Below are 118461 nucleotides of genomic sequence, written 5' to 3' on the forward strand. Positions count from 1 at the left end.
AGGCAAAATAGGAAAAAAAAGAAACATTTATTGACCAAAGTACCCAGCCAGATTTCCATTTTGGCAACTGTATTGACGAAAAGGCCCTTGAGTTAGCAACCGCAATTGTATGATTGCAAAGGCCTCCAAGTTTCCTTATTTAGGCCTCCTAACAGAAGATTAACAACGACTACAAGACTTAAGAGAAAAGGGGATCTAATATTCATATGGGCTAAGCTCTTCCAACAATTATAAGGTGGGCTTTTAAGGCACATAAGGCCCACATAACACTTCAAGAAATTAGCTCGAAAATGAAAGAGTAATAATTGGCTATGAAAAGGGCCAAATGGTGGTTATACCTACCTACATGTGTTATAAGATTATTTTATCCTATAAAAAAAACTGAAGCCAACCTAAAATTCCAAAGAGAAATAGTTGTTTCTAAAAGTAAATAAATATATAAAAAAAAGAAGGAGCTACATAGAAATATAATATAAATAAATAAAATAAAACAACACAAACAAACAACAATTAATGTAAAGAATAAAAAAATCAAATCAAACAAAAATGAACAAAATAAAAATAAATGGCAATGGGTAAGACAACACAATTAAATAATTCATGATCACCTACATGAATAATGAATGTTGTTTCACCATTCTATTACGTGATTTGAATATAAAATTAAATAAATAAAAGGTTAATTTCCAACAATGACACCAAATAAGCATGAAAGGAAAGGAAAGAAGAAACTCCTTCCTACAAAATCACTAAACCACATTAAATTTAGTGTGTTCTAATGTAGTTTTGTTGTTGTTTTTCCTTATTACAAAGACACCCCCTGTACTATGGGGTTAGTGACAATGACTCCCCTGTACTTTAATTTACAATAAAGACCCCCTAAACTTTAGCCGTTAGACAAAGACTCCTCTCCGTTAGTATTTCGTCAGTTATCTTTAAAAAATAAATTTTTATTCAATTATTTTATTTTTTAAATCCCCAAATTAACCTTTTATTATTTATTTGAATGGTGAAAAAGATATCTTCAACCAAACCGCCATAGATAACCATCACCACACTAAAACCATAAAACATAAACGGGAAAAGCAAGAACCATTAGGAACCCGGTTCATAAACGTACTGGACAACATGTAGGATCCAAGAAGTGACTCTGCACTGATGCCTTTGATGACATAAAAAATAATCATGCGCTCCAAATTCTGCAACAAAAAAAGTTAGAAGTCAGTATCCCCTACTACTAATATTGGACTTTTGGGCTTAAACTTATCATGAATTGGCGTCCAGTTATGCTCTTTCCGCCCTTCAATAGTTTTGAAAAACACTAACTAAATTTGACATGCAAATGACCAGAAATCAACCAAAACACAAAAGCTACATGCATAATCTGAACTCAGAATTATGCTTAAGAAACACACATGCACATTGAGTTTATATCTTGGATCAATTTGTCCAAAGTTGCAAGAAAAGGAACCTTCTTTGCTGACATTCCATTACAACAAAAATGGTCTGATTTCTCCTGAAATTCCATTGCAACCTCTTCACTCGAATGACCTTCTTCTTATCGATGCTTCAACCCCTCTTCTCTACTACATCTGATCAAAATGTCGTGAGACATCTCAGTGTTGCAGAATTGCTCTTTGGTCGAATACAGTGGGTTGCCCGAGAAGTGTTCTATTCGTGATACTAGACATAACTGGGCAGCTGGTAGGATACCCAATTTGAACTTCTTGTCGATACAAGTGACCGCATCTGCATTTGGATCAAAGGGATCAATGATACTCGAGGACGACAACCCTGCGTTGAACTACCTCCGCAAGAAGAGTAAGAAGCTATCTCTCATTATAGATAAGCACCCAAATGAAGAAAATGAGAATTTGGAGATGTGTTTTGATACAAAAAGAACAATACCAGAGAGAGAAAGAGAGAGAGAGAGAGAGAGAGAGAGAGAGAGAGAGAGAGAGGAAGAGAGGGAGTATTGCTTCCTGTTCTAGAGAATATGGAGAGATTGAAGATACGCCATGGATTCTCTTTTGTTTTCCTATCAACAGTCTTAAAGTTCGATTTTAAGCATGAACTTGAGCTAATGACCATGTATATGACCAATGTTTTTGAACCGTCATTGACCCAGACGGTCGGACCATTTGGCCCAGGAAATATTCATGCAATTAATTCTGTTTTACTCAAAACCTGGAATCTGGTAAAAAATCGTTGACCCGCATGGTCAAACCATTGGCCCGTCGATCCATTTAACGGTTTTTGACCATTTTTTTATTTTTTAATTTTACTGTCAGAACAGACCATCCATTTGAACCGGACAATCAAACCGTTGACTCAAAAACCAATGTCCAGTCCATTTCTGGGTCATTTTTTAAAACGTTGTATATGACCTAATTAGCTATAGATTGCATGCGGATTCATCAATTTTTCATGTATTTTTACTTTGTTCGACTATTTTCATAATTTTTAAACCTTTTGCGTCCCTCAATGGCCAACTACCTCACTTCCGCCCTCACCTAATCCTTATAATGTTACAAACTACATTGTTGTAGCCATGCATTGAAACAGACAAATCAAGGCTTTTGATGTCTTTATGACGAAAGCGTTTAACGAAAGCGTTTTAAGTGTTGAATTTACATATTAAGTGTTGAATTAATAATATTTTGTATTATTTAAAAGAATATTGTTTGAAACACCCAATCTTATGTATTGTTTGATAGAATATAAATTTTATGTATTAACTGTTGAATTTAAGAATATTTTGAATTTTATGTAATGGATAATTGATAATTTATGGGGTGTTACGGATGCAACCACGTCGCCTTCATGATAGCGAGTGCTAAAAGTTATCAGCTTATCCTCTTATCTTGATTTCTATTTTCTGGCTGACCTGTGTAGTCACCCACGTATCGTACTTAAACTCAAATTACTCAATATGTATGTTTCATAATGGGAAAGGTCCATTTCAAAGCCCTTGACGGACTTGGAGAAATTTTTGAAAGGAAAAATATAGAAGATTTCTACATGATTTGGGTTTTCCAAATAATCTTATAATATTTAAAATTATTTTTGAATTAAATAAGGAGGAGGATTTGAAAGCTGGGGAGGGCAAGCTAGTTTCGCAGCGGTTGGACTTTGACATCAATGGCGGTTTCTGAGAGACAGAATGCTAACTTGCTAACCAGTTGGTTTCTTTTTCCAAGAGACAGAATACTAACCACGTTTAGTCTCTTAAAAGGATTTTAAGCTGATGTATTCTTACGTTTCTGTTGGTGGGTCTATGTAAAAAGTTGATGGAAGGGTCCACAGGATATGAGATCGAGTTTAAGACACCTGTAGTCAATAAGGGGAGGCCAAATCTCCAGAGAGAGATATATAGCTTTGCCTCTGTTACGTTACTGATCATGAGCATCACAATCTCACGGGATAGAAAAAACCAGGAAGAGGAGAGAAAAATGATTCCAGAGGTGGTATTGAGCTCTGGCCATAGGATGCCAGCGCTAGGCCTGGGAACAGTAGCCTCCCCCCTCCCTCCCAATGAGCTTCTCTCCTCCATCTTCATTGACGCCATCAAGCTTGGCTACCGACATTTTGACACTGCTTCTGTCTACCAGACTGAAGAGGCCCTAGGCCTAGCCTAGCCGACGCACTCAAGCAAGGCCTGGTCGCCGGCCGGGACGATCTTTTCATTACTACCAAGTTATGGTGCACCGACGCCCACCCCGACCTCGTCCTCCCCGCCCTCAAGTTATCTCTTCAGTTCTGTATTAATCTTAACATCCTTTGCATTAATTGGCTGTATACGTCTATCTATTATCTATGGATTCATTTCTGATGTTCTAGCTGCTTGATTTTTTTTTTTTTTTTCTTTTTATAGGAAACTTGGGCTGGAGTACGTAGACCTCTATCTCGTTCATTGGCCTGTAAGGTTGAAACATGAAGCTCAGCCTCTCAGTTTTGGAAAGGAAGACCTCCTCCTCTTTGACATGAAGGGGACATGGGAAGCAATGGAGGAGTGTTATAGGCTGGGCCTTGCCAAGTCTATTGGTGTCAGCAACTTCTCTTGCAAGAAGCTCTCTGTTCCTGCAGTGAACCAGGTACTTCATAATGACGATAGCCATGATGACAAATGACGATGAATGGCAAACCATGATCATGGGGTTCAAATGAAACTGATGAAAATGCATAAAAAAAAATCAGGTTGAAATGAATCCTGCATGGCAACAGAAAGAGCTGAGGGAATTCTGCAAAGAGAATGGGATTCATGTCTGCGCCTGGTCACCTTTGGCAGCAAATGGAGCTTCATGGGGTTCCCTTGCAGTCATGGAGAGCCCAATTCTCAAAGATATTGCCAAGGCCAAGGGAAAGAATCTGGCACATGTATTATTAAATGATAATTTATCTGGTATTTGTTCACTTAATTCGTTGTGTTTTGATGAAGCAACTGCTTTCTGTCCACAGATTTCACTGAGATGGATGAGCAAGGGGTGAGTCCAATAGTGGAAGAGCTTCAACAAGGAGAGGATGAAAGAGAACCTCCAAATCTTCGATTGGGAATTGAGTGGTGAAGAATTGGATAAGATAAGCAGGATTCCTCAGCGAAGAGGATTTTCAGGAGAAATGTTTGTTTCACCAAACGGGCCTTACAAGTCAATAGAAGAAATTTGGGATTGAGTAAAGGTCATCTTTTCAATTCTACATGGAGATGTAATTTTAGCTCTTCTAGTTTCTTGTCGTTTTCCCAAAAAACTATATATGAGAATATATGAACTTGTGAATTATTTCTATGAATGATTCTTCCTTTTTATTTCTATATATATGACCTTAATAACTTTCTGTTTCAAAATTATGTTCTGTTAATCCAAACACAACTGATACACAGTAGTTGAGTGATTTGTCAAACCTTCTACTATCCAAAGGAAAATCTATAATAAAGACATGATATCTGAAGAGCTTTAATCAATCAAACTACACTACCTTTTGAATTTTGATTAATACCATCTGATTGGTTATCCCTTTTATAATGCTAGTTGATTCAATTTAGAATTTTGATTAATACCCTCTGATTGGTTATCCCTTTTATAATGCTAGTTGATTGGTTAGGAGTTTTTAAAAGGAATCCCTCCGTACGATACCCATACGCACGATACCCATGCATGGAAATTAAAATAATAATAATAATAATAATAATAATAATAATAATAAGAATATCGCTGATATCCATACGCACGATACCCATCTTTGGATATCAGCTGGCGTACCAGTGTTTCGATCATCATTCAAAAATTTAAATGAATGATGGTAAAAGAAGAATAAAAGAAAAAAAAAAACATTTTCTCACCAAACAAGCTCTCCCTTTTGTGCTTTCTCGATGGTGTATTGACGAAAAGGCCCTGTGTGTGTGCATATGCAGATATACAGTTGAGAAGGCCTCAAAGTTTCCTCCCTTGTAGATGGGCTGAGCTCTTTCATCAACGGGTTTAAGTTAAACTTTTTGAGGCCTATACAGACCCTCTTATGGATAAAAATAATCTATTAAGAGGAATGGCTATGAAAAGGACCAAACAGTGGGTATGCCTACCCACTACCCACATGTGTTCTAACATTGTTTTATTTTGTATAAGAAAATTAGAGGCTCTCAAACAATGTGTAGTTCACATTAAAGGAACAAAGAGCCTCATTTATAGAAATCAAAGTAAACATAAAATTCCAAAAAGGCTACGAGTAAATACAAAAACAAAAAACAAAAAATAAAAAGAAAAGAAAGAAGCATCTATACGGAAACACAATATAACTAATAAAATAAAAGGAAAATTCTGGATAGGTATCCTGCACTTTACATAAGTGTTAATTTAGTACTTAAACTTTAAAATGCGACAATCTAATACTTCAATTTTCATTTTGTGACAATCTAGTATCTATCCTAATGAGCGTCAGTTATGTATATCAAGTGATCTCATGTCTGATTTAAGACTTCTGAAAATGTTAAAATTACCCTCAGTTGAGGGAGGACTCGGAAACAGTCACACCAGCTCCACGGTCACTCTCGCAATGATACAGCAGTGGGAAGCGAGTGAATCGCTGACTGTCGACAGTATCCCAGACTCCCAGTTTGAAACCAAGAAAAGAGAAGCAACGAAAAGAGTATAGAGTCCCGCCTCTTAGCTATTTCAATTTTCCTAGAGTCTAGAGTCTAGATTATTTAGCATAATCCGGTTTTCCATTGCAATATGTGTTCTTCCTTCCGAGTTCTGACAACCCAGTTGCGAAATTTCTGAGTTCTGATCCTCAAAATATCCGCTACTGTTTCCCCTGTCTCTGGTTGCTTCTTCCTTCCGAGTGAGTCGCTGATTGTCGACCCAATCAGGTTGCCAGAGGAGTGAGTCCTGAGTGCGAGGGAGCTGGAGGAGATCGTCGAGAGGAAGAAGCTTTAGTTTCACTGAGAGGGATTTGCATTACTTTCATCATCATTTCCACCATTGTTGTTGTTGGAGCTGGGGCTGTCAGGAAAGATAATTGTCAACCTCTCTAATTGCTGTTCCAAGATACTAAACCTCTTCTTCACTCTCTCGAGTTCTCTTCTTAGCCCGTTGATTATCATCATAGGATATTCTTGGGGACTTATTGTACGAAGACCAAGTTCTACTCCATGAATTCTACCAACTAAGGATATAACCATGTCCTGCTCGTCATCCAAACTATGCTGAAGGGCTTCCAGTTTGCGAACCATTTCAGACCAAGTTGCCAGGTTTGGTGTTCCCTCATGTAAACCTGTTGGATCAAGTTCAACACCTCCATCGATTTCAATTTGATCAACGTTCATCTCTGCACCACCCAAATCAGCAATTCCTCGCATCCCTAGTTCAGCTCTATCGTGTTCTTCGGTTACCAGATCCTGCTGATCGACCCCAATGGTGTTGCGGATGATCTAACTATCGTAAGCTGCTGCAATAAAACCCCGATCATCTTCCGTCGTCTGGGACTGAGAGGAGCTTTCTTCTTTCTCAGTTGGGAAAATAGGGTCCAGCTCTAGTACTTCCTCATTGAAATTCCATCCACTTATCTTTCTTTGCTTGATAGAGGAATCAAGGGATGCTTTGTCGCTGTCATCTTCATGTACATTTACATCGATGCTGCAAATCGATGGAGGATGATCTACTATGATTTTCTTGAACCTCTCTTCAATTGTGGTCTTGCAGTTCTTGAAGAAGGGATGTTTCAGCAACTTCTCTACGGTGGGTCTCTTCGATGGATCTTGACTTAGACAAGCTTTGACGATCTCTTTTAAATTCTTTGAGAACTTACTCTTGTCTTTCGTGTTCTTCCCGTAGTCTGGTGGTGAATCTCATCATCAGATATTTGGAGGGAGGAAGATGAGAGAGTGGAGGTCGACCATGAGCAAGCTCTTATGCCGTCATCCCAAATGACCAAATATCAGCCTTGAAGCTATATCCAGTGCGAGAGTGTATCACCTCTGGTGCCATCCAATAAGGTGTTCCAGCCACATCATTGAATTTCATGGACGACGGACTGGGTTCGTATATTGACGCAGAGACACCGAAGTCGGGGAGTTTAATAGACCCATCTAGAATGTTCCCTGCCTTGATGTCTCGATGGAGCTGGCCTTGGTCATGGAGGTACATGAGAGCGTTGAGGGTTTCTCTAGGGTTTTGACATATTCTTAAGGGATTAGTGGGGTCTAATCAAGCATCAGAGGCTAAGAGGGGACGAAGCAAACATTGAGTGCAGGTAGAGAGGTCCTGAAGGATGTGGAAATCGATTTCAACATGCTTAATTTGAACATGAAAAATGGGATTGATAACCAAATAAGTGGTCCCATTGTTATCACACCATGCCATTTGAGGAAATGCAGAATAGCCCAAATCTATGAGAAGAGGTTAAACCAAAATAATTTCAGTAATTGAATTGTCAACACTCTAAACTCAGACTTAATGCTAGAAAGAGCAATTGTATCTTGCTTTTTGAAACTCTAGGCAATAAAATTGGAGCCGAGATAAATAGAGTAACTTCATATCGACCTTCTATCATCCAGGCAACTAGCTCTATCAATAGAGTATCCTATTTATTGAAGAGCAAAGGATGCAATGAAATGAAGACCAAAATCAATAATAGCCTTGTGATATCAAAGTATGCATTGTGCAATACACCAATGCTCTTCAATCGGGTAATATAAGAATTGACACTCCTTTTATGATAAAGGAAATATCAAATCTCGTCAAAGTGACATATTAGAAAGCACCAACAACACTCAAATACTCATTTGGGTCAGAAAGATGTGTGTCAAATAACATGGAGAAAAGGAAATGGTGAAAAAATAATACCCAGAGGAATAATTGAACTAGAGAAAGACCCCTTTTTGAGTTAGTCAACCCACCAACTCTTAGTAGTGGGGAATCTCTACAAATTATATAGACCAGGAGAACATAAATGGATAAAAGATAAATTTCTTCATGTTGTTCTTGAAAATATATGGGGAAATCAGAATTATTCCTGTCCCTTCTGTTTCTAAACAAGATGACCTAGCATGGGGACTAGACCCAAAAGGAATTTTCACGATCAGATCAGCTTACAACCTTATTGGAGAGGAAGTTAATAGGAATCTGAGACAATGAACATCAAAAGAAACATAGAGGTTAAAATGCCCACCAAAAATAAAAATTTTCAAATTTTTGTTACTAACTAAAAAGCTACTAAGCAAGTCAAGCCTAAGAAGATGAGGGATGGAGATCGCTATTCACTCTCCATTTTGTGGGAAAAAAAAGAAACAATTAACCATATTTTCTTAACCTGTCGATTGGCACATCAAACCTATAGATTTTTTAAACCACCTTTACCTAGCGTAGAATCTACAGATGAGGTTGGCAAGTGGTGGAGAAAGTTAAGAAAAGTAAAGGAAAACCAAAAGAAAAACATTTTGGAACTAGCAAGCATAACAATGTGGTTTAGTTGGAAAAAAAATAGAAATGGTAAAGGCTTTGGTAATAAAAATTCCTCCAATGTTAATAGAAAGAACAACTACTCATTATTCCATGTTCTTCACCTTTCTTTGGATGTTGCTCAAAGTCAACAAAGCCCCCAAGAGTTGTCTAGGTTTGTTGGCGCCCCCTGTAGCTAGAAAAGTTAAAATCAACTTTGACGCTTAGGGAAGGATACATAGATGAAAGATGTGTGGTAGGATTTGTATATTGGGATGTGGATGGACAAGTAGGGGTGAATTCAAACTGAGCCGAGACAAAAACTTGGTTATTCGAGCTCAACTCGCAAAAATAGTGTTAGGCTCAAGCTTGAGCTCGAGCTCAGCTTGGATCAAGCTTGACTGCAAGCCAAACTCTCTAAAAATAAAAATTATACATATAAAAATATTTTTTATTTTTCATACAAAAAATAAGAATTATAAGAATCATTTACTATTATACATAAAAATAATAATATTATAAATATAAGATATTATTGATATATATATAATAAAAATTATTATATATATATATGTATATTTATATGTATATGTATGTATGTATATATATATAATAAAAATTATTTATTTATTATACTAGGCTTGATTAGGCTCGCGAGCCTCACGAGGTGAGCTTCACTGGACTCAGCCGAGCTCGAATTGTTTGTGAAAAGCTTGGCTCGTGGCTACCCCTATAAACAAGTGTTATACACAACAGAAATATTGGAAGATGGTCGATTAATATGGATTAAGGATGTGCACCATTTGAAGCAATGCATATAGCAACAAGGTTAGCATGGAGAAAAATTATCATAGAAGGATATTCAAGCATTATTATTAATGATCCACAAGGACGAGAAGATTTTCCCTAGAATGACAAACCCATGAATATTTTGAATTGTGCAGATCTCATTAACTTACAATCACCTTTGAGCATGTATTCAGAGAAACCAAACATGCAGCTAACTAGTTGGCAAATTTGGGTCACACAATGTTAAATTTTAATTTTATTTGCCTAGGTAATACATGGACTAGACTCACGCCGGTTGACTTATGCTCTTTCTTATGGGAGAATATTGTTGGTTGCTCTAGTTGGCATAGTTGTCCTAACAGTGCTTAGTCTTCTTGCTAGTTTTCTCTTGGTGTAGGTTTGTTTCGCCTTGTTTTCTGTTCGTAATTCTGATTCCTTTGAATCAAATAAAAAATAAGAAGTTGACATAAATTTCCAAAGAGAAATACTTGTTTCTACAAGCAAATGAACAATAGAATAAAACTATAAGAACAAACAAAATCTAATGTAAAAAATGGCGAATGAAATAAATAGAGGGAAAACAAATGAACAAAATATAAAACACTTAAACGATAATTAGGCAATACAAATTAAATAATTAAAAATGTTAATTTCTAAATGACACTAAATCAAGATGAAAACAAACACAATAAAGAAAGAAAGATAGAAAGATGGAAAGGTAGAAAGAAAAAGAAGAAGAAAAAGAAGAAATTCATTTAATGGGGCTTAGTTTTAACTAGTTTCTCATATATTAGCAATTTTTTTTTGTAGCATCCCAAGAAAGAATCTTTACCTAGTCAATTGAACCACAACTTCATCATGTTCTTGCATCTAACCATGAATGGCTAAATCTCTTAAACTACCCCTATTGTTTAGCATAATGACACATGGTACCTCTATTGTTTATTTATTATCTTATTGTACCCTTAAATTTTTTGTCAATTGACTAGTTCTATCCCACGTGACACTACATGATGTATGAATTCTTTTTAAAACCCAATTTTTCCCTTTATCCCTCTCCCTTCTTCTTCACCATCCCTCTCCCCGGTGGCAACTACAGTGAACAACCGTTCCACTCCTTGTTTCTCCACCGTCACCACCATTGTCATCATCTGTAAATTGTCCGCAAAGCTCATCTGAGCTCAACTTCCCTTGAGTCCAAAAGGGTCTAAGAAGCAAAGTAAAATAATGTTCGGCAAGCCCAAATCTAAACAGCAAGCCTAGATCGTGGAAGGAGCATAGATCCGAGTATCTCTCAGATTCGACAAGTCCAGATCTGAGCATCTCTCATCCGCAATTTTGATGTAGGTACTCAGATTGGCTGGTACTGATCCAGTTGTTATCCAGTGAGGAAGTTGCTACCGCCACTGGTTCGAGTTGCAGTGGCGGTGGCGAAACAGAAAAAAAAAAAAAAAAAAAAAAAAAAAAAGAGGAAGAAGGAGGGAGAAATGAAGTTTCTACCGCCGCTAGTTCGAGTTGCAACAGCGGTGGCGAGAAAGGAGAGAAAGAAAAAGAAGAAGAGGAAGGAGGGAGAAAGGAAGTTGCTACCGCGACTGCAACCCGAACCAACGGCGGTGGCAAAACAGGGGAGAAAATGGAACCACTTCCATTTTCACCGCCACCAGTAATGGTGGTGTGGTGGTGTCATAGTCAAGAGAAAGGGGAATAAAACTGCCGGTGGATCTGTAGTGGTATGGTCGCCGGTGATTAAAACCCCCGCTGCAATTAAAGATTCACCAGTAGAGGAAAAAAAATTTCATAAATAGTCTGTATGTCACCGTTGTGGTCTGTACGTTGTCGTTGCAAAATCGTCAGTCGTCATAGGTCGATGTAGGTTACCGGAGGTCTTTAAATGTCATCAAAGGTCGGAGGTAGATGGAGCCTCAACCGCTTGGCGGCTTGAGTGAGAAACAAAGAGAACGAGAGAAAATTAGAGAAACTGAGGGTCACCGTTGCAAAACCACCGGTCGCTGGTTGACGTAGGTCATCGTAAATCATCGAAGGTCTAAGCGAGAGTAATTGAGAAACAGAGAAAGAAGAACGAAAATGGTTTCCTTGAGAAACAGAGAGAATGAGAGAACCAGAGAAGTTGAGGGTTGCCGCTGCAAAATTGTCGTCGCCAGTCGCCGTGGGTCACCGTAGTTCTCAGTAAATTGTCGGAGGTATGAGCGAGAGAAATTGAGAAATAGATAAAGAAGAACGAAAATGGTTTTCGTGAGAAACAGAGATAATGAGAGAGAACCAGAGAAGCCGAGGGCCACCGCTGCAAAACTGCCGTCGCCGATTGTCGTGGATCACTTTAGTTCACTGTAAATCGTCGAAGGTCAGAGCGAGAGAAACTGAGAAACAGAGAAAGTAAGAACAAAATCCATTTTTGTTGAATAAAACCTAGTCCCAATTTCCGCCGAACCTTGCTCCATGGAAGAGGAAGAAGAGGGCAAATTTGATATTTCGTTTCCTTCGGTTAGCACTTAACGGCAATTGTCAGAAAAGTTACCATGTGTCATTAACTAAACAGACCATGTGTCATTACACTAAACAGTAGGAATAGTTTAAAAGATGTATTAATATTTTTGAATTGTGCTACAAAATATTACTATTCATTAATCTACCCAAATTAGATGATATAAAAGCTACTCTATTTCCTAAAACCATATTCGATTGTATTGAAATTAATGAATTTCACAAGATATTGTGTATTCTTCTTTGGACTTTGTGATTCGTTTATTTTCCCCTTCTTTTTGCTTCCCAACTCAACAAATATATATTTATATCTTTAACCAAGGTTCCATTTCGTTTTAGTCAAAATTGGAATCAAAATTTACCGGAGTTGGAATGATTTATTCTCCATACCTGTTTGATTAAGACAGGAATTAAAAACAGAATTAGCAAGAATGGATTCTCATTTCCAAGGGAGAGAGAGACAATGGCCATTCTCTCAAATGGAAGAATGTCATTCCACAAAAAGTGGAAATGATATTCAGATCTGCCAAACCAAACAGTTGGATTCCGATTCCAAACCCCCTAGTCTTGCAAACCAAATGAATCCTAAATTTATAATTATTTCTAATGCTTGTATACCTATACAATCGAGACTCAATGCATTCCAATGGATATATACCTATAAGTCATTCACATGGCATTAATATCTTACTAAATTACATACTAAATAAGATTACAAATATTATTGGGATGAGCATGTTAATTCCAATATAGAACAAATTGAGATATAAATTCACTTGTAGAGAATCTACCCCTCTCTCACTTTCTCCTCTCTATATCACTCTAGGTTACTGGCCCTCCTCCTCCATTTCTCTCTTGCTGGTGGAGGTGCAGGTTCAACTGGAGACCCAATCCCTCCCTTTTAATGACTTCTGAGGATTTATTCTCCCCTTCCATCTTTTGCAATCAATACTTTTGGGCCAATTGTCCTCCCCCATCTTCGACTGAGTCTCATTAGTTCAGACTCAAGAAGCTTCTGGTTTGTCCCCATGATCCATAAAGTTGTGGCCCTTCGATGTGGTGGTCATTGGGTTTCTCACTTGAGGACTCCCATTTAGTTAAGTCTAAGTTAATACGCCCTAAAATCTCTCAACCTCATTATCATTATTAACTTTAGTTTAAAATTCATTTTTGAAGAATAAGGATAAGAGAGAATGGGGAGTGGTTGAGCAAATAGGGGATATGTTTGATTCTCATAAGCTATTGTTTGAGGTGGATAGGGACCTCCCTTTTAGCAGTCTTTTGATAAGTGGAGAATCCCCTTCAATTCTACCACCACTGAATTTTCTTACAACCTTTTAGATTGGTCAATATAAATTTTATGAGAATATATATTTTTTTTTTATACCACAAATGCTTTTTAAGTTATTAATACGACATTGGGTACCATTGTTATGTTTCTGCTATAAATGCCAACACTTAGCCTAATGCTTATATTCTTTTAGTGGAAATAATCATCTGATGTGATGCGACACAATTTCTCAAATATTTGTATTGACAACACAAAAAGTTGCAAATAGAAGTGTCAATGGTACCAAACACAATTATAGAAGTTTGTTGTGCTTTGGTAAGATAAGTCAACCCGTTGTCAGCCCTAGAAGTTGTTTCTGAATATCAAAAGTTGTTGTGTAACTTAGCAATCAATCTATCATGAACTGCTCCCTCCATAATCTCCAATGGCAATTGATGCTTTAACTACCAGAAATTTTTTTTTTTTTTCCTTTCAAAGTACGGTATATAAAATTTTTCACGAAACAATGCCTAGACTCTTCAAATAGAGACATCTCGCAAAGCCAAATCAATCTTAGGATCCATTTGGTTCGTCATTGGAATCAGAATCGGAATTGGAATCGAAATCTTCCAGAATCAGAAAAATGGTTCATTCCCATAGTCTGTTTGGCTCAGACAGGAAAAGGGAATGGTAATCAAAATCAGCATAAATGGGATTTCATTCCCAAGGGAGGGGTAGGTAATGGCCATTCCCTCAAATGGGGGAATGCCATTCCAGCAGGAATGGGAATGGGATTTCAATTCCACCCAACCAAACAGTTAGAATCAGAATAGCCCATTCCGATTCCAAACCCCTATTCCCGTGAACCAAATGGGGCCTTAGATTCGATTTCCACATTACAACACCCTTTCAATATGACATCTCACCATGAGACTGACACCCACCATTTATTATGAGATGTACAGTATCAATTATGTTGGAAGGGTGTTTGAACCTATTTGTTGGGAGAAGATTCTGACTTGTAAAAACCAAGGCTCAGTTTGGAAGGAGTACAAATACAAATATGTAGTGTAAATATATACAAAATATAAGATTTTGTACTCTGCATATTTGTATTTGTATTCCTTCCAAACTGAGCTCAAGGTTCAAAGCATTGTTAAATAATATATATCATATGAAATGTATCCATTTGACTCATCTATATATATTAGGGAAATTGTCTAAAACTCACCATGAGTTTTCAGCATTTCTCTTAAATTCACCCGCAACTTTTCAAAAAGTCTAAAACTCACCAACTCACTAACTTGATGTTAAATAGACTAATGGGTGTTAATATATTACCATTTAACCTTCATAGAAAAATATAAAACATATACAAAATATATTACCATTTTAACCTTCATAGAAAAATATAAAATATATACAAAAGATATTACCATTTTAATATTTAAACATGAAAAAAAAAAGAAAAAGGCCAAAAAAATATTTTCAAATATAAAATACATAAAAATATAGAAATTGCAAATAAAATAAAAAAATTTATTTCAAATTATAGAAACTATAGAAATTAAAAACAAAATCAAAAAATAAAAATTGTAGAAAAAACACCAAAAATGATAGAAAAACACAGAAATTACTAATAAATAACAAAAAAGACAGGAAAATTTATAGATTGTAAAAAATAGAAAATGTAAAAAAAAGCATAAATTATAACAAACATCAGAAATTATAACAAAATACTAAAAATGCAAAAGAACAAGAAAATTGAAAACTGAAAAAGACCACTTTTCCTCTAACTCGCCACTCAAGGGTAATTTGGTCATGAAAATTGTTATTTATGCTGATATAGACACCTCTGTTAAGAAACATTGATGGTGCACTAAGGGAAGGTGAGTTCTGGAAAATAAAAACTTATGGTGAATTTTAGACATTTTGAAAATTTGTGATGAATTTAAGGGAAATGTTAAAAACTTATGGTGAGTTTTAGACAATTTCCCTATATATTAAATACTACTAGGAGTTATTATAACATGACATGTGGCTAATTTTCAAAGGTTAATACTGATAATAGACTGATAAGAGTTTAAGGCACATGCAGTCAATAATAAATGTGATGTTAGATCTCCAGAGAGATAAATGGCTCTGTCTCTGTTTCTGAGCATCAAAATTCCAGGAGATGGAAAACCAGGAAGAGGAGAAAAAGATGGTTCCGGAGGTGGTATTGAGTTCTGGCCATAGGATGCCAGCGCTAGGCCTGGGAACAGCAGCCCTCCCCCTCCCTTCCAATCGGCTTCTCTCCTCCATCTTCGTTGACGCCATCAAGCTTGGCTACAGGCATTTTGACACTGCTTCCCTGTACCAGACTGAAGAGGCTCTAGGCCTAGCCATAGCCGAGGCACTCAAGCAAGGCCTGATCGCTGGCCGGGACGATCTTTTCATTACTACCAAGTTGTGGTGCACCGACGCCCACCCCAATCTCGTCTTCCCCGCCCTCAAGGCATCTCTTCAGTTCTGTATTGGTCTTAGAACTTTTGCACTAATCAGATTTATAGGTTCATTCTGATGTGCTAACTGTTTGATTTTTTTATAGGAAACTTGGGCTGGACTACGTAGACCTCTATCTCGTTCATTGGCCTGTAAGGGTGAAACATGAAGCTCACCCTATCCGTTTTGCAAAGGAAGACATGCTCCTCTTCGATATGAAGGGGACATGGGAAGCAATGGAGGAGTGTCATAGTCTGGGCCTTGCCAAATCTATTGGTGTCAGTAACTTCTCTTGCAAGAAACTCTCTGATCTTCTGGGTCATGCCTCTGTCCCCCCTGCAGTGAACCAGGTACTTCACATTGGCATACACATGATGACAAATGACTATGAATGACAAACTATGATCATGGGGTTCTGATGAAACTGATGAAAATGCAAAAATTTCAGGTAGAAATGAATCCTACATGGCAACAGAACAAACTGAGGGACCTGTGCAGAGAGAAAGGGATCTATGTGGCTGCATGGTCACCTTTGGGAGCAAATGGAACTCCATGGGGTTCACATAGGGTCTTGACCAACCCACTTCTGAAAGATATTGCCATGGCCAAGGGGAAGAGCCCTGCACAGGTATTGAAATATAAATACAGTTCCCCAACTGGTTCATTTCCACCATATGTTCAAATTGACAAACATTCTATTTACATGCTATTATGTTAACAGGTTTCACTGAGGTGGATTTATCAGCAGGGAGTGAGTCCCATTGTGAAGAGCTTCAACAAGGACAGAATGAATGAGAACCTTCAAATCTTCGACTGGGAGTTGAACGAGGAAGAATTGACAAAGATTAACCAGAAAATTCCTCAAGAGAAAGGATTAAGAGGAGAAGCATTTGTTTCTCTAAACGGCCAATACAAGTCACTAGAGGAACTTTGGGATGGAGAAGTGTAACATATGATCTTCCCTGCAAGTATGAACAAGAAGAAAACTTGTGAAATAAATAGTTCTCTTGTCAATTTTCTCTTTCTGCATTGGTTTTGTTAGAACATAAGAGAGAAACAGAAAGTAAAGTTCAGGTAAAGTTTTGCACAAATTTTGTGAAATTCCTTAACTTTTTCTCAACTTTCTGTTTCTCTCTTATTTTTTATCAAACCAAATACAGCATTATTTATCTAACACATATCAAACTTGTTGTAGCATTTCAATTGACAAAGCCTGACTTGTTTTAATAGAACCCAGGACTTTTTCCCTCACAACTCTGAAATTTAACAGGGAAAACAGTTGACCTATTTTTTTCCTTTTAAATGAAGAAAATGGATTTAATGGATTGAAATGCAAGTTTTGTATTTAGATTAAAGAGCATTAGGTTATTGCCTTGAAGGAATAAAACAAAAACTGAACTTTGGAACCCTCAGTTTGATTTTTTCAATACAACTCTTCAATCTTGAGTCAGCTTTGCCCCATGGAAACTGGAAAGCATAAAGTTGTTTCAATTTTCCGACAGAACAATGCATGACGTTTGCTTCTTTTTATTTTGATGTTCAGTTTAATTAATGAGGGCAAGCTGTTATAAGTCAGATTCATCAATCCCAACTAAAAGCATCAAAGCTCTTGTAGTGCAGCTTCAGAGAGACGGATGCAACAATTATTACTACTTTGAGCAAAGTAGAAAAATTAATACAGCAATAAATGCTATAAATAAAGCGGGCTTTTATGGGTCAAACCCAGTAAAATTTAAAACCAAAGCCTCCATCGAATCAGTCCGATTTTAGAACATAAGACAGTTGACAATTGACATTGAATAAGTATGGCAACAAGGCCGGTTCAGGGCAGGGATTATATTTGCTGTTTTCGATTCTGATTTTGAAATAAATTTGTCTTTGATTTAGATTCCTGTCAGAGATAAAAATAAAAGAAATTTTTTAAAATATAAAAATATCTTTAATATATTTTGATAAAATGATATTATATATGTATACATTTAATATATATAATTGGAATCGTGGCAGAAGTTCACACCCTATCCCTATCAATATCCATCCTTGACCCATTGGGTTAAAGAAGCTGAGCATCGATGGAGATGAGGAAATTGCCATCCCTAACACTGAAACAAAAAAATATAGTATATGTTTGGTATCGATGCTGCAGTTGCAGCACCGTTTTCTTTATTTTTGTTTGGAATTATTGCTGTCAGGTAAGATGTTTCCTGGAGCAACAACTCTTTTTATTTGGTACCAATGCTCCAGGAAACGTTTTCAGCACTGGTATCCATTGTCCAGTGCCACATCACTGCCCTATTACAGCTTTAGGAAATGCCAGATTAAGTATTGCTCCAAGTCATGGCTTCTCGATTTTCAAGGCATGGCTTGAAACAAACAAATGCCCATTTCCTGAGACACCGTTTTTTCCGATATGGCGCTGTTGCTCCAGGAAATGGCAATGATGCCAAACAGCCGCATAAAGTTCGGGTTGGGGAAGTGGGCTTCGTTCGAGAAAAGTAGAATTGTTTCATGCCTATTGATGTTGACTTCTTATCACAATTAACTGGAAAAGAAAAGCTGTGGGATTTAAACCAAATTTGAAAAGATTGACAGGCGGGATCACAAATCGTCATCTCCATTTCTGAATTAGACCTTCAGTTTGAGGATTATGTCATTCTGGAAATTGTCATGGTAAGCCACTGAGGTTATATACTTCGTATATTCCACTTGGTTGCTCAAGTATTCCCTTTGTTCACTGGCAACACTTTAAACACCTTTAGTTGGCTGAGGCATCCATCAGATTCGTCGTATATGGGGTAATGGAGGATGTGATACTAAAAGCATTTACCGAATATGTCAATACTGGAATCGATATAATGGACTGCCATTAAAATCTTAAATTTACTTGAAGGTGTTTAAGAGTAAGTTCTACAGTTGCAAAGCCAAAAATGCCCTGAACATAGTTTGCAAAACCATTAGAATTCATGACGTTAGAATCATCTAAAGTCTAAACCCAAACCAAATGCACATAACAATAAGTTTGTCATTAACAAATTAAGGGCTTATTTGGCATCAATTCTGGAAATTCTCAAAATCAGAATCAGGTTGGCGTTGCCCTTTTCCCTGAAATCAATTCTCTAGTTGAATAATACATAAAACCACGTCAGTTCTAATAAATAAGTGGGGTTGAAAGTTGAAACTACAGAGTGTTTAGAACTTAAGTTTAGGCAACCAGTTAGACAAAGACCTACCATTCCAAAACAAAGATTACAACTGAGGAACAATAAGTGAACCACCAATATCGGTTGTAGCCATAGAGATCAGCTAATATGGATGGTTAAAACAAAAAGAACCTTTGGTCCAAAAGACTACCCATCCCTCTTTTCCGCCCATTAGGTGCATTTTGTGCTTAGAAAAAAATTTCAGAATGAAAGGATTCCCTCAACTCATCAAATCACTGTGCTTCATTGACCAGAAAAAAAAAAAAAATCTACTAACAAAAGCGGAAAAGACCAAAAAATAATGGAGAACCGATGGAGTCCACACCTAGGACAATTAAGAGATTAACGTAGAGTTTGAAAGTAGGAGAGAATTGGTTCTACAAAAGCCCAAGTCCAAATGAGAGTAGAACAAACAAAGGGGAAGAAATAGAAGACTACCGAGACTTCTTACCTAAGAGATCGACAGGCGCCGAAGAAGATGACAACCCTGATGGTATTGATACAGAGTGCCATTGAGAACAATATGAACAAGGGAAAAACATAAATGGGATTGGGGATTGGGTTTTTTCGAGTGCTATTTTGAGGGTTAACGAGAATTACCATAAAGCCCCCATTTTCACGTGACAAAGTCATACATGTTCGTGTTAAAAAAGCCATAGCGAGAATTGTGTTTCTGGAGAATTGACAATTCTCAAAAGTGATTTTTTTTCACTTCTCAAAATCATGCTTCTGGAGAGATTTTCATCCCGTTTTGAATGAAAAACGATCATCTTCTTGAACCAAACATGATTGTCATCCCGAAAATCAAAAGAATCACCAAAATTTCTAAGTAGTGACGCCAAACAAAGCCTAAGGTGCTATTTTTCAAGTCTTTTTAGGAATATCTTCTCTCAGCCTAGATAGTAAAAAGATGTAATGAACTTTTGGGGTCTTGTGTTTAACAATCTAGACCGTTTGGTAAGTATCCTAGCTTTCCATGATTTATAGAGCTATTAAATGAAACATTTTAGGTGAAGAAAGACAAGAACTTTTTGCTATTTTGGACTTATATGAGCCTTTTAGGGGATAGATCTTTCTGATTTTGTTGCCAATCAAACAGAGAAAGACCAAAAGAACGCATGAAAAGATTTGCCACACACCTCCAAGTTGGTAAGGTCTCTTGCTGGTTATAGTGAAGGCTCGAGTTAGGATCAATTCCAGAGTTCAACAGGGTGGGAGAGATGGTTCGGACTTCAGAGGATGGGCTATCCCCATTGTGTAGCCCCTGGTAGAGAGATTGTTGTTTCTTGATGTTCAAATTTGTCCACCATGACATTCTCAAAATAATGCAATTCACTTCCTTGAATTGCAATGCCAGCAGTGCAAAATCATTACTACTGTGATCTAGTTATATCACACTATACAACAGATCTACGATTCTTATGAGCTATGACAAAGTGCAGCAATTAAAAAAAGAAAGCATACAAAAATTAGTCCTAAAGAAACAAGATCCAGAAACCTGCTATACAGGTGATGGCAAAACAATACATCTTCATTTTGGTCAAATGAGCAAACACATTTCCTCATTGGAACTGACAAAAACTGCTAAATGTCAGAGTTCATATACAGTTAGATTTCAAGTGTAATTAAGCATGAAATGTCCTATTGCAACATTAATGCGTTGATCAAAGGCTTCAAGAAGAAGCATCTCATATCCTAGCAAATATAAGAAAAACCCTAGACTCTGAACCTGGTCAATGTAGCAATTTTCTAACGAGGGAGCATACCCTATGTTCTTCATTCTCCACTGCAAGCCATAATCAGTAAGGTAGAAGACAGCTAACTTTTTGGATTTTGGGTACCATCTCAAAGGATTTCAAGAATTTCAATTTTAACCATTTCAGGAATCAAGATGAATCCATTATTTTTCACACTGATATACAAAGTGATAAATGCATATCACTTATCATGTGAAAATGTAATTGAGGTTATGGTCCCTTATCCCTGCATGACAAATTTAAGAGGAATCCTAGCAAGCAATGCAGGAGGGCTGGCACTGGACATGATGCAACACATGGAAAGGTACTCCGAAATGAACTCCTCACGGATCTCCAATGCATAACCGAACTAAACAAGAAAGAAAATTAAGAATAGAAGAAAGAAAACATTATCTGGAGAAGTGCAAATTTCTCATGTTTTTTTTAATGTGATTCAAGGCAAATATTGACTCTTAATGGTAAACTTGGGGAAAGGTTAACCAATTTCGTTTGGATTTGTTTTTATGTGGATCTTGTTACAAAAAAAAAAAAAAAAGAGAGATCCATCCATCACTTGGAAGTTTGTACCCTTTTGAAAAAGTTAGGGATCTGGTAGTGATATAATGAGTCTGAAATTGGTGCATGGAAAACGCATCCTTTACCCTGAGGTACAATTGACAGTGCCAAAAAGTTATTCTCACTGGTCCTGTAAATACATAATTATTTCACCACGCAGAAAAAATTGCAAGGAAAAAATTCACAGATGAACTAATGCCTTCATAGGATAAAAAGAAAGGGATAGAAAAAGAAAGAAGAAACCCAGAGGAACAGTCATTGAGCACCCTGACAGGGAGCAACCCTGCACATACATCACCTCCCGACCACATATATGTAGAATAGAAGAAACTCGGTTGATGCCAAGAATGCTTCCCAAGACAGAAGCATGTTATGTAAACCAAGAGCTCTAGATAGTTTCTAAAAAGGTTTTAGTTGCAAGCCTAGCTCATTAACACGGAAACAGATAATACTGAATGCACATCCTTTATCTGAACCCCACAAAGCTGTTTTTTTTACCAATTAACAAGGTAAATTATGAAGAACAACTGTTTAACAGTGTTTCCCGCATGATACATAGTTTCAAATTATGCCTAAGCCATTGAGAATTATGCTAATAATGGTCAATTCTTTATTTTCCTTCGAGAAAGATGTCAAGCAGCTAACTACAGAATTTGATGAATGGAGTGCAATGTGCCGAATGCACCACTTCTTGACAAACTAACAATAAGCCATATGTTTTTTTTTTTTATCTGTGATGCTCTAGGAAAATATAGATTTTTTTCTAGGCAGTAAAATTATTTTCTATGGAGTCACACGCAAACAGAGAGTCAACTACTTGTTCAGAGGACAAAAGTTTTGTTTACAAATGTTCTTTAGAATTAATTGCTAAGGCTCAGCTTGGAAAGACTGCAAATACAAATATGTACAGTGCAAATACATACAAAATAATACAAAATACAATGTTTTGCACTCTACAAGTACATATTTATATTTGTACTCCTTCTAAACTGAGCCTAAGCCACAAAATGATCAGTTAAGTGGAATGTGTGTCAGTAGCCAGTCTGGCAAGTCTCAGTACAGTGAAGATGAACAACATTTGGTCAACAGGACTACCAAAGAAATAAAATATAGAACAAAATTTTACATATGTAGTATCTTAAACTAGTTGATCCTATTACTTCCCCAGAACTATGGAGGCATTTGTTAACATAGTTATGTAGTTATGTGTCATTGCATACTTGCATTTACATTTTATTATGATGTGCTGAAACTTTAATATAAAACATAACATAGCTACATATATGAAAGGTTAACTTCCACTAAACTAAATTATCTGCATACAAAAATTAGTGAGATGCCTCTTGCCATCAACCATAGAATAAGAACCAGATTTCCAATCTCTCATTAATATTAATACAGCAACTTCTCAGGATTATTAAACAAATTGATCTCTGTCAGATGGCAACCTATACGTGCGAGTGATACGGATCTGTAGAAAAAGTAATGGATTTATCTGTCACTGCAGGAAAATAGATAGAAAATGACTAATATGACATCTCAAACAAGGTTCAAAATTTCAATACGATATGTCAGATACAGGGCATATTGTATTTTATTGGTGGCTATCCAATACTCGAAACACAAGGCAAATGGCCTTTTGACCCATTTCAGGGGGTAGGTAGGCCTAAGACCTACCCCTAACCTATTTTTGAAAAACAAAAGCTAAAAAATCCTCGAGTTAGGTACGGAGTACCGATACACCCCTTCCAGCGTATCGAGGTGTATCAATACTCTGAACCTTGATCCCAACCTCATCATTCAAGGTTCGGTTGATCAGATTTACTACCTTAATAGATGGATGCTCCATTAACTTTTTAATTCAATCCTTGAACACCAAATGGATCCAACACAATTGGCTCCAATATAGACCCAAGGGAAAGACTTGTGACAGAAAATACAAGGATCATAAGTGATAGATATTTAGACAACCACATTCTTGGGTTGATGCTAACATCTCCCGACTAAAAACAGACTGGGTCTGGATACTTATAGACCCCATCCCAATACAAGCAAGAATGAGGCATATTAACAAATTACCTGCTCATAGAAAATGAGGTTTGACACAAAATATAGTCAGCCATGGTCCAGATATATCGATAGAGACCTCAAGGCCACCAGTTACTAACTCCTACATGGATGTAAGAATGCATGTGATTGAATAAGTTACCTGTGCAAATGCATAAATTGCTCGAAGAATTCTAGCATAATCAGTACCAAGCATTTGAATAACGACATCTGCCAGAAATGTTCCCCACAGCCTGCGTAAGAAAACAAGGGACAACACAATCTTATTGTGTTTAATTAAAAAATCATAGGAAAAGTACACACGGTAGAGGAAAATGTAAGCAAATGGTATACACACATCAATCACTTTACTTGAGACTAACCAGTCTTAATTATTGTCCATCTGTCCTCATGTTAGTGAATTGAGTAAGCCAAACTTGCAATTGTTTTATCCAAATAAGAATCTTCTTTTGATAAGAAATTGTAATATGCATTACCAGAAAAGAAAGCTCCTTGGGGAGATACGGACTTGGTTGTCTAGTTCAAGATCATAAAAGAAAGCTCCTTCTCTTCTTTTTTTGTTGGATAATATGTGGTTTAGGTTCTTATTCAACAGAGTAAGTTTAAGTTCATAGAATCTCAATAATGATATGGTCCATTGCAGTTTTCCACCATGAACAACCAGGCAACTCCCTAAAGAATCACACTGAAGAGTGAGTACAGGAAAAACGAGGGAAAAAGGTACATTTTGAGGCTAATACAGATCATATAGCTTAGGCCCACAAGACAATAAAGAAAACATAAGTGAGCCAACACTTAGACAGCCTAGCCCAATATACTTAATTATTACAACATATAATGTATAGGGTGGGGCCAGCTTTGCAGTTGTTGCATTGGTGTTTGTTTGTTGATTATAGGCCTTGTCTCTGTGTTTATTAACCAGCCTTGTTGCCTTGGGTTGTTGAACAATAGAGGTGTAAAGTGGGCCGTGCCGGGCCAGCACGGCACAACCCGTGGGTGTCAAGGGCCGCCGCCCTCCCCGGCGAAAATTCTAGGGGTCGGCTCGGCACGGCCCATGGTCCAGGCCGGTGGCATGGCACGGGCCTAGGCCGAGCCAGGTTGCAGACCATGCCATGGGCTTGGGCCATGCTAGGCTGGGCCACAAGGCGGGCCTTGGGCCTGGGCCAAACCAGGCTAAACTGAATGGATATCAAGATACGTATAATAACGAATTTACAATTACCCAAAAAATAAATAAATAAAAGTATAAAACAATTCAAATAGGATTTAAGAATTTTACTTCATTTAAATTTGAATGAATAATGATACAAATTACAAAGCATACAATTATACAAATATTGAAATTATGAAATATACAATGGTTGGATACTTCATACTTGGATGAATGAAATATGAAAATGGAATAAATTAATAAAATATAAAAAAAATACAATATAGACTATATAGTTACAAATTGGAAATACAAAATTACATTAATAGCAAATAAATTAAATAAAATTAAAACAAATTTACAATAATTTGAAAAAAATAAAAAATCGTGGGTTATTTGTTAAAATTTACAATTTAAACAAAATTTTCATATACATTATGATGAACCAATCGAGGGCTAGCTCGTTGGTGTGTTAGCTAGGTTGCTCCAGCATTGACGCGGAATCAAGTCCCACAACCAGCACTTTGGGGAAAGGGTAAAGGGGAAAGTTATGGGTGATTAATCAAAAAAAAAATATACATTATAATGAAAGCATTCACACACACTTTCATCATCTACTTCAAGTAAAAAATGAAATATCCGGTGTATGTAGTAGTATCATGCCCTCCTTTGTCTAGTAATTGTAAAGTTGTAATCTATATTCTACATCATGATTCATGACTGCATCTAGCCAACCTTGGTATAGTGGTAGTGTGGTACATGCAGGTCCTGCACTAAAACAACTAAACAAGATCCGATGGAACTGTAGCCTATAGACACCAGAGGGGTTAGTAGGTCACGGATAACGTGCCATGGCGGGATTGGCGGCGAGAAATGTTCTCCAACTTCTCCCAATATTTTTAAAATTTATTTTCCATTATTTCAAAAATTCATTTAAATTGTGGGTTATTTCTTCTTCCTTCTCATGTGTGAGAAAATGTCTAGTCAAATGGCCAGTACCACCCTTGCTACAATAGCTAAAGTCTTTTCTACATTTTTGGCAAACTACTCTTTTTCCCTTCCCCTCAACATCCTCTATTTTAAATATTCTCCAAATCGAGCTACTAAACTTGGGGTTTTGGGAAGAGATGGCCATTTTTTTTCAAATTCTAAAAAATAAAAATTAATTTGATTGGACTTGCCTCGGATTGCCAGCTCAGAATCCCAACTTGATTTCAACGGTTAAAGCCTTTCAACGTGACAACGTCCAAGGCTCCAAGCCTCCCAAATTGCTCACTTGGAGAATCAGACAATCAGCCAATCAAACTAAGAGACTATGATATCAGAGTCCACTCAGATTGCAAAGAATGTATGAGAGATTGAGAAAGACTGAGAGACTGAGAGAGAAAGACTGAAGAGATTAAGAGAATAACTTAATAAGAGAATTGTTGAATGTTGATTGTTGAATTTGTGCGATAAGAAGAATGGTGGAGGATAGGGCTATTTATAGGAATTGAAAATCATTCAATTGCCCAAAATACCCTAAAAACTAACTGTTTTTTAGTTGTTGGGAGGGATATTTTGCTCATTGTAAAGTTATTTATAACTTTACCCAAAAAGCCCCCCTAAACTAGTTGTTATATAGCTGTTGGGGGGCATTTATGTCATTTTTTCAACCCCCCATAAGCAAAATACACAAATACCCCCCTAATATGGCTGTTTATAGCTGTTGGGTGGGGGAGGCCCAACGGCTATATTCTAGTCTGCTCGTGCTCGGCCCGCTATAGGCCCCGCGGGTCGTGACGGGTCATGCTGAGGGCCGTGACGGCACAAGGTCCGTGGACCTCGAACCCCGGGCCCAGCACGGCATGGGCCTTCGTGCCGAGCCTGGCATGACCCGTGGGCCTCCATGCCATGCCGGGCCGAGCCAGTCCAAAAGCGTGCCAGGCAGCCCGGCCTGATTTACACCTCTATTGAACAATAGTTCCTCACTTAAGTGTTTACAGCTGTCTGTTTTCAGTCAACCATGCTGTTTCCGCCTTGGCCTCTTGTCACAGAAGCCAAAAACACTATCCTGTTCGTGAGTTCTCATGGTCACAGATCAGTTGGTGACCATATCCAATCTCAATCAATCACCCCATTGGTTCTCAGACTAAAATTGGGCATTGAAGTAAGTTCCTAAACATTGATTTCTGATTTTTTTTCAGTTCTCATTTCCTTTTGTTGTCGATCTATCAGTCATTGTTAGAGCTTCCCTCTTTTGTTGCAGACACCAGTCATGCAATCAAGAATTTTTTGCTTATCCCTGTATTAAGAAAAGGTATTCAGCATTCAAGTTTTCTTCTTTTTTAATACCATTTTGATTTTGTTTTTCTTTTACTTGAATTTCTTCATCAAGACTCGAGTCTGCTAAAGTGGGATTAATGGGATGCTTTTTTTGTCTTCAGTTGAAATGAGTTTAAGAAATGATTTTCTAGGTTGACCCAAACCCAATCTTTAGTCAATTTCAGGTTAGTTCAGGTTGGGTTGGGGTTGGAGGTTCAACACTTGGGGTTGGGTTAGGGTTGATTTCAACTTGACCTAATTGATTATAACCACAGAGGCAAGGAATATTATCTAAATCATTATAAGCATCCCATTCCCAAAAAGGTAGCTACATCATTGAACAATGATATAGCCAAGTAAATCCAAATCTCTCCACTAAAGCCAAGAAATGAAGAGCAACAACCACAAATAATTGAAGGCCAGATGCTCCTTTGTCTTGAGCAGTCTGGTGTTCTCTTGATTAATAAAATAGTTTGTATTGCTTATCAAAAAAATAAACAACCACAAATAAGCATCATGCTTCCAAGGCAGATAATTTGCATGATAAAAGTAGTGGCTGAAATAAATGAATCCTTACAATGGACCAAGTAACATCATTATGCTTCTAAGCCCCAGATATCTTGATGCTGCACTAGCAAAACCCTGTTCATAGCTTACACTATGAGAAATCTTCATTTAACACAGAAATTGAACATGGAACAATATTCAATTGTCCAAAAGGAAGAAAAAAACATAAATATGAGCATTTGATGGCATATTGATCATCATAATTTGATGACTATAAGTTGAGTTGGCAATACTTGTTATTTTTGTAATAGTATCAAAACAATGCTGATATTTTGGCATAATCTATAACAGATTTTACCTATATATTGTTAAGCCTTAAATATCAAGAAAAATCTCTCAAAGATTTTGTTCAAAAAAAAGCAGGACTCAAAAAATATGTAAGAGAACTTGCAAATAAATTTATAAACTTCCATCTGTTAGGTTTACTGAATAGCCCTTAAAGCTTTGTCAGACTTTCAAAGAAAATTAAAGAGTTCCAAATATGCTTAGAAAAGTGAGAGAAAATAGAAAGGTATACTGATGCTGACTGGGTCAGTTCTATGTCTGATAGGAGGTCTACCACAGGCTATTGCACTTTTCATGGGGGTAATCTGGTGACATGGAAAAGTAAGAAGCAGACAGTCATGGCGAGAAGCAGTGCAGAGGCAGAATATAGAGCTATGGCATATACTGCTTGTGAATGGCTAAGGAACCTTCTACAGGAGATAGAATACAATATTAACACTCCAATGAAGCTCTATTGTGACAATCAGGCTGCAGTTCGTATTCTTCTAATCCGGTGTTTCATGAAAGAACCAAGCACATAGAGGTTGACTGTCACTTTGTGAGAGAGAAGGTGTTGAATGGAGTGATAGACACTGCATATGTTAACACAGGAAACCAGTGGGCAGACTTATTTACAAAAGGGTTGAGTCGGGGAAGAGTGGACTACATATGTAACAAGTTGGGATTAAATGATATATACTCACCAACTTGAGGGGGAGTGTTAGTGTAGGGGTATTTCTGTCTTTATACTTATGTTAAGGTTGCTGATCTGTAATATTATATTAGAACTAGTGTCCCTCACTTAAATAAGGGCACATGTGTCTTTTCCATTATATTAATAATATAAAACATGTTTGGCCGAATGGGAGAAGTATCTTTTCCCTAATTCGAACCAGACTTTTCTTCTCTCCTTTTCTCCTCCTTTCTCTCTCTCTTTCTTCCTTCTTTCTTCTTCTTTCTTCTTCTTTCTTCTTGGTTGTTATCAGACTAATAGAACTCAAAGGCAGGCCGAATTATAATAAAACCAAAACTAAAATAGAAAGTTAATAACACCATGACTCTAGAAAGAAAATTAGAATGTGAGAACTCAACCATAAGAACTGATAGTAGTGAATATGGATAGGAGAAGCATGGAGAATCCAGGATCTTCAGGAGTAGGAGTCTTTAGGAATGAAAACAGTCATGTTATTGCTATGTTTTTAGGCCCAATTGGAGTATGGCATTCTCTAAGGGCAGAGATGATTGCTATTTTGGAGGGTGTGCAGCAGGCAAGAGCATGAACTTGGGTGACTCAAAGGTGGTGATAGGGTGCTTGCTGAATGATGAGACAGCTTTGTGGACCTTTAGAAGAGGAACTTGGAAGTTTAAATGGCTGAAAAGAAGTACTCAAGTAAAAAATCCAATGTGTACAAAGGTCTACCAACTGTATGGTTGATCAATGGTAATGCAAGGGGTGATTAGAAACCAGTTATTTTGTAAGCTTTGCACATTTTACTGTTCATATTAATAAAATTGGTGGTTACTTATCCAGAACTCACGTCTCAATAAAACTGCAGCACAATTATGTTTTGGGCTACCCACCCTAAGGTAATCACTGTTAGGACCACAACATGTGGGACATAGGCAGAGAGGCTAGGGAAGCTGGTTACAGGTTAGAATAGGGATACAGACCCTGTGAAACCAGCAATGAAAATGTTGATTGGCTCTGCATCTTGCATCATGTGTATTCAAATATCATAAGCTGACCAATAGATGTCCTGATGGTAATCTTCCAACAAAATTTTAAACAAGGTAATGCATGTGCTCATGAAATGTAACATTAAAAATCATATGCACGAGAGCATGCCACATCACCAATTTGTTACCTGTCTTGCTGCGAGCAAGGCTGCTTTAGATTCCAGATTAATAGCTGCTAATTGTCCACCCTGAAAGCCAGAAATTAATAAAATAAAAAAGGCCTGTTAGTTGGTATACATGAAACATAATGTTGTTCTGTGCTTGTATTTCTTTTTTCCTTTTGAAAAAAGGTAAGACATTATATAGATTCTCCATGGTGAAAGATTTACATATATAATTCATGTGCAGAGACGAACTATACACAACTTAAGATCATGGCTTTCATTCCAGTTGTAATTCACAAGATCAACATCTGCAATTGATAAAAAAATGTTGTGTAATATGTGGATGAAGCTGTCCTAAAGTTAGAATATGATTCTGTTGGTGTGATGTACAGAATAGAAGAGAATAGGAAAGAAACCCGATGGAGGAAAAATCAATCTCTCCAAGTCAGCTACTTTTTATATGAATGCCATGTTTAATCTGCCCCTACATAAGCTTGGATAGATCTAGACATAATGAAGTAAAAGAAAATGATACAAAGACCCACTCTATTGCCACCTAACAGAAGCTAATTCACCCCCTCTGCCTGTTTCATGTGCTTTGACAACAGGGAACCAGTGAACCACCTTTGCATCCACTTGTATTTCATTTGAACATTTTGATACTACTTTTTGAGAGTGCTCGATTTGATTTATTCTAACCTAAGTACATGATTGGCCTTTTATTAGCATGGACTAGTGGCCCTTGGTAAGAGAGGAAGGATTAATGTATTGTACATTGATCAATACAATTTAGAGGTGCATACTGATCAAAAAATATATAATTTGGAGGTGTATGGGCAATCAAGGAAAAGAAAAAGAAAGTCCTACTAGGCAGTACATGATGGGTAAAGAAGGGAGAATTAAGGATCTAAACTATGAGAGAAAAAAATCAGATCTGAAATAGAGAAGAGAAAGAGAAAGAGGGGGAGGAAAGAGAAGGATTGTAACTTAAAGGATGAAGATATAGAAAATATATAGAAAGAAGAAGAATGGACAACTTTCATTAAATCAGCTCTTAAATTTCAATATAATACTTTCATTTACAGACTCAACATAAGGGCTCAGAACTCCCTTTTACAGAATCCAATTTGGACAATGAAACCAACTAAATATGATTCTAATTGCTTCAAAAGTAAGATAAACTCATACGAAGCCACATGCTGACAACCCAATTTGCCAGCAGCTCAGTCCCATCTGAATAGATCAAGTTATAGCTCTCTTTTTTATTTTGAAAATCTTTTTCTAAACTCAAAAGGGATAGTGGTCTAAGTCTCTTATTGTATCTCCCCATTGTACATCCTCTGGTTGTACAGAGGTTTTTCTTCTCTAAAGAAAATCATACTTTACCTCTTGTCAAAAACAAATGCACTTTTAACTAAAAAAAAAACTCTAAATACCCACTACTAATCCTGCTAAAAGTAGACAAAGAAATAAATAATTCATACTAAGCCAAGAGAAAAAAAGACTCAAATCCTATTGTAAACTGACACCCTATTAGTAAAACTGCCATTACTCCCTCAAAACAATAGTTTAAAGTTCTGAGACGAAGCCTTGAAAATATGTTGATATAAACCTCAACTTCTCAAAATTCCAAATGACCCTTAATGTTCGTGATTAACCTATCTCTATGACACCAACTAAACTATTTTTTAGAGAGAAGGAAAAGTATATAACTCTTAAAAAAATCAAATTGATACCTATCAAAAAAAATTCAAATTCACCAAAAGCAAACCACTGAAAAGATATGATATTTTCATTGGGCAACAGATCATAAGAAAACTAATTTCTTTCTCCATGGGTTCTTTTCCTTTTCCTTTATCAGCATCAACAAGAGAAAGAAGCATGTGTACTTTTCAACAGAGATACCACCCACTCCAGCATATCAGTCCCAATCATAGTTGTCAAGGCGACACCTAGGCGATAAGGCATTCTTGGAGGGTCGCCTCGCTCAAACACCTACATATTTATATGTAAGACACCACACAATATTTTATATTTTTATTTTATGTTATTAATAGTATCAGACCAAATTATTCATATTATGGGTTTATAATATTAATATTGTTATTCTTATACTAGTTTCTTTTTGTTATTTTCTTATTTGTTTGGGTTCTATCGAGACACAAATCAGTGACATAGCCTTGAACCCTTTAGGACTTTAAAACCTGAATTGATAAGTAAAAAATAACTTGAGATTTTATCCAGTTGACACACAAGAACAATCAATAGGACTTCTTCTTCCCTTTCTTATTTTTCTACTCATAAATATGTTCAATTTCTATCTATCGATGTGGGTTTTATACTTATTTCATGAGAATTATGGTGACTATTAGTTAAAGATCATTACTTGTTACTATGAAACCTAGGGATCTACCCTAGGATTTATGCTTTTTTTATTTTAAAAAGAACTCATCACCTAGGCGACACCTAGATGCCTGCCTAGGCGACTAGGCAACAAGGCACCCCCTTATCACCTAGCTTAGCCTTGGAGCCTTGAAAACTATGGTCCCAATGGATTGCTAAGTACAGATCTTTGAAAGCAGTTCAATTGGTCCAAGTGTAAAGGATTAGTTATCTAATTGGTCACTCATTATGCAGAAATAATTCAGTTGCTGACCCCTCCATAAGGTGTTTTTTGAAAATTACTTACATTCTACAACATGAATTTTGAAGTTAATTTCATCTTGTTCTTTATTTCTAGATCATTTACTCATAATGCAGCAAATTATTAAGTTGCATAACACTTCCCATGATGGTATTACAAATTTAATAATCGTTGTTTGTTCAACTGGTAGCCCATGTCTGTCAAGGATTGCCAGAAGTTTTTACAGACCTTCAGGGTAACAGTACTTTTTATAGCATTGTTAGGGTGGGTGGCTCATCTAGAATTGAAATTGAGGCACCTCTTCAGCACCTCAAGCATGCTTCATCCTTTGGTAACAGAAACAGACCAAATTGACAGAACCCTTCTTTACTAGTTGAATCACTTAAAACCCCTATAAATGAATGCAGACACTGCAAGAATCATTTATTTTTCTCTGCAATACCAATCTCTAAAATTATGAAATAATCATGCAGAAAAGTATAATGTACCAAAAATACAAAACAGGCTTTTTTTTTTGAGAAAAAGGTAAAGCAATTCATTAAACAAACTGAAACAGATAATAGACCTACCCAATAAGGTACTAGACGAAATAGAAAAAAGAATTATCAGAACTGCTGTCACACAGAACACGTCTGCTGGGTTCTACCTCCCTTCCTTTCTGTTGGTGTTCGGTCTGCCTGTTAGACTGATAACAGTCAAGGAAGAGAGAGAGAAGAGAGGAGAGAAAGAGAGAAAAGAGAAGAGCAGAAGAGAAACAAGGAGAAAAAATTCTGGTTCGAATGAGAGAAAAGTTCACTCTCCCATTCGGCCAGATGTATTTTATATTACTAAAATAATGTGGAAAAGTCACATATGTGCCCCTACTTAAGTTAGGGACATTAAATCTAACATAAACTTACACATCAGCACCTAAACACAAGCACAACTACAGAATTACCCCTACATAAATCGACACCAACACTCCCCCTCAAGCTGGAGAGTATATATCATATAATCCCAGCTTGTTACATATGTAGTCCATTCTCCCCCGACTCAACCCTTTAGTAAACAAATTTGCCCACTAGTTTCCTGTGTTGACATAAGCAGTGTCTATCACTCCACTCAGCACCTTCTCTCTAACAAAGTGACAGTCAACCTCTATGTGTTTAGTTCTCTCATGAAACACTGGATTAGAGGAAATGCAAACTGCAGCCTGATTGTCACAGTAAAGCTTCATTGGAGTATCAACAATGTATCCCATCTCCTGTAGAAGGTTCCTTAGCCACACTAATTCACAAGTAGTATGTGCCATAGCTCTATATTCTGCCTCTGCACTGCTTCTTTCTATTACTGTCTGCTTCTTGCTTTTCCATGTCACCAGATTACCCCCAAGAAAAGTGCAATAGCCTGTGGTAGATCTCCTATCAGATACAGAACTGACCCAATCAGCATCAGTATATCCTTCTATTTCAAGTTTTCCACCACTTCTGTATATCAAAATGCAACCAGGAGCCCCCTTTAAATACCTTACAATCCTTATAACCACATCCCAATGTGGAACCAGAGGATTCTGCATGAACTGACTTACCACACTAACTGTGAATGAAATGTCTGGCCGAGTGATGGTTAAGTAGTTCAGTTTACCTACCAACCGTCGGTATCTGCCAGGGTCTTCAAACACTACACCCATATCACTGCTCAACTTGGTGTTTGTTTCCATAGGAGTTTCAGCTGGTTTAGCACCTAACAAACATGTTTCTTCAAGCAAATCAAGAGCATATTTCCTCTTACACAAGTTAATACCATGCTTGGACCTTGCTACTTCTATCCCCAAGAAATACTTCAATTTACCAAGGTCCTTTGTCTAAAAATGTTCTTGTAGAAAGATCTTCAACCTATCAATGCCCATTTTATCATTCCCGGTAATGACAATATCATCTACATACACCACTAATAGGATCTTCCCTGCCTGAGAGTCATGACAGAAGACGGAATGGTCAACTTGGCACTGTTTCATACCAAACTTCTTTACTACCTCACTAAATCTGCCAAACCATGCTCGAGGAGACTATTTAAGCCCATAAATGGCCTTCAATAGTCGGCACACCTTACCATCCTCCCCTTGAGCAACAAACCCTGGTGGTTGCTCCATATAGACCTCCTCAAGCAAATCACCATGCAAGAAGGCACTCTTGATATCAAGCTGATAGAGGGGCCAATCATACATCGCAGCAAGAGAAATCACAACACGTACTAAACCAATCTTAGCAACTAGGGAGAAAGTCTCTGTGTAATCAATACCATAGGTTTGGGAATACCCTTTGGCAACCAATCTAGCTTTCAGCCGCTCTACACTACCATCAGGTAAATGCTTAACCGTATAAACCCACTTACAACCAACAACCTGATTACTAGGAGGAAGAGTGGTAAGTTCCCATGTATGATTATGAGCCAGAGATGAGAGTTCTTCCATCGCACGACACCATCTTGGAGAGGCAAGGGCTTCCTGGACATCCTTAGGTATAACAACAGAGGATAACAAAGAGATAAACTGGCGATGGGAAGTCGAAAGGTGAGTCAGTGAAGCATAATTAGAAATAGGATGAAGGGTACAATTGTGCTTACCTTTCCGCAAGGCAATGGGAAGATCAAGATCAGATACTGGGGTCAGGGCTGGTGTGGTAACAGCTGCCAGATCTATTGACGATGATGAAGCTAGAGGAGGTGCCAGTACATGTGGGCAATGTGTATACATGTGATGGATCGGTGGTCGTTCAATAGGTGGTGGCACCGGAGACAAAGACTTGGTCACTACGGGAACAAGAGGAACAGAGTCCACAACTGGAAGAGGAAGAGGAGGTGATGAGGAGGAAGAAACATCACCAGACCCCAAGAAAAATGGACTAGACTCAAAGAAAGTAACATCAGCACATACAAAGGAACGTCAAGAGCTAGGGTGATAACACTTATACTCTTTCTGAGTCCGGTAATATCCAAGGAAGATGCACTTAATAGACTGTGCATCTAACATGTCCATTCCTGGCCTCAGATTATGAACAAAACAAACACGTCCAAAAACTCGAGGAGAGGAAACGGAGACAAGGTAAGAAACAATGTGGTTGGGGAATGACCATCAAGGATAGACGTGGGCATCCAGTTAACCAGGAAGCAGGAAATAGGCACTGCATCACTCCAAAAGGATTTGGGAACATTCATGTGATGCATGAGGGACTGAGTTGTTTCCAAGAGGTGACGATTCTTTCTCTCAGCCACCCCGTCTTGTTGTGGGATGTAGGTACATGAAGTCTGATGGATAATGCCATGTTGGTCTAGGTAGTCCTGAAATGATGAAGAGAGATATTCACGGCTTTATCAGAACGAAAAATTTTAATATGAACACCAAATTGGTTGCGAATCTCAGCATAAAACTTTTGGAAAATGGTAAACAATTCACTTCTTTCTTTCATTAAATAGAGCCACATCATCCTTGAATAATCATTGACAAAAATGACAAAATATTTATATCCATTGTATGACATCACTTTATAAGGACCCAAAACATCTGAATGAACCAAAGAAAAAGGACTCAATACACGATAATCAACTCTAGGACTAAAGGGAACACGATGATGTTTCCCCAACTGACATGACTCACAATCCAAAACAGAAAGACTCAATGAAAGAACCAAAGACTTCAAAACTTTCAGTGAAGGATGACCAAATCGACAGTGCCACTGGAGAGGAGAGAGGGACGATTGGAGAGCTGTTGACATACTTCCACCACCATCAAGATAATACAATCCACCAGCTTCATGCCCTCCACCAATCTTCATCCCCGTCTTAAGATCTTGAAAAACACATGAAGAGGGGTAAAAGGTAATTGAGCAATTAAGAGACTTGGTCAACTTACTAACAGACATAAGATTAAAAGGAAATTTAGGGACATACAAAACTAAGGATAGGGATACAGGGTCCAGGTCAACATTACCCACACCACAAATGGAGGATGTGGAACCATTAGCAAGGATAGCAGATTGTGATGTTGAGCAATGAGAAAACACACCTAGAGTTCCAGTCATGTGATCGGAGGCTCCAGAATCAATAATCCAAGGATGGGGTGTAGATGCCAGACAAGCCATACCTGAGTGTGCGAGAGTGGTCGTGTTCTGCTGAGATGTGGCCTATACTAACCTCTCATACTCATCCCGAGGAATACTCATCATCTCCTTCCCAGCAACATCTGTGGATGTAGGAGGTATCTGATCGGCTAAATGGCTCTCCTGTCTGAAGCTACTGTCACTGGTCATGGCATGATTAGTCCAAGTTGAAAGTGGACCATGCAAGTCATAGCAATAATTGATGGTATGCCAATCCATACAACAGTGTGTACACCTCCTTGGACCTCTACCACGGGCTCCCCCTGAATTTCGACCTCTAGTACGACCACCACCATGGTTATATGTAGGTCCGCTACTACCACTCTGGCCATATGCCGGTCCAATACTACCACTACGGCTAGACTGAGCTCCCCGAGCTCCACCTCTAACACGGCCTCTAGATACTACTAGGGCTGATCTATCGGAAATATTAGGGTTCTCAATAGATCCAATGGAAATCCTCCTGAGTCAAGCAAACACCTCTTCCAAGGAAGGGAGAGCTAACCCTCCTAGTATTTGAGCCTGCACTGGTTCATATTCAAAATTCAGCCCCACCAAAAACCGAGTCACATCAAGTTGTTCTCTCTATTGTTGCTGAATTTTGAGGTGATAAACATTCAATTCATTACGAATGTTTCTCATACTAGCATAGTACTCCTCAAGACTCTGATTACCCTATTGTAGATTAAAGTATTCCTGGTGCAACTGATATACTCTAGTTGTGTTGTCTTGACCCAAATACAACTTCTTAGCATGGTCCCACACTTCTTTGGCAGTATCAAGGAACATGAAATTTACACTAATCTTGGGTTCCATACTATTCCATAACCATGTGATGATCTATGCATCTGCCTGCTCCCAATCATCATACTCAGGAGAATTGGTGGAAGCTTTTTCATCCCTTATGTGCTTCACCTTCTTCTTTGCCTTGAAAAAGACTTCTACAGATTTGACCCAACTACACCTGATTTCAGCACTTACTGCTGCTGCAAATTGCACTTTCTACACCACAAACCCAACTCCATGACTGCCTGAAACTTCCCAACACTGTTTGAGGAACACCCCCCCTTCGAATCACACTGAAGGGTGCACAAACTCTAACACTCTACAATCTGAAATCCCACCATACAGTCTGAAATAGACTTCTCATTTGATTCACATCAAAAAAAATGCATAAAACCTCTTACCTTATCATCGAAAATCAGACCACACAAGACACCCACTGCACCACATGAATCAGCCCTCTTCTCTTCATCGATTAGGGGAGGGCTTCTTAGAAACTGCAGCAACCGACCACAAACACCACAACTGGAGGCACAAAAACCTCCAAGGGAAGAGGGCGATCACTCCTTTTCAGCCCTGTCCCTTATCTCTAGCTGATGGCGAAGAAAATAAGAGAAAACCCTAGGCTGGGTGCGCAGATAACAGAATTCTGGGCAGATCCGATTTGCTTAGTTCAGCTCTGATACCATGTTAGTGTTCGGTCTGCCTGTTAGACTGATAACAGTCAAGGAAGAGAGAGACAAGAGAGAAGGAGAGAAAGAGAGAAAGGAGAAGAGCAAAAGAGAAACAAGGAGAAAGATTCTGGTTCGAATGAGAAATAAGTTCACTCTCCCATTCGGCCAGATGTATTTTATATTACTAAAATAATGTGGAAAAGTCACATATGCCCCTACTTAAGTTAGGGACATTAAATCTGTAGAGAAGATGGGCCGAATGGCCCATAGGCTGTTACTGTATGTTATCTTTATGTTCTTCTCTGTAATGGGCCTTATTCTGGGCCCATACTCTTTTATGTTCTTCTTTTGTAATTTCTTGTCCAACTAAGGACCTCTCTTGTAATTACTAAAAGATTAACTTAATAAAAGTGTATTAGAGAGTTAGAGGGAGGTTATGTTCGAACTCCTCATCCTCTAACTCTTCTTGCCGCAGCTCTCTCTTCTTCTCTAATCTTCTCTTGCTAGTTTTCTTTGTTTCAAACACAGTCCCTACTTCTAGGACTGTTTTTCAACTTGGTATCAGAGCAGGCCACTGCTTGGTGTGTCCCTCATGCGGTTCTGGTCCAGCCAACTACATGAGGAGGTTCTAGGGCTGAGAGTTTACAGTCATCCGCCTGATTCTTGGAGGTCATTGGAGGGTTCCCAAGCTTCTACACACTTGGAGAAAGGTTCGGTGACCAGGAAGAATCAGAGAACAAGTTGCTTTGCCTGATTTAAAATCAGAGAAAAGGGTTTTCGAAGTCATCCTAGAGGACAAGTGTTCGGCCTGGTTTATTGTAAAAACCAGAGACTCTCTTACAGTAAGTCTTTGCTCAGTTGTTTCTGGGTTAATTTTTCACTGTTCTGGACTGTTAAAAAGGCCAAAGTTTCTTTGGAAACAGTACAGCTATTCGGCTATCCTCTGGTCTGATTTAATCTAGAGATTTCTGGGTTGTTTTTATTTCTTTTCTGGACTGTCAAGTAGCCGAAATACCCCTGGAATCACTGCTGCTGAGACTGCTTCATTCGGCCACAGTTGTTGGACTGCTCCTACCCAGAAATTTATGGGTTGCTTTGGAGGTCCTATTCGGTTGATTATTGGGTTGGGAAGTTGCTGAGACTGTTAAAACTAAGTGGTACTAATCTCATCTTCATTCCAGCCCCTTCTTGAAGGCTGAAACAGTAAACAGTGCCCTATACTTTGAAGGCTGAAACAGTAAACAGTGGGCTGTTAAGTATTGCACACTGAGTGTTCGACAGAAGGTCTCTCAAGGACTATAGTCTTTTGTCTTCCTCTTTGGGACATCGGCTGTTAGAATCTGAAATACCTTGTGTTTGGAGGTTGTTGGGTGTCTTTTTTGGAGGCTGAAACAGTAAAGAAATAACTATCACCGAACTTTGCATGATGGATTTCTCAAACTTTGAAAACAAGAATAATGCTGAATACGGGCAGATTTTGGGAACCCCAACCGATTCTATGCTACCTGTAACTACAGTCAAGCTTGATGGGACCAATTACTTAGCTTGGTCACAATCAGTGAAAATCCATATTTGTAGCAAAAGGAAAATGGGGTTTTATTTCTGGGAGCAAGAAAGCTCCTTCAGAGGATGATCCATCTTATGAGAGATGGGTACAAGAAAACTACACTGTGATTGGGTGGCTTGTGAACTCAATGCAGCCACAGATCAGTCAACATCATCTATGGATGAATTCGGCTAAAGAGATCTGGGATAGTGTTGCAGAGACTTATTCCCAGAAGTTGAATGTTGCTAGAGCTTACAAACTGAGAAGTGATGTGAAAAATCTAAGACAGGGGGAGAAGTCACTTGCAGCATACTTCTCAATCTTAAAATCTATATGGCAAGAGATTGATTTGATAGAGGCTATGACTTGGGATACCCCTAAGGATGCTGAAACATACAGGAAATTGGTTGAACGGAATAGGGTGTTTGAGTTCTTGACAGGGCTGAATTCTGAATATGATATTACAAAGCAAAACATCTTGTCCAAGGAAGATGTTTCATTGTCACAAGCATATACTCTGGTCAGCAGTGAAGAAAGTAAAAGGCAAGTGCAGGTTCAAGGAGTTGGTATTAATGATCATTTTGCAAATATGGGAATTAAACCCAAAGGGGTTACAGAAGCTCACAGTGGCACAGGAAGGAAAGAAGTGGTGTGTGAATATTGTAAGAAGCCGAAACATTCAAATGACAAGTGCTGGAAGTTGCATCCCAATCTTGTACCTATCAGATTCCAGAAGAAGAATGATAGTAGAAAGACAGGAAGTGCACATGCAGCCAAAGGCACAAATACGGAGGTTGAATCTACCAGTGCACAGTTGGCAGCCATGAAATCTGAATATGAGAAGTTTGGAAAGATGATCAGTCAGCTTGAAGGTGCATCTTCATCATCCATCCCTTCTGGAAGTTCAGCCACCATTGCATTTGCTCACTCAGGTATAAGGGCTTCCGCTAACCATGCATCCACCTCAGGTAAACACAAAACCCCTTGGATCATAAACTCAGGTGCTTCTGATCACATAACCAACCTTTCCACTTTATTTGTTTCATATGATTTACTTCCTGGCCGTGACAAAATCACCTTAGCTGATGGTTCTCTTGCCCCTATTTCCGGCAAGGGAACTGTCAAGGCTACAGACTCCTTACTCTTATCTTCCACTCTTCATCTGCCTAAATTAAATACCAATTTGTTATCTGTAAGTAGCCTGACCAAATCATTGAATTGTTGTGTAACATTTTTCCCTTCTCACTGTGTTTCAGGACCTGAAGTCTCAGAAGGTGATTGGGAGTGGCCATGAAGCGAATGGAATATACTTGCTCGACACCCCTAGCCAATGCTTTGATCATCCCAAGAATGTTGCTTTTGGTTCTACTTTTTCAGAGTCTGTTAGTCAAATTATGTTGAATCATTGTCGGTTGGGTCATTTACCTTTTTTTGCTTTAAGCCATTTGTTTCCAAAACTGTTTAAGGGAGTCTGTGTGTCCAGTCTCAATTGTGAGTCCTATCAGTTGTCAAAGCATTGCAGAAAAAATTACCCTGTGAGCAATAAAAGATCCTCTTTTCTTTTTCATATTGTGCACTCTGATGTGTGGGGGCCATACCATTTATCCTCTATGGGGGGTTACAGATATTTTATCTTGTTCATTGATGACTTCTCTAGATTCACCTGGATATACTTAATGAAATCCCGGGATGAAGTCCCAAGACTTGTGAGGCAATTTCATGAGCTTGTTCTAACTCAATTTGGTACCAAAATTAAGGTTTTCAAATCTGACAATGCAAAAGAATATTTTGAGAAGAGTTTATCCTTGTATCTTTCAGACATGGGGGTTATTCATCAAAGCTCCTGTGTTAGAACCCCTGAACAAAATGGAGTTGCTGAGAGGAAAAATAGACATATTGTTGAAGTTGCAAGGAACCTTTTGTTTGCCTCACATGTTCCCACAAGATTTTGGGGTGATGCTGTACTTACTGCTACCTATCTCATAAACCGTATGCCATCCAGGGTTCTAGGGTTTAAATCCCCCTTCAGTCTTCTTCATCCAGACAAGGATCTCTTCCCAATTCCTCTTCATGTGTTTGGCTGTACCTGCTATGTTCACATTCCAAGTGTGCAAAGACACAAGTTTCAACCGAAAGCCCACAAATGTATCTTCCTTGGTTACTCCCCCACACAAAAGGGTTATTGCTGTTTTGATCCAAAGACTGGCACCCGACATGTCTCTATGGATGTTACCTTTAATGAACTTTCTCCTTTTTATGGTTCCTCTCAGGATGGACTTTGTCCACAGGGGGAGAGTCTGTCACAAGTTTTTGTTCTTCCTCTTCCTGTCCCAATTGAGTCTCTTGACAAACCTGTATCCTCACCAAATGAGTCAAAGGAGGATCAATCACTTCATACCTCTTGTCCCAGGGACCCTATTTCTTTACCCCCTTGCCCTATCCATAATCCCAAAGTGTATCAAAGGCAGAGATCCAGGAATGAGCAAGTGGTTTCCTTTACAACAAATGAAGCTCATACATTCCCAATCACAGATGAGATAACAGGTACTGCTTCAACTCCTTTGGAATCATCTTTTCCAGACCTTGATGTCCCCATTGCTGTTAGGAAAGGGAAGCGGAAATGTACTACACACTGCATTTCCAAACACCTTTCTTATGACCTGCTTTCTCCTTCATACTTTGCTTATCTCTCTTCTGTTGCTTCTAACCCCATTCCTAGGTCTGTCTCAGAAGCTCTTGGGATTCCAGAATGGAGAGATGCCATGGAAATTGAAATGGATGCTCTACATGCAAATGGTACTTGGGAGGTGGTGGATTTGCCTGAAGGGAAGGATCCGGTTGGGTGCAAGTGGGTTTTCACCACTAAATACAGGGCTGATGGAACTATTGAGAGGTACAAGGCTAGGCTTGTTGCAAAAGGCTATACACAGACATATGGGATTGACTACCTGGAGACTTTTGCCCCTGTTGCCAAGATGACATCTGTGAGGGTTCTTTTATATCTGGTAGCTCACTTTGATTGGCCTCTCTATCGGTTGGATGTAAAGAATGCATTTCTGAATGGTGACTTACATGAGGAAGTCTACATGTGCCTTCCCCTAGGGATGTATGGGAAAGATATGCAAGGAAAGGTATGCAGATTGAAGAAATCTCTTTATGGTCTCAAACAATCTCCTAGAGCCTGGTTTGAGAGATTTAGAGCTGCACTTGTTAAATTCTTCTATGTTCAGACACAGTCGGATCATACTCTGTTTGTGAAGAAAAGTAGATCTTTGGCAGTGTATCTCATTGTGTATGTTGATGACATTATAGTGACTGGTGATGATGCCTCAGGCATTCTGGCTCTTAAGTCTTTCCTCCATATAGAATTTGAGATTAAGGATCTGGGGGAGTTGAGATACTTCCTTGGTATAGAAGTTGCCAGATCCAAGGATAGGATCCTAATTTCCCAAAGGAAATATGTTCTTGATTTATTGTCTGAAACTGGAAAACTGGGTGCAAGACCAGCTGCAACTCCCACTGATATGAGTCACAAACTTTCAGCTACAGATGGAACTCTGTTGGAAGACAAAGGGGTTTTTCAGAGACTTCTTGGGAAGCTCCTGTACCTGTGCATGACTAAACCAAATATTGTGTATGCTGTTAGTTGCATTAGCCAATTCATGCATGCTCCTAGAGATACTCATATGGCAACAGCAGAACGGATTTTGTGCTATCTGAAAGGCTCTCCAGGGAAAGGAATCCTATTTACCAAGCATGACCACTTGAAACTTGAAGCCTATACTGATGCTGATTGGGCTGGAAATATGGATGACAGAAGATCTACTTCAGGATATTGCAGTCTGGTAGCTGGTAATGTTGTCTCTTGGAGGAGTAAGAAACAATCTGTTGTGGCCAGATCTTCTGTAGAAGCAGAGTATAGAGCCATGGCACATGGGGTCTCGGAATTGTTGTGGCTAAGGTCCTTAGTGGAAGAACTTGGGATTGATCATGACAGACCCATGATGTTGTACTGTGATAATCAAGCTACCATCAACATTGCTCACAACCCGGTACAACATGATCGAACCAAACATATTGAAGTTGATAGACATTTTATCCGAGAAAGAGTCTCCTCCGGAGAAGTGTGCCTTCCATTCGTTACCTCTGAAGGACAATTGGCAGACTTTCTCACCAAAGGCATTTCCAAGGCAAGACTTCATCATGACACTGGCAAGCTGGGCATGATTGACATCTATGCTCAGCTTGAGGGGGAGTGTAGAGAAGATGGGTCGAATGGCCCATAGGCTGTTACTGTATGTTATCTTTATGTTCTTCTCTGTAATGGGCCTTATTCTCGGCCCATACTCTTTTATGTTCATCTTTTGTAATTTCTTGTCCAACTAAGGACCTCTCTTGTAATTACTAAAAGATTAACTTAATAAAAGTGTATTAGAGAGTTAGAGGGAAGTTATGTTCGAACTCCTCATCCTCTAACTCTTCTTTCCGCAGCTCTCTCTTCTTCTCTTGTTAGTTTTCTTTGTTTCAAACACAGTCCCTACTTCTAGGACTGTTTTTCAACTAAATCTAACAAAAACTTACACATCAGCACCTAAACACAAGCACAAAGACAGAATTACCCCTACATACTCGACACTAACACTCTCTTTGACAACTTCTAATCTGCTAGACACCTCCCCAAAGCTGTAACCCACAAGCAGAAAGAGACTTTTAGAGGAGCCACCGTTTTCCAAACCAAGTCCTCAGGAAAATTAGCTTCTACGTCAGAACAAATACTTTTGCAGAAGGATTTGACTGTGAAAGAACCTGATTTCTCCCCTAACCAAATCCTCTTGTCCCTCCTGCTATCCACCCTCACTGCATTCAGGATCTGCATTAATTCTTCCCACTGTTCCACTTCCCAATCGTTTAGGTTCCTTCTGAAGCTAGGACACCATACATCTGCCCCTCAATCCTGAGATAACACCTCCAACACCATGCAATCCTTGCTAAGAGCAATCTCAAAAATAGTTGGGAATCTGTTCTTAAGAGGGCTATCCCTGCACCAGACCTCATACCAAAAGCTGACTCTTGACCCCGTCTCCTACTCTCCTACTCCCATCCTCATTCCTTGCCCAAAATCCTTCTCTGCTCTCTGAATGCCCCTCCACACCGCACATCCATACAGAACATTTGATTCTCCTGGATCCCAGTTAGAGTTCCTTGAACCATACCTAGCCTCTATTACTCTTCTCCATTGGCTTGTGACATGTTCATTCCATCTCCAATACCATTTCCCTAGACAGGCTAAGTTGAACTTTCTTAAATCCCTTAAGCCCAACCATCCAACCTTTCTTGACTTACACACTTTACTCCAATTGACTAAATGAAATTTAAACTCATCCCTCCACCCCTACCACAGAAAATCTTTCATTGTCTTCTCCAAAATCTTGGCCATGCTAGCCGGAATAGGGAAGAGAGATAATAAATAAGTAGGAAGAGAAGACAAAACACTTTAATAAAATTAATTTACCTCCCTTTGATAAGTATCTTGATTTCCAAGAAGCTAGTTTCCTCTCCATTCTTTCCACCACAGGTTCCCATATCTTCTTAGATGTGCATTTTTCTCCCAGCAGCATCCCCAAATACTTCAATGGAAACTCCCCAATCTTATAGCGTACTCTATCTGCCAACACTTCCAGATTATGGCCAGCCCCCACTGTCAATAATTCACTTTTGTGCAAGTTAACTTTAAGTGCAAAGACCACTTCAAACCAAACTAATATCATTCTTATCTTTCCATTTGGTCTTCTGATGCCTTGGCAAAGAATGGGTGTCATCTGCATACTGTAACAGAGCAACCCTCACATCTTCTCCACCTTAAAACCTTTGAGGAGACCTCCTTCAACTGTCTTGGTCACCCTCATGCTTCTGATATGCAGACAAATAGCAGGGGGAAGAAGGGATCACCTTGCCTTAATCCCCTCAAACTCTGAAATCTTCCTGCCAATACCCCGTTTATCAAAATTGAAAAGCTAGCTGTGTATGCAAACTTTATTCCAATTTCTCCACCTCCTTCCAAAATTCAACCTTTTAAGCATGTAGTCCAAAAACTCCCAATTTACGTGGCCATACGCCTTCTCCATGTCAACTTTCTCCACTTCTTCTCTTGGAATCAATGAGCTCATTTGCCACTAGAACTCCATCAAAAATTTGCCTCCCATCTACAAAAGCTCCCTGAGAACTTTGTACACGCTGCTAACAAGGCTTGTAGGTCTGAAATTTTTTAGACCAACTGCCCCTTTCTTTTTGGGGATCAAAGATAAAAATGTAGAGTTCAGGCTTCTCTCAAATGTTCCATTATGATGGAACTCCTGGAACACCTCCATTAGATCCTTCTTTATGAAGCTCCAACTTCTTTTAGAAAATCCCATTGTAAACCCATCCGGCCCTGGTGCTTTGTCACCTCCAATTTTTTCGATTGCAACTCTTACTTCCTCTTCTGCAAATTCTGCTTCCACTTGACTTGCCTCTAGTTGGGAAAGACTCTTAAACAGCAGCCCGTCCAACTTCAGTCTCCTCCTCCATCATTCTTTATAAAGATTTTTATAGTAATTTGTGGCTATTTGCCTAATCCTTCCTTCCTCTTCAATCACTTCCCAACTTTCCTCCAACCTTTTGATAGTATTTACCCTTCTTCTCCCGTTTGCTATTTTACGAAATAAAGCTGTGTTTTTATCCCCCCTGTTTTAGCCATAAGCATCTAGAGCATTGTCTCCACTTAACCTCTTCCTGGAAGCACAATTTGTCAAAGTCCAACTTTGCCCTTGCCCTCCTTTGTTTCTCTTCTTCTGCAATTCTTCTCACTTCCTCCACTCTATCCACCTCTACATTTGCCTTAGGAACTCCTGTTTTTTCACCTCTAAACCTTTAAACACCTGCTTCTTCCATTTTTTTCAACTCTGACTTTACATAAGAGATCTTACAAAAAGCATGGCTTGCTGTTCCAGTTACTGTACATTCCTCCCACTACCTTCTATTCTGATCCAGAAGTCCTTCCTCTTCCAGCCACATATGTTCGAATCTGAAGGGGGGGGGTTAGTTGTCACTGTTCCTTTGCAATCCAACAGAATTGGTGAGTGGTCTGATAAAGGACAGGGCAGGTTAGGGAAATTCTCCTCCCAGACAGTAGAGACTACAAATCTGTCCAATTTTTCTAAAACTGGGTCCTCCTGGTTGTTTGTCCAAGTATATCTTGCCCCCGCTAAAGGTAAATCCACTAGCTCCCATCTTCTCATAAACTGTGAGAAGATATGTTCCATACAGCTAATAAGTAATCATAAAACTGAAAATTATCATACATTTTGTGATCCTAATATGTAAAAAGATAAGATTATCATGCAGAAAAGTATAATGTACCAAAAATACAAAATAGGCTTCCCTAACTGGTCTGTGTCATACAGTTAATAATAAATTATGTGCATACTTCTAGGAAAATCCAGAAAATATCTAAATAATCAAGAATAGGTATCTAGGATCTTGACAGAAGAATAAATGTGCAAAGGTTTTGCTTGCAGGTCAACAGAACATTTCCCAATGTATCAGTAAAATACCTGTCTTCAATTCAGCATAAATGGGAAAATTAAGTGATAAACACACAAGAATGTCATAGCATCAAACAGTACAACCATCCGGTTTGACCATTCAACTTGCTTAAATAAAGAAAAGAAAGGGGTTCCGAACTTCAGATTATCTTTTAAAACGATTTTACATCAAAATAAGCATAAAACAACAAATATTAAAGGTTACAACACCTATTAATACATGTACTAGTTAATGACCCTACACTCAATACAGGGAAAATTACAGAGGTTTGGGGTGAAGGATAATAGTCAACAAATATGGGCTGAGGTCAATGGGGTGGGAAGCGATGCAAATACATAAGAGAGGTGTAATGCAAATCTGTGGTGAACTTAACTAATATATCACCTTCAAACCTGAAAATTGTGAACATATACAATTCAGGATGTCTGGACTGGTAATAAAGGATTATGTTTGGCATACTCCGACTCATACAGTATTGCTTTTTACTACAAAGCAACCATGAATCAATTAGGAATACTATGACTTGGTGTGTGGCAATGTGGTATAGGCACATCAGCCTACAAGGACTATAAATGACTGGAAACAGACTCCCTTTTAGGTCTGTTGGAGCTACTTAAGCAGGCTAAAATCTAGATGATTCTCCTGATATCAGACAGTGCAGTGGTGATGGCAGGAGCTTCTTCTCAATCGAATCCTTTTACCCAGCATTGGAACAACAGTCAGACAATTTTGCCTCTTTAAGATGGCTGTGAGTCCATGTATCCTTTAAAGTTTCATTCTTCATACCCACTGCTTTGGACAGATTATTGACCATTGATCACTTAATCAACATGGGCAGACATATCAATGATGTATGCAGTTTGTGCGGACAACATGAGGAATCAATTCAGCACCCCCTCATTCATTGCAAGTTGTCCCTCCCTCCCTCGCTCAAGCTGTTCAGACAGCACTATGTGGTCTCCATAGATAACCATATGTTGATAAACTTGACCTATTACCCATTTGCTGGAATATATGGAAAACAAGGAACATGAGGGTTTTTTAAGATAAAACGGGCTACTCCTAAGAGAATCATTGGGCAAGTCAAGGACACTCTCTGAGCTTACGTCAGAGCACTCCAGAAGGAATTGGACTCTGTAATTTTCAACCATTCCTTGGTTTCCTAGAAAGGCTTTGTTTATTTTTTCAGTTTTCTATCCTGTTTGTTTTTGGTCATTCTACATAGAAAGACTAAAATACCTTATAAGTGAGAAAACAGAATTTCTCAACAGAAATAACATGTACCTTTCTGATAACTTCATGCTTTATTTGATAGTTGGCTGCTTCCAACAGCATCTTCCCTGATAATCTCCTCGCTAACTACCATTGAAGGCAAACAAATTTACAAATCCACCAGAAAAATAATAAGTGAACAGTATGTGGATTTTTTTCATACCAATTGATATATCTTTGCCAAAGTAAACATACCACCACCCTGAAAAAGTAAATTAAATTAAAAATTAAGAGAAAGATACATAGACCATAGGTAAATGCTAATTTTAGAAGCAAAAGTAACCACAACCTTGAAAACCACCGACTGGAGTTCCTTCACCCCAACTTTCAATGCAGAAATTGCTAGCACCTTCCACTTACTCAGTCCAAGTTCTAGACTACCATGACTATCAGAAACTCTTTCCAATGAGCAAGGAATAGTGCTATTCTCTCCACTGTGTATAGATTATCAAAAGATTTTATGACATTAATGTGATGAATACTATATTTTCTAATGAAAATAAAATCATTTTCAGACATACAATAGGAATCGTCTTCACTAAAAAATTTAAAATTTTCTAATGATCATTAATATTAAAACATTATGTCACATGGAACCACAATGAGCTTGTATTCGGGGACTGATATTCCAAGCTAGAGCTTTATTGATATCTTTTCATCTGCTGCAAACTGGCAAAGTTTCAATTAAAAGAAGCAAGGAAAAATATATAAAATTTAAAAGGATGATGTAAAAAATGGGCATCAGAACAAAAAAGGAGATTTAATTGCATGCTCTACAAGCACTCAGCATATACAAGCCCTAGTGGAAATGAACTCACAATACCATCTTTCCTGCATAAGCCCCAACCTAGCAAGTCTAAACCTAGGCAGAATGTTCTGTCCTAGGTTCAGCCAGAGAGAGAGAGAGAGTGTGTCTTCAGACAAGAAGCAGTCATAAGTGAACATAAAATCAAGTGGAAACTGATAACTTGAAGGGGATTAGTACAACCCAATTCCACTTAAAGTGCAAGCACTTGGCTGGTTGGTAGCATTAGACACCAAATTAATGTTAGACCATTTGAAAGCCAGAGGACTGAAGTTACCAAACAAATGCACCATGAGAAAGAGCAAGAGAACACTAATCATCTATGGACCTGTCATCAGCAATCCTGCAGAGATAATTTCAGCGTGGCCAAACATGTCAAGAAAGGTGAAAATCTTTCCAGAGTATCATCACCTTTGCTGAATGTTGGAGTATCTCGAAGGAGAGAAATAAGTGCACTTTTCAAGAAAACTTAGTCTGAAAAGAAAGATAGCTATAGTTTCTTCTCTCACCTGAGAATGGGCCCTTTCTCATTCAGAATTTAAAGGATTTAGTAGAGAGGATTTCAGGGATAGCCTATGGTTGAATGTAGCAGAGGTTACTATTAATATTTGATTTGTATTTTCTGATTTCTTGTTGTTCTGGTGTTTGTTTTTGGAATGCTCCTTGATCTGAAAGCTCTTCACCAGCACTTATGACACTTTAATCCTTTCTTATTTTATGAAAAAAATCCTCACTTTCAGAAAAGAGGTGGATAATAAATAGACCACAACCTAAAAGAGAAAATACTTATATTAGGCCAAAAGTATTTACAAGTTACAATTACACAAAGGCTCCTGTGAGGGTCTAAACAGAAAATATAAAAGATACAAGAGACCGTATAGCAATAAGGAAAAGGATCAAAAGAAAAGAATACTACAATATACATAACCACATAGGCAGCATTCCTTATATCAGTCTAGGTAGTAGCATTATAAGTCTTTATCTTCTGGTAGTGAAGCCCAAAGTGTGGCAAACCACATCAAACAGTCATATTTCCTTTGGGTCATTGAAGCTGTTATTTCCTGAATTGTGTCTGTGTATTGTCAAGTCTTCCATATGAAATTTTTCAACATGCCAAGCATTGTAGAATATCATACTTGTCAAGCAATGAAGGACTTTCTTTTCCTTTTCATCTTGCTGGATGATATTTGGCAACCTTGTTATTTTCATACTATGGGAGGTTAATACTATTTTATTTTGTTTGTAGAAGATAATTATTGTTTCATGTGATTGTATTCGTTAAACAAATGGAACGGAGTACCTCAGATTATTAAGAATTTCTATGCTATGGTGGAAACCCAAGAAAAATAAAATATTTCATCAGGATAATGCCAAATTGGATGATGCAGTGTAGACCAAGGTTTAAAGTATCGATACACTTGAAATGAAAAGAAAAATGTGTATGAAGAGTTTCAATCAAAAAAAACCTCTATCTTTTTTTCTTTATCTGATAATTTGTCAGGGCTGATCATATGACCTATTTTATTGGTTAAGGCCAATGAAATAGCCTAACTCAAAGGAAATAGCACATCTGTAAGGTCAAAAATTGATACATATGGTACGATACGCACTGAATATGTGCTGTTGGGACTGATATCTAGTCTCAAGGAGGGTATGGACACTCTCGGTCCACGGGGATACTGGCCCATTTCCTTTCAGGTAGTAAGATTTTCCACCTAAGTGGAACTCCATAGTCATATTCTCCCAATCGCAAATGACTCAGCCTAATTTATGTAACCATTGCACCCCCAAAATTACATCAGCTCCTGAAAATTGTAACAGGTATAGGTCCACAGTCCACCTCAAATAGGTTTCCCTGTATCTCCAGCTGCACCCCTTCACAGAGACCATCACAAGCAATTTGGCCCCCATTGGCTGCCCTGACTACAAACATCTCAGTGTGGTGTATTGCCAGGCCCAGTTGTTTAGAGAGCAGTTGGAATACAAAATTGAGCAAGCTGCCGCTATCAATGAGAATAAACACAGGCAGCCCATTAAAGTCCCCCTAACATGCATAGATCTCGAAGAGATTTAGCCTATTAAGACCTATAAATAAAAGGGGGGGAGGAGAGTCAGCATGGGGATGAGGACATTTGAGGCTTTCATCAACAAGCAAGAGTTTCTGGATCTCCCTCTAAATGGGGGAAAATTCACATGGCCAAATATCCAATATCCAGCAATCCTGAGATGATTGGATAGGTTTTTGCTCTCAAGTGAATGGGTGGATCAACTGGGAGTTCTGGTTCAGAAACCACTTCAGATTCTATTATCGGACCACAAACCTATCATTCTAAGACAATTTGCAATTGTTTCTAGTCCAAAGCCATTCAGATTTGAGAACACTTGGCTTCTTCAACATAACTTTGCGGCTTGGGCAAAGAAAAGTGGAGAGGTTTTTAGGTAGAGGGATCAGCTGAGTTAAAGCTGATGAGGAAACTTAGCTGCTCAAAGAGGAGTTGAAAGAAAGGAGGGCAGCGGTAGGTAGCGAAGAATGTAGAAAGAAAGAGGTGTTGGAGAAGTTGGCCAGGCTGGAGAGGCTGGAAGAGAGAAATATTCCCAAGAGAGGTTAGAATAGAGGAGGGGCTGGAAAGAGAATTAGAGAGATTGCTGTTCAGGGAAGAGGTGAGTTGGCTGAAATCAAGGGCTTTATGGTTAAAAGAGGGAGACAAAAATACAGCCTTCTTCCACACTTATGCTTGTGGGAGAAAGAGGAGAAATCTAATTATGAGGGTAGAGGTGGGGGAGGAAGTGGCTGAGGATTGGGAAAATATTCAAAGACTAGTGGTGGAATTCTACAAAAAGTTGTATTCGTGCAGGCAGTGGTGCTGGATTTCTTTGAGAGAGGTTGAATCAAAAGCCTTGAGTGAGACAGTAGTGGGGTGGTTAGAAAGGGAGATAGAGGTAGGAGAAGTAAGGGAGGCCTTAAAGAAGATAAATGGAGACAAAGCTCCAGTCCCAATGGGTTCAATTTTAACTTCATAAAACAGTGCTGGCATTTTTTGGAGAATGACTTTATGCAGATGATTAAGGAGTTTTGCGAGATCGGATTGGTAGAAAGAAAAGCCAATGCAACCTTCATTACACCAACACAGAAGAAAGTCGGGGCTGTGAACATCAAGGACTATATGCCAATCAGCTTAATATGCAGTCCTTACAAACTCTTGCCCAAAGTGTTTCATAAAGTGGTAGGGGAAACTCAAGTGGCCGTTGTGGAGGGAAGACAGATTTTAAATGGGGTGATGGTGGCAAGTGAGTGCATAGACTCAAGACTGAGAAGTGGAAGGCCTGGTCTAGTGTGCAAATTAGACATAGAAAAGGCTTATGATAATGTGGAGTGGGGATTCTTGGAAAAAATTCAGAGGCTGATGGGATGCAGAGAGAAGTGGAGTTGGATATTTGGGTGCATCTCTTCTATGTCCCTTTCAGTGATACTTAATGGGGTATCCTCAGAGTTCTTTCACACTTCTAGGGGACTGAGACAAGGGAACCCTCTCTCCCCTTTTCTATTCGTGCTTGTGATGGAAGTCTTAAATTTGTTGATAAAAAGGAGAGTTCAGTAGGGCTGGCTAGAAGGCTTCAATGTCGGGTTAGAGGGGCCAAGCATTTCCCACTTACAATTCGTAGATGACACCCTTATTTTCCTAAATGCGAAGGACCAAGTTCTAAATTTAAGAGTAATTCTGGCCAACTTTGAGTTGTTATCAGGCATGAAGGTGAATATGGAAAAGATACTCTCTATGGAGTTGGAGAGATCAGCCAAGAAGAGATGACCCTATATGCAGCAGCTCTTGATTGTAGGGTAGGGGAGCTCCCTTTCTTCTATTTAGGCCTCCCAATAGGGGCCAAATATAGGTCAGCAAGTACTTGGAAACCTCTTATAGAGAGGATGGTGATGAGGTTGGAAAGGTGGAAAGCAAGATACCTCTCATTTGGGGGAAAAATCACCCTCATTAAAAGTGTGCTATCAAGTCTACCCACTTACTACCTGTCATTGCTAAAAATTCTAGTTTTGGTTGCCAACAAGATAGAAAAAATTCAAAGGGATTTTCTATGGGAAGGGGCAAAGTGACCTAGGAAATTTCATTAGGGGGATAGGGGTTCAGAAGAATAAGGACTTTTAACGAAGCCCTCATGAGGAAATGGGTATGGAGGTTTGGGCTAGAAAAAGAAAGGGAGTCCTTGTGGAGAAGGGTAGTGGTAGGGAAGGGGTGGTGAGATTTGGGTGGGAACTGAGGGAGGTATCAAATTCCTATGGGGTGAGTGTATGGAAGGGCATAATGAACTTTATTCAGGACTTCAGAAGCTCGGTTAGCGTTAAAGTGGGAGATGGTTCTAGAGTGAGGTTTTGGGAGGATGACTGGAGTGGGGTGGGGAAGTTGTGTGAAATCTGTCCAAGACTCTACAGATTGGAAGATCATCAGGTCACTGCTTGATCAAGAGGTGGAGGAGTGCATCCTTTTATTGGAAAAGTTAGAGCAGTCCAACATTTCTTTAACAACTGCAGATGGACTGTGGTGGAAGGAGTGCAGAAATGGAAAATTTACAGTGAAATCTTTCTACATGGCTCTCATCAAGGATGAAACATCTTCAAATCAGCTTGGAGGGATCTGGGGAAACCCAATTCCTCCAAGAGTAGAAGGCTTTTGCTTGGCTAGATGCAATGGATAGAGCTCTTACTACGGATCACCTGAAGAGCCACCTGAAGAGCAGAGACTTTAATATGGCCAGCTACTGTTACCTTTGCAAATCTGAAGAAAAAACTGTTTTCCATCTTTTTGTCTCTTGTCACCTAGCAAACTTCATCTGGAAATGTATTTCTTACTATTTGGGGATTCCACTTTCCAACCATCTTCAGTAGCTGGACTATTCTAAGGCTGGCCAAAGTTTGGAGCTGTCCCCTTTGCAGTGTTTGGTCTCTGTGGGGGGGGAGAGAAATAGGAGGTTATTTGAAGGAAAGGAAAGAAATACTAAAGAGCTAGTGGCTTCAACTGGCTAAGTTGTTACAGATTGGGTTCTCTCCCTTCAAGATTTCGAGCAATTCAGTTTTTCAGATTTTACAGAGAATTTCTGGGATGTTCTTGAGATTCAAGCCTGCAATATGCATCAGTTTAGTCTTGTATGAAGTGGATCTGTTTGTTCGGTTGTAGATGGGTACTATGGAAGTCTGATGTAATGGGGTGTCACCTTGACAACCAGTAACCTGTATCTGTTTTTTATTAAAAAAAAAAAAATCCATCTTACCTTTCAAAAAAAGGCCTGTAAATAAATCTTAAGGGGCCCCATCAACATTAATTCACCAGCATCCTCCTCCAGTGGGTTTTTGGGCCCAGTTTGGTCTTCCTCTCCATCTAAATCTTCATTCAAGAGCATGTAAGTCTGCTAGGCCTTACATTTGTGTTCGGGCCCGAACTTATCATTGTAATTGTAACATAAGCCTCTTTCCCCAAGGGCTTGCATCTCAGCCCAGGTAAGGCGCTTGAAGAGTATAGTGGTCTAGGGTGCTCCTTTTGGGATGGTCAAACCAGATAGGTCTAGTTTTGAACTGGGGTTAAGTATTGGTTCAATTGTCCAGGTGAACTTCCTAGACCGGTTCAACTTTTACTCCTACACCCTACCCCAGCTACTGCCATGACAATGACCGGCCTCTAGCCCTTTACTTCCAATATGATCTCCTCCTTCGCCCTCCCAAAACTTCCCATCAAGGCCTTTTCAGACCACCTGAAAACTCTAGTTCCTATCTTCTCAAACTCCACCGAGTACTCCTTCACTATGATAACTCATCAAAGTCTTCATAGGCAATGGGTCCAGATCCGGCACCAAGTGCCTCAGTGAGATCTGCCTAGCTACATTGTGGGTGCAAAGACCTAAACCACTAGAACCAGGAAATCGCATCCCTTCCAGATAGAATGAAACTAACAGACTCCTTGGTCCCCTGGAGTCATATGGTATTCGAAATACATCTCTACTTTAAATACCCAAGATAGAGGATCTTCACCTGAGAAATGTGGGAAGTCAAGTTTGACAAACTTGATGGGTATCCTTAGGTTGCGCCTAACTCCTTCACTGCTCGAAGCCTCTTGTTCGCTTCCATGGTTGTTCACCTGAGAAAACTTCTCAAGTTGGGCCATTACCAGCAAGAGCCGCCTTAATCTCCTTCATGTCTCCTTCAAACCAATGTAAGCTAACCTCAAGCCAGTCAACTCTATTTTTGACTGTCAACGATCCGGTATTCATCATGGTGCTTGGATACCAGTTGATGGGTTACTTCCACCACAGGTGCTCTTTTGAGGGTAGCACTCCTACTAGAACGGAAAATATCTGTATCCATTCCCACGTAGGAGTCACATTCACTACTTATTATTACAGTTTGTTGTTGAGTTGGGCCTAGTTGTTTTTATTCTTATTTTAAGTTATTTAGTTAGGAAGTTGTTGGGCTTTAGGCCCATTAGTTTATGTTTTTAAGTTGTGACTGTTCAGCTACATTAGTAGCCGCCCTACTAAGGGCATCCTTGTAATATTTCATCCTTTAAGTTAAGTATAAATTATAATAAGGGGTTGGCGGCTAGGGTTAATCTAAGAATTCTGGTTGACTTCCTACACTTTTCTCCTCTTTTCTTCTCTACTGCTGAAATCATCATCTTCCTCTTCTTTCCCTTCACAAGGAATTCAACTAAATCTGCGATCAGTGATTTCTACTTAGTATCATAGCAAGCCAAAGGTTCCTTGAGTTGTTTTCTCATGCAGCCCTAGATAGGCCGACTGCATGGTGATTTAAGAGGCTGATCGAAGATCTCAGGTAAGCCCAGTTTTTGGATTTTTTGGTGGATCTATTTGCCCTGTAGCTGGTCTAGGGTTTCTCATCAAAATCAAGAAAAACTGGAGAAAGGGGAAGAGTCTTATTTCTGTTGGACTCTTCAACTTTGACCTAGGAAGTGGTGCCCTAATTTTTTAGGGTTCCTTGGAGTTTTCTGTAAGGGGCAGTCCAAGTCCTGCCTGATTTGGAGGCTTCTAGAAAGAGCGGCTGCCTCTTCTCTCTCTTCTCCCATCCCGCAGAAAAGGAATCTTTTGTGGGAAGACAGTCTAGGACACCAAAAAGGTGTTGTCGGTTCCAGAAGTGTTTTGTTTGATCTTCTTGCATATTTCAGTTATTTTCTTTTCACTTTTTGAGAAGCACGGAGGGTCACGGAGTTGAAAATAAGCCCTGGAGTGAAATGGGACCAGTGGGAGGAGGTGCTGGAGACCTTTTCAGGACTGGTACCATTACTACAGTTAGGTTGGATGGTGCAAATTACTTAGAATGGTCACAATCTACAAAGATGGCCATTGGTGTTCGTGGGAAATTAGGGTATATCACTAGTGAAGAAGTGAAACCCGAAACTAGCAACTCCGGGTGGGTACAAGAGAATTATATGGTGATGATTTGGTTGTGTAATTCCATGTTGCCCCATATAAGTAAAAATTTTTTATGGGCAAATACAGTTAAGGAAATATGGGATCGGGTTGCAGAAACCTATTCACATAGGGAGAATGTTGCTAGGGCTTATCAGTTGAGAAATCAGATTATTTCTACAAAATAGGGAGATAGACCTGTTGCAGCCTATTTTTCAGCCCTTAAAACATTGTGGCAGGAGATTGACCATTTAGAGACATTTGCTTGGGAAACCACTAAGGATGCAGCTACCTATCAAAAACATCTAGAGAAGTATAGGGTGTTTGAATTTCTTGTTGGCCTTAATCATGAGTATGATATTGCAAGAGAACATCTTCTTTCCAGGGATAGTGTTACCCTCTCCTAGGCATATGCCTTTGTGTCAGGGAAAGAGAGCAAGAGAGATGTGATGATGAAAAATACTGTTTTTTATCAATCTGCCATGGTTAGTACTGTGAAACCTAAACAAAGTGGAGACTGGGGTGGTAGTGAAATCAAGAAGAAAGATAAAACAGATTTGATCTATGACTACTGTAAGAAGCCTAAACACAAAAGAGATACTTGCTGAAAGTTTCACCCACATCTTGTGCCGACTATACTGAAAAATATGAAGGGAAATGCTCACATGGGAATTACTGGTGACATTCTGGCCCCTCCTACTACAGCTGCTCTGGAGTCTGTTGTAGTTGTTGTAGTAAGGGCCGAACATAAGAGGTATGGGCAACTTTTGAACCAATGGGAAACAACCAGTTCCAGTTCAGTAGCAAGTAGACAGCAAGGTACAGGTGGTACTGGTGGAGTCCACTCTACTTCCTTTGCTCAAACAGGTAGTTCACATGTCACTGCAAATTATGTTTCTACTTCAGGTAAGGAGGGACCTCCTTGGATTATAGATTTTGGAGCCTCAGAGCACATGACCCATAGCTCTACTATTTTTTCTTCTTACCAGCTCTGTTCTAGTAGAGATAGGGTCTCCATAGCTGATGGATCCCATGTTCCCATTGCTGGGAAGGGATCTATCAAGATTAGTGATTCTATTTCTCTTCCCTCTGTCCTTCATGTTCCCAAATTGAGCACTAATTCGCTATCTGTTAGTAGTTTGATTAAGAACCTGAATTGCTCTGTAATTTTCTCTCCTGGTCATTGTATTTTGCAGGATATGGATTCAAAGATGACGATTGGGAGTGGTCGTGAAGTGAATGGGATCTACCTCTTAGATATGCTTCCTCCTCATCAAAGTCATCATGTCAGTAGGGATAGTGAGTCGGGCCTGTGGGTCAAATTATGTTTTGGCATAATCGTTTGGGACATTTACCTTTTTCTTCTTTGAGTCTTTTGTTTCCAAAACTTTGAGTTTGTTAGTTTGTCAAGTTTGGAGGGTGAAGGTTGTCAACTTGGAAAGCATTGTAGACATTCATTTAAACCTAGTAATAAAAGATGTTCTTCTTCTTTTGATGTTATCCATTCTAATGTGTAGGGACCTTACCATGTTCCTTCTATGGTAGGCTATCGATATTTTCTCTTATTTGTGGATGATTTCTCATGATACTCTTGGATTTACCCAATGAGATCCCGCAATGAAGTGTCATCCTTGGTGAGGCAATTTCATTAGATGGTGCTAGCACAGTTTGGAACAAGAATAAAGGTGTTCAGATTAGACAATGCCAGGGAATATTTTGAAAAACACCTTGCCTTGTATCTGTTAGAATATGGTATTGTCCATCAAAGTAGTTGTCCCTATAGTCCACAGTAGAATGGTGTTGCAGAAAGGAAAAACAAACACAATGTTGAGATTGCAAGAAGCATGATGATCACATCTACAGTTCCAGTTCAGTTTTGGGGTGATGCAATTCTCACAGTAGTATATCTGATTAACAGGGTGCCCTTTTGTATATTTGGATTCAGCACCCCACTCAGTCTCCTTTTTCCCAAGGGAGAGATGTTTCATATTCCTCTCAAGGTGTTTGGGTGTGTCTGCTTTGCACATATCCTTGGTCCTCACCGTTCAAAGCTTGATCCAAAGGAAAAGAAGTGTCTTCCTTGGATATGCAGAAAATCAGAAAGGGCACTACTGCTATGATCCAGTCTCTAGAAGCCGGTATGTTACCATGGATGTCACCTTTTTGAATCTGCATACTTCTTCTCAAAGAATCCTTCTCAGGGTGAGTGTTTTGGGGAAGTGAGTTAGCAGTCTATTCCTCTCCTAGTTCCAATCCCTGTGTCTACTCTTGTGCTTGACCCTCCTATGTCACCTAACTTACCACTTCCTTTGCATCCTACTTCTCAACATTACTTACGACAGAGACTTCACAAGGAGGTTGATTCAACTACAACAGAACTCACATCACTTCATGTTGGTTCCTTGGAAACTCCAGATTCAGCTGACATGGATTCAGGTATTCCTCTTAGTCCCGCTACTGTTTCAGTTCCCATTGATTCTACTAACCTTGTTACAGATAACCTCGACCTTCCTATTGCTCTCAAAAATGGGAAGAGAACGTGTACTACTCATTGTATTTCACAGTACTTATCCTACAGTGGACTTTCTCCTTCCTACCATGTTTTTCTTTCCTCTCTTGACCCTGTGTCTATACCCAAGGGTGTTAGTGAGGCTCTCTCCAAACCTGAGTGGAAGACAGCTATGTAGGAAGAGATGGAAGCTTTGATTAAGAATCAAACATGGGACATTGTGGATCTACCAGAGGCCAAGGAGACAGTTGGATGCAGATGGGTTTACACAGTAAAATATAAGGCAGATGGAAGTATAGAAAGGTACAAGGCAAGACTTGTTGCAAAAGGGTACACATAGACCTATGGCATTGATTACTTAGAGACCTTTGCACCAGTTGTAAAGAATGTTTTCCTAAATGGGGATCTACAAGAGGATGTGTATATGGATCTTCCTTATGGCTTCTACAGTGATGCTAAAAAGGGAAAGGTATGCAAGCTTAAGAATTCGCTTTATGGCTTGAAACAATCTCCTAGAGCATGGTTTGACAGATTCAGAATGGCCTTGATTGCTTTTGGCTACACTCTGACTCAATCCGATCATTCCTTGTTTGTGAAGCGAAGGGGATCTTTGGTGTCAGTCCTAATTGTTTATGTGGATGATATTGTTGTCACGGGGAATGACCTAAGTGAGATTGATTGTCTGAAAAGGAATCTACATAAAGAATTTGAAATTAAAGATCTTGGAGAACTGAGATACTTCTTAGGCATTGAAGTTGCAAGATCAAAACATGGAATTTTTATCTCTCAAATGAAGTATGTCTTGGATCTTCTTCAAGAGATAGGGAAGCTTGGAACGAAGGCAATCAGTACCCCTATTGATCAGAACCATAGAATCAATGCATCAGAAGGTGAACCAGTAAAGGACATCGGGAGATATTAGAGACTTGTGGGTCGGCTACTATACTTGTGTATGACAAGACCAGACATTTCCTATGCAGTAAGTGTGGTAAGTCAATACATGCATGCTCCATGAGTCCAGCATTGGGAGGCAATTTACAGGATTCTTTCTTATCTGAAGGGACACCCGGGCAAAGGCATATTGTTTACTGATCATGGACAGTTGAAACTAGAGGCTTATACAGATGCAGATTGGGCAGGATGCCTTGATGACAAGAGATCAACTTCAGGAGTGTGCACCCTTGTTGGGGGTAACCTTGTCTCGTGGAAGAGTAAGAAACAAACAGTGGTGGCAAGATCAAGTGTTGAATCTGAATACAGGGCCATGGCACATGGAGTTTCAGAACTTCTTTGGATCCGTTCCCTATTAGAAGAAATTGGTGTACAGGCAGAAGAGCCTATGATGTTGTATAGTGATAAACAGGCAGCAATTAACATTGCCCATAACCTAGTCCAGCATGACTAAACTAACCACATTGAAGTGGATAGACATTTTATCAGAGAAAGAGTGACTTCCAGAGAAGTTTGTCTTCCATACATTGCTTCTAATCTGCAACTCGCTGATGTTCTCACAAAAGGTGTTGCAAAGAACAAGCTAGAGCATGATCTACGCAAGTTGGGAATGTGTGACATTTACTCCCAACTTGAGGGGGAGTGTTGAGTTGGGCCTAGTTTTTTTTTCTTATTTTAAGTTATTTAGTTAGGAAGTTCTTGGGCTTTAGGCCCATTGGTTTATATTTTTAAGTTGTAACTGTTCAGCTACATTAGTAACCACCCTACTAAGAGCATCCTTGTAATATCTCATCCTTCAGGTTAAGTATAAATTATAATGAGGGGTTGGCAGCTAGGGTTAATCTAAGAATCCTGGTTGACTTCCTACTCTTTTCTCCTCTTTTCTTCTCTACTGCTGAAATCTTCATCTTCCTCTTCTTTCCCTTCACAAGGAATTCAACTAAATCAGCAATCAATGATTTCTACTTTTATAACTAACCAGGGATATCCCATGTGCAGGGTCAAATGGATCACCTAACATGGCGAGGGAATCTTCTAGTGTAGACTCAGCTGAAGGTTGTGGGCTATCGCCTTTGGTGCTCGACTTTTGTAGCCTTCTCCACGCCTGGTATCAGGACTCCATCATAATGGGCTTGGGCCTCTAGGCTGTCTTCTGGGCTAGCCGATGAGGTCCTAACACTCCTCTTCACCAAGATGTTGTAGCCTATTTTCCTTTTCAATAAATTTTCTTCTTTATTTATCTTTAGGGAAAAAAAGAGAGACTAGGTGACCTTGGTTAGGTGCTTAGATTGAAGGCCTTGACCATCAAAAATGTTTGTTTATGAAACCAAACCTACCAAGGTGACAAAAGTCACAAGGTAGACACCTTATTATAATATTATTATTACCATGTAAAGGATTATGGAGGTTTTACATCCCTTGTTCTTTTCTCTCTTTTCCTCAATTTCTATCTTAAATTTTTAGTATATAAAATCATAGCCTTCTCTAGTTTCTAATTTGATATGAAATTGCTCTATTAATTTATTATTTTTACAATATTGAAAATAATAGATTCAAAATACTATTGATACAGATTTTTATTTTTTTGATAGATGGTTATTGATAACGAAAAATTTTATTTTTTGACAAATTCTCAACTTGAGCCCACCCAAGTTGCACCCCTAATTTCCTAGAATTGCCTATAAGCTTTAAAAACTATAAATAATATTTCTTTCTTCTTTTTCTTATGTGTTGCCTCCTTTACATGGTGTGCTTGGTATTCTTGGTGGTGACAATGGTACAAGACCAATTTGTGGGTGTGAGTGTGAGAGGTGACAAGTTGGTTGAACTTCCAAATAACAAACTTGAAGGTTATCATTTCTGTAATGTGCCATCTAAACAAAAATGAAAACATGAGCAGGAAGTGGCATGTCACCAACTCACAAGGAAAAATTACAGAAGCTTCCTTAGTTTCTTTTATCCAGTAGAAATTCAGTGAATTGTGATTTAGATGCTTTGGCAAGTTATGATCACCCACAATCTAAGTACACCAAAAGATCACATAGGGTCTGGGCCATAATGGCAGATCTGCAGTACAATGCATCCCTGTTCACTCCCTCCCAATCAAGTGAACCTGATGGTTTGTTTGCTGATCTTCTAAACAAATTGAGCAAAACATTCATCTTTGACGCCAGAAGTTATTTGAATAAACACTAATGCCCATCTTATGATATGCAAAGAATAGTTTATACACATTTTTTCAAAATGCAAACCTTTATTTAACAACCTAAACCATCAATGCTGCTAATAGCATAATCAGTATTAATTATCCCTCTTCATACACACAGACAAAGAAACATCCGAAGGTGCTGAAGGAAAATTTAAGAAACCAACTGTGGTTTCATTGATTTACCAAAATACAACTGTCGTTTCCTTGAGTCTTCTTGTCATTTACATCCACTAATAAACCATAAAGCTTTTGCCCAAGTGTTTTGAGAAAATACCTTAAGTGATCCTGCAAGAGATGAAGAAAAATTTCTGCTTCCAGGTCTTCTGTTGAAAGTTTGCTTGAACAGGGTATTTTTAATTTTCTTCTTACACCAAGCAAAACATCTCTATAGGATGGCCTCCAACCCCTTCAGTAACAATGGAAAATGATAAGATCATTACCAAATCAATTACTCAAAAGATGCCTCTAAAAATGGATTCACATGAAATCAATTGAAGGAAAAACAAATTAATAAATAAACTAATGCCAAAATCAAACCAAAAAAGGAGCAAGAAATTTGATGGATGTCAAGATAAATGTCCATTATCATCAATCAAGGACTAAAAACTCAGTTCCACTCAACGAATTGGTAATCTGTTAATCAATGTGCTAGAAATGGCATGATACTTGCTATAACCAATGTTATTAAAATCATAATCATAGAGAAGACTTTCAGTTTCCGCAATGCAAAAAATGTGAGAGATCTTGTGAAGATGATCGACTGAAAACATGCAAGGCAGGAAGAATGGGAAGGAAACAGAAAGAGTTTTCACTGCAGCAAACAAGTGGAGGGAATAACTCAGGGTCAAAACAAAGACCCTCATCCTCGAAGAGGTATTGCACAGTAGCAACACAGCATTGAAAACCAAGGAAGTAGGAAAGGGCAGTATCCTTCTCAAGGAATATATTCCTTCATCCCTTATGAATGATGTTGAAGATGTTACAGTTCTCACTGCTGCTACTGCAATGGAGTCCAAATCAACTTGGGAAAGGGGTCTTGAAGAGTCTCCTGTAATTGCCACATTTGCATTTCCCTTCTTGTTCTTGACCCGAGCTGGTATGAGATGAGAGTAAAGCTTCCAACAAGTGTCTCTAGTATACTTTGTCTTCTTGCAATAGTCACACACCAAGTCCTTCTTGTCCTCCCCCTATCTCCATTTGGCTTAGATTTGACTGTACTAATCATAGCAGACTGATCAATCCCAGGTTGTCTCAACATGGCATTCCTCCTGCTCTCCTCTCCAAAGACAAAGGCATAAACTTGAGAAAGAATCACACTTTCTCTAGAAAGGAGGTTTGGCCTGGCAATGTTGAATACAGGGTTCAGCCCAGCCAAGAACTCAAAAACCCTATTCTTTTCTACCAACCCCTGATAGGTTGTTGCATCCTTCATACTCTCCCAAATCACAGTTTCTAAGTGGTCTATCCAAGGTTTAAAATTTCAATACGATATGCTCGATACGGAGCACATCATATCGTATCTTTTAATATAAGATACGGGATACGCAACAAATCATGTGTTGCGTATCTATTCAACCGTATCGGTACCGTATCACCCGTTTCGGTGGCATATCGGTCAATACACCACCGATACGGGGGCGTATCGATATGCCCCCAAAACGACACAGGCGGAAAACAAAAAGTTTGAACTGGAGAAAGGTTTCTTTCTCCCAAAAAAAAAAAGCCTTCTCTCCCTCCCAAACCTCTCACGTACTTGCCTAGACTGCTAGATCTACCAAAAAAAACAACAAAAATGCATCAAACTTGAAGTTTTGGGAAGATTTTTGAAGTTTTGGAAAATATTGCAAAAATAGGTGAGTTTTCATTTTTTTTTTCATTTAATCTCTTTGGTTTGTTGTTTCTTTCTTGTTTGAATGCTTGGAAGTGCTCTAAACTTAGCTGATCTACATTTCCCATGTCAAAAACAACAATTTTTTTTTTATTATATGTGTAGATCTATGGATTTTTATGAAGAAATATGGAAAAATAAAAATTAAAAAAAAATGCTTGTTTTTTTATTTGAATGTAAGAACTTAATATGTTAGAAACGTATGGATGATCTACCATATCCATGTAAGATTTGAAATTTTCTATTTAATATTTGCTTTTTTTATTTTTTTTATAATTTTCGGAAATAAAAAATAAATATTAATTATTTATCTTTTATTATGATTTGTCCATAATGACTGAATGTATTGTAGATCTATGGCTGATCTATCATATTCATAGATCATTTGGCATTTTGGCATTTATTCTTTAAATAAATTTCTTTTTTTTTTGTAATTTTCGAAATTAAAAATAAATATTAATTAATTATTTTTTATTTGATTTGTCCATAAACACTGAATATATTCTTAATATATGACTGATCTATCATATCCATAGATAATTTGACATTTATCATTCAAATACGATTTTCTTTTTTGTAATTTTCAGAATTAAAAATAAATATTAGTTAATTATTTTTATTATGATGTCCATGAGAACTGAATATATTCTTAATATATGGCTGATCTATCATATCCATAGATCATTTGAAATTTATCATTCAAATATGATTTTTTTTCTTTTGAATTTTTTTGTAATCTTCAGAATTAAAAATAAATATTAACTAATTATTTTTTATTATGATTTGTCCATAAACACTGAATATATTCTTAATATATGGCTGACCAATCATATCCATAGATCATTTGACATTTATCATTCAAATATGATTTTTTTGTAATTTTCAGAATTAAAAATAAATATTAATTAATTATTTCTTATTATGGTTTGTCCATAAACACTGAATATACTCTTAATATATGGCTGATCTATCATATCCATAGATCATTTGACATTTGTATTCAAATATGATTTTTTTGAAATTTTTTTTTGTAATTTTTAGAATTAATAATAAATAATATTTAATTACATTTTGTTATGATATAGCCCTAAGGACTGAATATATTCTTAATATATGGCTGATCTATCATATCCATAGATCATTTGACATTTGTCGTTCAAATATGATTTTTTTTAATTTTTTGTAATTTTCAGAATTAATAATAAACAATATTTAATTGTATTTGAGTATGATGCGGTTCTATAAATTCTATTAAAACATATTAATTTAATGTGTATATATATATATATATATATCTTATTAAAGCCTTATATTTAGTGTTATTGATGTATTTTTATGTTATATTGAAGTTTTTATAGTGTTCCTATGTGTATCTTTGCGTATCTTAATCTTTCACCGATACGCATGCATATCCAAAGTGTATCTCCATACGTATCTTAAAATTGCCTTCCTGATACGCTAGGCGTATCCGATACCTTGAACCTTGGGTCTATCTCCTGCCAAAGAGTTTTCAGTGTGGAGAAATACATGGCAAGAAGTCTATCTCCATGTTTTGTACCAATCACCTGATTCCTTAACTGATAGGCTCTACCTACATTTTGTTTCTGGGAATAGGTTTTAGTCACTCCATCCCAAATCTCCTTTGCAATATTAGCCCACAAGAAATTTTTACCAATGTAAGGTAACAAAGTTACACAGCTAAGCCATCACCATGTAATTCTCCTATACCCACCGGAAGGGATCTGTATCAGGTTTCTTCTCCTCCCCAATTTCCCACAAGCACTAATAGCCATCTTAGCTAATTGTGCCCATTCTAGGTAATTTGTACCATCAAAATTCATTGTAGTAATGATTCAAAACCAAAAAATATCACTACTACCTCCAACACCCAGACCCATGTTACTGGCAAACTTCTGCTCGATACTCTAATTCTCCATTTAACTTCAAACTGCTTAAAACCAGGAAATAACCAAGTAGAAAGCCTCCAAGATCAAATTGATCTCACACACAAGGGTAACAGACCTTTCCAGAAGAAGTCTCTCCTCCCATTGTCTCCCACCAGAGAGAAATATGAATCAGTCATTCCAGAGGGCTCAGAAATTCCCAGAAATCTAACCGCCCCCTATAGAAAACCTAGAGAAGTCCAGCGATACCTAAGCGCCCAAGATTAGATCAAAATTGAATAGTCCAACTTGATTAGGACTCTTCCCCGCACTCCAATTCTTCCTAATTTTGATGCCAAAACATAGATAACCCTCCTGATGACTAGAAAACACCAAAAAATCCAAGAACTAGACAATCTGAAGTAGATCAATCAGCCCTTTATCTCCTCATGCAATTGGATGATTTAGGACTGCATGGAAGAACTTCAAGAAACCCTAGCCGAGCTCTAATACCGAGTAGAAGATTGCTGAAATAAAAATCTATAAAAGAAAAAGAGTATTTCTTGAAGAAGAAAGAAAGAGAGAAGAAAGAGAATAAAAGAGTTTGAGAGAAACTGCCCTCTTCACAATTATTTATAGTTTAAAATAATAAAGAGTACAAAGACCAATATGCCCTTATAGGGAGGCTAACACATAAAACACTTAAAATAACTGCTCAAAAAGGACCCAACAAGAGTGTTGTGGTCCCCACTTCCTATCTAAACAATAAATAATCAAAAACTACCGCTACAAACTGCACAAAACTATCTAAAACCTCAACAATCTTGAAAAGCTATAATGGGATTTCTTGTGGAATGGAGGTTGAGAAGGAAAGAAAAAAGATCACTTAATCAACTAGACTAGGGAATTGTTTGCAAGCCGAAGAAGGAAGTTGACCTGGGACTAGGTCCAAAAGAGAAAAGGAACATAACCTTGCTTGGAAAATTGCAATGGAGATCGGATAAGGAGCCTGGCTCTTTTTCGGCCTCTATATTCCATAGTAAATAATTAAATATGGTGAGGATGTTGTTGGTAAGGGCAGCTCGTAATTGCTCTATCACTTCTCAACCCATCACCCTTGGAAAGGTATTGCCAAAACCTTTCCTTTTTTCTTGCCTCACATTCAGTTCAGCTTAGGGGATGGCAATGTCATCAATTTTTGGACTGACCTTTCATGGGACCACCACCCTCTTAGTGAATCCTTCCCTATCCTATTTAGACTAGTCCTAAATAAGCAAGATTCTGTCTCTACTGTCCTCTCTTGTGACAACAATGGACCAACCCATAACTTTAATTTTAGTAGAAATTTTACCAAGGAAATTTTGGAAGTATCCACTTTGTTGTCCGACTTAGAAGACATCTTCCTTTCCCCGTTGTCCCAGATGAGGTAGTCAGTCCCTTACCCAAAATGGTATTTTTATGTCTTTTACCTCAAGATCCTTCTTCCACCACCTGACTTTTGGACCCACTCCCTCTTTTTGGATAGAAAGGTTTGGCTCCCCTAGGTTCTCGGTTCTCTGTTCCTCCTAGAGTCTCTTTCTTTATCTGGGAGGCTGTTCATGTGTATCAACACCTACGACAACCTTCAGCAGAGGAGAAAATATCAGCTTTACATCTCTCCTCACACTTCCCCCTTTGTCTGCAAGACGGGAAATCCCTGAGGCATTTGGCAGTTATTCCCATCATTGTTGGAATGGCAACTTTTATTGGGCCCCACCCAACAGCATTTGTGACTTCATGCATCAATGGAAGGACATCAATTTGGGAAACAGGGGCAGACTCTATTAGAAAGCAATTATTCACACAGTTATGTGGCGAATTTGGGAGGAGAGGAACAAGAAATTTTTTGAAAATAAATGCAACCCTGTATAAGGCATCAAAAGACACATCTTGGCCCTGGTGAACTCCTGGATGCTTACCAGTAAGCACTTTGCAGGGATCAGCTATTGTGTTCAAGATAGAAACTTTGTTGAGATGTGGAACTCCCAGCTGCACTCTTACTCCTAGGCCAGCTACAGCTTTATCTTACAATTTGATGGTAGTTTAAAAGCCTTACCTGAAGTCAAAGCAGGACTTGGGAGAGTTATCCTAGATGTTAATGACACTGTGATATGGGCTTTTACAGTTTTACTGGCCCGGCTGCTGCTAGAGATGCCTCAGAAGCTGAAGTGAGAGCCCTACTGGCTGGTCTCAGAATTGCTAAAGCAATGCAGACAATACCTTTGTTACTTGAGAGAGATTTCAGGAATGTGATTGGTTCAGTCACTAATTCAGAAAATAGCCCCTGGCAGCTTGCCAAATTTTTTCTTGAAATAAGCGAGTTCACCTCCTTCCTTGGTTGCAGTTTCAAATGGATCCTAGAGAGCTTAACCAAAGAGATGACTTTTTAGCTAAATCAGGTTCAAAGATGACATTTTTTGTATAGTGCAGATAGACTTCCTGAGATGTGAAGGGCTTGTGTTTTTTGTTTTTTAGCCCTGTGCCTTTTTTTCTGTACATCCTCTCATGTTCATCTCTTTTTGCTGAACGAAATCATTACCCTTTCTCAAAAAGAAAGTAAAAAAGTCCCAGCCAATTGATGTGAATTGCATAAACTAGATAAGTTATAAGCTTCACAAATAAACACGTAAGATTCAAACAACAAATGTAAGGTTTCTAGAAAAAAGGATTGAATCATAGGACCTCAACAACAAACCTTAGGCATTTGGCAACATTGGCTATAACTGAGATAAACCACTTGCATAATTAATCATAAATGCCATTTCACAGCCACCTAGAAACAGAGAACTTGAACCCAAATTTAAATTCACCCTACCACGAATAGTATAGCGTACAACCTTAATGTAGATCGGGCATCTGCTGCAAGGAACAAGAACCGTGACTCCAGAAGTTCTATAAAGTCCTGGCGCTCCTCGTTGTCCTCTCCAATCATTATGTAATCATTATCAGCTCTACTCGTTATTGATTTTAGTAAAGGGCTAAAGTAGCTGAACACAAATGGGATGAAAACAATCAGAAAGGAAGTTCACACTTGAGCATCACCAGGAGAATTTGCTATTGCTAAAAAGAGACAAGAGAAGAAAACTACAGATTGAGATGGCAAAAACACACCTTGGGCCAAAGAGAATCCTTTCGAGCTCATACAATTCAGAGTCAGTAGCAAGTTCAAGAACTGACCGCAGCTCAGGATCGAAAGTCCCTATAAAATTAGTCATAAGAAGCATCATCAAAAACGTGAAACCAAAATACCTAGAAAATAAATAGCAACTGATACATAAATTCACCTTCCCCTCTTCTTGAAATGGATGCCTGAGGACAACCCATTAACCGAGGACAATTTTTACTCCCAAACGACCTCAGGCTCTGCAAATTCACATTAAAAAGATACAGGTTTTCTGCATTTTTTTCTTCAGAAATTGAAACAAAAGATAGGTTTTGACACTTACCCATGAAGAAAGGGTTAGTGGGTATTTAACTTTGGTGGCCGAGGATGCGAAGGGAAGGGGATTAAGGTCGTAGGCCAAGAGAAACGTTGGAGCTGTAGTAGCCATCTGATTACTTCAGGGAGGAAGTTGAACCAGAAGTGCACGTTAGCATCCTCATTAAGCTTGAGACCCTGAATTGGCAGAGGTACGGTTTCTGGGTCCTTCCAATGTTCGAGGACGTTCACTCATCACCCTCGACTGGGCTTTCATTCGTTATCACTTTCTTCCAGTATTCTCCGGGAAATAACAAAATTCAGGTTCATCGTGATTACCTGAAAAGACGGGGGGCATTTCGGTTTCTACAAAATTGAGGTAAGTTGGCAAATTTATTAAAGTACCCCTAAGTTTAAAAAAATTGGCTAACTCTATCCCTACCTATTAAATCCCCCCTTAGTATCTAATAATATTTAATCATAATCCGTTCAAATGTCCACATGATGCATATAATCTTTTAAAACCCAAAATTACCCTTTTGTGATCGATTTTGCTTTCTATGGTTCCTTTAAAATATATATTAAATAAGGGCAAAATCACTCTTCATCTTCTTCCTCCTCCAAATCATTTCCACCCTAGTCCTACAAACCTCAATGACAATCATTATCATTGTCATCGCCATTACCTATGCCCACCTCTGGCAATGTTCATGTAAAATATTGTTTTCTGTCAATCTGGAGAAGGTCATAGGGCTGCTGTTGTTCATGTAAAATAATGTTTTGGGCCTTAATATCAAACAGTGCTGCTCATGTAAAATATTGTTTTCTAAGAAAACGCTCATGTAAACAGTGTGGGGCTGTTGTTGTTGAATGGGCCAAAAGAAGGTCGTGGGGCTGGGGCGAAGGTCAATCTGGAGATCTTCATCTTCTTGGTCATCGAAGCAGACGAAGGTGGGTGGTGGTAGAGCTGATGGATGGTAGTCATTGAGATTTGCGGGGCTAGGGCAGAAGTGGTTTGGAGGAGGAAAGTTGATCTATTTTAAAAAGTTAATATTAGGGCACAAAAGTTAATCTATTTTAAAAATTATATTAAAATGATTATTTTTATTGATATTAGGGCACAAAAGTTGCCCTTATCAACTATAATCCCTTTTTAAAATATAGTTCAACAAATTTCAAAAGAGATTTCAATTTAGCATCAATAAAATTTGAAATTTTAACATCCCTACCCACAATCCATGGTTTTTGTTTTCCCTCCTCTCCTCTTCATTATCCTAGAACCACAAATCCTAGAGAAATATAACCACAGAACCAATCAATCAGAACCTAGTTCAAGTGCCTTCTCTGCAAACTTTGGTTTGAAAAGATCAATGGCCTTTCTGCACACAGGCCTTTCAAGCCTTTTGCGTTGATTAACTGCTCATCGGGTTTAAAAATGAGGCAAGAAATTAAAGAATGTCTGACAATAGACCATTAACGATTACTTGAGCACGAACAACTTTACCAACTAATTAGACAACAACAAAAACAACTACCACCAAATTTTCCCCATGTTCTTGGAAAGAATAATTACTAAAGGGAAAAGCACCTCCTCTTGCCTAACTTTTGTAAAGTTGAACTTCTTTCCGTCAATAGGCTGGAGTACATTGTCAACACAAAACTCTGTAGGCCACTTCTTGAGGTGGCGACCCTTGCTCATCTGGGCAATAAAGCCATACTTACCCCTACTACAACAGGGCAATGAACCCATATACCCAGTTGAACAAAACACTCTACTACAACCTTGAGGTTCACATGCACGAAAAGAATAATTGCATTTCACAAGAAAGTATTCCTCTCGAGCATTTCAAAGAACAAATGTTCTGTTTTTTGTAATTCTCCAGCTTTGCAAAGTGAACTAACAATAATGTCCCATGAATAAATATTCTTTTTAGGCATCTTCTTCAAACACGTGGAGCATAAAATATAACTTACCACACTTTGCATAGAACTCAATTAGCCTATTGAATAAAAAATGTCTCAGAATAATTACATGAACAACTTTACATGCTAACTAAGTAGATTTTCTTGTCTATGTGATCAATGGATCAGTTCTCCATTACTAAGGTCACTAGTGTTACGATTGGACTTGTTGTTGTTGAGAGTTAAAGAACAAGAATAAAACAAAGAACTCTCTTGAGAGTAAGAGAATAATGCAAAGTAAATTGTATTTCTTGTATGTATCAACCAGAACCTCATGAGTATAATATATACAAAAGAATAAAATAATAATAATAGAAAGAAAGAAAGAAAAGAATAGGTAATTGCTTATGTACATTATTTTTTAAATAAGCTATTTCTTATTTCAATTGTTTCTAATCAGGGAATAAATCCTTCATTAGAATCTTCTATCCTTGGAGAGTTGCCAATCTTAGACTTTTCCTCTTTCACACTATTCTACTTAGAATAACCTTCCTTAATATGCCTCCTCAAGTGAAACTGGGTTGGAAGCACATGAAGCTTGGACAAGAAATAGTCAAAGTGGGTGGAGGAAAGGAGTTTTATAAACATATCAACAAGTTGATCATTAGTAGAGATATATTGGACTGTTAAAGTTTTGCGAAGAATATGATCCCACAAAAAATGAAAATCAACTTCAATGTGCTTGGTACAAGCATGAAATATTAGATGCACAGCTAAATACATAGCACCAATATTGTCACAATAGAGAACAGGCAGAGAGGACTGGTGGACACCCAAATCACATAAGGGAGACTAAAGCCATAATAATTCAGATGTAATATTAGCTAAGGAGTGAATTTCAGCTTTAGTGTTGGACTACGCAATGGTGAATTGTTTTTAGCACTCTAAGAAATCAAATGAGAACCAAAGAAAATACCATAACCACCGGTAGAGCAGCAGTCATTAAGACAATCAATCCAGTCAACATTAGAGTATGCCATAAGAAACTTAGGGTAGTAGCAGCAAAAGAGAGCCTAAAATTAATTATACCTTTTAGGTAACACAGAATATGTTTGACAGTTGTCTAATGATCATTAGTAGAATTCTGGAGAAATTAGCACACCTTGTTTACTACGAATGTCACATCTGGTTGGGTCAAGGTAACATAATGCAAGGCACCAACAACGCTACGATATTGAGTAAGATCAGGCAAAGGCTCACCCTAGAACTTCAACAATATGGATGTAGGTGCCATAGGTGTAGATAATGGCTTAGAAGCTACAAGATTGATCTTCTATAAAAGATCAAGAATATAGCGTCGTTGAGAGAAAAACAACCCATTCTTGTCTCGATGTACTTCTACACCAAGGAAATAGTGAAGAGAGCCAAGATCCTTAAGAGAAAAACTACGAGACAAATCCATAATAAGCTAAGGGACATGAGAAGCAAAAGAACTAGTAACAATAATATCATCAACATATACCAAAATATAGAGAGAAATATTGGCTTTGTGATAGATAAAAAGAGATGGATCACACTGAGAGCCTCTAAAGCCAAGATCATGTAATCTGCTAATTCTTTTATTAAGCCGAGAGGACCATGCATTAGGAGCCTGACGAAGTCATAAAGAGCTTTATTTAACTTGCAAATATAATCTAGACAAATCTAATCCTCAAAACCATGAGGTTGATGCATACATACATACATACATACATACATACATATATATTCATGAATAAAACCATTCAAAAAGGCATTTGTGAACATCTAATTGTTTGATGTCCATCCATGTGACATGGCTAAAGATAGTACCATACGAATAGTTCCCAATTTAACGACTAGACTAAATGTATCAATAATATCGACGCAACGAACCTGAGAAAAACCTTGAGCAACTAATCTAGTTTTATACTCTATAGAATTGTTAAGTTTTCTTATGATTTTATAAAACCACTTAAAGCCAATAACATTCATAGTGGGATCATAAAGAACAAGTTGCCATGTACGATTTTGGAGAAGAGCATGAAACTTAGAGGCCATCATAGAATGCCAGTGAGTAGACTTGAACGCCTGAGAATAGGTAGAAGGTTCCACATCACAAGCACTATTATCTACCCGAAGTCCTTTAGGAAGAGGATACCGTGCAACAACCATAGCATGAGAGTGGCGAGCAAACATAGAAGGAGTGGCCATAGAATGAGTTCGTCCCGATGAAGGAGGAACAATAAGTGTAGTGTCAAGAATATCCTGAATCAACCACGTCCTCTGAGGTGGCAGTTCTGCTTGAATGACACTATAAGATAAAGAACCATCAGTAGGAACATCAATAGAAGAAGAAAGACCCAAAGAAGTATCATGTTTATTGGGAGAAGTAATAGCAGTATTAGAGAGAGAGAAAGAGAAGTCACCTCTATGCCAGTAACTATGGTTACAGGTAGCAAGGAAATTGGTGTCGAATCTAGATGTCCAAAAGATGAAATATCTTAGGAAATCCGAGGAAATTATCTATCATCAAAAACATGTTTGGAAATCATTTCTTGTGAAGTAATTGGATTATAACACCTATACCTTTTATGATAAGAACTGTAACTAATGAAAATGCAACGAACATACCTATAATATATTTTATGCTTGTATGGTCGAATAAGAGGATATCGAAGACAACCAAAACTCCATAACACGGAATAATTAGGTACTCGCCCAAATAATTTTTCATATGGAGAGATATTACCAAGGGCCTATGTAGGCAACCAGTTAATGAGAAAAATTGTAGTTTTATTGCTTCAACCTGATTTGGGGAGAGAAGAGGATGCCAGTAGAGAGAGTGGACTCAATAGTATGTTGGTTTTTCTTTCAGCACTACTGCTCTGCTCATGAGTATGAGGACAACTCACTCGATGCAAAATTCCTTCATTGTCATTGTCCAAAAGTTGAGATAACATACGTTATTCACCGCCCCAATCACTTTGAAACATTTTTATTTTAGTAGAGAACATATTTTCAGCATGCCTCTTGAATTTAAAAAAAAGTATTAAAAACATCTTATTTTCTTTCAAGAGGATAAATCCAAGAGAATTTTAAATATGCATCAATAAACATGACAAAATAGCGACAACCTTTTGTAGACAAAACTAGGGCAAGTCCCCACACATTAGAGTAAATTAATTCCAAAGATTGTGAAATAGTACTGGAAGAAACAAACAAACTTAAATGATGGGCTTTGCCTAATTAACAAGCCTCACACAAAATTTTCATTGATAGTTCCAAAATAAGGCAAACCAATTTTAGAATTCACTAATTTAACAATTTTTAGAGAAGCATGTCCAAGTTGATGATGACTCTGAAGAGAAGCTTTTTCTCCAACAAAAACTTTAGTTGAATTCCTTTTGTCACCAGTAGTGCCCAAAAACTAATAAATTCCATCTCTATTTGGTCCTCTAATTAAAATTCTCCCCCGTATGATCCTTAAATAAAAAGAAATCCTGGTGAAATTTAAACACCAAATCATTACCTCTTGTAAATTTGCTAACATAAATTAAATTCTTTGTCAAAGCATGAACATGATATTTTTTTTTCAATTTAAATTGATGTTGATCACAAGTTAGAGAAGATGAACCAATACTCTTAATTGCCAAACCTTCTCCATTACCAATTTTTACTTGATCCATACCAAAAAAATCAGAATTTTCTTTAGATTGTTAGCATCTAGAGTCATGTGATGAGTAGCTCCACTATCAAGATACCATGTAGGATCAAAATTAGTAGTCAAGCCATTGTAGGAGGACATACCATTGTGGAATGCAATAGAGGGTCTGGAGAATTAATTTTGCTTTCTCCTTGGTACAAAAGAGAATACTGTTTGTAGCACTTTAAGACTCCATGTTCAGCCATTACCATGTTCAGCCATTACCTTCGTATTATTGTTGTCCCCCATCTCTCTCAATCGACCATTGCTGAGTTCTCACTAGTGACGACATCGACAATGGCATCTCTCTCTGATCTGATCCAACCACCAGCTTTGATGTCCTTCACTTGAAAGCTTATGGTCCATTTGGTTGCTGAGAAGGGATGGGATGATAAAAGGATGAGATGAGAAAGGACAATTTTATTTTCTCAATTTGGATGCCTGTGTTTGTTTGTTGAGACCTATTATCCCATACAATTTGCTTTCTAGTGTTTGGTTGATGTAAAAATTTTGTAGGATGTTTGATTTGAGCAAAATGGTATCCAACTCCAAAATATAGTCCTACCATATCCAACTCCGCATGTATTCACACAAGATCTAAAGCACCATTTGTTAAACCAGGCGCTAACGCACATGGATGGCTTCTTTATACTCATCGTCACTAATGCACCAGATCAGAATAAGGGATTTTTCTAGACCCGTAACAATAACATGGATTTTTTCCAAATCTGTAACAATAGGGTTAAACCAGACGCTAACACACTAGACCAGGAGAAGGGATGGCTTCTCTCTACTTGTCAGCGATGAAAAAAGTCGTCTAGCCAACCATGGTTGAAGGGTCAAGATGTCGAGAGGTCGATGGAGAAGCTTTCAATAGAAGTGAATGAAAATGATAAAAAAAAAATAATAATGGGAAACATGAGAGGAAGTTGGATCTATACTTACACTTGGAATAAACTATAGGGAACGTCATCGGTGAGCTCATCGTTGGAGGATGCGCAAGTAGAAGACGAGTGACTGGAGTGTTGGTAGTCTGATAGACAATAGGTTTTATCATGCAACTGATACAATTTTCTCTTCTCAGTGGGGTCTCACCATTTTGGTGTGACCCCGCAGTCTAACTTTTGGGAACCCGCATATCTTTATTTTCTTGAGATTCTATCATAACAAACATAGGAAAGGTGGAATATTCCACCAATATTCTTGCCATCCCTTTCCTTTCCCGCAAACCAAACAGACCATTAGAGTGCAGTAAAAAGTGGGAGATGGGTATGAAGCTCGAGTTAATTTCCTTATGTAGCATTGTTCATTCATCACCGATAAAAGGTAAGATTGAAAGCCAACATGACCTAGGATATAGTTATCCTCCTTTTTAGGATTGAACTTTTGTCGTTTATGTTGTTGCTAGGAGGAAAACTTCATCGTTTGTTTAGTTTAATACTAAAATTGCGTGATTCATTATCATTATCAACCATGTTTGGTTTATTTGAATTTCTTGATGAATATGGTGTTATCTTCTTAAATTTTTTTTTCTAAATTTTCTTAAATTTCTATAAGTATGGGATTCAAGTGGCTGGGATTTATTGTCAATTGAACCCAATTACTTAATATTCATGTCATGGTATATGGTGTTCATAATCCGAGCTTCTGCTGCTCAGGATCCAATCCTTAGTACAAGTGAACTTTTCAAAACTATGCGCTCAAACCGGTAGTTGGCTTTAACACCTCTACATATTCTAGTGCAAGAGAATTCGAAGCTAAAAGAATCAAGATGCATCAATATCGGTTGCATGCCGTATGGCCTATTGGCTTCAACTGCTCCCCTAGTCCTTGAATAACATATTCGAAGAGATTGAACTATAAATAGTAGATGTAAGGAGCATTCCCAGTAAGCGTTATTGAGTGGATGGTGCTTGTCTAGAGTTTTGTTATTGTGACTTTATCCAAAATTTGTGGAGCCACTTGTAAGAATTAAATAATTATATAGTGCACTTTGGTCCGTTGTCCTTTAGAGAACAAGAAAATATACAAAGAAAACAAAGATCTACTCCATATTTTACATTTGATCTTTTTTAATTACAAAATCATCCCTGCTCGCTTGATTCCACTCAAAGCAAAACTTGATTTTGGAAGCATATCTAATTTACATACTTTATTGCTTCCTAGCTTAAGATTCTTAATTACATATGAAAAGCAGAATTGGTTAAGTAATAATAATGGGCCCAAGGAAGAAGAACAATAAAAGAAGGCAATGCCCAACAAACTTGGATAATTATGGAGTTGAGCATGAGAAACATCTCTCCTTGATTTAGAAATTCTTTCTTATTGCTTCTCAAAATTCTTGGTTGAATCTCCTCTCTTCTGTACAGGGCACCATCAGATTTGGGAGATTCTGACTTCTTAGTTGTTTCATCAGACCCTAGGCTGGATTTCTTTATCCTTGACTTCAATTGTTTAATTTCCTACAGAAGAAATGGAAGAATGCTTTACTGCTATGAACAATGCCCTGGACAAAAACAACTAGGTAATATCAATACTGGTAAAGTTCCTATTTTTATAATCCCCTTAGATGGTTAAAATAGTGTAATTTTGATTCAAGGAGAGGTTTGAAATGTGTCAACTTAGAATCAGAAATATATTCATATCATGGTATACGGTGTACTCCACAAATAAAAAATTTTATTTTCTTTAAAAAAGTAATAGGAGTACAGGACTTCTATGCAAGATAAAGAGTAAATACAAGATCTATATTCTTTGCATCTTTTCTTTTGCAGTTTTTGGCAACTTTGTCAAGTTGTTGCATGCTTATGCTTTTTCTAAAGTATTGGAATCTTCTATTGGACAGGTCTTCTCAAAATTGTTAGGTTCAAATCATCAAGAAGCCAAGATAAACATCCTCAAAGATGTTAGTAATCAGGCCTAGAAGGTAGGTAGAAAAGCTTCTTTTAACTTTTAGTGAATAATTAGAAAGGAATTATCACATATATATGTACTTTCTGGGGTACGGTTGTGTGGCTATTAGTGTCTTTTTAAGGACTAATTGCCTTTTTCCTTCAACTTTTGTTAAAGAAATTGTTGTTCCAAAAGATAAGTTTTGCCATTCTTTAGACTATTTCTACACCATGACTAATATTTCTAGATGTCAAATACATTAATAAGAAAGATGGTTATGATTGTCCATTTCACTCTAGTTTTTTGTTTTAATATATCCCCTTGGTGAATCACATAAATTGTGGATCCTACCTGCCTACATATAAAACAGTCATAGTGTTTCTTTATTGATAACTTCTTTCTACAATCTACCATTGTGTGTACCTTAGATTTTCATCATTATACAAGGATTATCTGGTAAATAATTCAATTTCATATGAATTTCAAAGAGCTCCAGCAAGCTATCCCTTTCAGCATTTTCTTAAGCCATACAAGAAGAATTCGTAGTATTATCCAAGTAACACTAGTATAGGCTTGTCTGGGTTGTAGGATGACTTTGTTGCTTGGTCCTCCAAGATGTGGGAAAACCACTTTGTTGCTAGCACTTTCAGGGAAATTAGACCAAAACCTCAAGGTTTTGTATCTCTTATGAAAGCCCTGTGAAAATCCAACTTAGAGAATAACAGATAAACAATGCATATGGTTATGAATATAGATCTATAAATCAATAATTTACAAACTATATACAACATTCTTAAGAGAGGAATGGTAATGACAAGCTGAATTGATTGAGTTGGTAGGTCATGTGTTATTGCTCTAAAGTTCAATTAGACTTGCTTATATTTTCTAATAAACACTTGTAAAAGGCTTGGTTATTTGTATTAAAATGAAACAAGTTTTGTTCACATATTTATAGTGGTTTGGTTGTAGGTTTCTGCTGATACTCTCTTCTTTTGTGGTTTGGTCTATCTTCTTATTTGTTTATTTATATATGTTTCTTTGATAAGGGAACCAGAACCATGTTTAATCTTGGGGCAGGAGACATAGTAATGCTTCTCCATTCAATAAGAGTAACTTGTCTTTAGTCTATTTTCTTGTGGACTTTCTTGTGAACTTTGATCAAATGATTGTATTCCTTGTTCTTAAGGTGATATAGAACTTTATCATCATATCATGTATTAGATACTTGATTCATTCCTTTGTTGACATTTTTTTTTGTGTTTTTTCCTTTTTTTCCACTACATAGCCACAATTTGGTTTTTTCTTCATTTATGGGTTTTATTTTAAAAACTACACTATGTTTTGGAATAGTCTTCCTAGGTTTCTGCTAATCCAAATGTTAAAGCTTCCAGTAATAAGCTTGATCATAAAGCTGGTGACAAAAAGTACTCAATTCATTCTCTTGATGATGTTGGTGGAATGATACGCAGTACCATATCTGCATATGAATTTAAGGTAAGCATGCTTTTTCTGAGATAACTATAAATTGTTGCTGCACTATCTTCTATTAGTATATTGCTACAAACTTTGTAGAATATGTTACCATTTATGTTGGATTTCTCAGTAACTATTGGCTTGTTAATGGAAACTTGGAAAGCTATTAATCCTTGTTCAAGGGATTAAACATTTTTTATATTTACTTAGAATTTTATATTTCTATATAGGACTTGTAGTGATTATATCTGTGATAAACGTAATTCCATTTTTGTGGACATTTATAGAATTGAGGAATTGAAGATATTATAAGTTATGTGGATACTTATAGACAAGGGCCTGGTCTCTCTATGAGTGTTTTGGGTAAGTTGAATGGAGGGCCAGTTAAAATAAAAAACAAGAAAGCATTATGGCATATTTTTTGAATCTTAAAGAAAACTCCCCATTTATGAATAAATTGGAAATGCAATATCTAATACACTAATATAATAGAACTGTTCTTTTAAGCGTTACAAGACCCTCTTGGTAGGATGTGGTTATACTCTAAAGTTTCAATCATCTTTCATCTTCATCAAATGATAATTCCTAATGGACTTTTACAAATAATAAAACCATATAATTGCCCTCTTGTTTTCCTAGCATTTTGATAGAATTTGTTGGGCCAACATAGTAACAAAGACTTCTCCCTTCTATGCCATAAGGCTCCATTCTCCTAAAAAATAACAGAATAATCCATTTCAAAGCTTTAAGTTAAGTGATTTAGAGCCCATTTGGGAGAGCCTGTGTGTCATATAAACTTTGGCATACATTATACGTATAGCCTCATCCAAACTTTGGCATACATTTTACCCTTTTCAAGTCAAGTTGTGTTGTTGGCAAATCTTGACCTAAGGCTACTAGCCCCCGCATGCCCACCGAGATCAGACCCAATTTTGTATTGGTCTCAAATTTAGACCAGATTCTGGTTGGACATTTAGAAGCCATCAAGTAAAAGTTGCTAGCTTACATTGTTTCAGGGCAGACAAAGTTGCCATGGCAGCATTCTTCTAAGCTTGCCTTTTGGTCTTAGTTGGTTCTTCTACAAAGTTCATAAGCTCAACTGTGCATGAAAAGATAAGAACATGACCTAGTCCAGATCAAATAGTAGTATAAATAGGAAGATTTAACCCTGTTCTATGGGTTGTCTCTTGAAGAAAATTCTTATTAATCATGTTTCATCCTTTTACTTAGAAGAACACTAACAGAAGTGTAATAAATACTTTACTATTTTGATCATTGGGATGCCCACAATTTTAGGAAAATAAAAAGAAAAATGTTAAGACATATGCATGCATAAAAGATAAATTTTATTAAAATATCCATATTATTGGGCATATTACTAGATGCACTTTTAATAGAATGGAGAAAATCCTTTCTATTAAATAAATAGAGATATATAAATGAGAATTCATCATTTAGTTGTGACACTGACACATGAATACACTTAATGTCTTCAGCCTACTCCCTAGCTTAGAGCCTAGGGATCTTTTCTAACTTTTACAATTTTTTGGTTTTTGTTTTTTGGTTGTTTACAACACACCTGAATTTGCTAACTACTCCATCCCAACCAATATCCTAGCCATTAACCACCAGAGATCTTGTTTCTTCCAGGAAAAGATTGAAGTAAATATGCTAGCCATTAAACACTAACTTGTTTAAGCTTTACCGAAGTGTCCTTTACTAGTTGTCCAATATGCAGTCTTGTCTTGTTCCTACCAATCATTTGGTTCCCTTCTTACATGAGTCTTCATAGAGAAGAAAGGCAAGGCATCATTCATGTAGTTGTTCCCAAATAGTTGGGTAGGCTGAGTTAGGTTTTATTGAACTTGACTCCTTTCTTAAATCCACTGAAGTGTATTTGTATGCATAAACATGCATATATGTGGGTCAATAAGAGAGGGCCTATTTTGTAAAGATTACCACATTGACTGCTTCAACTGCAATGCTGAAATAGTCTGATGACTAGTAGAAAGCTAAGTAAGTAAATGGTATTAACAGCTATGATCTGTAGAGGTTGAACTTGTGAGATACACCATTACTATGTAATTTTAAATCTATGCTTCAAATCTTTTAAATGGCAGTTGATTGAGAGGAGGTTGATAGTTACAATGGGGAGTTCCAACTTGCTAAGGTCTATCTGGTAAATAAGTCATTTTTGTTAGACCAGGTGGTGGACTGTGAGGTTGCTACATCCAAATCTTTAGGCTTGTTCTTCCTTGAAGGTTAGGAGGTGGCATGGGCTGTCTTTAGGATATTGAAAGAGCGGGAGAGATCAATGCAAACACAAGGATAAAAGGATGGCAGGAGGTGGTCCATTGGGTAAAGAAGGTGGTTAGGGGTTTGGTTTTGGGTTGACTTGTGAACATGTATTTTGTTGTGGTTGTTGTTGTTTATCTAGCTTGCTTTGTCTACCTTGTGACCATGGTTGTGGGTATTGATCATGGGTGTTTTTTTTCACTCTATTATTTGTATTTGTTATCAAGGTGATCCTTTGTTTCATTAAGCCTTTGGTTTTGTTTTTGAGTATTGATTAATACTCCCTAGCATTTTGTATGTAACTCATTTCTTTTAATATATTTTTCTTTTCTTTTATTTTATATATAGACCCAATGTTGGTCCTAGCTATCTGGTGTCTTGGAGGGGAGTGATGTATGAGGACCTAACCTTTGGAACTGTTTTTCATAAAGTGATTACTCTCAGACTCAGACTTGTACACTAACAAAACACATGCTAGGTTTTATTTTTATGTCCAATTCACATTTCACCATTGGTTTTCCCATTGTTAGAGACTTTGTTCTTTGATAGGAAGGAATCAATTAATATAATCGTATTTGTGCTTTTATTTATCAAAAGAAAATCATAACTGCACTCTCTAATATGTGTTTGGTCTATTCTTATTTGTTTATCAGGATGGTGTCAAGATAGACGATCCTGTAATTGAGGTATTCAATGGGCAAGAGGTCGAAACGTGGTCTTCCATGGTGATAAAGGACTGCAACGTTTTCCTTGAGATCTCACTTTGGATGGAACACATTATCAACTCAGTTGAAGATGAAAATGTACATACAAATTACTAATGTTGAAATGGATAAGAAACTTTCCACACATACACAAAATCAACTAACATGTGTTTATATAGAAGAAAATTTGTTGAATAAAGTACTAAATGTGTATTAATGACAATATTTGTTATTTACCAGGTAAAAGTAGGAGGTTCTGTGCAAAACAAGGGTTGGGTCTTGGAAAAAGTTGATTATAAAGACACAAAAGAGTTAGTTTGTTACAGGGACGTATATATATTCTTTTTTGTTGCTTCAAATAACATGTCCATTGAATTTTAGTTACAAAAGAGTAGCTGAATGTAATAAAATGTCTCTCTGCATTTTTAAATCAACTCTTGCAAAAAAGACTTCATTAAGACTTCCTCCTGATTTTCCATATTCCATTTTTTGCTTGCTTTCATCATCGGGTGGTAACGTGGTCCAAACATACGAAAGCAAAAGGGTTATATAGGTTATTTGAAGCAAAGTAGAAATAAACTAAAAATATATATACATATATATATATATATATTTTATATTATACACACACAGATATATATAGAGGTAGTCACAACTGCCACTAAAGCATTGGTCAAACTTATAGCGGTAGTCGGTACATCTTTTAACGACAATCACAACTGCTGATAAAAGTGCTTTTAGTGCCTTTTTTTTTTTTTGTTTTTATCAGCAGTCATGAAAACCGCCGTTAGAACTTTTAGCGACACTTCTTTTAACAACATTTTGTCAACTGCTGATAATACTTTTAACTGCTACTAAAAGTCATTTTTTCTGTAGTGTAGATCCTTCAATATTATGATGTTAGATTTGAAATTTTTGTATTCCAATATCTATACTAAAATTAATTATGCCACTAATACACAAAAACAAATCACATCTCTTATTTAAGGGAAAACAAAGAGAAATTTACCAATATTATGTCTACCTAGTCCTACGAATAAAAACAAAAGTACAAAACCCAATTTTGTATTATTATTTTATCAACTAAGAAACATGAATTTAAATGGCTATGAGGCATAGGTCTGAAAAAAAAAAAAAAAAAAACAACTGTGAGGAACATGCTCAAACTGCCTAGCCTCATAGTTTTTTGATACTTGCAATATGCAAACATCAATTATGACAAGTTTTTCTCAATTTGATATTTACAAATACATATATTAGGGTGGATATATTAATGTTTGAACCTATTCAGTAACATTTCAGTCACTCTTAAAAGTAATATGTTCTTTATAGAATACAATATTATGGCATCGATACTTTGAATCATGACCCCTAACAACTTAAGGCTATAATCCCATTTGTTCCACCAAACAAGAAACGACATACTTAAAATTGATGTTTGGTACTTAGGGGAGAGCACAAAAAATTGAAAAACTGAACCGAACCAAAAATTCCAGTTAACCAAACCGGTCAATTTGGTATTATGGAAAATTGAAGGTATTGGTTTGGTTTTGGCTAACCAATATAAAAAACTGGAGGTTAACCAATCCGACTAGTACACATATATTTATATTATATATATTATCTATATATTATAAATGAATATATATGTATTTATAAAATATAATATTTTATATTTATTATATGTAATATTATGAAATTTGAAAAACCGAAAAACTGATGAACCAAATCGACGGTTAATCAAACCAAACAACCAGTAAACTAATTGGCTTCGGTTTGGTTTCAGTTACTAGTTTTCCAAAAACCGGTACCACCAGTTTGGTTTGAAAAAAAAGGCCTATGGTTTGGCTAACCAAACCATGGGAACCCCTATTGATACTAATAGAGAAAATGGTCTTGAAACAAAGAGTATTATTAATTGGGCAATTATGATGATGATGATGGTGATAATAAAATACAAGTCATATCAAAAGAGACATAATAAATCAAACATAGATTTACAAATTAGCTATTTAGTAAAGAAATAAATAATATTTCAAAATATACAGGAAAACAACATACTGAATAACTACAATTTTTATGTGCTCTACCTATAACTTAAGGCATGTATTTGTATTTATGTTGAGATTATACACACACACACCCTTATTTAAGGCAAGTTGATAAGCTACAATAACATTTTTGGAAATCATTCATAAATTATTTTGTCTTGGAAAGTAAATTAAAACATACTAACGAAATAAACAAGGTATATTTTCCCACATATATAAATCAAGTAAATAAAGAAAACTGTAAACATATAAAATAAAAACATAAAATAGAATTCCAAAAATTAGGAACTATTATCAAAAGCCATATAATGAAAAAATTAATTTGTTCACCAAATAAATAATATTCCAAAATGTCAAAGCATTATATATAATTTATAATAGACATAAATATACACATACATGCATAGATATGTCCATACATATATACATCAAGGATTCTATAATTCTTTTCTTTTTCTTCATTCCCATTTTCTTTTTCTATTTTTTCATTAAACAAAGATTAGTTACATTAAGGAGGCATTCAGTAGCACTAAACACTAGAAAAAAGTGATTTTTGGCACTCATGGTGTTGTTCGGTAAGAGTTGGGATCAACTACCAACATACGGTCCTAACAATGTCTTAACCAACCTTTGCAGTCATACATTAGGAACATCTCCCCACAATTGACAACGAAGATGTTCCCAATGTTGTAGCAAATCCCTACCTGTTTGTTTAAACCTCCAAGCACAACCTCCAAATGCTGAAAAATGTTGTCAAACATATATTAAACCCTTGCCCCTGTTTCTTCCTTTCCTCCAAAGTTTTTCTCCTCCTCCCTTAAGAATGGAGACTGGATCTTCTCCTTACATAGAAAACCTCACACCGACCTCACAAGCACATCCCACCATGCATGTATCAAGAACATCTCCCATACTTATGTGTTATTATTCTTGGGAGATGTTCCTGATGCATGGTGAGATGTGCTTGTGAGGTCAGTGTGAGGTGTGTTGTGTGAGGAGCAGATCCCAATTCTTAAGAATGAGAATCTGATTCTAGCCAGCCAAAAAAAAAAAACAAAAAGATATGTGACTTAAAACCCACATACCCTTTACGTAACACCAATCCTCTTTGGGAGCCATACATATCTTATGGATTCTGATTCCAATCCCCATTTGATCCAAACAGGTGCGGAGAATATCTAAACGATTCCTAATCCAATTCCAAGGGATTTTGGTTCCAATTCCAACCACAAACCAAATTGACCCTGAATTTTTGTTGTGTTATTCCTTAACAAGGAATCTTTTACTTGATTTCTGATAATGATTTGGAGCTAGGGACTAGTAGAACCAAGGAAAGGATATTTGTTGCAGCCTGCAAGAATGACTAGTTGCATATGTTAATAATGAAGTTAGGGGCATTATTAGTGTTGGTCTGCTTAAACATAGCTTCATTTACAGTTTGAACAAAACCAAGATGCTTCAGCTAGTCATTCCAACAAATGTTGAAGGTGAAGAGAGTGAAAGAAAGGATGAAGAACTTCAAAATTTGTTCTAGGTTGATGATGTTCACTTTTTTGTTGTGTTTGTTTTATGCTTATCGTAAAGCAAAGAAATTAGTTTACCTACCTGTCATGAATTTATGGGATAGGGATAAAAGACTCTTTTAATCTATTTGTTCTTGATAAGCCATGATTTAAAAGGCCCTACTGTTCGTTGATGTAAAAATGTTATTAATTAATAATTAAGTTTTGATATATTTATATTGGTATATTTATAAGTTTGCATTTATTTAAAAAATTTAATATATACATATATCAATAATATGTAGATAAATATTTATAGTTATTTAGTAATTGTAGTTTTTCAATTATTTGTTATCACTTATATCCTGATAATTATTTATCATTTCAGTCATTAAGCAGATTGTTATTTATCTTTTATTTCTATGATTTTTATTTATATTATTATTATTTCCAATTATTCATTATTTTATTTAAATTATAATGTTTAATGGTAACAACACATAAAGGTACCAAAGTAAAATTGTAAACTATACATTTCTTAGAAGTCACAACATTCAAATCATTCAATAACTTCACTAAATTTAAAGATCCACAAAAGCATAAAAGCAATTTTTCCAAGGTTTGAACTTAGAGCTTTTATAGAGTTTTCAAGCATTCTATATTTTAAACCATTGTTCTTTGGGGAAATAAATCCCTTTGTTATAGTTTACCTTAATGGTTCAAAATATTGATATGATACAACTAATATAAGTGCCGACATATGGCATGGGAGAAATACTACATTATCATGCAATTGATCTTGTAGTATAGGGCATTGATTGGTATCATATTATATATTTGTATTAATCTTTACTAGTGATAACATTAATCACTAAAATGTAATCTATATCAACAAAAAATAAAAAAAAATAACAAAGAAGTAAAAAATAATTTATCAGTAAAAAGCAATTTCTAAATAGTACTAAAGGGTTATATTCGTTTCCTAAGCATATTCATGCATATATTTGATTCTTCCACCATTTTACCTGTTCCCCAAATGCATTGGATAGTTCACACTTTACATAAAGCATTGAAGTATGTTTGTGATGTGTATATATCCTATTTATAGACATTTGAACATTGGATTTAATTCTATAGCCAGTTAACCATTAAAATGTGTATCTTAATTTTTCCACTTTATTCATATATTCAAAGTTTATCGTTAGACTTTGAATACATCTCTTGCACTTGCTTTCCCAATATTTTGCTACTTAAGTCTAAGTAATAAATAGAATTCTTATCTCTTAGACAAGTTTTTTCTCCTCATCCAAGAAGGTTCTTCACTTGACTCACAAAATGTTTGCTCAAATCTTTTAGGGCCATTTGGATTTCGGTCATTCTCATCACTGACTACGTTGGAAGCAAATTATTTAACTTCAATTTGGAGGTGGCTTGGGAATTTGGACCTTGTATGTACTATGTCTTGCCTTTTGCATCAATTTCTAATTTAATATAATTAATAATAAGTTTTTATGGGTGCAGTTCATGCACTTTAGATACTTAAACCTTGATTATCTTTGTTCTATTACTACCCTATCTTCCAATTCTTGGTTTTTTAAAGGAATTAATTTAAATAAGAGACCTTGCAATTAATGGTTGATTGGGAAAGGAGTTTTTTTTTTGTTCGATAATTGGTTAGGCATTGGCCCTCTAATCTTGGATCATGAACCAATAGAAATTGACCTCAAATTAAATGAAGTATTAGACCAAAATGGTGCTTGTCATTTCTTATAAACCACAATGTTAATGACAATGTGAAAATTTTGGTCGCTAGTTATGAATTCAAAGTTACAAATTCTGATGATTGATTAATATGGAAAAGTAGTTCAAATTTTTTGTTAAAATTTGCATTAGAATTATCTAGAAAAAAAAAAAAGACCTAGCCAGTAAACTAGTACAAGTTTGTTAAGGCAAGCTTGTTTTCTAAAATTAGTTTTTTCGGATATTTCTCCAATGGGTTATTTTCATCGATGATAGGATTAGACCAAAAGGGTTTTATTTTGCCTCAAAGCGTCTTTGTTGTGGATAGAGTTGTATAGAAAATATTGGTCACCTTTTTAGCAATTGTGTCTTAACTTCCAAGTGTTGGCAATACTTTAATGCTAATTTTGAGCTCCTAATTTTTAGATCTCGATATATAAGAAATCGTATTTTTAATTATTGGAACTAATACTCTCTTGACTATCAACGGAATTAGTTTTGGCAAGCTTTTTTTCTCTAATTTTATGGGAAATGTGGGCCAAGTGTTGTATGAGAGTTATATTTTGAAATATATGACTACAGCTCAAATAATTAATCTAACATGTTAAATCCTGGATAGGAGAATTAAGCAATTTTGCTCCTTACTCGAATTATGTTGGTCATAATCTTAGATGCCTAATTGATCTTCATATCCTAATCTAAAAGATATCTAGGAGAATAGTGCAACAGATTAATTAGATAAAAACTCTAGCTAGCCACATTAAATTAAACACTAATGAAACTTCAAGAGGCAACCTAAGACTTGTTGGTGGCAGTGTAATTATAGTAGATAGCACTAACAATATTTTAGGTGCCTTCTCAAACTATTATGAGGTGAGCAACTCTCTTCAAATTGAATCCTTACATAATGGCATACAACTTATATGGACAAATATTTTATAGAGGTGAAATTTGATAACGAACTCTTGGTGGACAAATATCTTATAGATGTATTAATACTGCTCATTGGTTTGTTTATTATATATATATATATATATATATATATATAATAACATAAAAGAAATTTCAATTCGTCTCAACATAAAATTTCATCATGTTTTAGAGAAGTTAAAAAAATTGTTGAATGCCTCGCCAATAAGGGAGTGGAAAAATGTTCTATGATGATATACAATCATCTATTTGGTTTAATGGCTTGCTTGAGAAATTTGGTTGTCTAAGATAATCCTTGTAGTTGTTTCAAGAGTTTGTTTTCTGTAATAAAGTCTAATTTCTATTCATCTATTTGGTTTAATGGCTTGCTTGAGAAATTTGGTTGTCTAAGATAATCCTTGTAGTTGTTTCAAGAGTTTGTTTTCTGTAATAAAGTCTAATTTCTAATCATCTATTTGATTTAATGGATCGCTTACGGAGTTTTGTTGTTTAAGATAATCATGGTAGCCATTTCAAGAGTTTATTTTTTGCAATGAAGCTTAATTTCATTTTTTCTCTTTATTTCATTCCTCTTGTAAGGGGGTTTGAGTTTGTGAATGACTATTTGTATCTTATTGGGTTTGGAGCAAGGCACTCTATGCCCATTCATTGTTCTCATTTACCTTCATTTTGGCAATGGTTAATAAAATTTAAGATGACTACCCTCTACTTGGAGTAAATTTCGATGACTAATTTTTATCCACACTGGCTTTTTTATTACTATAATTGGGTTTTATTACAACCGTAACATCTAGGAAATGTCTTAACCTTACTCATTTCTTACTACACTCAAACAAGGTGTGATGCATCACTTTTTTACCCGAAAGCCTACCAAGGCAAAATTCATTAATTGCTTAGCAAACAATTATGATGAATACAACCAGCCCTAAAAGAGGTACTAATTGACCAAATATGAGTAAGAGGAACATTATAATATGAGCACAAAATGAATATTTAAGTATGTTCATGATAGTTTGACAAAAAATTTAAAGCCAATTTCCAACCCTACACAATACTCCCATAAAATTAGATGAGTAAATTTAAGGTTGTGTTTGGTTTGAAGGAAAAGACAAGGAAAGCCTATATTTTTTCCTTCAAACCAAACACAACTTAAATGTTTGATTATGATATTGAATAGACATGACTTTGGAGTTTGTAAATGATGAGGGCAGATTTGGCCTTCTAGTGAAATTGTGACACGTGGTACCTCGTGACAACTAGGAAAACACCCAGTCAACAAATTTACGAAGTTGGTGATCCACCTGGGCACCAGTCTGGCCGGCTTGGCGCGGCCTGCACGAACTGCACACGGCTTGCGTGAGCTGCGTGCGGAGTGCGGCCTGCGCGACCTGGCCGACCTGGACCAGCCTAGTGCATGATCCGGCCAAGCCGCCTATAAGGCGCCCACCGACAAACCTGGCTAGACACTGACCTGCCGACTGACACAGGCGCCAGCTTGACGACCTGGTCTAGACACTGACCCGCCGACTGACACAGGCGCCAACCTGATGACCTGGCCTAGACACTGACCCGCCGACTGACGCATGCACCCCTCTGACAACCCGGCCCAGGCGCTGACCTGGCCGCCTGACACAAGCGCCAGCCTGACAACCTCGAGGAGTTCACCACCGTACCCCGGTTCTGACAGGATGTGACAAGTCTTACCGTTTGGAGGCTTTTCACCCACCTAACCCGCGAGGACTCCGGTATATAAAGACTTCATCCCCCAAAGGGGAGGGGGATGAAAAAAGGGAAGTAACCCTTGCTCTCTAGCTCTCTCATATTATCTTCAAAGCTCTCTACAATAAGAGTGCTAACTTAAGCGTCGGAGAGCCCCCACTGGGAAAATACCCCCGGGACCTCTGATTCAGTTCTCGCAGGTCCTTCAGCTCTCGCCGCTTACAAAGAGGAGGAAAAATTGGAGTTCTCGTAGGTCTCTCAGCTCCCACCTAAGCTCCCACCACCTACAAAGAGGAGGAGAAGATGAAGTTCTCGCAGGTCCCTCAGCTCCTGCAGCTTACAAAGGAAAGAAGACCACCTCATGTTGAGGGCAGTCGGATTGTGCCGCACCAGGGAGCTCCAGCATTCTCTAAGTCATCGGCCGCCTAGTAGGCAGTTCGCCACCAGGCAGTTCGCCACCGAGCAGCTCGCCACCGGGCAGTTCGCCACTAGGCAGTTCGCCACCGAGCAGCTCACCACCGGGCAGTTCGCCACCAGGCAGTTCACCACCAGGCAGTTCACCACCGAGCAGTTCACCACCAGACAGTATGCCACCAGGTAGTTCGCCACCAAGCAGTTCGCCACCAGGCAGTTCGCCACCAGGCAGCTCGCCACCAGGCAGATCGCCATCAGGCAGTTCGCCACCAGGCAGTTCGCCACCAGACAGTTCACCACCAGGCAGTTCTCCACCGAGCAGTTCGCTAGTAGGCAATTCACTACCAAGTAGCTCATCACTAAGGCATGCCACCACCGGGTCAAATAACGAGGTACTTAGCCAAAAAATTTTACATCACAAAACATTAGTACATGGCCGAAAACGGTTACATCAGTAACCAATGAGCCAAAGCCAATATCATAAAAGTGGCAGTAACCAATCATGTGGTATATATCAAAATTCACATGCAGTTTTAATTTGTCAAAGCCCTTTTGGTATCATGTATTTTTTATTACATAAATTTTCCATTAAAATTGGTATTTTTAAATATTAATAAAATATATAAGAAATAAATATTTACTTAATAATTTAGGAATTGTTTGAATAGACTTTTTAAAAGCACATTTCCATTTTTAAAGTTATGAAATTACAAAAACCTAACATGCCCATTTAATTCAGGTGTTTTATACTTCTATTTCTTTTATATATTTTTATCAAGTATAAAAAAACCAAAATCATAAATTAGATTTTTAGTCTAAATATACTTTTAGTCTTGTGTGAAATGGTCATATGTAATTATTATGTAACTAACACATGACAATCATGTGTGTTCCAAGTCATATAAGTGTATCACTATTATATATGTGATTATTGTCATATGTCATCGTTATACATTTATACAAGTCAATGTCATGTGAGTGTTATATATATATATTTGTGTGTGATTATCACATGGCAACCGTGTGCGTTTCGGATCATATGTGTCATTATTATATAATTATCATGTGTTACTAAAATACATGTGACTTCTACTTAATAATCATATATGCTATACCATACAAGTGTTACTATTATATGATTATCACATGTTAATAGCACATATCACTATGACTATTATATGACAATCATGTATTTCAAACCATACAAATGTCATTGCTATGTGACTACCACGTATTATTATACAAATGCATATCACTATCATATAATTGCCACATAAAGGCATTAATTAACATGTGTTACTATTATATGATTGTTATATGACTATCATGTTTCACTTACATGCGTTAAACATTATGCTTTTTCCAAATGAGTAGTGATGCTTTTATTTTGAAAAGCATGGACAAATATCTTAAAGTACTCCTAAGTTTTAGAAAATTGACTTACCCTTATATTTAGAAATTGCCTTAAAGAATTCATAAGCTTTCTAACAATTTATTTAACCCTCCTACATTAGCATCCATTAATAGAAAGATGGAAAAGACTATTTTATTCATTATTATTTAATTTTTCAAAAATGAAACATTTGAATAAAAGATAATTATTTTATTTTTTGTGTCTCTCCAATCTTTTTGAACTCTAAATCTAACTACAATAGTGTCTCTCTTGATATGAATACAATAATAGAAGGGCTACTGGAGTGAATTCTACATTGCCAATGGTGTCACCTCTATTCCCACCAAGATTCTAGCATGGTTGGAACAAAAACGCCTATTTTGGCAATGGTAGCCCAAAGTTGTACTTATTTACACATGGTAGCTGATCTACTATTACATATAGTTTTCTGTAAAATTTTTTCTTTTCCTTTTTGTGTTTTGAGATTGTCATCCCTTTTGGTTATCACCAAGCCAGCACCACCACTATCAATTATTACTTTTTTATTTTCCTTCTAACTATAAGAAAACCCAAGGCCTATCTCTTTCCCAACCCAAGTATGTCCCCTTCTACTAATTTCTAATCTCATCTAACCGAGATTGTAATACCAACATTTCTCTTCCCCAACCCAAGTATATCCCCTTTTATAGAATTCCAAGCTGAGATTATAGTACTGGTTTATTAATTAGTCGTGCCATGGGAAACACATTGATAAAGTCAATTTCCTTGTAGTTGGGTTAACCAATTAAATACCTGAGAATTGCCAAGTAATGGAAAATTAAGTGAATTGGGCTTTACAGTTCAATATGTTGGTTCAAACTATATATAGAGGTAATATACAAAAAAAAGAGGGGTGCTACCTACCATGAATGTAAGTTTTGATAAAAAAACAATACCCGGTTTACTTCTCTCTTCATACCCTATTTCAAACATTTACATTCTTGATTAGAGCAAGACATGAAGGCATGAGGTACACCTTAATAACTTCTTATTAGATGTGGACAGAGTTTTTGAAATGGGCATAATCATTGAAAAAAAAAAAAAAAACACTTTAGGCGATGGATGCAAGAAGAAACCCTATTTGGGATTATTTTCTCTTCTATCTTTAGGTGGCAGTTTTGGGGCCATTTGTTTGAACTTGTACAAGCAACATTGTTTTCCATGCGTTTCAACTTGTAAATGGTTAGAGAGTTTTTCACAACCATGATTTAGATTTGAAAATCTAAAAAATAATAGAGGGAAAAATTAACCACAAAAGAATAGTTAAAAAAACTTTATACATCACATGGTGTCACATGTAACGAATTGTAACAAAACTCTAACAGACACTAACGACAAAATAGAGGATTTAGTTGGGATGCAAATGGATCAGATCATGATCCAGTCCTATTTGGTCGAATTCGGATCACCCCTATTCGGATCTTCGGATCGGATTCGCATTACCCCTATATGATCCGATATATATTATATATTTATAACATGTAAATATATATAATACATAGATATATGTTATTTATTTATTTATAAATATATTTTTATATTATATTTTATAAACTTGTTATATTATTTATTTTTTTTATAAAAACATGTATATATATGAGGAAAATAATTAAAAAACTTTTATTTTTTGTTTTTACTTCATTCAAATTAGTGTATTTTATTTTTTCTTTTAATAATTTATTAATTTTTAAAGAAAACAAGTCAAACTGGATCAAATCTGAAAATTTGACTTACCGCTAAGATTAGAATTCAAATCGAGTCCTATTTGATCCAATCAGATCTTCAGATTAAATCAAATCAAACATGAACGCGTGTTAGATCTGATTCGAATATACCCTGATTCGAATTCGATCCGATTCATTTGCATCCCAAGATTTAGTCCATTGTTAGAAAACTTTGGGTTACTTTAAGGCAATTTCTAAACAATAGGGGTGAATAAGTCAATTTTCTAAAAAATAGGAATACTTTATGAAAATTGCCCAAAAAATTTATAGTACCAAAACAAAAATATAATATGTACTTAAAAATTTGGGTAAAATATAAAAATTGTCCCTAAATTTTTTTATAATCATAAAAACCTCTCCTTTAGTTTCATTTTTACAAATTCCTCCCCTAAATTTTTAAAGAACTTGACAAAAACATCTTTTCGTCATTGACCCAAATGGAAAACATATAAGTTTATAAAATTACCATTGACTAATCGTTAGGGCATCATTTATTTTTTCTAAATATATCGAAATTGCCCTCATTCCACGAGTTCGACTTCAGTCCAGGCAATGTTCACACACTCGGAGGACGCACCATGTGTCTCCGTATTGTGCGAAGGGCTGAAGCATGTGAGACGCCTTCAGCCTTCAGTTCCTTTCCTCTCCTCTACTCTCGTAGATGAACCTCATCTTACCATTGACTAATCGTTAGGGTGTCATTTATTTTTTCTAAATATATCGAAATTTCCCTCATTCCACGAGTTCGACTTCAGTCCAGACATGCTGCGTCCAGGCAATGTTCACACACTCGGAGGACACACCACATGTCTCCGTATCGTGTGAAGGGCTGAAGCGTGTGAGAAGCCTTCAGCCTTAAAGTTCCTTTCCTCTCCTCTACTCTCGTAGATGAGCCTCATGCTCTCTCTCCCCAACCGCTTGGCCGACTGCACAACCATCACCAGTGACAAACAACCATCACCGACAGCGGAATCAACCTCAGTTATTGTATTTTTTGCATCTCTTCTTCTTCCATCGAAAATAATGAAGAGTTCACAGACTACAATCCTTAACCACACGCACCGCTCATTGACTGAAATCTTCAGCTCTCTCTAGTCTCTACTCTTGCAATCTACCTGCGCAGGTTAGCGCAAAATTTTGCATTTTCAGACTGAAGATAAACTGAACTAGCATTAATTGTTTCCCACCCATTGAGGTTGTAACTCAGAGAGAGAGAGAGAGTAGAAAACAAAAATATATAAATAAATAAAGCTTTTAATGTCTACCGTTTCAGTTGGATCTTTTTCGGATCGTTTTTTACCTCTATTTCTCTTTGTCCAATCTCTTTTCTGTTTAACCAATCTCACCTAAATTCTCTCCATTGAGATAATAGAATGGGAAGTTCCATTTGGGTTTTCTTTAAGAGCACGTTTCTTCCCTTGAGCCAGAGACTCTTGTGATTCAGTCCATTTTCCGGCGAAGTCGACATAGCCACTCGTGGGCGTTCTTTGCCTTCAATAATTCAATTTGTTTAAGATGGGCAATCAATTTATGTGCATGCCAAAGAAGGACACGAAAGATATTGGGTCGAGGAGCAAGAGGAGAGGGGGATCACAGAGGAAAATGGCGGCAGAGGAGGAGTTCTTGCACCGGCAGGCATTGTCGATGGCAATTCATTAGCACCAGCTATCGCAGAGGTTCAACAGATCGATGTCGCGGCATATTGGGTCAATGAGCTCTCGAAGGCAGACTTTTACTGATCCCTTCTCCAATGGAAAACAGGTCTGACAGCAACCGTATTCCTCCATATAGTCTTTGATTGGCTTTGGTTTCATTACCTTCTGTAAGATTTATTTGACACTTGAAAACTTGTTCTGGGATTCCGGAGGAGAATGGTTTCTAATTGCCGAAGTTTACTAAAGTATTCCCCACAATTAGGTCATGGAGAGAGTAGATTTCGATCAACAAGCGGTGCGTGTGTTTAAGAATTGTAGTTGGTGAATTCTTCAATACTTGCGATGGAAGAAGAAGAGATGCAAAAAATACAATACCTGAGGTTGATCCCGCCGCCAGTGATGATAGTTTATCGCCGGCGGTGATGATTGTACAGTCGCCGCCGGGCGGATGGGGAGAGAGAGCGTGAGGTTCGTCTACGAGAGAAGAGGAGAGGAGCGTGAACTTCTCGCACGCTTTAGCCCTTCACACAATTTGGAGACACGTACTGTGTTCTCCAAATGTGCGAACGTTGCCTAGACGCAACGTGGCTGGACCGAAGCCGAACTCTCATTCCACCAACAACTTTTTCATGATTTGGATTTCATTCTTTTCAAGCAAAAGAAAAGAATTTAAAACCCTAACAGCACTAAACACTTGCAGCGGTGCCATTGCTCGGAATATTCCCTTTGCCAAAGAATAATTTCCATTTTCTGGGAAATGTTCTAGAGTGGTGAGTGTTCTTCTATTTCCTTTGTAAAGCCCATTTACTCTGTTCATTAGTTGAAAAGACAAATCAATTAGGGTTCAAACTCTCTATTATAAAACAATAACAGGGACCAAATTTTGAAGAACCATGACCTGCATCATTGAGTAATCCACTTCTTCTGGTGATACCAGTGAAATAAAGCTCAATTGTCACTATCATGTACTAAAAGACAGAGGATGGGAGATTGAAAGAGCAGCGATGGCTCCCCCACAAACTGCCAAGAAGCTCACTGCCGGCAAATGGAGCTCAAGGAAACTTGCCAACGCCGCCATAGTGCCCGGTTCGAAGTCAACTTCACCAGACAGTTTTAAGTCGTAAGGAGAAACAACGAGATAAATCCAGTCATTCAGATAAGAGGAAAAGAAATCAAACAGGTGAAATGTCTAACCGTCCATCTCCGTCCTCTTCATTATCGTTGTCAGAAAGCTGGGAAGCAGGAACTTCGTCGACTATGCGGTCGACTTCGTGAGATGGACGATTGCTTATATATATGACTAAACACCTGTCCGGCGTCAGCCTGAGATTACCAACAGCAACAGACGACCACTGCATTTCTTTGTTGTGTATGACAGCCATGGGGTTCTCATTTCTAAATGAGATTTTATTTGAAATATAAAATATTGTTACTAAAATATTAACATGATCTAGGCGGCTGAACTATGCAAGGAGCGATGTATGTGTTCTTAGAGGGGTTGATGTCGGAGGAGTTAGAATCCAATGTTAGTGGTAGAACCGCACAATAGGAGCGGTGAAGATCATCGATGGGGAGTGCTTTGAAAGGATGGAACTTGGAGCATGCCCGTGCAGGAAAGTAGCGACTCCGGCTCAAAATATCAACTGTCGATATGCCCCTCGGCCTATATCAAGGCTCATTTCTCTTTTTTTTTTTTTAAATTCTTTTTTAATTGATTTAAGGCCCATCTACCCCCTGAAACACCACCCATTGTAGGTGCATATCGGGAAGCCCCCCTACGGTTTACGTCAAAAAAAAGTCTAAGTCCACAATTATGTTGTGGGTGTCATCACTCCAGATAGCACCATTGTTGCCAACTGCGGGGTACTCGTGCAATTCTCGGATGTGGCGGGAAAACCATACCTTTATCTTTCAATCACAAGGTTCATGGCTAACCCTTCAATTTATCAATTTCCTGATGACCATTTTACATATTGTCAGCTTTGGCAGGAAATGTCTGACCAGATGTTGAATTCTAAACTTCAGGAGGAAGGGGGTGTTTGTAAAAATGAAACTAATGGGAAGGCCTTTATATTTTACCTTGAAACTTTTGTCACTTTAAACTACACAGTACAAAATCTATCCAAACACCACCTTAGTAATTTTAAACATCAAACAGATTTATTTTGGTTTCATAAGCTATAAATGCATACTTCAATAGCTTCGGCCATTTTCGTTGTCATCTTCCACATATCGACATCAGGACGAGGATGGTTTTGCTTTCAGACCGGGCCAAGACTTTAAACCCGCCAGAAGCACTGGTTCCATCAAGTTTCATACTTTCATGAATGAATCAGCCATGGAGCCATGGTTAAGTTGGCAATTCAGCTTTTTTCTGATAATCCCACACAGACAAATACCATCTAAGTTTGATTGGGTCTTTATACATTATGGGGCGTGTTCTACATTAAGTTAGTGGTTTATTTCTGTTAATACCACCCCACCCCCGCCAAAAAAAATATCAAAATCAAACCATACTTGCTAGATCGTTGAGTTGTAACAAGTGATTACTCAGTTATCAGTGTTAAACCTGTCCAAATACGAACTTGAGGTTGATGCCTGCAAATTCAAAATATATGGTTTTAATCTCGGAAGCTCTATTCTGAATAAATCCAGGAGAAAAAGGAAAGGGGGACCTTTCTGAAGGATGAACCAAGGACTGTAAATGACAAGAAAATCTTTAATGATACAATCTTCTGACGAGTTGCCCCAGATTGTCTTCTCAGATAACAGATACCCCCCGATACAAACAACTCGTGATGTGCGGTACTCCCTCTAGTAACAGCATTACATAAATCTCCAACCCATTTAGGGAAAACATGACCTTGAGAGAGACCCAACTTCTGTTTTCTAAGATCAGAGGTATTCTCCTTCTACCAATAACAAAAATCATATAACCTTCCCTATAACAGAGCCTATAGAAAGAGGAAGAAACATACCTGATGACTCGGGTGTCGACCAACCCTCTATTCACACTTGATGGACCGATATATATGACGTACAAAAAGCAAGGAGGCACGGAAACCTACAGTCCCAAGCATGAGGAAGAAACCATAGCAGATGCAAGCCATGTACCCAAAGAAGAACGAGGTTTGCATAAAACCAGACATATCTGATCGTGCATAGTAATAGTACAAACAGTAGCCATAGATAAATAAGCCTGTTGACCCTCCACAGAGAAATGACCTGTGACAAATCAACGCATATATATCACCCCATGGGCCCAGCAGATAAAACCAATCTAAGACAGGAAAAAAGAAAAATAGAACCGATAAACCTAACTTAAACAAACCTTGCCCCAGCTAACTAACAATGACTCAATTACTAGATGTTCTAAGCAACTATTAAAGGCAGTTATTCATCAAAAAAAAAAAACAAAAAAAAAACTATTGAAGGCAATTCTCAGAATAATCAGCCTTAGAATCCGCAGTTAAAAACCAAAGAGGCAAAACCTCCACGGCATTTTCACATATTATCAAACAAATGGATTTGAAAAAATATGTTATGTGAATTTGATATCCAACAAAAACGGTTGATACGGTGACAACTTTGAATAATACAAATAACAAGTCACTGCAGAAATGCTAAATGGAGTTGCACTTCAGGAGTACCATTCCAACCAGCAATATAAACAGATGCTTTTGCATTAGGACAATGGAAGATCATTCACTACAGTGTTCAACAAAGAAATGATGCATCCATAATATGAGTGGTGAAATTAGGAGGTGATAGAAGGTTGTGCTTCACTGAATTTCAGGGTGCCACAATTTGGCAACAAGACCATATCTGTCCACAAATAGAAGGGCTCTGATACTAGAACCCACCAATTTGAAGAAGACATACTTGTCCCTCTATTCCTGTTGTCCCAAATGTCTAGATATTACCAAGGTAAGAATGCACCATACAACTATGGAACCTTGGGTCCCTTTGACCCAGCAAATCAACCTTAAATTGCTTGAACTAGCTACCACAGCCGAAATTTTGTACTCCCAATTAAAATCCAAAAAGAAGTCAGCTTGCCACATCTAAATTGAGAGTTCATAATGGTGGAAGCAAGCAATTTCCACTATTCTTTAAAAATAAACAAAATTTTGCTGATACTCTTTCCCCCATCTAAAATGCCATTAGAATATTTCCTATATGCACTGGCAACAAGCTGATTACATTTCATAACAATCTGATCATAAACACTGGTCTACCCTATTAAATGTAAATGGCCAAGCAAATCCATGGCTTGAAGTAATTCAAAGAAAAATAAGACAAACTGAACAAAGCATAGCTAGACTTGTACAAAGGGAAGAGGACATTAAAAAAAGAAAAGTATTAATGGAAGCATCACTAATGACAGAGAAAAACGTATGTCAAAAGGCAAATGCTAAAGATAACCATACAATGCTGGTTATCAAAGGGATAAATCTATAAATTCCTTTCTTTATTGATTGTTTCACAACAAATGCTCATTTTTCTTTCATTTGTGAAAATTTTCCTATTTCATGTGAGTGTATATGTCATAAACATGGCATGTAATCTGATCTCCATTGGACCATCAATTTCCAGTCCCTGCAGTCCGGTGTCTGATTTGGTCGTCAAAAATTTTTAGCAATTATTGCTTTGAAATTAGTTCATATTTATAACTTACAGAAGCTGGATCTAGTGGACATTTCAAAGATATAAATATTCACTATATACAAAATTTGCACAACTTAAGGAACAATCAATTATTTATTGATTTGATAACATTGACTTTATTGCAGTCACCAAAATAATATGGATACCAACTGTCACCTGACTCTTCTTGAAATTGGTATTACTGATTTACCATTGCAATAATCTTCTAGCAAGCACAGCACTTTTTATTAGGGATAATCATTTCAGCCCGGCCCGGCCTGGCCTGGCCCACAAGCCTGGCCCGGAAATTCCAAGCTTGGGCCTGGGTTTTGTGTTCAGGCCCGGCCAGGGCCCGAGCCCACATCAGGCCCGCAAATTTTAGGGCCAGGCTTGGGCTTAATACTTCAAGCCCGGCCGGCCCACATATATTTAAACTCACATTTTGTGTATAATGTACACATATGTATAATGTTATTTTACATTATATTATATATTTTATATATAAATATTATAACATGACATGTATAATTTATATTATATGTAATATTTTATATTATATAATGTATAAAATAAGTTCATATGCATGCTACATCATTTAATATATAGATATTTATTGTTTTATATATGAGTGATATTAGCCCGGAATCAGGCCCGTATAGACTTGGGCTAGGGCTTATGTTTCAGGCCCAGAACCCCGGGCCGGGCTGGGCCCGGGCCTAAGCTATAGCCCTTATCATAAGTGCAAAGCCGGCCTGGCCCATGATCACCCCTACTTTTTACCATTCTCTGACCTAATGATTTTTTTGAAGGAGACCAACTTTGCAAGCAATCACTTGAATTAACCATTTCTAATCTAACTGTAATAGAATTCTGATTTAAACAATATTAATGTATTTTCTTGAACATTTTAATTTTTAAGAAAACACTTGAACAGGTTAGAACTTCCATTTTGATTTGTAGTCAGGCAAATTTACCATGTTTGAATCGCATATATCATAAGAACAACCTCAAGAAAAAAAATATATTTTGTTGCAGATACCAAAGCTACACAGCTAGATGCAATATGTCTCATTCCTCCTGCATTTCAAATAGGCAGTAATTGTGGTTTACAGGTTTAAGTAGAAGCATAGAATCAGATCTAACAAATATAGCAGTGCTAGTGTTCAATATCTGACCTCCAAATGGACCTCAATAAAGCATTGAAACAACCAAAACCAATTTGCATTTCTAAAATTTTTTATAAGGTGTGTATGTAGGTCCAACAAAATGTACTAACACTGAAGAAATGGTTCATTATAGAATCATGACTGACAAAGTTGCCATGAAATAAGAGCAGATGCAACATAACAGAGGAGAAAAAAAAAAAAAAAGGTATAACTTCTTGCAATGAGCAATGTTGTAATAGAACTTCTGAAATTTTGGATGATGATGCGGTACTTTGTAGAACCCTTAAATTTCAAAATATGAGAAGCACCATTAATACAATGAAACCAGCAATTAGAAGTTCCTTGACAAGCATTCCTTCTTGATGAATGCATGTCAGAATGGTATAATTTAAACATATACAAAACCAAAACTCGAAGAAAGTTTGCATACCTCCACCACCATTCATGATCTTCCGCAGCAAGTTGGAAGTATGTCAATGCTACGGTAATGAAGGCAGTAACAATCAGGAGAATAATGAAGACAATAAAAAGGATGCTATAGATAGTGTAAATCCTGTGACCCCAGACACTAGCAAATATGTAGTAAAGTTCGATGTAGATAGCACTGAAAGGCAAAAACCCTGCCATCGCCATCTGAGGAAGAGCCCCTCGGTACCAAGGCAATGGTGGAATCTCTCTGGGATACTTTGTGGTGCGGCAAGGTGCTTGGAACTCGGACTTACTGTTTTTACCAGCAATTCCACCCAATACAAGCAAAGGTGATGTTACTAATGTCCATATAAGAACTATCACCACAATTGTGCCGAATGGCAGTGCTGCAGTGGCACTATAAGCAATTGCAACAGTATTAAGGAAGCAGAATGTGAGGAATAGAGGTCCACAGAAAAGACATCCTGTCAACAACAGATTCCTTACCTGTCACATCTCAAAATTTGACAAAAATATCAGAAAAATTGATCTAATATATGACTGAAATATGTTACAAAATGAATAATCCCATCTTAGAAATTATCGACGAGGGCATACCCAATTTGTTCCTTCAAGCTGACAATAGAAAGAGGTTGCAGTATATCCTGCAATCCCTGATGTAAGAGCATATAGAACAACAAGTGCAGTGAACAGAGCTCCTCGGTTATATGGATAAAATACACCAACTAGCGCAAGAATGAAAATGAACACCGTACTGGCAAAAAGATACAACGAAACACAGTAATGTGATCAATAAACAATTAATGACAAACAACTATCATAAAATCTCATGGTTTCCAATAAACAGGACTGATAAGGCACTTACAGGGTAAAAAGCTGCGTTCCAGAACCAAGGGCTGCAGCAAACAAAGACTTGTGCTTTGGGTACCTGAACACATCACCATGAATATATTTCCATCCAGATTCTTCTTGGTCGTCAGCTGCCTCCTCATCATGTGCATATCTTATAAACCATAAGCAAGAATTAAGAACCAAACAAGAAACGAATATCACACATCTAAAATATAATATTTACATATTTATGCAGAACTAAAAGCTTCAAAATGTTTCTTACTTGACAAAGTCATTCTTAAGGACTCGCATGAGAATGGTGGCAAGAAACCCAGTTAGGAGAAGAACTGTAACACATGAGTTTATAATTGAGAACCAGTGGATTTCCAAGTGATGGGGAAGTGAGGAGGATGATGAGTATTTCTCCATCCTCTTTTCAAACGCAGTGATGGTTTCCTTCCATTTCACAGTGTAAAAGAACTCCACATCAGCCTCCTTATCCTCAGTGAGATCCACCAATGCATTAGGGTCCGTCCGGACATTAATCTCAATGACACGGTCCTTGTTGTAAAGGATGTCAAAATGAATATGCTTATAAAGGAAGTATTTGTATTCACTTGGGTCAGCCTTGCCTTCCTTGTCAACTTTCCCTATGAAACCCCAGATTGGAAGATCATCATAGTACATTTGGAAGTAGTAATCCTTGGAAACTGCTTTCCGGAATTGAGCAACTTCTTCCTTTGTCAGCTTCTTTCTGCAAACAAGTTCAGAGTCTTTATCGGAAAGGAAGTTAAGCTTGTAAGGTGCACTGACCAAACGATCTCCATTCAAGACTTCACCAAGAGCTTCTTTTTTCTCGGTCACATGACCTGCAATAGGAACCCAAGACATAAAATGAGATTCCATATAAGTAAGTTGAAGAAGACATAAGGATACCAAAAAAACACGTAGCAAGAAGCAAACCTGGCGAACAGAAGGGTAGATCAAAATAACGATACGTTTCACTGAAAATAACAATAGAACAAAATCAGGCCATCTCGATTATCAAGAACAAAACCATCAGAAACCAGATCAAATTGTGCTCATATCAAACTAAAGAAAAATGGACTACAAGTCTACAAAGTCTACAATCAATCAAAAGACCTCTCATCATCACGAAATCCAAATTCGAATTATCAACTCCCACAAATAAACCCAGATCCAATTTCAACATCCACAACTCCAAATCCACACACCAGTTTACCTTACTCATTCGAATAACATAAATTCATCCAATAAAATAACAAACCCAAGCTCTCAAAATCCTCCAAAACCCTACAAATCCCCAAAAAATCCCAGCACCACAAAGTCAACAACCAAACCCACACGGATCAAAAAGCGATCAACGCACAGCCATCACAAATCAGCTCCAATAACCCTAGAAACATCAACAAAGTAGGAATTGGTCGATTCACCTGGGGTTATGAAACGGACCAACCTTGTTGGCGTAAAGGGGCACCGGATCTCCCGCCTTGTAGCGATGATCAGACGCATCCGATCTCACTTGACTCCCCGAACACAAGATCAGTAGAAGAACGAGAGAAGACGCCATTACCTTCTTCATTTCCTCTCCTCTTCCGCAGCCAGAAGAGAGAAGAAGAACAAAAGAAGAAAGCGAGAGGAGGAGAGAGCTAAGCGCAGAATTACTGTGCAGCGTCTGTAATGGGTTCAGGGCCTCCTAAAACGTGGTATTAATTGAGAAGTTAGTGTTTTTACTCAGACAGAGACAGAGACGGACTGCCAGATACGTTTGATTTTTAAGTCCTAACTCCTACGGCGCAATGTCACCGACGTTTCCACTAATTTGTTTGTGCACTACGCAGCGGCCAATAGTGTTTTGAGACCCGAGATCCGGCGGTCAACCCGCTTTTTTTTATTGAGTGAGGTTCACGGGTTCGGACCCTCCAGGTTGAATGAGTCAGACCATTTGAATTTGGTAGTGAGGTAAGGTAACACACATTTAGGCTGCAATGGATGCAAATAAGTGTGAATGCAAATATCTAAGTGTAAAATGATTCATATAAATTGTAAAAAAAAATTGGGCTAATTTTGCATTGATAAATTTATCTTCTTACCAAACAGACTTTTAGTTGTAATGGATGCAAAGGTGAATTCCAATAAAGTATGTCTTTTTTTATCAAAAGCCCATTTGATGTACTTTTACATCTTATTATCAAGTTAAATATGCATTGGTTTGTCATTTGTCAATGCATAAATGTAATGTTGCCAAACACAAGCAAAAGTGAATCTGAGTGCAAATTTAAACCAGGATTTACACTCTATTTGCATCGTTTCCAAACAGTCTTATAGATCCAAATTTGGTTCATTTATATTGTTCGAATTTGAATCCAAGCATTACATATATATATAGTAAACAAATTAAAGATACGCTGAACTTTCAAAACCTACTTTTATATATATATATATATATATATATATATATATATATATATATATATATATATATATATCTTTTAAAGGTTAAGCATAATATATAAAATGTAAAAGACAAAAAAATCCTTAATTGTTTGTTAAATTCTCAAAGTATGTCATTTTTTCATTTTTTTTTACTTTTTTATTCTTTATTCTTCTTAAAAGTACCCAAGAGGGAGAGAGAGAGAGAGAGGAATGATTCCTCTAATTCTATTTCATAAAATGGAGAGAGAAAGAGACTACAGTTGGAAGCTTAGAACATTAGAAACTAATGGTCAAGAATCTGTGTTTTTTATTTTCCTCGAGTTCATCAAGTAAGATTAAAAGGGGGAGTTATTAGTTTTGGTTTTGTAGCTGTCTACCTCTTTAGTACAAAAAATTTCTGAGTGTTGGTTTTTAGTCATAAAACTAATAGTCGAACATCTGTTTTTTTTTTTTATTATTATTATTATTTTCCTTGAGTTCATCAGGTAAGATTAAAAGGGGGAGTTATTAGTTCTAGTTTTTTCGGTTGTCTACCTCTTCAATACAAAAGACTTCTATGTTTCGATTTTTAGTCATAAAACCTGTAGACAATATTGATATTATGAGAGAGTTTTAAGTAAGGTATTAATGGCCCTTAACAGTACACTAACATTGATCCTATTTGTGTTATGTGGGGTTAGTCAATAAGGCATGTATAACTAGGTTTTGAAAGTTGAAGATACATTTAGGTAGTTTTCTAAATATACAAGGTATATGTAAGTAATTATTTTTTTTTTTATATAACTAAAAGGGTGCTACACAAGACGCATGTCCCACATAATTTTTAAGACGTCAAGGCGAGGCTAGGTGACAGGGGGTGCCTTGTCGCCTAGGCGCATAGATTTTTTTTAAGTAAAACCATATATCCTAGGGTAGATTCCCTAGGATCCATAACTATCTTTCTTTAATCATTATTCATAATTTTCGTAAAAGAAGTATAAATTTAATGTTTAAGTCTAGAAAATCAACATTTTATGAGAAGAAAAGGAACAAAGGAATGAAAATTCAAAAAATATAGGGGTTGAACCCCTACTTTTGTTATAGGAAAAAAGAAAAGAAAAGGTGGAAGAAAAAGAAGAAGATGTGGAAGAAGAAAATGTGTTGATTAGACAAAATTTTAAGTTCTTCCCTTGCTTATTGGTTCAGGTTTAGAAATTTTTGAGGGTTCAACCAAGGATCAAAATTTCAATACGATACGCCCCATATCGGGTGTATTATATTGTATCTTTGGGGTTCCGATACCTATTTATAGGTGTTTCCAAGGACCCATTTTTTAAATTATATATATATATATATATAAATGAAATTGAAAACCAAAAAAATAAAAAAAAAATAGGGGGAGTATAGTTATAAGTACAGATACACATCTACAATACATAAAGGTGTATCGATACTGTGAACCATGGGTTCAATACAACAGTTAGCAAAGTTTGTGTTGATTAAACCCTAACAAAATAAGAAAATAATAAAAAAATCAGTATATAAACATATAAAACGAATAGTCTAGTTTAATAATGTCTATTTTATAATTATAATGTCAAAAAATAAAAAATATAAAAGTATTTTATAACCCAGTGCAGAAAACTGCTTGGCGACTGGGCGAGGCAAGCCTCCAAGGGTGCTAGGTGTCGCCTTGACAATTATGATGTCCCATAAATCACAAAAACAAATAAACAAGAAAGATCGATGGAAAATTGGACGCATCAAAGGCTACGTTTCTGAAATTTGCATGACTCATCCAATCCATTGTTTGGTTAGCTTCACAATAAATATGCATGTAGCAGCACCCACAATCCAAAAGCACATGCAACTTCAAACACTCCTCAACATCAACCTCAGATTTCACGGCAAATCCACAATCTTGTTCGTCAATGACAAGGCTAGAATCGCCTTTAAAGATAATATTGAAGTCCCTAAAATTCAAAGCAACATTATGGGCTTCCCAAACTACCCAAGCTTCTGTAACATTGATTGACATCTTGGACAAGTATGACGGGTCTTTTGATCCCCGATACCTAAAGATTTCAAGATGCCCCTCTTGGACAAGTATGATGGGTCTTTTGATCCTAACGATCATGTGGACTCCTTCCAGTCCTAGATGCACTTAGCTGGGGCTGACGAATCTTGTATGTGCGTGGCCTTCTCCACCACTTTTAAGGGGGTAGTTCGGACCTGGTACCAGAACCTCATGTTGGGATTGATCAAGAGCAAAGTGCAGTTCGCAAATTTGTTTACCTCGCACTTCATCACTAGCAAGAAGTGCCCGAGGTCGCAGGAGAGCCTCCTCAACGTGGTTCAGAGAGAAGGAGAGTCGATAAGAAGCTACATCAAGTGCTTCAACAACACTTGCCTGCAAATCCTCGACTTAGACCCGGAGGTAAGATTCACGACAGCTAAGAAAGGAATAACTCACAGGGAGTTTAAATGGCATGTGGTGGCCAATAAACCAAAAGACATCACTGAATTCCTCAAGCTAGCCGACCAATTCATCGGAACTAAAGAGGAAATAAACTGGAAGATTGACAACCCGACAAAAAAAAGAAAAAGAGACAGTCACAACACAGGTAGTGACGAGCACAAAAGAAAAAAGAGCAAGTCCCCGAGCAGGGGAAGAAACAAATCTGGAAGCCGATCTCCTTCCCGAGCTTGCAAGTCAGGTCAGCGCACCAGGGCCCCACCTGTTGAGAGGATGAACTACACACCTCTCAACGCTAAGCAAGGAGAAATCCTAATGGCCATCAAGGACTCCTCCTTTGTCAAGTGGCCTCCTAGGTTGAGGGGAGATCCCGCAACAAGAAACCGGAATGTTTACTGTCATTTCCACCAAGACCACAGGCACAACACAGAGAACCGCAGGAAACTCCGCGACGAGATCGAGGAGCTCATCCGTCGCAGGTACTTAAAAAATTTTGTATAACGAGAAGAGAGAGGCCAGGCAGATCGGCAAGCAGACCGACAAGGGGACCAGAGAAGGAATGCCCTTGAGACCAGCAACAGGCAGAACGAACAGCCGTCATGACAGTTGCCTGAGGAGAAACTAATTCGCGGGGTAATCAATATGATTATTGGTGGGTCCATCATCGTGGGGTGTACTTCGGCATCCGAATGAACCTTAGTCCGCGAACTAGAAAATGAAGAGGAGAACCCGCCAAAGCAACCTCGACTTGAAGAACCAATGTGCTTCACGGAGGATGATGCACGTGGGATTCAATATCCTCACAATGACGCTCTGGTGATAAAAGTGAGGCTCAACAACTTCAAAGTCAAGAGCATACTAGTAGACTCTAGTATCTCGGTGGACCCATTACGCACGTCCTACGTGCAGTAGTATCCACCTACTATCTGGCAATGAAGTTCCCAATGAACTATGGAGTATGAGTTGTGCGAGGTGACCAGTTCAAATCTTACAAGTGCTACGTAGCCGCCCTCAAGGGGAAAGCAAAGCTAGTGGGTGACATCGAGCTTGAGTGACCAACAGAGTATGCCGACGAGCAAGCTGCCCCAACAGAGAAGACATTCCACATCCTGGTCTCAACCGATGACCCGACAAGGACTCTCCAGATCGGTGCTTCAATCGATGAGCCACTTCGCTCTCAACTGGTAAGTTTATTACTAAAAAACTTAGATATATTTACTTGGTTCGCGGTAGAGATGCCCGGAATAGACTCCAAGATTCTAACTCATAAATTAAATATCGACCCCTTAGTCAGGCCAGTTAGACAGAAGAAGCACAACCTCGCCTCGGAACGCTGGAGGGTAGTCGATGAAGAGGTCAGGAAGCTCCTAGTGACAGACTTCATCAGGGAAGTCCATTACCCGAGCTGGGTAACTAACCCAACTTTAGTAAAAAAGGCCAATGGCAAGTGGCGCATGTGTGTCGATTACACCGACGTGAATAGAGCCTGCCCAAAAGACTGCTTTTCGCTACTCAAGATTGACCGCCTAGTGAATGTGACCTCAGGGCATGAGTTGCTGAGCTTCCTGGACGCCTATTTTGATTAGAACCATATTAGGATAGACCTCGCCGATGAAGAAAAAACTGCCTTTATAACTAAGCTCGGGTTGTATTGCTACAAGGTCATGCCTTTCGGACTAAAAAATGTCGGGGCAACCTTTCAACGCCTTGTAAATAAAATTTTTGAGTCATTAATCGGCAATAAAATCGAATGCTATGTTAATGACATGGTCGTAAAGACCCAGTATTCAAAATTTTTGTTAGATGATTTACAAAGTGTTTTTCAAATTTTACGAAAATATAATATGAAATTAAATCCCAACAAGTGTGTCTTCGGGGTCATCTCGGGTAAATTTTTGGGCTATATAGTCAACCGACGTGGCATCGAAGCCAACCTGGAAAAAATACAGGCCATCCTAGATATGAGACCACCTCACAAAATAAAAGAGGTTGAGAGGCTGACTAATCGGATAGCCGCCCTAAGCCGCTTTATGTCCAAGTTGGAAGATCGTTGCCTACCCTTTTTCAAAGCCATAAAAAAGAGCAAAGACTTTGAATGGACTACAGAATGTCAGCTCACTTTTAACAAGATGAATAGATATCTAGGTACCACCCCAGTCCTGATCTGACCCGAGGAAGGGGATTTTTTAAAGTTGTACCTCTCCGCGAGTGACGATGTGGTCAGCTTGGTACTAATCAAAGAAGTAGATCGGGTCCAATGACCCATTTACTATGTTAGCAAAGTTTTTTAGGATGAGGAGACCAAATACCCCGAGATCGAGAAATTAGCATATGCACTAATCATAGCATCTTGCAAGATTCGTCCATACTTCCAAGCCCACACTATCGTCATCCTCACCAACAAACCTCTGAGACAGATTCTGCCCAAGCCTGAGGTGTCAGATTGACGAAGTGGGCTATCAAACTAAGTGAGTATGACATCCGGTATGAACCTCAGATAGCAATCAAAGCCCAAGCCTCGGCCGATTTTGTGGCAGAATGCACATTCAGTACCGTAACTCCCGAGCTGACCAAGCTCGAACACACGATGGAAACTTCAACCAGTGCAGCACTGGTCCCGGTCAGGGCAAGTCCAACCTGGGACGAGGAGCCCTGGATTCTCCACGTTAACGACTCGTCCAACCAACAGGGAAGCGGTGCAGGAATAATTCTGTACGACCCAAGCGAGGTGAAGCTAGAATACACACTCTGGTTTGGCTTCGCGGCATCAAAAAATGAAGCAGAGTATGAAGCATTGATTGTCGGGCTCACCCTAGCAAGGGAAATGAAGGCAAAGCACCTCACCATATGCAGCGACTCTCAACTCATAGTCAACCAAGTCATTGGTGAGTATGAATCCCGCGACCCGACCATGTATGCTTACTTAGCCAAAGTTAGGGAGATCTTGCGCGGCTTCATTTCCTATTTCATCAAATAGATCTCGAGGTCCGAGAATGCTGAGGCCGACGCCTTGTCCTAGTTAGCCAGCACAAGCAGTAACACCATGCGGACCGTATATATAGAGGACTTACCTCGGCCTAGCATTCTCAAGGGGCAGGAGAGGTCGCTCCTGTAGCACAAGCAGAACCGAGCTGGATCGACCCACTCGTAAGTTGCTTCATGGGACCCTCCCTGCAGAACGCAATGCAGCCCGAAGTGTAGAGCGCTAGTCGGCTAAGTACGTCCTTATAGACGAATAGCTGTATAGAAGGTCCTTCACGCTCCCCTACTTGCGCTGCTTGCGATCCTTAGAAGCCGAGTACGTACTCCGCGACACCCATGAAGGCTTATGCGGCGGACACTTGGGGGGTAGAGCTCTCGCACAGAAGGCATTACGGCAATGCTACTATTGGCCCACGGTGAAAGAAAATGCACTCGAGCTCGTCAAGAAGTGTGACAAGTGTTAGAGGCACGCTAACATCCACCACCGACCTGCTGTCGATTTGAAATATCTCACTAGCCCATGGCCCTTTGAACAATGAGGAACCGACATCCTCAGCCCATTCTCGCCAGCGACAAGACAGAGGAAGTTTCTGGTCGTAGTAGTAGACTATTTTACAAAGTGGGTGGAAATTGAACCTCTAGCAACAATAACATTCCGCAACATACAAAATTTCTTTTGGAAGAACATAGTATGTCTCTTTGGGCTACCTCGAGTACTCATCTCCGGTAAAGGGAAGCAATTCGAGAATATTAAGTTTTAGAATTTGTGTGTTGAAATGGGAATTCAGCAAAATTTCACCTCAGCGGCACACCCCCAGGCGAACGGGCAAGCGGAAGTCACTAATAGAGCCATACTTCGCGGACTGAAAGTTCGCGTAGCTCGAGCCAAGGGGTTGTGGGTAGACGAACTGCCAAGTGTACTCTAGGCCTACCTGACTACCATCAAGACTGCCACATGTGAGACTCCTTTCAACCTCACTTACGACACAAAAGCAGTGATCCCAGCAGAAATCGAGGTGCCTACACTATGCTTGGAGGCATACGACGAAGAGACGAATGATGACGAACTTCGTACCAATCTAGACCTAGTGGAAGAAGTATGAGACATGGCATACATCCGAACTGCAGTGTACCAACAGAGAGTAGCTCAGGACTATAATGCCCAAGTCAGAAAGTGACACTTCCGCGTCGACGACCTGGTTCTTCGGAAGGTTATGGTACCTGAGCCCCGGTGTTGGTAAGTTTGGACCAAATTGGGAAGGTCTGTACCGAGTGAGACGGGTATTCGGGGAAGGTACATACGAGCTTGAGTCTCTGGAAGGGAAGCAAGTACCTTGAGTGTGGAACATCAAAAACCTAAGAAGGTACTACTTGTAATCACCAAACTGGAGAGAGGACTGTGAGCCACTCTCAGAAACCCAAGGGCTATGTTGCCGAGCTGACATAAGACCTCAACACTACGATAAGTCCTACTCGTCTCCTCGACATAGGCAGATAAGACTCAGTCGCCTCTTCGGCATGGATAGACAAGTCCCAATCGCCTCTTCGACATAGGCAGACAAGTCCTAGTCGCCTCTTCGGCATAGGCAAACCAGTTCTCATGCCTAAGACATAGATAGTTTGAGTACAAACCCTACCATGTCTAACTCACATCGGCATATAACAATAGGTTGATCCCACTTGAAGTCAAACCCGATGGCTCGACACTAAGGGATAACCGACACCTAAGCGAGTAGCCCGTGTGCAGCCAGGTCGAGTATATATCCTACAGTGTCCGCCCACCTCGAAGTACAACGATGCGAAGTTATCCCTACTCGTAGTATAGCTCGTTAGCTCGACAGCCTGGGATAACCAACACTTAAAAAAAAATCTACTCCTACTTTTAGTTTAGTTTGCTAGTTCGGGAGTTATTTACACTTAGAACATTTTTTGCATAGAGATAGCCAAAATACTTGTATTTCATTGATGTGAAGCTTTGAGTACAAAAAAATGAAGTAAAAAGAGAAACTTTCACTATGAACCGAGTTCGGAGACTCGTGGTATACATCATAAAGGACCAAGAAAAGAGGTGTCTGGTCACTTTGTGGCTCCTCACTCTTGTTGAAGGCTTCGGCAGGAGGATCCATCTCCATGCGGCTCTCGTCAGCACCGGTCTCCTCCTCATCATCGGACAGGTCGCCGTCGCTTTCTGCTTTGGAGTCCAGATCTTGGGCAGCTTCAACGACCATCTCCTCTATGATCCTCGAAGTGGTTGTGACACTGAGGTCGAGCTGGGGGAACTCACGTCGGGTCAACCACTTGCTATGTTTAAAACCTTTGTGGTAGCTCACCATCCCCACCTCGACCATCTCTTTCTGGTACTCCGCCATAGACTTGTAATCCTCAACGGCCTTAACCTTGGCCTCCTCCATTGCTTGAAGTAGTATCTCAGTTAACTCCTTCACATGAGCTTCAAGGTTTTCCACCTCCCTCTTCAATGCCGCCACTCGATCTTCGAACTCCTTTTTCTCCGACATCAGCAATGTGAGCAGCTCCTTCTTAGCTTGCGCGTCATTCTTCAGCTGGTTATTTTCATTGCAAGCTAAGTTCAGCTCGGCGTGGGCCTAGCGGGAAGACTCCTCGGCTGCGAGAGCCCGCTTCAAGTTCATCTCGAACTGACAAGCCAAGGCATGGATGGTGGAATTCACCTGCCAAGAGAAGAAAACAAGCGTCATCGTATAAAAATCCAAGTACAAGACAGATCGAAGAAGACAATTCCGAAAACTTACCACCATGCAGTGAGTAGCCGCTCGGGCTCCAAGCTGAGCAATCGGCAGTTCGGTCCAACTAGCAACCTCCTTGGCAAACACTGCGCCTTTGCTCTTGAGGAGGCCAAATTTTGGAGCCAAAATGCTCCGAGCTGCATAATCGCTGGCTGAAGAAATGGCAACCACCAGGGCGGGGAGAGCTTGTTCGATTCCTCCTCAACTGGGTCTATCACTGGAGGATGCTAGGCAGTTGATGGCTGCTTGGGCTCTAGAAAGGCAGCTGGCGAAGACTCAACGCGAGCTCTTTTTGAAGCTCTCTTCTTTTTCCCCTTCTTCGTACTCCAGAAGAGTTCGTTGGTGGGGATATCCATGATAGCTGCAACAAAAATGAACTGGCAGAAATAGTACCAAAATAAAACAAAGGAAATAGAACAAATAGTGACCTACCAGGACTCAGACCAGCCTGTACGAGCTTTTCCTTGGTCAAGTCTTCGAACTTCAGGTCAAGCTCCGCCCAAGATCGAAGAGCCTCCCTCGTCTTTAGGTCCAACTTGACACTGGGGTCCTAGGGTCCTAGATGGCTGCCCTCCAATGGGTCAAGAAAGGCCACCCCTTAGTGTTGCTGGCCAAAAAATAGCGCCTCTTCAAAAAATAGCGCCTCTTCTAGGCCATAACCTTGTTCAGGAGCTCATGCAAGAGTTTAAAGCCAGGACGAGGTGATAGGTAATAACTTCGATTGTGCTCGGGCAGAACACAGGATGAGTTCTTTTTGATGGAAAGAATAGAAGAAAAGATGTCAAGGTCGAGAGGAAGGTTGTTGTTGTGGAAAAGATAAATGGTTCCTACGACGTTGCAGATGGAGTTCAGGTGCAACTGGTCTATGGCGATGTGGAACAACTTTATGATCTCGACTATGAGGGGGTGAAGTGGAAAACGAAGACCAACTGCGAGCTGTTCCTCGAAGATCACAATTTCGTCATGACCGTGTTCCCAAGGGAAATTGCCTAAAGGGATACTGTAGACGAGGTCGTTGGGAAGTCTTTACCGGGTTGCTAGAGATAGGAGCCTGTCTACCATCATTGTTAATGGGCCAAAGTTATCTGGCAGCCGACCTCGATGTGAGGTGGAAGCCAGGCTATTAGAGGCCTCTCGGTCCCCCCGAAGTGAGTCCACCTCGGGAGGACCATGGACCGCATCCTGACCTGAAGTAACCTCCCTGGTAGGACGAAGATCTACGGCCTGAGCCGAGGTACCCACCTTGGCTCCAGCGGATTCACCGCTCCCGTCTAAGAGGCTATCAAAACTAAAGCTAGACATAATCGAAAGACGGAATAAAAAAAGAGAGAGCTAAGGGAAACTCACCAAAAGAAAGATCGGAGAAAGGAAGACGACCTCAAAAAGACACCAAACTGAAGGACTCGAGCGTGACCTCAAATTGTGGATTAGTGGACTTGTGGTGAATAAAATGAGCCCCTTTCCTCCTATTTATAGTCGGTTTGTCCAGGGATCAACAATCGAGATCACCATGATTCGATGACTCTTAGGAAAACCGGTTGCACGACCCTCGAGGTTGAAATCGGTTTAGCGCGTATTTTGACATCCACGAAGTTTATAAAACGGTGTGATGTTCGCGCGTACATTAGACGCGACCTGGGTTATTCCTGGTTGAACCGGCCAACCAAATAGGTCCAACCAGCAATTCTCCCGTCAAAGCCGCCTAGACCTCGTACCAAATCCACCTGGACTCGTCATGAACTCCCACACCGGGTTGAGACCCCTGGCTCGGGGAGTGGGGGCCAATTAATGAAGGGTGATTTGGCCCGACCTAGCAAGAAGGGGACACATGGACACGACCTAACTAAGGGATGACAACTCAGCCCGATAAGCCTAGTTCACAACAATTGAGCTCGGGTATTCAATCACCTCAACACAGGGTCACCTCAGCGCAGGGTCACCTCGGCATTCAATCCAGTTCGGAACTAAAAGACTGAAGTATCATCTCAGGGCTACCAGCCCGGACCGCCACGTAATGATCCCAGAAGTCTCTCCAACAGATTCTGAATCTCACGGGATCATGCCACGTAACGGTAGGCCTAATCTTCTCCCCACCCAAATCGGACAGAATTGATAATCTTTATTATTGATATATTACCCCCCAATTAAAGCAGAAACGGATCCCCTTAGGACGAAGATCCCGGAACCGATCCGCAAAACCCACGAGGGCTCAACTATATAAAGGCACCAACCCCAATGACACAAGGTACACGTGATTTTTCTACTCTCTAGCTCTCTAGCTCTTAAAACTTTCAACTCGCATCACAGTTTACTAACTTAAGCATCGGAGCGACCTCGCCGGGTTAGCCACCCCAGGTTCTTTGATCTGCTATCTTGCAGATTCACCTAGCTCGTTGCTCGACTAGAAGCCAGATCATCTTCCAACAGGGAGTAGTCAGATTGTGCCACACCAGTCCTCATTATCCGCATCCAACATCTTGGGATTAGATACTTTATTCCACTAGTCTGTGATGGAGGCATCACTATCCTTAGGGCCATCTAGATTTGTCCTAGCCGTAAGCCATACTTGTTTAGCAAATGGACAGTTTTTAAATATGTGGTCCAAGTCTTCCTCATCACCACAAATGTTGCACTCACAATTTACCCTCTATTGGTCAGAAAAAAAAAAACCTTTGGGCTGCGTTTGGAAATGATGCAAACGGAGTATAAATCACGGTTCAGGGTAAATTTGCATTCTACTTCACTTTTGCATGCGTTTTGTAACATTACATTTATACATTGACAAATGACAGATCAATGCATATTTACATTGATAATAAGATGTAAAAGTACATCAATAAAAAATAAGTAAATTTACATTCAAGTGGGCTTTTGATAAAAAGAAAAGCATATGCTATATTGAAATTCATGTTTGCATCCATTACAGTTAAAAATCTATTTAGTAAGAAGGTAAAATTGTCACTGCAAAACTAACCAAATTTTGCAATTTATATGAACTGTTTTATACTCTACATATTTGCATTCACACATATTTGCATCTTTTCCAAATGCAACCTTGATGGCAATCTTTTATTTATAGTTAAGAAAAGAAAAACTTTTATCTTAGGAGGGCATCGGATTTTCCAAATATCCTTATAGCACCATCTCATAGTGCCCTTATTGATATTTGAATGCATTCTGCCTTATAGGAAGAACTAATTGAGAATTTTCCATTTGGAGGTAATCTCCATACCATGATATCCTCTCTATCTCCTGATGGGATGAAAATAGGTTGAATTTTATGCCATGATAATTGAGACACTAGAGATCTAATGTGATGAATACCCCATGTTCTTCTATCACTATGATAACATCACTGACTTTAAGATTCAAATTTTCAATTTCTTCATGATTAACATCCTCATTGAGGGAGGAGTTGCCAACCCATACATCATTCCAAAAGTTAACATTTTTAGCATCACTAATTCTCTAACCAATATTCCAAAAGTTAACATTTTTACCATCACTAATTCTCTAACCAATAGCACTCTTGATTACATCATGGGAGTTGAGAATACCTCTCCATGCCCAAGAAATCCCTTTTCTATCTTTTGCCTCCCAGAAATTATTTTTGCTTAAATATTTATTCATCACCACTTTAACCCACAAATTTCCAAGGTTGGTTAAAATGTGCCACCTAAATTTTCAAATTCGTATTGTTAATCCATTTAAGGTTTCTAATACAAAGACCACCCAGATTCTTTTGGGTACAAATTCTCTTCCAATTAAGAAGGTACATAGGCATTTTTTTCATTTGATTTGGTTCATATAAAATCTCTCTAGATTATATCCAAATCATCAATGACAGTATTAGGGATTTTGAAAGATCTCATAATAAACTGCAACATCATAAACGTTGTGGCATTCACAAGAATTAGCTTACCAACATGGGAGAGAGAGTTTTTCCTCCAACTCATAAGTTTATTAGACATTTTATTTCACAACCCTTGAAGCATCTCTTTTGTGACTCTTCCCTCCGAAATTGGGTCACCAAAATAATATTGAGACTTAGAGTCAACAGGAATTTTGATGATTTTGGCCATGATCTTTTGAAAAATTGGAATATTCTTTGAGATGGATAAAATGGAATTTGAGTAATTTGGACTCTATTTTGAACCAAAGCAAATTGGTCCAAAATTTCTCTAATTTTAAGGCAACATTAATAGAAGTCTTTGCAAAAATCAAGCAATCATTAGTAAATTGGAGGACGGGAATAGTAGCCCCCCCCTAGAAATTTTACATCCAATTACTTTTTCTGCAACAATAGATTCTTTAACAAGTCTCAAGTGAGAGCCTCATTACATAGAAAGAAGATGTAGGGGGATTAGAGTTCCCTTTGTCTAATTCCTCCAGATGGAAGAAATTCTTTCGAGGGGTGCCATTAATAAGAATATGGTATGAAACAGATTTGATACATTCCATCATCCAAGCAACCAATTGATGATGCAATCCAAACATTAGAAACTCTTTTTCAATAAAATCCTAATCAAACTTATCATAAGCTTTTTCCATATCAATTTTGCAAGTCATAATTCTCGTCTTGCCCTTCTTTTCTCATAGAATGAAACATTTAATACGTTATCACAATATTACCAATTATTTCCCATTTGGAACAAAGGTACTTTAGAAGGGAGAGATGATATCATCCAAATAGGGCTTAAGCTGATTAGACACCACATTATATAGGCTAATCAACATAAAATCATTGGCATATTAAAAAAAAAAACCCTTTACAAATTTAGGGGTTGTCTCAAATCAGTCCCCGAACTTCAAATTGTTTCTCTACAGTACCCGAACTTTCAAAATGTGTCTATAGTTTGCATAATTCTATATCACCTTTGCAATCGCTTATAGGGCTGCAAATGGTATCCGATTGTTCAAATTTGAATTTGACCCCATTAAGGATTATTCAGATCGATCTGTTAATAATTGGATCAAATATAGAGCTACCCCTGTCCAAGGTGATCTGATTTGACTTAAATATATACGTATATAAATCATATTGAATCTATACAAGTAAATTTCAATTAATTTTATTCATGAAATACGGTATCCGAGTTATTTTTAGTTCATATTATTAATTA

General features: G+C 38.0%; 3 protein-coding genes, 3 long non-coding RNA genes and 1 pseudogene across 10 annotated transcripts; 3 read left to right on the top strand and 4 right to left on the bottom strand.

Moving 5' to 3' along the window:
- Positions 1-3140: 3140 nt before the first annotated feature.
- Positions 3141-4802, top strand: LOC148855384 (rhazimal reductase 1-like; annotated as a pseudogene). Its single transcript, XR_016112483.1, has 4 exons — positions 3141-3756; positions 3875-4094; positions 4198-4377; positions 4459-4802. The product of XR_016112483.1 is annotated as a rhazimal reductase 1-like (transcript).
- A 10826-nt stretch (positions 4803-15628) lies between these two features.
- Positions 15629-16992, top strand: LOC148855385 (rhazimal reductase 1-like). Its single transcript, XM_088982806.1, has 4 exons — positions 15629-16002; positions 16085-16328; positions 16427-16606; positions 16700-16992. The coding sequence occupies exons 1-4, from the start codon at positions 15671-15673 to the stop codon at positions 16925-16927; spliced, it is 984 nt and encodes a 327-aa protein (XP_088838932.1). The 5' UTR covers positions 15629-15670; the 3' UTR covers positions 16928-16992.
- Positions 16993-22567: 5575 nt separating this feature from the next.
- Positions 22568-69820, bottom strand: LOC148855386 (uncharacterized). Of its 2 annotated transcripts, none has more exons than XM_088982807.1 (12): positions 69481-69820; positions 69319-69397; positions 69146-69233; positions 68872-69021; positions 62499-62630; positions 48612-48756; positions 48486-48524; positions 48335-48409; positions 29708-29767; positions 27589-27653; positions 23700-23790; positions 22568-22961 (listed from the first exon to the last, which is right to left on the bottom strand). In XM_088982807.1, the coding sequence occupies exons 1-12, from the start codon at positions 69583-69585 to the stop codon at positions 22908-22910; spliced, it is 1083 nt and encodes a 360-aa protein (XP_088838933.1). In that variant the 5' UTR covers positions 69586-69820; the 3' UTR covers positions 22568-22907. The 2 variants fall into 2 exon arrangements, with proteins under 2 accessions (XP_088838933.1, XP_088838934.1); XM_088982808.1 differs by having other exon boundaries at positions 22568-22991.
- A 3242-nt stretch (positions 69821-73062) lies between these two features.
- On the bottom strand, positions 73063-76195 carry LOC148855387 (uncharacterized). 2 transcript variants are annotated; one of them, XR_016112485.1, is made up of 5 exons: positions 76024-76190; positions 75183-75451; positions 74007-74301; positions 73802-73898; positions 73063-73686 (listed from the first exon to the last, which is right to left on the bottom strand). It is a non-coding gene; the product is annotated as an uncharacterized LOC148855387 (long non-coding RNA). The 2 variants fall into 2 exon arrangements; XR_016112486.1 differs by lacking the exon at positions 74007-74301 and having other exon boundaries at positions 76024-76195.
- Positions 76196-96240: 20045 nt separating this feature from the next.
- On the top strand, positions 96241-97047 carry LOC148855388 (uncharacterized). Its single transcript, XR_016094787.1, has 2 exons — positions 96241-96379; positions 96547-97047. It is a non-coding gene; the product is annotated as an uncharacterized LOC148855388 (long non-coding RNA).
- On the bottom strand, positions 96406-98122 carry LOC148855389 (uncharacterized). Its single transcript, XR_016094786.1, has 2 exons — positions 96804-98122; positions 96406-96707 (listed from the first exon to the last, which is right to left on the bottom strand). It is a non-coding gene; the product is annotated as an uncharacterized LOC148855389 (long non-coding RNA).
- A 163-nt stretch (positions 98123-98285) lies between these two features.
- On the bottom strand, positions 98286-104518 carry LOC148855390 (transmembrane 9 superfamily member 3-like). 2 transcript variants are annotated; one of them, XM_088940911.1, is made up of 7 exons: positions 104137-104518; positions 103646-103686; positions 102966-103551; positions 102717-102854; positions 102449-102605; positions 101853-102337; positions 98286-98834 (listed from the first exon to the last, which is right to left on the bottom strand). In XM_088940911.1, exons 1-7 carry the CDS (start codon positions 104283-104285, stop codon positions 98615-98617), a joined length of 1776 nt encoding a protein of 591 aa, XP_088797037.1. In that variant the 5' UTR covers positions 104286-104518; the 3' UTR covers positions 98286-98614. The 2 variants fall into 2 exon arrangements, with proteins under 2 accessions (XP_088797037.1, XP_088797038.1); XM_088940912.1 differs by having other exon boundaries at positions 104160-104499.
- Positions 104519-118461: the final 13943 nt, after the last annotated feature.

Source organism: Nelumbo lutea, chromosome 4 (genome assembly GCF_056320005.1).
Source record: "Nelumbo lutea isolate HS-2025 chromosome 4, American lotus-T2T, whole genome shotgun sequence".
Lineage (NCBI taxonomy): Eukaryota > Viridiplantae > Streptophyta > Magnoliopsida > Proteales > Nelumbonaceae > Nelumbo > Nelumbo lutea.

Excerpts from the sequence above, each read along its gene's own strand:
- LOC148855385 (XM_088982806.1), top strand. The coding sequence starts at position 15,671 with ATGGAAAACCAGGAAGAGGAGAAAAAGATGGTTCCGGAGGTGGTATTG. Across the intron at positions 16,003-16,084 it reads GCCCTCAAGGCATCTCTTCA|GAAACTTGGGCTGGACTACG; the intron begins GTTCTGTATTGG and ends ATTTTTTTATAG. Across the intron at positions 16,607-16,699 it reads AGGGGAAGAGCCCTGCACAG|GTTTCACTGAGGTGGATTTA; the intron begins GTATTGAAATAT and ends TTATGTTAACAG.
- LOC148855386 (XM_088982807.1), bottom strand. The coding sequence starts at position 69,585 with ATGGCTACTACAGCTCCAACGTTTCTCTTGGCCTACGACCTTAATCCC. Across the intron at positions 48,410-48,485 it reads TGGCAAAGATATATCAATTG|TTAGCGAGGAGATTATCAGG; the intron begins GTATGAAAAAAA and ends CTTCAATGGTAG. Across the intron at positions 27,654-29,707 it reads CCTTGCTCGCAGCAAGACAG|GGTTTTGCTAGTGCAGCATC; the intron begins GTAACAAATTGG and ends AGCTATGAACAG.
- LOC148855390 (XM_088940911.1), bottom strand. The coding sequence starts at position 104,285 with ATGAAGAAGGTAATGGCGTCTTCTCTCGTTCTTCTACTGATCTTGTGT. Across the intron at positions 102,606-102,716 it reads GGAACGCAGCTTTTTACCCT|TACGGTGTTCATTTTCATTC; the intron begins GTAAGTGCCTTA and ends TCTTTTTGCCAG. Across the intron at positions 98,835-101,852 it reads GATCATGAATGGTGGTGGAG|GTCATTTCTCTGTGGAGGGT; the intron begins GTATGCAAACTT and ends GATTTGTCACAG.